The sequence below is a fragment of the Erinaceus europaeus genome, chromosome 3 (genome assembly GCF_950295315.1).
Source record: "Erinaceus europaeus chromosome 3, mEriEur2.1, whole genome shotgun sequence".
Lineage (NCBI taxonomy): Eukaryota > Metazoa > Chordata > Mammalia > Eulipotyphla > Erinaceidae > Erinaceus > Erinaceus europaeus.
In genome coordinates this window covers 126,684,083-126,828,261 of record NC_080164.1, presented here as the reverse complement: position 1 = coordinate 126,828,261, position 144,179 = coordinate 126,684,083, and the positions used below count along the sequence as shown (strand labels likewise).

The following is a 144,179-nucleotide window of genomic DNA, read 5'->3' as shown; positions in this document are numbered from 1 at the left end:
CCCCAGAGTCTTTTACTTTGGTGCAATACGCCAATTCCATTTCAGGTTCTACTTCTGTTTTCTTTTCTGATCTTGTTTTTCAACTTCTGCCTGAGAGTGAGACCATCCCATATTCATCCTTCTGTTTCTGACTTATTTCACTCAACATGAATTTTTCAAGGTTCATCCAAGATCAGCTGAAAACGGTGAAGTCACCATATTTTACAGCTGAGTAGTATTCCATTGTGTATATATACCACAACTTGCTCAGCCACTCATCTGTTGTTGGACACCTGGGTTGCTTCCAGGCTTTGGCTATTACAAATTGTGCTGCCAAGAACATATGTGTACACAGATCTTTTTGGATGGATGTGTTGGGTTCCTCAGGATATATCCCTAGGAGAAGAATTGCAGGATCATAGGGTAGGTCCATTTCTAGCCTTCTGAGAGTTCTCCAGACTGTTCTCCACAGAGGTTGGACCAATTGACATTCCCACCAGCAGTGTAGGAGGGTTCCTTTGACCCCACACCCTCTCCATTTGCTGCTGTTACCTTTTCTGATGTATGACATTCTCACAGGAGTGAAGTGATATCTCATTGTTGTCTTTATTTGCATTTCTTTGACAATCAAGGACTTGGAGCATTTTTTCATGTGTTTCTCAGCCTTTTGGATCTCTTCTGTGGTGAATATTCTGTCCAAGTCCTCCCCCCATTTTTGGATGGGGTTATTTGTTGTCTTGTTGTTGAGTTTGGCAAGCTCTTTATATATGTTGGTTATTAAACTCTTGTCTGATGTATGGCATGTAAAGATCTTCTCCCATTCTTTGAGGGGGTCTCTTGGTTTGGGTAGTGGTTTCTTTTGCTGTGAAGAAGCTTTTTAATTTGATGTAGTCCCATAGGTTTATACTTGCTTTAGTCTTCTTTGTAATTGGATTTGTTTCATTGAAGATGTCTTTGAAATTTATGCAGAATAGAGTTCTGCCAATATTTTCTTCTAAGTATCTGATAGTTTGTGGTCTAACATCCAAGTCCTTGATCCACTTGGAATTTACTTTTGTGTTTGTTGAAATACAGTGGTTCAGTTTCATTCTTCTGCATGTTTCAACCCATTGTTTCCAACACCATTTGTTGAAGAGACTCTGCTTTCCCCATTTGATAGTCTGAGCCCCTTTGTCAAAGATTAGATTTCCATAGGTGTGGGGGCTCACTAATTTATTTTTTAAATTTTATTAGTGACTTAATATTGATTTACAAAGTTATAAAGATAACAGTGATATAATACGGCACTGTTTCTACCACCAGAGTTCTGTATTCCCATCCCCTCCATTGGAAGCTACAGTAGTTCTCCCAAGGTTACAGATATGAGTTGACTATATTTCTATAACTATCTGTCTATACTCTATATCTGTCTATATATATTTGCCCATTTTTTCCTGTGGTCCCCTCTTCTCTTTCTTTCTAAGTCACACCTACACCTATTACTACCGAATGTTGTTCCTCTTTCCCTCTTCTCTCTAGAATAATAATAATAGTATTATTATTAGCTACCAGAATTACCCTGGGACTTTGGTGCCCTCATAACTCTATAATTCCTACTGACCATTTTTTTTCTTTTTTTGTTTGCTAAAGGGGAGGAGAAACACCTGCAGTACTGTTCTATCATTTGTGAAGCACCTGCCTCCCCCAAAGATGAGGATTGTGGGCTTGACTCCAGGTTCTTGCACATAGTAATGTGTGTTCTGCTGGGTGAGTCACCCCCCAAATGCTTGTGTTTTACATAATATTTAACATCATGTAATGCAGTGTTACTTCAGTAAAAACCAATTATAAACTACACAACATTCCTCAATAGGAATTGTATTAAATAATAGATACAATACATATAAAATTAATCTCAGGATACTTGCTTCAAAAAAATGAGATGATAGGCTGGGGAGACCACATAATGGTTATGTAAAAGACTCTCATGCCTGAGGCTCGGAGGTCCCATTTTCAATCCCTGGCACCACCATAAGCCAGAGCTGAGCAGTACTCTAGTCCCTTTCATTAAAACAAAATAAATATTTTTTAAATTTATTGGGGGATTAATGTTTTACATTCAACAGTAAATACAGTAGTTTGTACATGTATAACATTTCTCAGTTTTCAACATAACACACAACCCCCACTAGGTCCTCTGTCATCCTTTTTGGACCTGTATTCTCCCCCCAGCCCACCCCAGTCTTTTACTTTGGTGCAAGACACCAACTCCAGTTCAGGTTCTACTTGTGTTTTCTCTTCTGATCTTGTTTTTCAACTTCTGCCTGAGAGTGAGATCATCCCATATTCATCCTTCTGTTTCTGACTTATTTCACTTAACATGATTTCTTCGAGCTCCATCTAAGATCAGCTGAAAACGGTGAAGTCGCCATTTTTAATAGCTGAGTAGTATTCCATTGTGTATATAGACCACTACTTGCTCAGCCACTCATCTGTTGTTGGACAACTGGGTTGCTTCCAGGTTTTGGCTATTAGAAATTGTGCTGCTATGAACATAGGTATACACAAATCTTTTTGGATGGGTGTGTTTGGTTCCTTAGGATATATCCCCAGAAGAGGAATTGCAGGATCATAGGGCAGAAAATAATTTTTTAATGAGATGCCTGGGGTAGAGAAAGCCTGAATTTTCCAGGCTTGTGGAGCATTCTGTGACACCAAGTAGTCTACTACAAGATACTGAGAACATTCATCTCACGTTGAGTTCTGAAGGCCACAGAGTTCTTCCAGCAGAGCTCACGGGGACGCTCTTACCTAGCCCCATTTGCCTCCTTCTCACGCCCCATGCTGTAGCACATGTCCAGGTGGCCTGTGGATACTCTAGTCACTTGCCCAAGGGTAAGCCCATTAACTGCCATCGTATCTTGTTTATCTGAAAAAGAGGCAGGAAGGATTGGAAGAGAACTGGGGAAGAAAGAATATTGTTTCGAATAAAGTCTTAAAAACCCATCCGGAACCCAAAGGGGAATCCCACTCTTTTTTGCATGATCCCAGTTCCTCTTTTACATATTTGAGAGGATGGTATAATTAGCTGAGGACACCGAACAACCTCTGTGCATTTGGAAGTCCCCACTGGCCTCCATTTCAAAAGGAGGCTCTTAATTTGGTTCAGAGCCCTAGCCGTGAATGTGCTGAATCAGGCCCTGGGTGCCCCCGGTCTGCTGGCAAGAACGGGACTCTTGGAGGTGCCAATAGCAGGAAGTCTCATTCACTTTCTGGTAAGGAAAATAAAGGGAATGGCCCTAAATTTTGGATTATGCAAGCTTGCTCAAATGATGACCTGTCAACAGCGGGTTGTGGTTTATTCAACTGTGTGTGTGCCAAATCAAGGGGGTATATAGGCTCATAAAAATGTATGTAAAACACACAAATATAGATGCAGTTGGAGTCAAGTCTACAAAAGAAAGCTTTCTCAAATCACTACCTAGCCATTCAGATTTACATCAGCATATCCTAAGATTGGTTTCTACTCTATAGGATTGCTCTGGGAATTGCCTGTATGCTCAAAGACTTACAAATAATGCAACTGTGTCAGTTGAGACTTCTGTATATGTTTCAAGAATGGGAGGAAACACTGCCTTCCAGTGAGAGGTGTATTCTGCTCTGCTTATCTTTGCAGCCACATGAGGACTTAAAGGTAAAAAAAACTGATGTTTCTCCAATTTATCTTCCCATGTGTCCCCTTACCAAATCTTTTTTTTTTTTTTAATCTTTATTGGGAGATTAATGGTTTACTGTTGACAGTAAAATACAATAGTCTGTAGATGCATAACATTTCCCAGATTTCCACATAACAATTTAACCCCCACTAGGTCTCCTTTACCATCATAATCTAGGACCTGAGCCCTCCCCCTCAACCCAGAGTCTTTTACTTTTGTGTAATAAATGGAATTTTGATATCTAAAGTTAGGCACAATTTTAGGGAGGCTCCTGTAGACCCTAGGCTCCTGTAAACACTGACTTTCCAGTTAAGCCCTGAGTGTGAACACTCTTAAATGCATTTGCATTGAATACCTTGGATATTATTTAAATAAGTGGAATTTACTAAAGTTGTATGCCTCAGGAATCATTTGCTTTGTCCATCTATATTTTCCCTCCAGCTGCAAAAGGATTTGTATCTTTTAAAATGTTGTAGACTGTCTAATTTTTGAATGTAGACTCAAATCATTGATTAGTATATCCAAATTTGTCATTTTCTTTAATAAGTTAATAACACCAAATATAAAGACTATACATCTTCAGGTATGAAAGTCTTTTTGTAGAACCATTATGCTATCTCCCTGGTCCCCAAGTCCTGGGTTCAAACCACAATATCACTCACTATAAGCTAGAGTTGCTCTTCTCTTCTCTTCTCTTCTCTTCTCTTCTCTTCTCTTCTCTTCTCTTCTCTTCTCTTCTCTTCTCTCATTAAAACAAACAAACAAAAAAAGACTATAGGATGGATGTTTGTGGCTCCTTCACCATACATTTCAAAAACCCAAGTTCAATTTATTATGTATAGTTTCTTTCTTAAAAAAGATATTCATCCATCCAATCATTCATGCCATCACTGGGGCTTCACCACTCCAGAGTGACTTTTTCACATTGACAATTCAGCACCAAAACTTCCTTTAGTGTGGTGGGGGTCAGGCTTGAGTCTGGATGGTACACTTACTAATGAGGGGGGAGAAGAAAGAACCAGAGCATCACTCTAGCATCTGAAGTGCCAGGAGTCAAACTTAGAACCTCATACTTAAAAAAAAAAAAATTTTATTTATAAAAAGGAAATAACTGACAAAAACCATAGGATAAGAGAGGTACAACTCCGCACAGTTCCCACCATCAGAACTTCGTATCCCATCCCCTCCCCTGATAGCTTTCCTATTCGTTTTTCCTCTGGGAGTATGGACCCAGGGTCATTATGGGGTGCAGAAGGTGGAAGATCTGGCTTCTGTAACTGCCTCCCTGCTGAACATGGGTGTTGACAGGTCGATCCATATTCCCAGCCTGTCTCTCTCTTTCCCTAGTGAGGCGGGGCTCTGGGGAAGTGGGGTTCCAGGACACATTGGTGGGGTTGTCTGCCCAGTGAGGTTTGGTTGGCATCATGCTAGCATCTGGAACCTGGTGACTGAAAAGAGTTAACATATAAAGTCAAACAAATTATTGATTAATCATGAATCTAAAGGCTGGAATAGTGCAGATGAAGAGTTGGGGTCTCCATTTTGTAGAATAGAACTATTTTAGTTCTATTCCAAAGGGCCCATAACTATACTAGTATTTTGTTTTTTGTTTCTGAGCCTGACAACTGATATACAGGTGGATTCAAGCTATTGTCTGGGGAGATGATGTCATGGCTGGAAAAAGGACCAGAAAGATGGATCAGGGAAGAGGGTAGCTCCCAAATATGGGAAAGGGGTATAAATATTGTTGGCTGTAAACCCCATTGATTTGATCTGATCTGGGGCTCATATTCAGCACAGGAGCCTATGTAGCCTCTGTATCCCTGTGGATCTGAACTCACATTCTGTGGTCATGAGTAGAAACATTCCAAGATGCCCCAGTTTCAGGACCCATCTTCCTCAGGTGGAATATAAAGTATGTTGTCCAGCCTCCCTTTGGAGGATGGAACATTCTCTCAGTTGTTGATCCACATTGAGGGCAAGGTCCTATGGGGGCCTACAAAGTGGTGTATTGTGTTGTTCCTGATAGAGATGACCAGTAACAGTGGAGAGAGGAATCTATTTGAGGTCTAGGCCCATCATATCTGTTTGATAATCTCAGGACTCCCTGACTAGGGCCCCAGCTAATGGGGTTGCCTGATAGTGACTAAGAGTCATTGTTAAAACATGCCAGTCTCTTGCCCTTATTCAGCTTTTGCAGCCCTTACTTTGATATGACTGAGGGAAGTGTAATAGGAAGTAGTGTAATAGGAGGGTATCTAAGTCTAAGTAGAAACTATTTTATTAGGAACTTTATGGTGTCTTTTTAGGCCTTTGCTTTTTAGGTCTGTTTGCTTGATGCATTTATTGACTCACTGAAGACTATTGTGCACTTTTGCTTTTAGGTATATTTTGCCCTAATTTATGGATACATGTGAACGCATGCCCTATCTCATGGGACCTTGTCTATATCTAGGTTTTGGGACTTTGTTATGAAGTGAACCACCCAAAATGGAATTAGAGAATCCTATGGGAAAGGAAAGGTCTAACCTGAGTAATGAGGCTGAAGGGTTGACATTCCACGCCTGATGTCTCTGGACATAGTCCGAAGGGAAGCATGCCTAGGTGGTACTCATTGTGTTGATTAGGCTGGGATGCAGTGTCAGTTGGTATGAACTGAGAGAAAATATATACAGGAAAGTGAGCCCCAGGACTGGGGGATATATAGGCTCTATAGAGGAAGCGGGAGGTTCCTGCTGTCTTAGGTTTTAAGAAGGCAATAGTTATTGTTATAATCAAATTATTTGTTAATTGGGTTAACTTTGAAAATCCCATTGTTAGGATTTACTGTATCATACACAACACCACCAATGTATGTCCTTTTACATTATTTATACATATCTGTCTTATAGAGCAATGCCACTGGTTGCTTCTGTTCTCCCTGGCCTAAGCCAGAGAGTCAACATTTCAAAGACTCATTCTATGGTCTCTGCATTTGAGACATTCAATCAATTTTCCCCTCTCATATTAATTAAATAGTGATTTATATGACTACAAGTTAACAGGAGTGTACATAACCATTCCCACCACCAAAAGACTGTATCCCATCCCATCCCCTTTCCCCCCAAAAGTGAAGCTGAGCATCCACCCTCACCCTCCACCCAGAGATTTTTTACTTTGGTGCCCTACTCCAAATTCAGTCAGATCCTGCTTTGAGTTTCCCTTTCTGTTCTTCTTTCTCAACTTCTGTTTATGAGTGGGATCATCCCATACTCGTCTTTATCTTTCTAACTTAGCTCACTTAACATAATTCCTTCTAGCTCCATCCAAGATGGGTCAGAGAAGGTGGGTTCATTGTTCTTAATAGCTGCTTAGTATTCCATTGTGTATATGCACCACTCATCTATTGTTGGGCACCTGGTTTGCTTCCAGGTTTTAGCTATTACAAATTGTGCTGCCATAGGTGTACAAGAACCTCATACTTTTAAGCCTAACCTTTTACCTACTGTTCCACCTCCCAGCCACTTTATTTATTTACTTATTTATTACTATTAATATAATAATGATTGACAAGACCATATAATAAGAGGGGTACAATTCCACACAATTCCAACTACCAGAATTCTGCATCCCATCCCGTTCACTGGAAGCTTTCCTATTCTTTATTTCTCTGGGAGTATGGACCCAGGATCTTTATGGGGTACAGAAGGTGGGAGATTTAGCTTCTGTAATTGCTTCTCCACTGGAGATGGGCATTGGCATGTTGATCTATACCCCCAGCCTGTTTCTCTCTTTCCCTAGTGGGACAGGGCTCTGGAGAGGTGGGGTTCCAGGATACATTGGCGATGTCATCTGTCCAGTGAAGTTAGGTTGGCATCATGGTAGCATCTGCAACTTGGTGGCTGAAAAGCATTAGGATATAAAGCAGAACAAATTGTTTAATAATCAGGAACCTAAAGATAAGAATAGAGCAGATGAGAATTCACATCTTCATGTTGGAAGGATCTAGGAAATTTATTTTAGGTATATTCCAAGGGGCCCATGACTTTACTAATTTTTGCCCAAGCCTGAGAGCCAACATGCAGCTGGGCTGAAGGTATTGTCTAGGGAGATGATGTCAGAGTTGGAAAGAGGACATTTTATTTATCTCTTAAGGTTTATCCATCTGTTGAGAGAGAAAGAAAGTTCAGAGCACTGCTCTCTCACATGTGGTGCCTGGAACAAACAAAGGATTCTTATACATAAAATGCATTCTACCCAGTGAATCATCTTGATTGTAAAATTTTTTATTAGTAGTGATTTAACAGTGGCTTAAAAATTTATAAAATTTCAGGGGTATAGTTTCTACTTATACTGGTATGTGTAAGTCACCACACTTCCACCAAAGTCCTGTTCCCCCATAACTATCATATTTATCAAAATATAAAACATTTTAGTTAATTTTTTAGTTCATTTGCTTTAGTTATCTGTGTTCCACATATAAGCAAAATTATCCAGTAGTTGTGTTCCACCATTTATTTCACTTAGCATATAATCACCTCCAGTTCCATCTCCCAAATACATTTCATCCCCCCAAATACAATAGCACTATTTCCCATTACTGAATAATATTCCATTGGATGTATGTCCCATCACTTCTTTATCTAAATTATCTGTCAATAGGCATTTAGGTTGCTCCCTTATTTTGGCTACTGTGAACAACTGTGTACATATGAACAACTTTGAACGACTATGTACAACTATGTACATAGGTGTGCATCTATTGCTTTGAATTAATGTTTTTAAATCCATTGCATACAAGCCTAGGAGTTGAAATTGCTGGATCAGGAGGCATTTCTAATTGTTTAAGGACTCTCTATAATGTTTTTCTCTTGGGACTGAACCAGTTTGCATTCCAACAACAATATACCAGAGTTCCTTTATCTCTAAAATTTATTAATGGAGGCCATCATTACAGACATGAAGGAGTATCTTGTGATTTAATTTGCATTTCTCTAATAAGTGATGTGGAACATTTTTTTCCCCTAAGTCTGTGTGCCATCTGTATATCTTTGGAGAAATGTTTATTCAATTTTTTAACCACTTTTTAATGGATTGCTTGGTTTCTTTCTTGTTTTCTTATTGTTGAACTGTGTGATCTCAATACCTCTTGTCAGATGTGTGATGTGAAAATATCTTTCACCAATTGCTATGTTGGCTTTTTATTCTTGTGAAATTTTCTTTTGATGTGTAGAAATGTTCTCATTGGATGTAGTCTTAATTATTTATTCTTTCTTCAGTTTCTCTTGCCAGTGGGGCTCGGTCTCCAAATATGCCTTTGATCTTAGGTCCTGAAATGTTTCAATGTTTCCATATGTATTTTTTTTACAGTTTTGGGTCATCATATATGTTTTTAATCCATTTCTAGTCAATTTTGGTGTGCAGTGTTAACTCTGGTTTCATTTTTCTACATGTGACTGTCTAGTTTTCTCAATACCACTCATTGAAGAGGATTTTCTTTTTCCCTGTTGAATGGTTTTAGCTCCTTTGGTATATATTAGATGTACACATATATGTAGACATTTATATGTATAGTTTTCACTTCTGTGAATCACATTATCTAAGAGGAAGTGGGGGGAATGAATGGCCCTGACAGCACAAATTCAGTGAGTGATGACACACTGTGTCTGGTCCCTTTTCAAGATTTCTCCACTGTACGTGGTATAGAATGGTTATTATTGAATGGCTAGATGACTAGAAGAGGCTAACCATCTCCACAAACCAAACATTTGCTCTTTTTTTTTATTTTATTTTTTTTATTTTTATTTTTTATTATTTTTTTTTTCAAACATTTGCTCTTACAGCATAATCTCTGTATCCTATTGAAGGTCAAACATTGTTCTGAATGCAACCAGGATTGACAGTCTCCTGCTCCCCAAGGATTTATGTCTTGGATCATTCATACCTCTATAAGTCTCTGCTACCAGAATAAATGTCAGAGTTCACATTTCCTGGGACTGGGCCAATCACAGACTCTTATACTCAGTGATCACAACCCCCAAATGCAGCAGAGATGTCTCTGGTCACTTCTGTGCCAGGTTGCAGAACTGTGGACCCAGATGAGGCATTTGTCAGAGCTTCTCTGGCTGAGTGTTTTTTTTTTGTTGTTTTTTTTAAAGTGGTAGAGTACTAATCTTAACATTTGCATGCCTGGGGGGGGGGCAATCAGGTCTCTCTCTTTCTCCCATTGAAAACAAATAAATAAAAATAAAGCCCTTGCCTGAAAATTCTAGGGATTTAATACCCTTGGAGATGACTTTAGCCAGTGCCAGAAGGAGTTACTATGAAAAACTCCAGCCTCTTTATACCTTGACACAATGATGATTCTGCATTGTGTTCTCAGTGGCTGCTTACAGAGCATCTGGGGGGGGAACTGAACCCCAGCCACCCATAGCAGTAGCCTGCTTGTATTAACATCTTTCTTCCTCTCCGCACCCAGTGTGGCCAGTGACTCTGGATGGCATCTCCTTCAGGTCTTCCTTGGTTGCAGTGCTGTCTCACATGATACTATGCCCTTTCTGCACCGCCCCCATCTGATTTCTACAGGAGATGAGAGGACAAGGGCACAGTCCCCTCAGTCTCAGTCAAGGTGGTGCTGAGGGTGGTGTTTGCTCCCTGCAAGCTGAGAGAGAGACTGTTATCCCTGCATTATGGTGCAGATCACCCAGTTCTGCTTTCTTTCCCCCTCCCACCACAGATATTGTTAGGTTTGTGTGACACTAAAAAGGCCCAGAGAGAGAGAGAGAGAGAGAGAGAGAGAGTGGCTATGTCCTTAGCCCCTCTTAGGTTTTAGCACCAAAGTGTTAGAATTGCAAGGCACAAAGTGAGTCAAGTAGAGTCAGGAATGCAGACAAAGGAAATTTTAATATAATTGCCAAAAGGGGGGGAGGAGGAGATGAGCTCCAGCCAAGATGGAGAGCCTAACCTGGGGGGAGCTAAAAGCCCCAAGTAGGACCTGCTGTTTGGTCCTTATATAGATTCCTGTTACTTTGTCCGGCATGGGAAGGGTTGTGGCTTGTGTCATAGGATTTATGATCCATTTCTGGCCATATTTCCTTCAGTTGGTCCCTATGAAACACCTTGCTCTCTGAACTTCTGTCACTAAGGACAGATCAGAACCCAGTGATAGAAAAGACTGTTAGCGAGCATAAATCAAACCACCATCCACTGTAAGGAAGCAAAGATGTTTATTGACGAATTGCAATCCGGGCCGAGATGGTGACTGGTGTTAGTCTACCAAGCTCGGCCCCGAACAGGGCTCAAACCATACAATTTATAGGAATTCAGACTACACTCAGGGAGGGGGAGCACATCACCTTATCAACCTACATCCAATAACAGGCTATAGCAAACACAAGATCCAATCATTTCAAACTTAGCAAAAGCATGATCCATTCAAAGCAAAGTGCGGGCTAGTTTCAAATATAGAAAGATCACACAACCAATAGAATTCAACCAGGCACATCCTCCTGCCATTGGCTATGACCACCCATCCGGTAGACAGCACACCACAAAGTCTGTTCAAAGGTCCTGATAAGGCTTGTCCCCATGTAGGGTCCTTCACTGATAAGGTCCTGATAAGGCTTGTCCTCAGGCAGGGTCCTTTGAACAATGGGTGGCCTTAACTGATTAGGTCCTGCTTATTCAAGGGGGAAGGGGCAAGGAATTTTACACCTCATACTACAAGCAACTCATACTAAAAGCACTTAACAAACAACTGCATAAAAAGGGAATTTCAAGGCTACTGCCTTTTACATTCCCCACTTGTCTTAGCTGAGAATCAAATCTTTGATTCATCTTCATCTTTTTTTTCTTTTGGGTCAGTGGGATCAGCAACTGTCCTCTTCAAAGGAGTGTGATGAATCTAGTGGCACTTTCCGGCAACCTTTGCAGCAGTTGGTGTACTCAGGATCACAATATAAGGTCTTTCTCACTGGGTGTGCCTTGTGGAGCAGGCAGCAGGTGACAGGGTCCTTCCCAAAGGCTTGTAGCACAGCATTCTAATTGTCCTGCAATATAGGCTGGAAATCTGTAAAAACTTGGTAACAGTTGTGGGATAGATCAGAGACAAGAGCATCACAGATCATGACAGCAGCAGTCTGCCAAAAACCATTTCAAAGGGAGACAGTTTGTTTACAATGGGAAACAGTGTACTCTCAGAAGGGCCTGAGCCAGGAGCGATACCCATCCCCTGCCAGTTTCAAGGGTTAATTTAGTTAAAGTCTCCTTTAAGGTCTAATTTATCTCTCTACCTACCCAGGGATATGGGACTCGTTAGCATAATGAAATTTCCAATTTGTTCCTATTTCTCGGGTCACTAACTGAGACACAAAAACAGTGAATGTCTGCTTACCAGAACCAATGGTGAGAGGGAACTCTCCACCTGGGCACTGTTTTATCTAAAATTTTCTTGCTCACCATCTATGCCCCCTCAGACTTTATTGGTTAAACCTCTACCCAACTTGAAAATGTGTCTATAGATATCAGCAAGTACTTATACCCAAAAGTCTCTGATTTTACTTCTGTAAAATCTATTTAGTCTCTAGTCCTAATCTCTTGCCCATCTTATTTCTCCTTACTGTATCCAGGGTCCTTTGGAAGCAGGGAGCCTAGTAGAATCAATGTCAAGGCTGGCTCTGCTTGTTGTGTAGCTGCACAAGTGGTTTCATCTTCCCTCTAGTTTCTTTTCTGATGTCCGGAACAATGGGTCACGGCTGCTTCTTGCAGGGTCCATGCAGCCTCCAGTAGGTTCTTTTGCTGGATCATCTTCCCGGTGGGAGTCAGGAATCTTCTCTCCCCACATGCTCCATGCACACGCCATGTAGCAAAGGCATACCTCTTGGCAGTCATGCTTTTGTAGGGAGCCTCAGGATCCGTCTCCAACATCAAGGTGGCAGGGTTCAGGCTGGTGGCAGCACTGAATTTCACTCATGGCTGGTCTAGGAACAGAACTTGGTAGCAGGTTAGGTGGGCATTGAACTTGCCCCAGTGATGGCTTGTCTGCTTTCCTTACCAGCTGTGCCACAGGTGCTACTGTCTTCAGGCATTTTGTCCATCCAGCAGCTACAGGGTCCAATATTTGACAAATAGGCAACGGGTCTGTGCCATGGCCCAAGTTTTTGGGTCAGCACTCCCCGGCTTATGCCTTTAAGTTCATCCACCAGCAGTCTAAATGGCTTGTTGATAAAACAGCCTTTCTTCCAGTGTCCTTTTTCTTTGCAGTAACATCACTGATCTTTCTCTACCCTTAGCCCCAATTTTCTGACTTTCCTTTTCCCTCTGGGCACGGCCCCAACTTTCTCTTTCTTTCTTCCTTCCTTCCTTCCTTCCTTCCTTCCTTCCTTCCTTCCTTCCTTTCTTTCTAAAGTCTAATGTCAAAACATTTACCAACTTCTTAAAAACCCTCTGAGCAATCTCTCAGCTTTTCTTTAAAATCTTTCTGTATTCTGTAACTTTTTTTAACACCTGGGGCAGATTTGAGCAACAAAACGCCAAATTTAGTGTCATTCTATTTACCTTAGAGAAATTTGTGGGCCATTTTACTGCCTCTTGGAGACCCCCTAAGAGAACCTGGCAGTATGATTAAAGGGGTATCACTGCCGTACTCTTACATTTGTAACCAGTAAGACATACACAAAACCAGATTAAGAGCTTACCAAAACTGACAATCTAATGACCAGAATTTGCCTATACATCTCTATGTAATTTTAGAAGGTCTTTTTAACAAACAGATATACCAGTATAGTATATAAAGTCAATATCTAATGTGTTGACATAATAAAATGATCACCATTTTTTAGCATTATTTTAAACTGCTTGGACAATTTAAGCACAATATCAAAACAGTTTTTGTTAAGATCTTTACTCATCACAAAGCTATCATGAATAAGTGTAGATATAAAACTCTTAATAGATTTTACCCCTTAGAACTCTAATATGGCAACTTAAAAGGCTAAAATAAACCTCATAACTTAAATATTCAAAATAATAATTTTGTTAAATCAGGATTTGCCAAAACAAATCTTCTATCAGACCAAAAATACTATTTGTCAAGAATAAATCTCTGACAGTGTCTTAAAACAAACCAGATAATTTTTAAAAGCAGAAAGATATAAAACCAGAGCAAAAGCCTTAGGCTAGAAAATCATTAATATAACCACTGTGTTATTTTTCACTCACCTAAGCCAGTTCTACTTCTTTAGTTGAGAAGGTATTTTAAAACGTTTACATGTCAATAACCTTCCTGCCATTTTTCACACAAGAGATAGAGACACATCTTCAGCGTGTGATACCTAACTTGAGAGACTCTGTTTGAATTTTAAAGAGCATACATTTAAAAGTTACCTTTTTAACCTACTGTAGCAATTTCTATGACCAGGATCTCTAAACCAAATTCAGTTTAACTAAATTTTTCCTTAAACTTTAAACAAACTCTAATTACTTAGAGAGTTAACACATACTAGTGACTTCTCAAAGCATTTTCAATGTCAGACAAATGCCAAATTTGCTGTGGACCAATATCTATAAAATAGATAATTTGCATGTCAATTTGGAGAAGATGAATTGTCACATTAAATACTCAAGACTTTAAATCTTTAGCTGTCTTAGCAAATGAATTTTTACCCTTATATTACCACATAAGAACTGTATTGAAAACTCTTTTTTTAAAGAACTTTGATAAGAATGCAGCTTTAAAGTTACTTACACTTTTAACCTTAAGATTAACATTTTTAGACCACAAAAACAAACCTAAAACACACATATAAACATGTAAGACATCTCATAGCCACCTTTTAATCATTTATATATCTGGGCTGATTGCTTAGGGGAAAAGAGCAGCTTTTAACCAGTACAGACACATCTTAGCAACATACCTGGTCAAACACAAATTTAGATCTGCACTCACACAATTTTTCAAGATGAAACATCTCACATTTATATACTAAGATTTTTCTTTTATCCAATAGCTCCTAGGACAACCTTAACTAGTCCTAAAAAAACAAGGAGGAAGAAACAAATTCTTTCAGCTTCTCTCCACGAGGAGCCCAAGAGGACCAAGGGCAGTTTCAGACAGCTCCAGTCAGCTCTGGGGGGCATGGGTAAAGCCACACACATGCTAGCACTATCACCCATCTGCACCCATGGGCCCGTCCCAGGTCACAGCCACACCGAGGCAGGGCGGGGTGTCGCCCCTGCACTAGAGCTGCTGCCTGGCCCGGCTCCAGGCCCCTGCTGTGACCAGCTAGCCTGACTCCTGTGAGGGCAGGGTGGCACCCTCAGGGTCCTGCCTGGACTAGCCTGAGGACATGATTCTGCTACTCAGGCTTAAAAGAGAGACAAAGACAAGGCAAAATTCAGCTGGCAACTTCAGGCCGGAACCAAATCTGGTCCCATCGCTCTGAGATGATTTCTTAATGTTGACCAAAAAGACACAGGGACACAAAAAAGCACAGAAACACATCTTACATCGAAGGTGAGCCTCTCTGAGGAACAAAAAGTCATGAGTTTATATTTATGCACTCCTACCCCCAAACTATGAGTAACCAGGTCCAGTGGGGTAGATGCCGCCTGGCCCATTCCTGCAAAGTGAAAGTAAGTGAACACGAAACACAGACTGACAAACAGACAAGACACACACAGACAGACAAGCGCGCTTAACAAATGTCTAGACAATACCTAACACCCCAGATTTCACGGGTTCTTTTTATACTTTTCTTACAGCCAGCTGGCACACTGTTTTCTCATTCTCACACAGTTTTTCCCTATCAACCCAAAGGGTGTCCACTTGGGACCTTCTTCCCTTTTTAGGTTGCAAGAAGTTTTTATTAATGGAGACTCCAGTTTTTCTAAAAAATTTTTTAACCTTTAACCTCCTGTGGTACCATAACACAAAATAAGGGAAGGAGACAAACGAAGAGACAACCAGCTAAGACTACAAGGCCGACAAGACAGATAGTTAGTGGGGAAAATGGAACTGACATCCGAAGGACATCAGACACTCAACTGTGCCCGCCTGGCCGGGCCCCTCGCGGGACCTTAAGGAGTCTTAGCTTTAAGGGTAGCCGTATAATCCCCGGCCCTGGTCTCAACTAAGTTGAAAATCCCCGTTTAGCTGAAACGACTCCACGGACACGCAGGTTAGGGCCCACTCAGGCCCCGTAGCCTTAAGGCCGTGAGGCACGCGGCATTCACACACACACACACACACAACGCATGCAGCAGATCACTCACTCAGTCAAGATTGGGCAATTACCATTCCGGCCGCCGCTACTAAGGAATGTTGCCAGTTAGGCCTTCAGGAGTCACCGGAGAGTAGCTCCGGCCAGACCCCCTCAATTGCACTAATAGGCTCAGCCTTTTCGCGAATTGCCAAAGTGAGGAGAGTAAAGGAGACAAACACAGAGTGGCCACGAGAGACAGTTCGGAAGCGGACCCTGTTATAGATCCTTAGGGGACCCTGTTTCAGGTCCCGGGTGGACCCTGTTTCAGGTCCCGGGTGGACCCTGTCTCAGGTCCCGGGGCGGACCCTGTTCCAGATCCTTACCCCAGCAGCCTGGGAGTCGTCACTCCCCAGCGCTGCGGTCTGGGATTTTTAATGCGGCGTCCCGCAATCCACAGACCCCCCAGGCCCCGCGGGGACTTACACAAAAATCAAGCTTGACTCACTGATCCTCCGGAGGTGCAGAGCTGGAAAAGAAATGGTACCATGCAAAATTCAGGCCTGACTTACTGGCGCCGGGCAGGACTTCCAAGGCCTCCGAGGGTCCGGACCCAGGATGGGGTGTCCTCAGGAATACCCGTCTGAGGGATCTCGCTGGGGCCTCCAAATGTTAGCGAGCATAAATCAAACCACCATCCACTGTAAGGAAGCAAAGATGTTTATTGACGAATTGCAATCCGGGCCGAGCTTGGTAGACTAACACCAGTCACCATCTCGGCCCGGATTGCAATTCGTCAATAAACATCTTTGCTTCCTTACAGTGGATGGTGGTTTGATTTATGCTCGCTAACAAAGACAATCTAAGGGACAAGAGATAGCATAATGGTAGTATACAAGACATGCACGGGAGTAGTTCTATTTTAATCCTTACCACCACCGATGATGAGCAGTGCTCTAGTTTGGGGGAAAAAGGAAAGGGCCCAGGTTCAAGTCCCTAGTCCCCATCTGCAGGGGGAAAACAGTGTTGTGGGTGTTTCTCTCTCCCTTCCCCCGCTTCTATCTCAACGTCTCTGTTTCTATACAATAAAACATTTTTAAAGGAAGAAAGAAAAAGAAACAATTTGTAAATTCTTTCTGTCTTGTGCTCTCTACCTCTTCATCTGTGCCTGCTGGGACCACTCAAGCCTTTGACTGCACTTGACCTCTTTCATAGAAGCCTTTGACTGATTGGAGGAGACTCAAGCTAGAACTAGAGGAGAAAAGGAGAAGAGTTCTTTCTTAATCCAAAAATTCCCTTCCATGAAGGGGCAGCTCCAGCAGTGAGGATACCTCTCAGCTTCTCCCTGGCTGCTCCTTCCTCCCTCCCTGAGCAGATAAACTGGGCACCCCAGCCTGATGGTTCCTCTTCCCTTTGGGGATCCAGGCTACCCACAGACAGATGCCAACTGTCTGTTTTCCAGAGATAACTCATGACTCAGAGCTCTGCAGTGGTCAGTGTTGCCAAACCAGTTACCAAAGCGACTAATTCCAGGACTAATTGTTGAGAAGCCCAGTTGCCTGAAGATAATCATTACAATCTCTGTGTCTGGTTTGTCAGCCAGAATGATGGTTTGGGGCACCGTCTGCTGACTTCTCTCCTGTGCCTGTATTGTTTAAGAACTTGGGCAAGACCCACTGGCGGGGAAAAGCTTCCCAAGTAGTGAAACAGGGCTGCAGGCGTCTGTCTCTCTTACACCATGCCTCCCCCCACCCCTCTTTAGTTTTATTTACTTATTATTTGGATAGAGACAGAAAAAATTATTTAAAAAATAACTTGGGCAAGAAAGAAAGTGAACTTCTGCATAGCAGAGGGACTAGATCACCTATGTATGCCTGAAGTGCCTGGTTTGTTCCCTAGCAATGCAATGTCCCAGAGTGGTGCTCTGATCCCCTCCCACAGGAAACAATATCCTTATTCCATATGAGAATTTGTTTTTCATGATATTTTGATGGTATCTGCTAATTCCTTCACCTAGAAACCAAGCTTCAGCTCTGTGTGAGGGCACCTGAGTTCTGTCCAGGTGTGGAGAGTGAGGTGGCTGTGGAGGTGCCCTGCTCACATGTCCCATGGAGAAGCCAGCTACAAGAACACAGGGCAGGCAGGCTCAGCTGCTGCTCTTCAGAACCATGATGGTGGCATCCACTAGAGGCCCTGGGACTGGAGCCCTGCAGGCAGTGTTTGGATTTAGTAGAGGCTCTGAAGCCAGTCCTGTCTGGTGGAGGAAGGTTTCCTCTTGCATCTAGCTTTGCCACCCCCCACCCCCAACAGCCTGGTCTCCAGACTGAACTGCAGTACAGGCTGATGCTCCTAGCCTCTGCTGTCTTCATCCCTCTCTCCTTTCACACTGTCTGCCTAGTTTTGGTCTTCAGGCTCTCCCTGCCCACACCTGCTCCTTCATACACTATTGGCATCTCCCCATTTCTTACATCCCTAATCTGCCCCAGTGTTTGGCCCTTGAAGGACCTGGAGTGATTGAGTAACTGTCTAGAGCAGGAGCACAGATGGCCCAAGGTGGTGCCTGCAACCCACAGGTCTTTGCACATCATAACATATGTGCTCAGCCAGGTATGCTGGTCCCAGTCCTGACAGCTTTTCTTTGTATTTTAAATATATTGACTTATCATTGGTTTATATGACTGTATAGTATTTTAGAAGTACATCTCCACCCTCTTCAAATAAATAACACCAAATGCTCACACCAACTTTTTTATTCGTGATTTATTATTGATTTACAAGATTATGAGATAACATGGGTTTAATTCCACACCATTCCCACCACCAAAATTTGTGTCACCATTCCCTCCATTGGAAACTACAGCAGTTCTCCCAAGGTTACAGGTATAAGATGACTATTATTTCTACAGCTATCTGTATCTTGTTATATAGATTTGGCAATTTTTCTATGGTCCTGTCTATATTCCTTTTTCTTTTTTTAAATTTATTTTATTGGTAAAATAAGAAAAAGATAATAATGACAGAACCATAGACTAAGAGGGGTGAAATTCCACACATTTCCCACCACAAGAGTTCTGTATCCCATTCCCTCCATTGGAAACTTTCCTATTCTTTATCTCTCTGGGAGCATGGACCTAGGGTCATTATGTGGTGCAGAAAGTGGGAGGCCTGGTTTCTATAACTGCTTCTCTGATGGACATGGGCATTAGCAGATAGATGCATACCTGCCAGCCTGTCCCTATCTTTCCCTACTGGGACAGGGCTCTGGAGAGGTGGGGTTCCAGGGTACATCAGTGAGGTCATCTGTCTGGGCGAGTCAGGTTGACATCATGGTAGCATCTGCATTTTGGTGTTTGGAACGTGTATTCCTTTGCTTCCTCCTTTCTTGTGGGACTCAGTTCAGTAGTTCTTGTAAGATGGAGTTGATTGTGACAAATATCTTTTTAATATGCACTGTATCACATATGAATATTTGAGAAAACCTTTATTTCTCCTCCATATTTGAAAGATAATTTTGCAGGATACAATATTGGTGGCTGGAATTCCTTCTCCTTTAGAACTTTGAAGAAGCAGTGTGATACAGTGCATATTAAAAGGAAACCAGTTCCACTGCATGCAGATTCCACATCTTGATCCATTCATCTGAGGGCACTTCAGTTGATTATTATAAAGAAGGTTACAGTGAGTGTGGGTATATCTATCATTTCAGATTCTCATTTTGTTTAATTTCCATCAGCTAAAACTCAAAAGTGGGATTACTGGCTCATGTGATAGTTCCTTTTATTTTTTGAGGAACCTCCTTACTATTTTCCATAGGAGTTGAACCAATCTGCATTCCCACCACATGTGTTTTTCTTGTCTTTTTTTATGATATGAGATCACACTGGTTTTGATTTGCATTTCTATAATAATAATTAAACATTTATTTTCATAGCCATTTGTATGTCCTCTTTGGAGAAATGTCCCTTTTTTTAACTTGTAGAATTTTGTGAATCCTTTATATACGTTGGATATTAATTCTTTACTAGATTTATAGGCTGTGACTATAATCTTTGAACAATTTGGTTGTCATTTTGCATTTGTTATAGTTTTTTTCAAAGTACAGATGCCTTTTAGTTTGATACAATCCAAGTTATTTGTTTCTGTTTCCCTTGCTGTTAGTGAAATCAATAGACATCTCTAAGTTCAATGTCCATAAGTTTATTTCTCATGTTTTCTTCTAGTTTATGATTTCTTTTTGGTATAGTGTGAATGATCTAATATTAATATTTTATCTGAAATTATTCAGTTTTGCCATTTGCTGAAACTCCCCTTGCTCTATTGCATGTTATTGGTTGCCCTCACATAAGTCAGTCAGTCATATATGTGTGGGCTTTGTGTGGGCTTTTTGCTGGGTTCTCCATCCTGTTGCATTAATTGAACTGTGTTCCTACCAAACCTTTCTGCTTTGATTACTATAACTGTGTAGTACAGTCTGAAGTAAGGAAGTATGGCACCTTCATTTTTGTTTTTTATTCTCAGGATCAATTTGGCAATTTTGGTGGGTTTGTGTGTGTGTGTGTGATTCTTTGTGAATTTTAGTATTTTATTGTTTTATTTATGTAAAAATGATATCAGAATTTACTTTTTAATAGTGATTTAATACTTATTAAAAAAATTATAAGACAACAGGGGTATAATTCCACATCTTTCCCACCACCAGGGTTCTGTGTTCCCATTCCCTCTATTGGACACTACAGTAGTTCTCCCAAGATAATAGATATGCATTGGTTAATATTTCTATAACTGTCTATATGTATATATATATATATATATATGCCCATTTTTCTGTGGTTCTACCTTCTCTTCCTTTCTAAGTCACACCTACTACTTCTGAGTGTCCTCCCCTTTTTCCAGGTACTGATGGAATTGGAGTTCAGAGCTCTCTGGTCATCTTCCCCTAATATTTACCCCTCTGAGAGAATAGACCAAAATTCTTTATGGGGTGCAGAAGGTGGAAGGTCTGGTTTCTGTAACTGCTTCTCTGCTGGACATGGGCCCAGGGAATTTGCAGATGCTACTATGATTTTATCCCAATGTGGTGGCTGTGGCTTTGAGAGTTTCTGGAGAGATCCTGGTTGTATTTTGAATTTACAGGTGATTTTTTTTTTCTTCCTAGTATATCTTGAGTGCAATCTGAAACACCTCCTGCTCCATAGCCACACCTGATATTGGAATTTTTAATGACTATATTTCACTGGTAGGATGACTATTTTTACATTACTGAGTAAGACACTTGTTTGCTCCCAGAAATAGAGTATACATGTCAGTTCAAGCCCTCGGCCACTACTTAGAAGCACTTGCAAAGGGAAAGTGTCACAAATGATAAACAGAGCTAGGGGGATACCACAGGAACACTTTCTCACCTTTTTTCTTCTACCAGGATTCAGTGCCTACATGATAACTCTACTGCTCCTGGTGGCCATTTCCCCCCTTTTTTTCACACAGAGGGTATTGCTTCCAAAGCATGAGAAGCGTGAGGGTTGCCTTTCCATTTCTCTGTGTCTTCTTCTATTTCCTTTAACAATATCTTTTTTTTAAAATTATTTATTTATTCCCTTTTGTTGTAGTTATTGATGTCATCATTGTTAGATAGGGCAGAGAGGAGGGAAAGAGAGAGAGGAGAAGAGGAAGATAGACACCTGCAGACCTGCTTCACCACTTGTGAAACGACTCCCTTGCAGATGGGGAGTCAGAGGCTCGAACTGGGCTCCTTACACCAGTCCTTGCGTTTTGTGCCATGTTCGCTTAATCTGCTGCACTACCACTGGATTCCCGCTTTAACAATATATTATAGTTTCCTGTGTGCTGGTCTTTCATATCCTTATACTTAAAGTGTATAGGTATTTCATTGCTTGAGGTACATTGCAACTAAAATTCTCTTAATTTACTTTTATTCTAGCTTGTTTATATATAAAATGCAACTTATTTCTGTATATTGGTTTGAGTTTATAAACTGTCACTTTACTATATCAAATTATTATGGTTTCTAGTGGCATCATTAGAATTTTCTATGTATATTGTCATCTCATGTGCAAATAGGGAAGGTTTTTTTTTCTTCTTCTTTAATTTGAATTCCTTTTATTTTTCTTGCCTATTTGTCCTGGGTAGGATTTCCAATATTACATTGAACAACTGTAGTAAGAACAAAAACCCTAGCTTTTCTTCAGGATCATCACTGCCTCTTAAGTTTCTGTATCTGTAAGTAAATAAATAAATAAAAGGGGGGAGGTGGGTGAGATTGTATAATAGTTATGCAAAAGGACACTCATGCCTGAAGCTCCAAGGTCCCAGGTTTACTCCACTTCCCCATAAGCCAGAGCTGAGCAGTGATCTGAGAGAGGTAAAAGAAAAGAGGAAAAATGACTTGAGTAGTGGATTTCTTGTGCAGTGAAAACTCTGGTGGTAGTTGAAAAGCATAAATTCTTAATTCAGATACCAGAGCGATGCTGGGATTTGAACTCTTGCCACCTTTTGACCTTATGTAGATTACTAAGCTTCTCAGTTCTCTTCTTGCCTGGAAGTGGAACAAATGCTTTTCTTGACTTTCTTTGTGTAAAATACATTATTTTAACATTCTAAAAATGAGTCATAAATTTACTATTGTACTGTCCTGGCTAAGAAAAAACAAATCAAAATCAGCTTCTTCATTCTAAACAAAAAAAAATAATAAAAAGATCAATAGATTTAAAAGAAGCAGTTGACAAGATCCAATATATACTTCTGATAAAACAATCAACTATAAAAGGGAAAGTGAGGAACATACCTTAATATAACAAAAGTTGCATACGATAAGTCCACAACGAACATCTCCCCCATTTTTTTTTCCATTTTATTTTAGAGAGAGAAACAGAGGGCCAAGAGAGATAGGGAGGAAGAGAGGAAGTTGTAGCACTACGACACCACTCCTAAAACTTGCCCCACTGTAGGTGGGGATGGGGTCTTGAACCCAGGTCCTCACAGATGGCAATGTGTGCTTTACCAGATCCACCACCACCTGACCCCTTCACTTGTATGTCATATTGCCTTTCAAGAAACTCAAGGGTGGGCTTAAGGTCAAAGAAAATATTTCATTACACTAGTAGAACTAAATTTACCTAGGTCAAATCATATTGGATGTGAAGATGTCGATTTACTTTGTCCCACAAGTATAAGGCATGATAAGTAGTCACTTTGGTTGATAAAGAAGATTGTTACAGAATTCCATAGTTTATACACTTGTCCCCAATTTTGTATGCCTCTGAAAATTCTGCTCCTACACAGATACCAAAATATAACTATTCATGAGTTTCTCTTTATAAACCAGAGTCCTATTTAAGAAGACAGAAACTGTGACATGCTACTTTGTTAATCAATTTTTTTCTATATTTAAGGTACTAGCCAAGAATTTATTTTGGGGGATCAGTAGGAAAGGCAATGTTACATTGTGGGCTGTCTTTCTCTGTATCCCATCATGCAGGAGGCTATAGTTCTGGGCAAAATACTCTTGACTGTGACCCTCCACATCTGTGTCCTACAGAAGAGTGGCAGAAGGCCATTTCAGGCATGGTTCAAATGCTCCCTTTGCTATCTGTCGTATACCCTCCAGGAAAAAAAAAATTGGTAATATAAGTAACCAACCTATTCCAGTAATAAACTTTCTCAGCTGGAGAGAGTTGTGGGGTAGAGGAGCCAGCCTATGACTAGGAGCAAAGAGAACGTCTTCCCAACCTTGGATTCCTCTTATTTGAAATTCTCTGGGCTCTCCGATATAAACTTTCCTAACCTTGGAATGAACCACATATTTAGAATCACTATTTCTTCAAATAATTTTTCCATCCATTTATTTCTCTTCTTCTAGAACTCCTGTAATGCAAATTCTAGTCTTTTTGGTGTTAACCCATTTAGTTATCTTCACTCTTCAGTTGGGTTATACACTCTGTTTGATACTTTCTTAGATATTCCTTCCCTTTGTGGAAATTCTCACAAATATTGCTCTCTTGGCTTGAACAGCTTTATGACTATTATGGTCAATTCTATTTTCTTTTCCTTTTTTTTTTCTTACAGGTGATGTGGAGGACTGAACCTGGGAGTCTCAGGCATGACATGAGTCTGTTCACATAACCATTATGCTATCTCTCCTACCTGTTCAATTCTTTATCAGGTAAAGTACTTATTCCATTGAGATCTATTTCTGGAGTCTTATCTTTCAAACAGCATATGTTACTCTTTCTTCATTTTCTCTCTTTTTTCTTTTTGGAGTTCTTTTTTAATTTATTTATTTTCCCTTTTGTTGTTATTGTTGTCATTGTTGGATAGGGCAGAGAGAAATGGAGAGAGGAGGGGAAAACAGAGGGGGAGAGAAAGGGAGACACCTGCAGACCTGTTTCACCACCTGTGAAGCGACTCCCCTGCGGGTGGGAAGCCTGGGCTTGAAAAGGGATCCTTACACTGGTCCTTGTGCTTTGCACCATGTGCACTTAACCTGCAGTACTACACCCGACTCGACACCGTTTCTTCATTTTCTTTAACTCCCTTTGGTGGTTCCCTTAGATAAAACAGCCACTTCTCCCAGTCTTCAAAGAATTGGCTCATATAGGAAATGAACTAGATGTTAGTCATATTTTGAACCTCTGTGGCTGCTCATGAATCCATCTTTAACTCCCTGGCTCCCAGTACTAAGGATCTGCCAAGACCTGTCAGTATGATAAGGAGGGTGAGGATCTATTTTATCGTCTAAGTCTGTGCTGAGCAGAAGCTGAATCCTCAGGCACAAGTTTTTCTTTTTCTTTTAATGTCTAAATAAAGTTTTAAAAAGTTTGTTACAAGATTGTAAGATTACAATGTATATGTATATAGTTCCACACCACCAAAGTTCTGTATCCCCACCTCCCAAAGATAACCAGAGTTCTCACAAGTCTTATAAATAGTTTGCTTGCTTCTGTTTTGTTTAGAGATCTGATCTACAGGAACTTACAAAAAAAAAAAAATCCAGATTCCACATGAGTAAAACCATCTGGTAGTTGTCTTTCATCTCTTTACTTTTGCTAAGCACAATCACCTCCAGTTTCTTCCATTTTGTCCCAGAAGATACAATATCTTTTTTGATTGCAGAGTAATATTCCACGGACTATATATCCTATAACTTCTTTAGTTAGTCATTTATTGATGGACATTTAGGCTGCTGCAAATAATGCACATGTCCCTTCTAATTAGTGTTAGATTAATGCCTAAGAGTGGTACTTCCATTTTTATTTATAGACAGTTATTTTTAACATGTATTATATTAGTATGGATGTGGTATAGAATTGGAACCCTAAGTCCGAAAATATTAATATTTTAAATATATTTAGTTTAAAAAACATTGTCTTGTAAATATAAATCACTATTCTAGTTGGTTACTTGCCAAACTATCTTTCTTGGCGGAGCTGGGTTTGAACCTGCATCATGCCCATGATAAATTAAAGCAAGTGCACTATTCAAATGAGCTGTCTTTTGGAGCCTGAAGACCATACCTTAAGTTAGGCACTTGCAAGACAAAAATAAACCAGGGGGGAGTCGGGTGGTAGCGCATCAGGTTAAGCGCAGGTGGTGTAAAGTGCAAGGACCAGCGTAAGGATCCTGGTTCTAGGCCCCGGCTCCCCAACTGCAGGGGAGTTGCTTCACAAGTGGTGAAGCAGGTCTGCAGGTGTCTGTATTTCTCTCCCCATTTCTCTGTCCTATCCAACAACAACGACATCAATAATAACTACAATAAAACAAGGACAACAAAAGGGAATAAATATTTTTTTAAATCTTTAAAAAAACAACAACCAGGGTTTGTATTATAAGTTCCAACAGATTCTCTGAGCTTTTTCTCTCTCAATCTCAGAAGCAATTCTAGAGAGGCAAACAGTTGTCAGTTCAAGTCTAAGCTTTCAGCATTTCCTCCCTTCTCTTTGGCCAGGCTCAGCAAACTGACCTAGTCAGCTCCTAAGAGGAGAATATCAACCACCCTCTATGTTTATTCCCAAAAGGTTTAACAGTGACTGGCTCACCCCACCATAGAAACACACTTGGCATCGAAAAATGTGCGTAGTCAGGAGCCACCTAATTGTGGCTCCATTTGTTCAAGTTGCCTTGGGACTCAGTGGCCTTTGCTATGTGGTTAGATGCTGCCCTCTGCTGGTCACAATGCTGAATCTCAGGTCATTCTACCCAACTCTTCACCCTCAGCATCCCCATTTGCACCAGGAGCCAGAACTGGAGAAATATACTTGTCCCACATCCAGACCCACCTTACAAGGCTTAGCATTTAGATCCCTGGGGGCAAGAATAGAGATGTAGCCTTACTAAATAAAGAATGAATTGCTAAGACCAAAATTATCTTTCCACTCTGAGTCCTGGACCTCACTTTATATTAATTAATTTTTAATTGATTTAATAATGATCAACAAGTCTGTTGGACAAGAGAAGTACAGTTCCCACCACCAGAACTCTGTATCCCATCCCCTCCCCTGATAGCTTCCCTATTCTTTATCCGTCTGGGAGTATGGACTCAGGATCATTATGGGATACAGAAGGTGGAAGGTCTGGTTTCTGTAATTGCTTCCCCATTGAAAACAGGCATTGGCAGGTTGGTCTATACTCCCAGCTTGTTTCTATCTTTCTCTAGTGGGGCAGGGCTCTGGAGAGGGAGTTTCAGGACACACTGGTGAGGACCTGGACCTCATTTTTTTCTCTTTCCTACCTAGTCAAACAAGTCATCTGAATTCTATCCTAAAAAGTGCTGTCTTGATTTTGCTTAGATGCCAACAGGAAGACAAGCATGCATCCATTATAAGCCAAAGTTTGATAGGGTTTCTGTTCATTGGTAGATTTTATTTTACATGAAATACATCAATACTATTACTACTACAAAATATTTCTGTTGAGTTGCTAATCTGGCCAAATGAACTCTATCAGCTGTAAAGCAGAAAGTAGGTTCAACATCTTTATGAAGCTATGAAACTGAGACCAAACATGAATGATCTAGATTCATCCTGTCCCAGATCCCAGTGGCACATAGGTCCTCCATGGGGTGGGGGCTGAATCTTTCTAGCAATATTTGCCAGCACATTGGAATCACCAGGTCTTGTCTTGGAATTTCCTCAGGATCTTTTAAAAAAATCTATATCTACCTTTTGATATCTAGAAAGATAGTTTCTATCCAGACGTTTTAGCAGTTAAAAGAAATTTTAGGGGTAGTTTAGGACTGATTAAAAAGAGCATATAGTTCCAAAGCTCAAATGTGCATTAAGTTGACTCAAACTTACAACTGAGTGTTCAATAAAGACTTCCAGGGCTACACCCAAATGAAAAAGCTGGAGACTCATCTGAATCTGAAACATCCAGTTACGGTGCTTAATTTTGCATGTTGCTGGATACTAACTACCCCATATTGATTTGATTTTTTTCTAAGATTAAATAAACTTTAAACAAAGAAAATGAGTTGAATCTCTAGTAAGTGTGTTGAGAAGAGTCAAACAGTCCACTGTCCCTTTCCAAGAGACTAATTGCAAGAAGTGGTGTTTAGGAAGAATTGGTTGGCACTCACCCAGCACATCCAGTTCTTATTACACACATTCCATCCTCATATTGAACAGGACCCCCCAGTGCACTTGGATAGTATTCTCTTGGCCTCCCAAGCATGTTTGCTGTGTTATGTTGTCACGATACAGCCTTCAGCTTTCATCAAGGGATGCTATGAAAAAAAAAAAAAACATTCTAATGAAATCCATTACTCCTCTTGTTGTAGGAATATGGATGACACTGTCCACTACATCCCCCAGCTCTTGCTCTAGAAAGCCCCTCATGAAAGTTTTCTGATAAAGTTGGCTGCTAGGAAGAGTTTTGCATCCCCTGAGTAAGAGGCACCGTTTCCCCCTCAGCTGATAAGAGTATAATAATGGTCTCTTTTGGTATGTGGCCTAAGGGGTCTTAGGACCTTGCTGAGAGGTCAGAGTGGCAAGCTCCACTGGGAGGATGGGGCTCATGATCGTGTTAGTTACTGAACAGAGATTAGAACAGAAGGCTAGAATATCCAGCCTTGGGCTGCCTGGAAGGAGATCTCAGTACATGAAATCTAGCAGGGGAATTCTTGCTTTTCAGCCAGCCTAGAGTGTAATACAGGGTAATCTATGGAAACCTCTATTATATTTATTTCAGAGGCCAAGTAACTGGTTTATTCTCTGCAAACTATTTTGTCAAGTGGGTAAAGAAAGGAGACCTTGACTTACTATTTGCAAAAAAAATTGCAAAAAAAAAAAAGTCATCCCACATGTATCCTGGAAGAACCAGCTCAGGTTTTTCTACTCCAACTCCCTTACCGAGCCACTCTTTTTATTTCTGATCCTGGGAAACTAATTACTTGTCCCTCTGGTAGGCACAGTTCTCTTTAGTGGTGACCTGTGATCATCCCTCCCTCCCTCTCGGATTCAGGAAGGAAAGATGACACTGTGGTCATACCTAGGTTTAAGCCCCAGCACCACACTGAGGTGATATGGCACTGGAGGAAACTATGGTGTGCTATAGTCTCTCTACTTCTCTGCCTATGTGAATGAAAAGGTGGTTCATGGTGGGGAACGGTGCATACACAAGGCCCCAGCTCTGCAAAATAGATAAGTATATTGACAGGGTAGACTATTCTGTTTGCCTTTGTGTTAGAATTTTTCTCCTCCATAGCCTTCACTTCCAAGGTCCCATTCTATACAATTTAGTTTTTATTAGAAGTCTATAAATTTATGATCAAATTTATGGGTTTTCAGCAATAAAGTCTAATTTTAGTGTCTTAGGATGAGATATTTCCTTAGCAGTCATAACTGTTACTGGCAACCAGCCTGTACAAATCATACAATAATGGGGCCAGGCAGTGGCACACTCAGTTAAACATATTATAGTTCTTAGCACAAGTTCCCATGTAAGGATCCAGATTTGAGCCTCTGTCTCCCCACCTGCAGGGGGGAAGCTTTGCAAGTAGTGAAGCATGTCTGCAGGTGTCTTTATCGTCTCTTCGTATCTCTTAATTTCTCTGTTCTATCCAATAAAGTGGAAAGAATGGCTGCCAAGACCAGTGGATTCATAGTGTTGACAAGCCCCAGCAATAACCCTGGAGGCAAAAAAAAACAAAAACAACCCAACCATTGTATGATTTTATTATGAACTGACTTGTGCTAGACAGTATCTTCAGAGATGGCATTGCCTTTGTATAGCAATCTTCCTGATTTTGTGCCTTGTCACACATTTCCAAGAAAATTAAAATCTTCTTTCACTTACCCTCATGGCCAAGTAAACAATTATTAATCAATTGTATGTTATAAAGTAGACCATTTCTATTTTGCATAAAATCTAATTTATCTGCAATCACTGTAAAGTCCTGCTACATTATTGGAAACAACAATGTGGAATGTGATTCTTATCAACATTTTAGCGTGTGGTTAACTTCCAAACAAACCTCCAGATTTAAGGAGATGCCAGACAGGGGTTAAAAGCAGCCCCATTGTCTGATGGATTGCACAACCAGGTCAGTTTGTCCTCAAAATATGTGAGCATAGTTGAAATACTCATAAAACCAAGTAAAAACGGTGCTGTCATTCTCTCCTCACTATCAAGGACCTGTCATCCTTGGTCTTCCTCACACATTACATGCTGGCAGGACAAGGAAGAAAAGGCTGAGAGAATTCTAGGAAACATTCAAATGCCTGAGCAAAATTTTCAAGCATCTTCTTTCCACAGGATGTTAGAAAGAGCTGGGTAAGACAGACACACATTTCAGCCTAGGAACTCTAAGTTCTGTGCATGTTTAAGCCTGTGTTTGGGCACCTGCTTCTCATATGATAGGCTTCCTAGATGCTGTGAAGGTGCTAGCTGAGTTGATATTCATTCCCACCTACCAAAGATGAGATCCTGAGAGAGAGGCTTTAGGAAAGGGGATGCTACTAGATCAGCAATGAAGCCTTTGGAAAATCCTGGTCTGCAAAGACAGCAGGGCTGACTCTACTTTCTCATTCTAAGAGTCTGGACTGACACCCTGCAGCAGGAGGAGGAGGAGAGAGGACGGAGGGCTGTAAGCATGCAGTTTCAGGTAAACCCATAGCTTCTCTGTTAGACTTTCAGACTGTTTTCTCAGCTGGCCTCCCACTGCAGGAGATCCAGACCTCTGAAAGCTGCTGTTAGAATGATGGGGCCCAAAGACACTAGAGTGCTCAGCCAGGGTATTTGGGTTATGCAAAGGTCCCAGTAGAAAACACAGTGGTGGGGTGGGGGCAGTCCTTACCACACAGGTCTGGATGTCCAAAAGGATGTCCCCGAAAAGGGCGAGTGCACAGGACACACCCCTCTCCCCCGGGTTTACAGAGGTGGCTCACCTTAGGGAGAGCCCATCCTTTCCCTGTGGCAGAGGTCTCTTCCACAATGCACAGCTGCCTTCAGCCCCACCCTGGAGCACCCCTACACTTCCTTTCCTGACTTCTAGGCTGACACATCCAGAATATTGACAGGGCCCTGCTGAGATTTAATTACAACTATTGTAAAATTAGCAGGTACCATCACAAATCAGGAAAAGACATGACTTCCAGGCTTATATTTGAGCTCCCTGATTAGACACCCTCAAAGTCCACGAATTTCCCTATTTCAGGGCATAGTCTCACAACATCAAGTTTAATGCACAGATAAGGAGCTCAGGGGATAGAGTAACAGCAGTTAGAAGGATAGAAAAGATAATGAGCAGGATCTGCTGTCACAAGAGAAAAGCATAAAGATGCTAAGGAGGTGGTCATGTTGTAAGACCTGGTATCACCAAAGCCCAACACAGTGAAGTGGGTCTCCACGTGTTCAGAGTGCACCACAGCAGTCAGCATTGCTCAGAGTCAGAACACCATCACACCACAACAGAAGAGCCATGCTGTGTTCTGCAGAGTATCTTTATGAGGCAGACTATGACTGCATCTAGTTGACACTTTTATTGTGAATAATGCAGCTATGAACATAGGGGTGCATGTGTCTCCTTAAATTAGTGTTAGAGTGTCTGTTGGTAAGTGCCCAAGAGTGGTATTGCTAGGCCATAAGGTAATTTCATTTTTATTTATGGGCTGTCCATACAGTCTTCCAAAGGATCTGTACCAGTTTGCAGTCCCAGTGGGAGAGAAGTGATAGTACTGGAGTTCAGAGCCCTCTTATACTCTTCCCCCCATCAGGTCCCAGAGAGAAGGGACAAAAAAGAGAAATATTTGGATGTAGTAATACGGTTATGTGTGACTTGGAGGTATAGAGATGATTGGACCTGGAAGAAAAAGGGAGCAAAAATGTACAAGTGTAAACAGTTGTAGAGATGACAGTTAATTCATATCTGCAACCTCGGGAGAACTATGGAGGTTTGCGATGGAGGGACTTGGGATTTAGAACTCTGGTGATAGGAATGGTATGAAATTATACCCCTGTTGACATGGAGTTTTGTAAATCAATATCAAATCACTAGTAAAATAATAATGAAAAAAAAACAGGAAAAGTACAGGTGTCAGAGAAAAGGGAACTGTGCTTCTCACCAGGTTTGAAGAGTTGTGAGGTTGACATTTCAAGCTACATATCTCTGGCTATGGTCCGCGGTAAGGAATCAGAAAGAACTATCAGGAAGTATGGGCATAGTCTTAGAGGTTCCCAGACTAGGAACAGTGAGAACCCCAAAAAGAATGCAAGGGGTTTCTTGTAGTCTTAGAAAGAGCTTAGAATAGGATCAATTGTTATTAAAAACCAGGTTAGTTGGGGGTTTGTTTTTTTATGCTAACCCAATGGTTAGCATCTGTAGTAATATACTGGATCTTACTTTGCTTAGTGGCCTTTAGCAGTATATGAACATCTTCATATTTTAGATACTGAAAAGGCCAAATGGTCTTTATCTGTCTGGTCTACAGTTGTAGTTGACTTAGATGTTTAAAAAACTATACACACAACATATATTTTGAGTTCTTTGAGCAGTTAAAACCCAGTTTTAGAGTTTGATTTAACCTAAGTAATCAATACCTCAGATTTGTAAGATGATCAAATGTTTGTACTTTCAGCTATGGGCTATGCAGTTAGAGAACTTGAAGTATTACATTTATCTCTTTTGACATGTCATCAAAAGTCTGCTCACCCCCCCACCCCTTGGTAACTACTATAGTTTTCCAGTTTAAAATCTGTTCCCCGCTTTGTTTCATGGTTACCACATGTGTAATAACTAGCATTGTGTATCTAGAAAAATCTTTAAGTTGGTCTCAATTAACAAACATTTGTTAGCACTGTTTTGTCCTTTAATTCCCTCCCCTATTTGCTCATTTTTTCCTATTTTTAGTGTGTTCTTAGTTCTAGTCTACTGCTATCCACCCCACCTGAAATGTGTATTCCTTTGCTTCCTTTCTTGTGGGATTTGGTTCAGTAGTTATTTTTTTTTTATTATTATTGTATTTATTTTCCCTTTTGTTGCCCTTGTTTTTATTGTTGTCGTTGGACAGGACCAAGAGAGATGGAGAGAGGAGGGGAAGACAGAGGGGGAGAGAAAGACACCTGCAGACCAGCTTCATCACCTGTGAAGGGACTCCCCTTCAGGTGGGGAGCTGGGGTGTTGAACCGGGATCCTTGTGCTTTGCACCACGTGCGCTTACCCGCCGTGCTACTGCCTGACTCCTGCTTCAGTAATTCTTATAAGGTGGGGTTGATTCTGGCAAATTCCTTTAGTTCTTGAATATTTGAGAAAACCTTTAGTTCTCCCCCATGTTTGAAGGATAATTTTGCAGGATACAATATTCGTGGCTGGAATTCCCTCTCCTTTAGAACTCTGAATATGTCATTCCACTCTCTCCTTGCCTCTAGAGCTTGTGAAGAGAAATCTGATGAAAGTCTTATAGTATGTAGCAGCCAGCAAAATTTCCCTAGCAGCCAGCAAAATTTTTTCCTTGTTGTTGACTTTTGATAGTTTTACAATAATGTGCCTTGGCATTGCTCTTTTGTACTTATAAATCTGAGTGATTGTTTTGAGGTTTTTCCTTAGTGAAGGAAATTCTCATCTTAAATTTTTCTGAAAATGAACTCTGGGTCTTTGGCCTTCTCATCCTCCTCAGATATACCTGTCACTCATATTCGATCTTTTGATGGAGTCTGCAGTTTCACAGAGAGTTGCTTCAGTCTTTCTGAACCATTCCTCTCCCTCATCTTTGAATTGAAAGAGTGGGTTGACTGTATCTTCTAGATTGGAGATTATTTCTTCTAAATATGTGGATCTACTTCCTGAGCCTTCTATATGTGCATGGCTTGCAGTTAGAGTGTCTTTTAATCCCTGAAGTGCTATTAGAATTTTTTATTTCATGCTTCCTAACTACTTAGTGAGTTGTGATTGAAGTTCTTTTTTCAAGCTTTGAAAACTCTTAGTGAACTCTGTTATGAGTTCCTCTCATGTGTCCTACTTCTTGCTTAAATTCTTGGAGAGTCCTCATAATGAGCTCAGTGTAGTCTGTCTCTGAGAGTCTCTCTAAATCTGTAATTCCTTGGATTTCCTGTTTCTCTGTTTGCACAATTTTTGTGCTGGTTATTGCTGGCCATTAAGTAGGTGGTGCTATTGTGATCTCTAGGTCTCTGTATGATCTGTGGTGGTGGTGGTGGAAGGTGCTTTGAGTGGTCCTGTGGTCACGAATGCCCTGTTTTATGTTGTGTTCTTGCCTTAAATATAGGCTAAAAATCCTCAGTCAAAGATTGAGAGATTTTAAGTCCTTTTCTCTTTTCTACCGGCACTAGAAACAACCTTCACTGCTTGCTACACTTAAAGTGAAATCGCCAAAATGGCGCAGCTCAGAAATCTGATTTGACTGTGCTGTTCTTCAGCCTGAACCCCTTTTTGTCCCAACTGTTGGATAGTATGCCAGCTCCCCCTGGCTTCTGCTTAACCATATGCCTATATAGGGATAGATTTAATCCCATTCAAAGCTTTGGTCTATTTACATAAATCACTTTTACATTTACATAAAGCACCACACTCCCTCCAGGGCATTGGTGGTTTAGTGGTAGAATTCTCACCTGCTCCACCCCCTCTCCTTGTCACACCCTGATCCTCTCCTTGTCACACCCTGATCTTCCACCAGTCACTTTTCGCTCCACCCTCTCTATATCACATCCTGTTTCCACCCTACTTGGAGAGTATAAAAACAGCTGCTCTTCTGATTAAAGACACTTGGAAATTGCTTTCCGGCTCCGAGAGTTCCAGAGTGTATCTCCTGCGAAGTTAGTGTGGCACGAGTTCCTGATCCCTCTCCCACGCAGCAGCCTAGATCTGCTCCAGTTGAGTTCTCTCCAACCCAGAGAGCACTAGCTTGGGAAGAAGCACCCTCAGGCTATCCCGGCACCAACAGTATGGGAGCACCCACCTGAGGCTACAGAACTTTTAGCTGTAGATTATGACTTCAGTTGGGTCTCATTGTATTTATTTGTTGTTTTGGGAGGAGAAATAATTTGATCCCAGTTATTCTATGGCCATTGTAGGGTCTGGTTACCCAAGGAAAACACCAAGAGACCAGAAAGATATAAAAACAAAGAGCCTTTATTATTCTAGCCAGGCTAGGGTCAAAATACCGAGCGGCTGGCGCAGCAGCTCTCTAGTATTTGACCCTATACCTAAGTTCTACTAAGGTATAGATGGGATTCAGAATACATGGCATACATGGGTGGTGAAGCGTATTTTTGTTTGTTTGTTTGTTTGTTTTTTTAGAACTCTGTGGTTATCTTTTTTCCGGACTCCAGAGATGTCTCCTTCAAGGTCTGCCTTTGTAGTTATCTCTCCCCTCGCCTCAAGTCTCCGCAGCTGGTGTCCGCCTTGAATTCCAAGAATTGCTTTCTCTAATTGTTTGTTTAACCTTCAGGTTACCGGAGTCCAGGCCTAGCTATCTTTTTTTTTTTTCTTACTAGCTATCTTTTAATTACCAATTTACATTTATTAATTTTAGCTCAATTCCTACAGCCGTGTCTTCCAGAAGTCTTTCCTGGTTTGTTGATTGTATGCCATTCTCTTAAGTGTGAGATGGTATCTTGGTGTAGTTTTATTTTGAATTTCTCTAATGACAAATGAAGTGGAGCATTTCCTCATGTGTCTGTGGGCCATGTGTATCACTTCTGTACTTTTTGATCAGGAAAATGAAAAGGCATAAACCAAAGAAGCATAAGGGCCATTTGAGCAAAGATGTGGAAACTGATACTTATTCACTTCTAAGGCCCTGACTTCACTTCCTTTCTAAGCCACACCTACACCTATTACAAAATCCACATATCCTTCCTACAAAAGGCAAGATTATCTGTCCTGGTGACTAAGTGTTCTATTGTGCATATAGACCACAGCTTCTTAACCCACTCTTCTATCATTGGGTTGTTTTGGTATCTTGGTGATTGTAACACACATAGGTGTTCATGTATCTTTTCTAATAAGCTTTTTGTATTTAAAAATACTTTTTACTTATCTAGATAGAGATAAATTGAAGAGAGGGAAAGAAACAGACACCTGGGAGTCAGCCAGTAGTGCAGCAGGTTAAGCACACATGGTGCAAAGCGCAAGGACAGGCATAAGGATCCTGGTTTGAGCCCCTGGCTTCCCACCTGCAGGGAAGTCGCTTCACAGGCAGAGAAGCAGGTTATCTTTCTCTCCCCTGGCTCTGTCTGCCCCTCCTCTCTCCATTTCTCTGTCCTATCCAACAATGACGACATCAATAACTACAACAACAATAAAAACAAGGGCATAAAAAGAAATGAATATTTAAAAAAAATAAAAGAAACAGACACCCTGCTTCACCACTTGTGAAGCTTTCTAGAAACCCTGCAGCTGGAGACCAGTGGCTTGAACCTAGGTCCTTGCACACAGTAATGTGTGTGCTTAACCAGGTACTTTACTACCCAGCCCCTGGTATTCTTCTACTCCCCTAGTAGACCTAGGTTTAATATGTGGAGGAGCCACATATTAATGTCTCCATGCATGTCCATCCCCTATGGAAAACAGTATGTGTTGGAGACTAGAAATAACCCTTGTTACTATTAACTCTATACCTGCTTCTTTAGACTATCAGGTATGTCTACATTTTCTCACTCGAGTCTAGACTTCTGGTAAGAAACAGACATCCTAACTGCAGTAATTATATGAAATACTCAGATCTTGGATACAAATAAGGTCCAAGAATATAATATATAGTATAGTGACTAAAATATTTGAAAATCAAGTGTTAGGGGCCAGGCAGTGGTGCACAAAGTTCAAGCCCCAGGTCCTCACCTGCGGGGGGAAAGCTTCACAAATGGTGAAGCAGTACTGCAGGTATTACTCTCTCCCTCCCCTCTAAAAAAAAATTTTTTTTAATGTTATAGGCTAAAGAGTTAACATTTTTAAAAATTAGATACAAAGAGACTAGAGCTTTGCTCAGCTCTGGCTTATGATGGAGCCAGGGACTGAACCTAGGGCCTCAAGCATGAAAAGTCCACTGCATCACCATTATGATGTTTCCCTAGCCAACTCTGAAGATTTATATTTGTATATTCGAAAGTTTCTGTGATGATAAATTGATGGATGTCAATTTATGTATATATTGCTAAGTGATTTCCACAGAATCAGATCATTATAGTTGGTATTAACTTAAGGTGAAGTCCAGGCCACATGCCCATGTGTTTGCAACTGCTCTGAGATAGATGCGGAGAGAAGCCACAGTGCTGGAGCTTCCACATGGTGTCAGGTCTTGAGTCTGTGTTGCACCGATGGCAGGCAAGTGCCCTACCCGGTGAGATCTCTCTCCAGTCCTTTGACTATATCTTAAAGTCATTAAACAAATTGTAAAGTGAAGTATACCATCCTAAAAAAAAATGCATTAGTAAACTATGACTTGTAGACCAAATTCAGTACACAGCTTGGTTTTATAAAGCTGTACTGAAACATAGCTATGTGCACTCATTTATATTTTATCTGATGCTGATTTTTTTTTAAACTATAAAGGCAGAGTTAACTAGTTGTGAGGGAGCCTCCTGGATCACAAATCCTAAAATATTTGCTGTTATTCCTTTCCAGAAAATGTTTGCTAATCTCTGACTTAAAGAAACCCGATCCCTTAGAGAAATGGATGATTTCAATGCTAGGTCAGGGAAAGTACAAGCTGAATCTGGGCTATTCTGTTAGAAAGTGAGAATATGCCCAAAGGACATAGGAGCCAGTTTTAAGGGTTTCCACTCATCAAAATCTGGGGCAATTTAGGTACTGAAATAAAGGACAAAAGTGGATTATAATGCATTGACTAAAACTGTGTAAGCTTCCACTGCTTGGGAATGGTTTACAAGCACTTGCACAGGAGTATATAGTTCCCCTTATAATTTAATGCCAGCTAATAAATGTGGGAGGGAGGATGGGGAAACCTACCACTTGGCAACTGTTTCAGTGATGCAGGCTTCAAGTGGAGTCTCCCATGGCTGTCAGGATATTGAGGGTAGTCTCAGATGTTCACCCACCAGCTCTGTTCTTCAGTTGCCAGCAAGGCAGACAGAAAACTGCCACTTTCCCTGCAGACACCAACTTGAGTAGCTGATGGAGGCTGACATCAGTAGAGGGGTTGGAGTCTCTATTTAGTTTGGAGGATGGTTTTTAAGAGTAGGCTATCTCACCATAGTATAGTAGTGGGTGCACTGAGTGGCCCTGCTCTGTGTGGCTGGCTGTTGGTTTATCACAGGGGTAGTACATATATGAGCCCATAAGAAGGGGTTTTGCTAGGTCTATTAGTCTTAGGAGACGATCTGTGCTACACACCAGTCACAGTCTGAAGGGCCTTCTTCCCCTTATCCTCCTGGTTGTGGGGATGAGCTGGGCTCAGGGGTGCAGCACCATAGATGTTTTGATTCACCAAGAGTGGTGTCAACATTGCCCAGTATCCTTTATCTAAAGCTAGTAACACTAAGAAATAAGTGATGGCATTACTAATGTATAAGGTCCTAGCACTGATTCATGTGGGGTTTTTGTTTGTTTTGCTGCCAGGGTTATTGTTGAGGCTCAGTGCCAGCAGTAGGAATCCTCCACTCCTGGTGGCCATCCCCCCCCCCCCTTTTAAAAAATTTTTATCAAATAGGATAGAGAATTTTAGAGAAAACGGGGAGGTAGAGGGAGACTCCTGCAGACCTGCTTCACCACTTGTGAGCTTCCCCCTTGCAGGTGGGGGTGGGGGTTCTAACCCTGGTCTTTGTGCTTGGTAATATGTGCAACCAGGTGTAACACCACCTGGCCCCCAGATTGCTGTATCTTAAGTGAATTCTTGTGAGCCCAATTCTCCTGCTTTTGACAATGAAAAGACACTGGGAACTTTTAAGCAATTACATTTGTTTAGAGGGGTCAGTAGGTCATTTTGTTTCTAAGTTGAATTTCATTCATTTGCACAATCTTTGAAATTGACTAGGCGTGGGTGGTTCAAGTTATCACACCAGTAAGGTTACAGGGGAGGGGAAGCAGTACTAATGTCCATTTACACTAGCTGTCTTTGAAACATATGCAAATAGTAATGCTTAGCTAGTTTGATGTATCACACAATAGAGCACATAGAAGTGTGGACTTTAATTGGTAGTATGCATCCTTTGCATTTTGCTTTTGATACATAGTTAAAAGCTTGAATTCTGGTCTTTTCTACTACTCATTCCTTGGGTTTGTGTTTAAGGCTGGAGTGTTGTCTGTCACACACACAAAAATCTGGAATCACAAGTATTAGCAGTTATCTTAAATGTCTATTGCTCCCAACCCCACCCCCCATTGTTTTGTAAATGGATCTCAAACAATTTAGGAAATCTTGAGTCAGGCAAGCAGTTGGATAAGTACCAGTTTTCCCATCTCTTGGCTGTCAGTTGTCTCCCAATTAATTTGAGGTTCAGCAGAACAAGGACCCTGGATAAGTTTCAGTTGGCATTTGTTCAATCTTTAAGTCCCTCATGTTTCATTCCATAGTTTTGATACTCATCTAGACAATTACAGCAATTGGAGGCAGAAAGGCCAAATTTATAAGTGGAGATAAAACTTCTGCAATTTAGTTTGTTTGCTTCCCATTACTCTACCTACCAACTCCAAGATAGAAACAGGACATTTGCCTGGTCAAGTGCAAAGTGCTTGATGTTCCCTAGGATTGGAAGGCCATCATGTCAGTTATTTTCAGAATATTTTTCACTTGAGAACTGGAGGATTGAGTTGTTGTCAGTCTAACTATGAAACACACATAAATCTCCAAGTAGAGTTGACCATCTTCCTTGCTGCCCTGCTCGGACATATTCTCTACTATAGAACACTGATTTTCTGGTCTCTCTCATGGTTTCAGAATTATTTTGTATTTCTATGTCCTAAGGATATTATGCCAGAATCCTCTAATTACATCTGGATAGCCCTGGAGGTAAGCCTCCCCTTTACCCTGAAATCTGTTGAGTCCCTGCAATTTCAAATATTTGTCTTGCCAATAGGTATCTTTGCCTTCATTAATGTGATAGACGTCTTAGGAGCAGTGTTTGAAATCCTGGACTGTAATTGTTACGCATTTTCATCTTGTCACTCAAGTGAGATTCTTAAATGTCAGTCTTTTTGTCTTCATTAGTTACATAAGCTGAAATCCTGGCAGGGTTTTTATGTGAGTTTCATGATCATTGGCCATCAGTCATGGTTTAAATTCTCATCCCTTTTATCTGAATCAATGTGTATAGACATGCAAATTGAGGAGACAATCCTATTTATAATTGCATTAAAAAAACATTGTGGAATAAAACAAAGGAGGGAAGTAGGAGACATTTACAATGAAAATTCTATGAAGGATATCCTGTATTTCCTAGATCAGAATAATAGGTAAGCTGGCTATTTTAACTAACATAAAATAGATTCAATACAATCCCAATGGCATTCTTTTGAGGAAGTGGAACAAACAATTCCAAAATCTGTGTTGAACCACAAAAGTCTCAGAATTGCTTTGGCTATTCAGAGAAAAGAAAATTTAAGTCAGGAAGCATCATGCCTCTGAATATAAGCACGTGCACACATTCTGTTTTAATTACTTTGGTTGTGATAAATACCTACATACACAGGTGTGAAACTGTACTCCTAACACACTGCAAACTAATATCATATTTATAATTTGGGGAAAAAAACTTGTAAACCAAGAATATTCAAAGCAGTCTTTCTGAACTGAAGGTGAGATAAAACTTCATCATTCTTGTGATGAACTCAACATTTTCTCTCAGGTTTTTAAACTGACTACATGTCTTTACTACCACTATCATCTTGTCATCTGATTGTTTATTGCCTTATTGAATTTTTTTTGAGATTTTTATTTAGAAGACATCCCCTTTGTCATTTCTTATAAAGGCAGTCTCATGATGAACTTCAGTTTTATTTGGGAAGCACTTTATACTGAGTATTTTGAATATGCTGTTCCCATCTCCTAGTCTGTGGGAGGATTTTTTTATTATCTACCTGCTTTCAGTATCCTTTGTCTTAGCCTTATTTATCATTTCATGCCACAGAAAGAAGTCTTTTCAAGATAAGGCTTCTACAGCTGGCAATAGAGCAGGACAGAAATGTACCCCTGATGGCTGGTATACATTCCTTCACCCCATTTCCCATGGAACCTAGTTTTCAGTTGAAGTGTATATAACAAGTATGCTCCTACCCAGCAGCAGCCAGTGGTCCATTTTTGAGAAAGAGGGAGGCATGTCAGCAGCTTTGAGGCAGATGGCTCATCACCCTTGTCTTGGTGACTAACTTATGTATTCCAGTAAACTCCCTATAACCTTTGCTACGTCTGTTCTTATTCTCTCCCAGATCTCCTGTGCATCTCCAGCCAGGACAAACATGAAATTATCAGAAGTGATAATATGAGAATTGCTATAGTCCTCTTTGCAGTTAAAGAACAGGTTTTTAGCTTCATGGATTTTCATATCCTAGAAGATAAAGAAGGGATGAAAATACATCTGAAAGTATATGTTGTCTTTACAAATGAAAAAGACTACATTAGGAATGTGCTATATCTTTTAAAAAATTTTATTGGAGGGCTATTGGTTTACAGTATAGTCTTTAGCACATAAGCACAACCTCTGGTTTCTCCTTGATAAGTGTGTAGGAGGCACACTATCACCCTAAAGTCCTTTGCTTGGGTACAATACCACACCCAGTACAAGTTTCACCTTACAGATGAAACTTTTTAAAAAATATTTATTTATGACAGGGATAGGAGTGAGGGAAAGAACTAGACATCACTCTGGTACATATGTATATTTTAAAAAATATTTATTTATTCCCTTTTGTCATCATTGGATAGGACAGAAAGAAGAGGGGAAGATAGAGAGGGGGAGAGAAACAGACACCTGCAGACTTGCTTCACCAGCTGTGAAGCGACTCCCCTGCAGGTGAGAAGCAGAGCTAGAACGAGGATCCTTTCGCTGGTCCTTGTGCTTTGCACCAGGTGCGCTTAACCCGCTGCGTTACCGCCCAACTCCCCAGATGAAATTTAATAAAGGACAGTGAGATTATTCGGTGTTGGTCTCTCTGACTGATCTCATTCAACATAATGTCCTCAAGTTCTGACCAAGATATTGCAAAGGATAACCTCATTTCTAGATTTTTTCTTTTTTTTTTTTCATTTCTAGATTCCTATTGTCAAACTCACCAAGTTATTCCTCTGTTAGGTCTGTTGCATTTGCTCATTGGATTCTTTAGTCATAGAAATAGAGAATTTCTGAAGCTGACAGCTTGCTGTAAGTTCATTGAATTGCTTTAATCTTCCATATCTTAACATTTGATTTTTACAGAGTTGATATTCTGTCCTGTGATGTCAATTTTATTTTGAAATCTAGTGCTGGGACAGGGGAATATATACCAACAGCTAACATGAGTTTTTTTTATTGACCACCTTTTAGATTGTTATTTTGTTTAAATAACAATTTACTATTAAGCTACTTATCTTTTTTTCCTTTCCAGCAGTGGACTCCATGGCTGTTTTTTTTTTAATTACCACTGGCCGCCATAGGTGTTTTAGGCAACAAAGGTTGGTAGCAAGGGGCTGTGTGTCTGTGGAATGGACCTGCTACTATTGCACATATCTTTCCCAAATTTTATCCATCTTTGGGGTCCTACATCTAAGACTCAGTCACCAAGAAAATGGAAGGGCAAATAGTTGTGAGACAGGTGGCTCCTTTTAGTAAGGCACCACTTAACGGAGTAAGCAGTTTTTCTCTCCCAGATACTCTGCATCACTGGCCAGAAGAAGACAGTACAAATGTCCTCAAGTTTTCCAACAATGTAGTAACTGGGACTCAGTGCTTACAGGGCAAATCCAACACTACTGGTAGCCATTTTCCCTCGCCTTTGATATAACAGAAAGAAATTGAGAGATACCCATAGCCCCGCTTCACTGCTTGTGAAGCATATCCTCCCCTCTGCAGGTAGTGCCTGGGGGCTTGAACCTAGGTCTTTGTACATGATAGTGTGTACACTCAAGCTGGTGCACCACCACCTGGTCCCTTCTGTCCTTTCTTTGACTGTTGACAACATAGATTAATCATAAGGGAAACTGGGGATACAAGTAGCTGTGTTGTTCCTTGCTTTCCCTCCTCACAGGGAAAATTCAGGAAGGGAACATCACTGAGAGCAGCCTACAGCTCTGGTTTACTTCTGCTACATCACCCCATTACATCGTCACATAGTTCTTAACTCCCTGATCTATAGTGGTTATTGGGTCAAAAGGTGTTAATGCTGAGACCTTTGGTTTCTTGAAGGTAAAGCCTATTAAAAATAGTACTCCTAAATCCAGAGTTAAAGGAAGGGAAAGGATATTCTCTTGAAACCTCAAGAAGGGACTAAATCTAAGGAGCTTCCATTTGTTACATGCTCCATGGACTCACTACATCGACCTCTACTACTTCTAATTTCCCTCTTTCCCTTTCAAGAGACCCATGATTCCAATGGTTCTACCCAGATAATCCATCTCAGAGCCCTTCATTCAGTCATACCTCCAACTTCCCTTTGCACTGCAAAGTATCATACAGAGATCCATTGGGTTAGAGTGTAGATATCTTAGAAGGGCATATCTGTTTACCACAAGAGGGTAAGCAGATTTGCCATGTGTGAAATGAAAGGAAAGAGCTAACTAAGGAGAACCTTCAATGAAATGGATTTAGTATATTGTCGCTGAAATTCTAAGTTTGCCAAACATGTGATCATAGCCTCTTAACAAATCTTAGTCCATGCCTTGGTCATTTAGCATGGGCCTCTCTGTTCCTGGCTTAAAAATGTCTACCATTTCTACTTGTAACATTTTAGGCATATTAATACTCCAAGAAAAATCTTTCTCCTAATACTATCTTATCACTGTACAAGGGGAAAGATAGAGGAATGGAGAGATACTAAGTCTTTCATGCCTGAAGTACCAATTAGTCTTTTGCCAGAGCTGAGCAGTGCTCTAGAAAAAAAAAAAAAAAAAAAGATCAGCAGAGGATGGTCCTCTGTTGGTTTTATTTGTTAGTTCTGATTGTGAGTAGTAAAAAGGAATTATTTTTGTTCTTTATCATTTACTCTACAGAAATACTTGTTGAGATCAAGGCTATAATTCTGTTTGCATTGTTTTTTATTGCTAAGGAGCTAGATAGTAAAGAATGTGTTTAGAAGATACAAGTTATTTATTAAAAAGTCCTGTTTCACTTATACTGTCTAACTGAATACTGGGCATGCATTAATAGATTTTTAAGAATTTTTATGCTATTTTAAGGAATTGAATATAAAATGGAAGTTATATATAGAGGGCACAGGTGGCAGAGTAGGAAGAGTTTATGTGTCCATGAAAGGTGAGTACAAACTTGCAATTATCTAGGGGTTGATTAGTCGACCTGGAGTTCAGGTGAATATAGGAGGAGAGAGAAAGAATCAGACATCACTTGACCTCATGCTTGAGGGTCCAATGCTTTATCCCCTGGACCACCAGATGTATAGTTTTTATAAGAGAATAAAAAAGGAATACCCAGAGAGGGATGTGCTTTTATGTTATACAGATATATGTATAATGTGAAAGTTCTCCCTGGAAAATGAGGCCAGGTGCCTCCCATCCCTAAAATACAACACAATAAAGACAATGCAATGATTCTAGGAACTTGAGGACCTGAAGAAAAGCACAGGGCAAGAACCAGCCCTTAAAGTGTCTGCATATAAAGGCTTTCTTTTCTCCAAACAGTACCACCATTATGAATAGCACCCAACCAAGGACAACACCTGGCATTCCTTTACTGTCAGTCATAAAAAGAAAAAAACAACATTATGGACTACTGCCCCACCCATCCTTGTGACTGGTGTCTAGTGACAGCCTGTACCATATGCAGTAAACAAATGGATCATGCCTATCATAGTCTAGCCAAGCCAGTTCCATCATCCTTCCTCACAGAATTATGAAGTTTTTTTAATTCACTTGGTTTAGTTGTTCTCTACCTCTTCTTTAGCACAAACATCCTCACCTTCCATCCATCTTGTCCCAAATAATACAATCTCACCTCTTTTAATGGCAGTATAGTAAGTATTATATTGGTTACATAACAGTAACTTATGAGAACCACAATAATGCCTATTAAGGTCACCATAGTCAAGAGTCATGGTCATGGTCAATAAATATGCCTGTTTGACCAGATGGAAAGCCCTGCCCAAAGTAGCTTCCCCACCACAGCAGGCAGGTGAGTGCAGTGTGCAAAGAGCCTACACTTTTGAGTATTAACTCAGGAGGCCAGGACCCACTTGACATCACTGCACATAAAGACAACTAATGAAAATGAACAGAAAATCTCACTATAATATCTAAAGACAAATACATATAGAAAACAGATGATCAATTAGGGCTTTGTTGAAATGCTTGAGATTAATCCACAAAGACCACAGAAGAATTTGAAACAAATGGGAAGACAGACCTCTATACAGTGAAAGAATCTTTTAGTTTGTCTTTTTCACTATATACATTCAGTAAAATATCTTTTAGGGTTATATGTTTTGGACGTGCATCTCTTTCCAAGAGCTGTGTCTGTTGGCACAAAGGTGCTAGCAGACAAAGCAAGGTGAAATTTCTAGTTTTCTTTTTTTAAAAAATATTTATTCCATTTTGTTGTCCTTGTTTTAATGTTGTTGGTTAGGAAAGAGAAATGGAGAGAGGTGGGGAAGACGGGGAGAGAAAGAGACACCTGCAGACCTGCTTCACTGCTTGTGAATCGACTCCCCTGCAAGTGGGGAGCCGGGAGCTCAAACCAGGATCCTTATGCCAGTCCTTACTGCCTGACTCCCAATTTCTAGTTTTGTTATCCACATCAATATTACAAATAAAAAGAACCTCCTATTAAAAAGGCATAATGTAGAAGTATAAATTAGTACAACCACTATGGAAAATACAGCTCATTTAATTGTTTTTTTATTATTATTGGATAGAAATTGAAAAAGGGAAAGGGAAACACCTACAGCACTGCCTTGCCACTCTTGAAACTTCCCCTACAGGTGGGGATGAGGGTCTTGCAGGTCCTTGCACATCATAACATGTGTGCTCAACCAGGACCACCAATGCATGGCCCCACAATTCCACTTCTGGACAAAGAATATAAACACTAGCTAGGGATGTATATATCTTTTCAATATTCATTGCAGCACTTTAACAAATAAGACATTTTCATATGCATGCATTGGTGGAACTTAGTGGATTGATAACACATAATGGAATACTAAGTTATAAAAAAAAAAAAGATAAAATCCTGTCATTTGCCATAGTGTGGAAGTACCTTGAGGGGAATATGATAAGTAAAGAAATACAAGTATTATACAAGTATTTCATTTGTGGAAAATTAAACAAAGCTTTAGACTGAACAGAATGGTGATTTCCAAATGGGAGCAAATGTGGTAGGGCTTGGTTGGTGGTGGATAGACACCTGCAGAGTGTGTGCTGTGGTATATTTGGTCAAGGTGAGAAACTAATCCTGAAAGTCATACAGCATTGTAAACTCTTATTACCTTAAAGGGAAAATTTCACAAGACATTTAAATTATGATGATACAATCCCTATTTTACAAAAAGCAAAATAATTATAAGAATTGTGTTCCTGGGAGTCGGGCTGTAGCACAGCGGGTTAAGCGCAGGTGGCACAAAGCACAAGGACCGGCATAAGGATCCCGGTTCGAGCCCCGGCTCCCCACCTGCAGGGGAGTCGCTTCACAGGCGGTGAAGCAGGTCTGCAGGTATCTATCTTTCTCTCCTCCTCTCTGTCTTCCCCTCCACTCTCCATTTTTCTCTGTCCTATCCAACAATGACAACAACAATAATAACTACAACAATAAAACAACAAGGGCAACAAAGGGAATAAATAAATAAAATAAATATAAAAAAAAAAGAATTGTGTTCCTTTGGGAGTTGGGCGGTAGCGCAGTGGATTAAGCACGTGTTGCAAAGTGCAAGGACCGGTGTAAGGATCCTGGTTGGAGACTCTGGCTACCCACCTGCAGGCGAGTTGCTTCACAGGCAGGGAAGCAGGGCTGCAGGTGTCTATCTTTCCCCCCTTCTGTCTTTCCCTCCTTTCTACGACGATGACATCAATAACAAAAAATCAAGGGCAACAAAAGGGAAAAAATATTTTTTTTAAAAGTCATTTAAAAAGAAGACTTGTGTTCCTTTATGTTGACTATTACTTCTGAAGTATTTAGTTAACAATGAATATTTATTGGCTTGGGGAGGTGGGTAGTGAGAAGGTATACAGGAGATGAACCTTTATTCTGACCATTGCTACAAGTATTCTCATTCTACAAGTATGTGTTTCTTTCCTGGCAGTATTCCTTCTTTAAGATTATTTTATTTCATGTGGAAGAAGCTAATAACATCACTCTAGTACATGTAGGGCCAAGGGTCAAACTTGCCTGCCTGAAGTGTCAACTCCTACCCTTTAATTAAGCTAGTTCTCAGTGCTGCCCCTGACTCATTATATGGTGACTTCTGTACTGCAATGTGAAAGTTTTGAGGTGCATGCACCACATTTATTGTAAACTCCCAATTACCACAAGAGGATAAATCATGGTGCAGCTGAGTCACTGGTTTCCTTTTGTAGAGTAGGAAACCCTGTTGAGAGAAAAAAAAAATGTCCCCTCACTATTGTGTTGAACTTTGTGTTCTCTACATCCTAGTATGGTAGATGAGTATGTGTTACGTTTCCAATTTGAAATCTCTTCAAAATGTTCCAAGGCCAAAGACTTACTTAGGGTAACATAGGAAGTCTTGCTCTCATTCTAAAACATTGAACCTTGTATTTGTGCTTAATTGGCCCATCCAGTCAGTAGATGCTACCAAACTGTTCTTTCCATTGATGAGCCCACACTGTTCTCAGTCATTTCTAGCCTACTCCATAATGGTATGGCGTGTAACTATGATGCAATTATGTTTGTGGATAGCGTACTTCCTTGTGTTCCAGAATCTACGTCCTTTTGCAAGTCATGAGTCTAGCTTATGTCTAGATTTAGAAACTAGTGGTGGACCTAGCAACACAATTACTATAAGCAAAGATGACTCAGAATTTTGGGCCTTAATTCACTCGTTCCTTTGGAATTGGGTATTTGGACATATCCCATATTTAGGATACCTTTTGTTAAAGAATGAGGTACTAAAGTTACATTTACTGACAAAGGGTTGGAAATTCAATTTACGTTGGAATTATAAGGCTCTGGCTTTGGCTACTGAAGCCTTGGATCTTCAACAATAGCATGGGGTTTAAGTTTCCATACAGAACTGTATAGCCCTAAACTCAAAATAATTTCCCACTGTCTCTAGGCAATTAGGAGTCAGCAAATCAACTTCATATTTTAACACATTTGTCAAATTGAATTGCAAATATATAGAAGATGGGACTTTTAATGACTGTCTTTTTTTTAAAGCAATTCCAGCCATGTCTGAATTTATTTTTCCATAGTGAAAAAGACCACAGGGCTGAAACTTCTTTAGATGTACTGTGAATGGCAGAGTAGCACACATTATCCAAGTGAGCTATTTCACTGGCCCTACAAAGTAAGATTTCTTACCAGGGGAACCTCAGTTCTGCTTCTGCTCTTCAAGCCTACTTCAACTTATTAAAAGGCCTGATTGTCCAGGATAATGTCCCATCCCTGAAGTGAATTGAGTTTATTCACATATATAAGTGATTTTTATAGCAACACCTAGATCAGTATTGGAGGCTAGCCAAGTCACTTTAATATATAAAACACTGTCAAAAGTGTAAAAATAAGTTATCCATATCTCTCCAAACTGTTGTAGATTATAATAAAGGGACTAGAGATTCAGAACTCTGGTGGTGGGAACAGCATGAAATTATACCCCTGTTGACATATACATGATTTTATAAATTAGTATTAAATCACTAAAAATTTAAAAATAAGCCCTAAAAAAACACTATATAGTATAAAAATTAAAACACTGTCAGATAGCAATAATTAGGGGTAGGTACTTTGGTTGCTAGGGTGTCACTACTATTTTTCTCTGGATCAACAACATAAGAAATAAGCACACTGGGGTGAGGGAAGGCAGCATAATGGTTATGCAAATGACTCATGCCTAAAGTTTTAAAGTCCTAGGTTCAATTCTTTATACCACCATAAACCAGAGCTGTGCAGTGCTCTGGTAAAAAATTAAAAAAGGCAAGCAGCATGTTACTTTTTATCCTTTGTGTAATCACAGATACAGGCCCTGCCTCTTCAGACTGTCAAAGAGTAAACAACCCAAGCACAATGGCTCTGCCTGTGGACTCTGAGGCAGAAAGAGCTTCAGGTTCAAAGCCTGTCCTCACCAGAAGTCAGTGGTTCACTGCTCTGGGAGGAAAAAAAAGAACTGAAGCACAATGATTGACAAGATTGTGGGGTAAGAGGGGTACAATTCCCGCCACCAGAGTTTCATGTCCCAGCTCCTCCATTGGAAGCTTCCCTATTCTTTGGGAGAATGGAGCTAATTGACCTTTTCTAATAGGAAAGCATTCATTCACCAAAACAGCTGTACACCATGTACCTAAGGCTACATTTATCTGCCAGGCAGTAACTGTGCTTGCTGTCAGCATTCCAGATGTGGCATCTTTGCTATAACAGTTCACAGTTCTCCATTATTTCAGAGACTCCATACAAACTCTGCAGGGGCCAGGTTAGTAAGTCAAATGAAGATATGATGGGACAGACAACCCTACATCATGCATTCCTTAAGAATGGTACTTATTGGGGGTCGGGCGGTGGCGCAGTGGGTTGGGCGCATGTGGCGCAAAGCGCAGGGACCCTCACAAGGACTGGCGTAAGGATCCCGGTTTGAGCCCCCAGCTCCCCACCTGTGGGGGAGTCGCTTCACAGGCGGTGAGGCAGGTCTGCAGGTATCTCTCTGTCCTCCCTTCCTCTCTCCATTTCTCTCTGTCCTATCCAACAACGAACAACATCAACAATGGCAATAATAATAACCACAACGAGGCTACAACAAGGGCAACAAAAGGGGGGAAAATGGCCTCCAGGAATGGTGGATTCATGGTGGAGACACGGAGCCCAGCAATAACCCTGGAGGGAAAAAAAAAAAAAAAAAGAATGGTACTTGTTCTCACCATTCCCATCATTGAAAAGTTCCAGCATCTAATATTTAGCCTACAGGCCAAGGACCTGATGCTTGCTCCAAACTCCAGGGTCCACTCCCATATATGTGGGCCCTAAGGACAAGACTTCTGGGTTAGCAGGGATACAACGGACCTATAAAGCTGAGCTTTGACAAATACTGCATCCATACCAAGGCCTCCACATAGTCCTACTCACACAGGGGGGCCATAAGGAGATTCTGAAATTCCACTGATATCAAGGTTTAAAATATTTTCTGAGATTTCCCAAACATCGGATGGTACAAACTGGTTAGTGTAGAAATGCATTATATTCATTCGTCACTTGCCACTTCACGCTTCAACTTTCACAGCTTCACTCTAATGAATATATTTGAAAAAACCATGATAAAGAGTTGATTGAGATAGTGAAAATGATTCAGCACATGCTCGGTGGTCTGAGTCAGTTATACAGCCTTGTAGTACAATTAAAATTAAAATGTATGTATGGCCTGTAGGCCTGTATTCCAGCGCCCCTGAAAATCCTGCCAGGTGCAGCCGCTCAGTCACTCCTTATGTGTGTCTGGCTTGGTTTCACCACACCTCACTTCAATCAGAACATGTTTCTCTCATACATGCTTCTATATCGTTATACATCTCGAAGTCTAATTCCTTGGATTTCCTGTTTCATTTCTGTCTGGCTGATAGTTGGCTGTTTAGTTCTTTTTTTGTGTGCTGGTTATTGATGGCCAGTAGGTGGTGCTATTGTGATCTCTAGGTTTCTCTTTGTATGATCTGCAGTGAGTGGAATAGGGTGGGGTAGTTGCTTTGGGCTGTCTTGTGGTCGCAGATGCCCTGTTCTATGTTGTATCCTTGCCTTAAATTCAGAAGGCTAAAACCCCCAAGTCAAAGATTGAGAGGCTTTAAGCCCCTGTTGTCTCTTTTCTTCTGGCACTAAGAACGATGTTACTTGCTTGCTGTGCTTAAAGTGAAATCACCAAAATGGCGCAGCTCAGCGCCTATGCTGCCCAGAGCTCTGATTTGTATTTGCTGTTCAGCCCACACCTGTGCCCCTTTTTGCTCCAACTTCATGCGAACACCCACCTGAGGCTGCAGATTTTTCAGCTGTAGATTATGACTTCAGTTCTCTTGTATTTGTTGTTTTGGGAGGAGAGGTGATTCAATCTCAGTTATTCCATGGTCACACCTCCTGGAAGTCCCCTATGAAGTACATTTCATTTTTAGATAGTCAAGGGATGAGACTTGGAAGAATAGCTGCACCATGGTTTCTAGCTCACATTGCATTTAGCCAGTACAGCTTTCTGAGGACTACGGCCTTGCCCAAGAGCTTTCTAAATCCATGTGCAACAGAATTGATAGTTTTATCAAGTTGCTGGAATATGGAGAACTTGGAAAGGCAAAGAGATCCCAAGTCAAGGAAGGGCTTTTAGATTGCATCAGCCTCCTCTGTCATCTGCCTTTGTCAAGGGATACAAGAACCAGAGAAGGAAGTGTCCTTGCAGCATTTAAGCAACTGGACATGGGTGTCAGTCATTTCAGGCCACCAAGGAGCCACTTTGCTAGGCCACACTGCAAGGAAACACATGATCTAGAAAAGATACAAGTTGTCACCAAGTTTTTTTTTTTTTTTTAAGGGAGCTTCTTTTAATAGTTTGAGGTATACTACCCAAATGTTATGCAATCATTTAAAATTGTGAATAGGTAGAGTCATGCCTTAATACTCTTTCATAAACAGAAATCTTTCCTTAGCAATAGTAAGTAATTTTATATTCAATATAAAACACTATAGACATTGTTCCAGCGACTTAAATTTTTGCCATCTAATTTTTGTTCAACTCTGGTTTAGGGTAGTGTGGGAGATTAAACCTGGGACCTTGGATTTTCAGGTATGAGAGTCTCTTTGCAAAACATTATGCTACCTACCCCCACCCATGACTCAATTTTCTTTAACCCACATTTGATATTATCTAATAAGTTTTTCACACCAAACTCCTAATTTCAAATAGATACAAAGATAGGACCTCCATCTTCCTTGTCTGCCCATCAAAGTTCTCACCTCTAAGCCTTCTGGAATTAAGTAATATGCCTACTCCTGGGACCTCTAGACATGCTATAGTTTCCAAGCTTCTCTACTTGATTACATGATAACATTCTTTATGGCCCCTGATTCCTATAATGCTGTTTTCTGGGACTGTTTCTTGCCCAGTGTCACAATGCCTAGGTAAGGGAAGTGTGTATTTCATCCATCTAGTGCCCACCCACACACAAATCTAAGAAACTAAATTGGTCCTTCCCCTTAAAGTTAAGGGGAAATCTGGCCAACTGCAGGTCTTTGAAATGAGTTTAAGAACTAGATTTATACATTCTGTAAAGACAGAGCCAACATTCAGAGGCGAGCTATTTTGGGATCCTATCAGATACTTTTGTTCCCACCAACGACATCAGACACATGCTGAAACTCTGTTCTAATTTTCATAATACCTAAGAAAATCTAGAGTCATTCTCTGTTTCTATGAACTTGGGTGTATACTAAAAAATAGATGAAGTCGAACCAAATGTACAACACAGTTCCAAGACCTGATCTGACCAACTCAGAGATGTTGCTCTAGACCAACGAGAAAAGCTACAGGACTGGACCTTCTTTGACACAGTCAGATTTCCTAGTGACTGACATGGATGTGGACTTTCTCTTTAAAAGAGTACTCATTTCAATGTCAACAAAAACTAAACTTTAGCTAATAGTTACCCAAGAGGTATGGTATGTACAAACTTTTTATTAAAAGTGACAAAAAGAACAAATTATTATTTGCGATCAATAGAGGGTTACAAGATTACAAGGTATAGTTCTATACCACACCCAGCAAAGTGCTGTATCCCCACCCTCCTTTCATAGATAACCACTATAGAAAAATACCTAGTTATTTTATTAGTGAAATAATAATTAACAAGACTAAGATAACAGGTACAATTTCATAGAGTTCCATGTCCTATTCCCTCCATAGAAAGCTTCCCTATTCTTTATCCCTCTGGCAGTCTAGACCAAAAAAAAAATTTCCCTTTTATTTGTAAGATAGAAAGTATCGACAAAACCCTAGAATAATAGGGGTAAAATTCCACACATTTCCCACCTCCAGAGTTCCATATCCCACTCCCTCCATTGGAAGCATGGACCCAGGGTCATTAATGGGGTGCAAAAGGTGTGGGGGGTCTGGCTTCTGTAATTGCTTCTCCTATGGACATGGGCATTATCAGGTCAATCTATTCCCCCGGCCAAAACACCTAGCTTTTAATGCCATTGAGATATTAACATGAGATACAACTGTATATGTGGGAACCTAGGTTGATGTTTCCAGTGTGTATATGTGAAACCACAATGACATAACCTACATGGAAGATTCATTGAGTCCTTTCCTCTAGACCCTTCCTAACTCCATTTCCCATATTCACAAACATTTTCTGGAGCCTTATATAAAACAGAGTCGTGGTATTTATTTTCTCTGACTATGCCTTTTCACTTTAAATGATTTAGAGCTAATAGTATGACCTAGTGCTGCCACCTACTGGTCAACAACTGAATCAATAAAAACATCTACCCCATAGTTTACCCTCAAACCTTGTCTGATTCCTACTTCGTCTTGTCGAAGAATTCAGAAATATCCATAGCATATAAATCTTAGGTATGAGAATATAGATGACATTTAATTTCACTGCTTTTTGACCCAAGAGTTTCCCAGTTAAGTGAAGATATGAAAGTTTTAAATTTGATGTTAAGAGGAAAACACTTCAGATATCCTTAAGATTATAATATTTGCCAACTTATAGGATGTTATTAATAGCAAAAAAGAAATAAAATTTTCCCCAACCAATTTCTCATCAGTTTCAATTAATGAGGAAACTAGGAGAGAAAAATAAGGTTCATGTTCAGGTTCATGTTTTCTCAATCCTTCCCTTGAGGACAATTTTGCCTCCTATTAATGAATTTATAAGAATACTTCATAAACCAAACAAGTATTGATGGTCAGAAGATAGTATGTTTCCGGAGCCTCCAAGGAACAAAAATAATAGCCCTGAAATAACCCGAGGGCCATCCAGAGATAGTGGGCAGAGAATGTTTCTAATGACAGTCTCTGTGGGCCTGACTATGCATCCACCATCCTTCAGAGAGGGTTGAAGACAAGGTACTTGTTAGTTGCCACTGCTGAAGCCTTTTCTGCTTCTAGAGAACTGAGGAAAATCAGAAGCTGAATTGTCCAGATTTGGGGAGGGGGGGGAACAATGAAAACCAGCAGTCAAGCCCTACAGAGACAGTTTGGCTTAATCCCCCCTCCTCTAAGGGTGAATGTATTCACAGGTACTTGACTGGGACATTGAGACTTCCCTATTTAAGTGCAGAGAGGATTTGAATGGGAAGGTCTGGGTTCAGGGTGGAACCTTTCTGCTAGGCTGTGTATCTCCCAATCATGTTATGCCAATACCAGGTGCCATACTGGTTTACACTTCTAGAGCTCCCCCCATAATCTATGAACAAAAGAGAAACCCAGAATAGCACCACCTGCTGGTTAACAGATGTGAAGCACAGAAAAACTATAGATATTCCTTATAAAACCAGGGAATTTCACACCTTAGAAATCTATGAAGATGTCAAACTGGAGGGCACAAAAGAGAAAGAATTCAGAATATTTATCATGACACAACACACCAGGTTCAACAGTTTTTTTGTTTGAAATAGTTACAGGATGAGGAGAGTACTTTGAGTCTACTTTGAGTCTACTTCGAGCTCTCCAGCTGAGCCTGAATTCCATTCAGTCACACGGAAAAGTGAGTATCAGGAGTGGAGATAAGATCAGTCTCCCAAAAGGGAAGAGGACAGAAAAATGAGCTGACAACTTGAACACTAACTTTCCTGAGTCCAAAATGATCTGCAGCAGTACACATCAATGTAAAATTACCAGAAGTCAGGGACAAACAGTGACATAAATGGAGCACTGTCTTGTTCTCAGACTTGTTCAATTCCTGTAGGTAAGGAGATAGTTTAGCAGTTAGTAATACCAGCCACAAATACCAGTCTGATAACACTCACTCTCCAGAATGGAGAAATAAAGGCTTTCTCAAGCACACACAAGTTGCCTCTACCAGACCTGCCTGATAATTATAATATTCACAATAAAGAAAGGAAGTGCCCTAGGAAGCCCTAGGAAGCCAGAGAGCTGTCATGATCTTGGAAATACCTGAGGGCCTCTCAGAAGAGTCATTTAGGGGATTCGACTTCCGGAGGCGGAGCTACGAGCAGCAGATCGCTTTTTCTCCTCTCCTCTCCTCTCCCGGATCAACTAGGAATACCCGGACCGAAACAAGATAGGACTAGAATGACCACAGGAACCCAGTAAATCACCCGTGAGTACAAACACGCGTGGCTGGTGACAGAGAGGAGAGAGGGGCCTAAGGAGAGATTAAGTGACTGCTAACAGTTTGACAATTTGTCAGTGGAGACACCACCTCCAGTCTGCTCCACAACAAGGGGACAGCTGAAGGGAGGAAAGGACTCCCCAGAGACTCACCAAGTGTAACTCTGAGTCTCCATTGCTACTACCCTCAAAATCTGGAGCAGCAACAGAGAGGGACACCAGGGGACAGAGATCTAACCGGGAAACTCAGAAGACCTATACCTCGGTGGCATAGCTGAGGGGCTGTGAAAGTCTCTTTGCATAACCACTGGATTATCTCTGCCACACCCTGCTTTATCTCTTGGTCAGGAGTCAGTGATTAAGCTAAGAAGCCTATTGATAGTTTAAAAGCCCTCAGGCTCCCATAGCCTACAGGGAAGAAAAAAAAAGAGGCTTTTACACCACTGAGCTCCAACTCAGGGATTGAAAAAACTGTTAATTTCCACCACGGTAAACCCTTTAATTAAATTACTTAGACACAAGTCAATCCAGGCAATAGTGATCAATAATTTGAAAAGTACTGATAAAGGGAACTCATAACATAATATATAAAATGGTTAAAACAACAAGAAAAAATATTGGAGACTCGAACCAGGACAAGAGTCCAGCTAAAAGTCCTCCAGAGGGTGAAGCACAAAACAACGAGTTCAACATCCAAACATTAGCTAAGGAAATAATAACAGGAGTGAGTAAAGAATTTGAAAAAATTGTAATCAGAAATGCAGGAACAACAAATGAGAATATAGAAGAAAATTCTAATAATCTCATGGTTATTAGAGAGCTGAAAGCTGAAATCGCTGAGCTAAGAAGGCAACTAGCTGAACAAGCTAAAACAGTATCAGAGCAGGGCAACAAAATAGATGAATTCCAGAAAGCAATAGAGGGCAGAGAGAATAGAATCTATGAGGCTGAAGACAGAATTAGCAAGATTGAGGATGAATTAGAGACAACTAAAAAAGAAGTAAGAGATCTCAAAAAGAGATTAAGAGATGCTGAAAACAACAACAGAGTCCTATGGGATGACTTCAAAAGAAACAATATACGCATTATTGGCTTACCAGAGGAAGAAAGAAGGAGAGGAAGAAAGCATTCTCCAGGCCATAATAGCTGAAAATTTCTCTAGTCTAGACAACACCAAAGACAAAGATTCAAGAAGCCCAGAGGGTCCCAAACAGAATTAACCCAGACCTAAAGACACCAAGACATGTCATACTTAGAATGGAAAGGAATAAGGATAAAGAAAGGATCCTCAAGGCTGCAAGAGAAAAACAAAGAGTCACCTACAAAGGAAAACCCATAAGATTAGCAGCAGACTTCTCCATACAAACACTACAGGCCAGAAGAGAATGGCAAGATATCTATCGAGTGCTCAATGAGAAAGGCTTTCAGCCAAGAATACTATATCCTGCTAGACTGTCATTCAGACTAGATGGAAGCATCAAAACTTTCTCAGACAAGCAACAGTTGAAGGAAGCAACCATCACCAAGCCTGCCCTGAAAGAAGTTCTGAAAGGTCTCCTATAAACAACCAGACCACCACAAATAGGACATATATCAAAACACTCAAACTCTACAAGAATGGCGTTAAAATATCTTCAATCTTTGATATCAATAAATGTCAATGGCCTGAATTCACCTATTAAAAGACACAGAGTAGGAAGATGGATCAGAAAACACAACCCAACAATATGTTGTCTACAGGAAACTCACCTAACTCAACAAGACAAACACAGACTTAAAGTGAAAGGATGGAAAACTATCATTCAAGCCAATGGCCCACAAAAAAGGGCAGGAACAACTATTCTCATATCTGACATGATAGACTTTAAAATAGATAAGATTTAAAAAGATAGGAATGGACACTACTTAATGCTCAGAGGATCAGTCAATCAAGAGGACTTAACAATTATTAATATCTATGCACCCAATGAGAAGCCATCTAAATACATCAAACTTCTACTGAAAGAGCTACAGCAATATAATAACAGTAACACAATCATAATAGGGGACTTCAACACCCCACTATCTCAACTTGACAGATCACCCAGGAAGAAAATCAGTAAAGACATAAGGGAGCTAAATGAAGAGATAGATAAACTGGAACTATTGGACATTTTCAGAGTCATTCATCCCAAGAAACTGGAATACACATTTTACTCAAATCCACATGGATCATTCTCAAGGATAGACCATATGTTAGGCCACAAAGACAGCATCATGCAATTCAAGAGCACTGAAATCATCCCAAGCATCTTCTCAGACCACAGTGGAATTAAATTAACACTTAACAATCAACAAAAGATTAGTAACAGTCCCAAAATGTGGAAGCTCAGCAGTACACTTCTTAACTTCTGGGTCAAAGAGGAAATCAAGGAAGAAATCAAAATGTTTTGAGAGTTCAATGAAAATGAAGACACAAGCTATCAAAATATTTGGGGCACAGCTAAAGCAGTCCTAAGAGGGAAGTTCATAGCTATACAAGCACACATTAGGAAACAAGAAAAGGCACAAATAAACAGCCTGATTGCACATCTTAAAGACCTAGAAGAAGAACAACAAAGGAATCCTAAAGCAACCAGAAGGACAGGAATTACTAAAGTTAGGGCAGAAATAAATAACATTGAGAATAGGAAAAACATACAAAAGATCAATGAAAGTAAATGTTGGTTCTTCGAAAGAGTAAACAAAATCGACAAACCTTTAGCCAGACTCACAAAACAAAAAAGGGAGAAGACCCAAATAAATCGGATAGTAAATGAAAGAGGAGATATCACAACAGACACTGCAGAAATTCAACATATCATGCGAGGCTTCTATGAACAACTATATGCCACCAAGCTAGAGAACCTGGAAGAAATGAATGATTTCCTAGATACCTACCAACTTCCAAAACTAAGTAAAGAGGAAGTGGATAACATGAACAGGCCCATCACAGCTAATGAAATTGAAACAGTTATCAAAAATCTACCCAAAAATAAAAGTCCTGCACCAGATGGTTTTACAAATGAATTCTACAAAACCTTCAAAGAACTAATACCTCTACTTTTAAAAGTCTTCCAGAAGATTGAAGACACTGGAATACTCCCTGCCAGCTTCTACGAAGCCAACATCACCCTGATACCAAAAGCAGACAGGGCCACAACCAAAAAAGAAAACTACAGACCAATATCTCTGATGAACATAGATGCGAAAATATTGAACAAAATTCTAGCCAACCGGATACAGCAGTATATCAAAAAGATTGTTCATCATGACCAAGCAGGGTTTATCCCAGGCATGCAAGGTTGGTTTAATATACGTAAATCAATCAATGTGATCCACCACATCAACAAAAGCAAGACCAAAAACCACATGGTCATATCAATAGATGCAGAGAAAGCCTTTGACAAAATACAACATCCCTTTATGATCAAAACACTACAAAAAATGGGAATAGATGGAAAATTCCTGAAGATAGTGGAGTCTATATATAGCAAACCTACAGCCAACATCATACTCAATGGTGAAAAACTGGAAGCATTTCCACTCAGATCAGGTACTAGACAGGGCTGCCCACTATCACCATTACTATTCAACATAGTGTTGGAAGTTCTTGCCATAGCAATCAGGCAGGAGCAAGGAATTAAAGGCATACAGACTGGAAGAGAAGAAGTCAAACTCTCTTTATTTGCAGATGACATGATAGTATACATGGAAAAACCTAAGGAATCCAGCAAGAAGCTTTTGGAAATCAGGCAATACAGTAAGGTGTCAGGCTACAAAATTAACATTCAAAAGTCAGTGGCATTCCTCTATGCAAACACTAAGTTAGAAGAAATTGAAATCCAGAAATCAATTACTTTTAATATAGCAACAAAAACAATAAAATATCTAGGAGTAAACCTAACCAAAGAAGTGAAAGACTTGTATACTGAAAATTATGAGTCACTACTCAAAGAAATTGAAAAAGACAAAGAAGTGGAAAGATATTCCATGTTCATGGGTTGGAAGAATTAACATCATCAAAATGAATATATTACCCAGAGCCATCTACAAATTTAATGCTATCCCCATCAAGATCCCAAACACATTTTTTAGGAGAACAGAAAAAATGCTACAAATGTTTATCTGGAACCAGAAAAGACCTAGCTAGAATTGCCAAAACAATCTTGAGAAAAAAGAACAGAACCGGAGGCATCACACTCCCAGATCTCAAACTGTATTATAGGGCCATTGTCATCAAAACTGCTTGGTACTGGAACATGAACAGACACACTGACCAGTGGAATAGAATTGAGAGCCCAGAAATGAGGCCCTACACGTATGGACATCAAATCTTTGACAAAGGGGCCCAGACTATTACATGGGGAAAGCAAAGTCTCTTCAACAAATGGTGTTGGAAACAATGGGTTGAAACATGCAGAAGAATGAAACTGAATCACTGTATTTCACCAAATACAAAAGTAAATTCCAAGTGGATCAAGGACTTGGATGTTAGACCACAAACTATCAGATACTTAGAGGAAAATATTGGAAGAACTTTTTTCCGCATAAATTTTAAAGACATTTTCAATGAAACAAATCCAATTACAAGGAAGACTAAGGCAAGTATAAACCTATGGGACTACATCAAATTAAAAAGCTTCTTCACAGCAAAAGAAACCACTACCCAAACCAAGAGACCCCTCACAGAATGGGAGAAGATCTTTACATGCCATACATCAGATAAGAGTTTAATAACCAACATATATAAAGAGCTTGCCAGACTCAACAACAAGACAACAAATAACCCCATCCAAAAATGGGGGGAGGACTTGGACAGAATATTCACCACAGAAGAGATCCAAAAGGTCAAGAAACACATGAAAAGATGCTCCAAGTCTCTGATTGTCAGAGAAATGCAAATCAAGACAACAATGAGATATCACTTCACTCCTGTGAGAATGTCATACATCAGAAAAGGTAACAGCAGCAAATGCTGGAGAGGGTGTGGGGTCAAAGGAACCCTCCTACACTGCTGGTGGGAATGTCAGTTGGTCCAACCGCTGTGGAGAACAGTCTGGAGAACTCTCAGAAGGCTAGAAATGGACCTACCCTATGACCCTGCAATTCCCCTCCTGGGGATATATCCTAAGGAACCCAACACATCCATCCAAAAAGATCTGTGTACACATATGTTCTTGGCAGCACAATTTGTAATAGCCAAAACCTGGAATCAACCCAGGTGTCCAACAACAGATGAGTGGCTGAGCAAGTTATGGTATATACACAATGGAATATACACAATGGTATATACACAATGGAATACTACTCAGCTGTAAAAAATGGTGACTTCACCGTTTTCAGCCGATCTTGGATGGACCTTGAAAAAATCATGTTGAGTGAAATAAGTCAGAAACAGAAGGATGAATATGGGATGATCTCACTCTCAGGCCGAAGTTGAAAAACAAGATTAGAAAAGAAAACACAAGTCGAACCTGAAATGGAATTGGAGTATTACACCAAAGTAAAAGACTCTGGGGTGGGTGGGTGGGGAGAATACAGGTCCATGAAAGATGATGAATGACATAGTGGGGGTTGTATTGTTAAATGGGAATCTGGGGAATGTTATGCATGTACAAACTATTGTATTTACTGTTGAATGTAAAGCATTAATTCCCCAATAAAGAAATAAATTATTTAAAAAAAAAGAAGAAGAGTCATTTAGTGAATGACAGACTCTTGAAATAATATCTTTACCTCCATAAGCAATATTGACCAAGAAAATTGCCTGAGAACACTCAAACCATTCATGAATTGCCAATACATATAACATTCCTACTTCTGTAGAAACCTTGCTGCCCCAGGACCCAGTTGGGTCATCTGTAGACGACTGCTCAGCAGATGAAGAGGATTGGGTTTGCCTTGAATTCCATTCATGCTGGATCTGAGTGTCTGACACTTCAGGAAGATCTTTCTTACTGTTACTGATCTGTGCTTTCTCATTCCCAGGTCTAGAAGATGCTGTTTTATCCTGGACCAGGAATTTGGTTTAGTCATAGAGGGTATGCTTTTTATATGCAAGGCATAGGTTGGTACCCCATGCCCACTAGGTGGGGTGAGCAAGTTTCTCCCAGACACCTATCAAGAGGAGATGAGAAGTTATGCCTACATGTCTAAGACTGTAAACCACTAACCTCCTTCCAAAAAAACCCCAATTTGCTCCTCCAGAAATCAGTCCTAAAACTGACTGGTGAGTTAATGTCTAGTACATCCCCAGGCCATAACCAGGTTCCCACTGCACTGAAGTATAGTCAGGCCCATCTCAGAATCATGGGCCTGTGGCCTAGGACTCACCCAGTAACATACTAGTCCCCAGATGTGGCTATAGTTCGGCACTGAGCCAGGAATCGAGAAAAGCAGTGACCTCCAAGATCAGACATGTTAGTACAAGTACTGTGTTTCCTAACCATAACTCCAAGACTAAAAGTTCAACTTTAATGCTTATTCAGTGATTTCTAAAACAGGTCATTAGAACACTAACATTTGCCACTACTGAATTCTACCCTATTCTGAAGGGCAAGAACAGTTAAGTAGTAGAAATGGGCATTGAGTCAGCCCATGGACTGGATAAGAAAGCCATTTCCTTTCGTGAACAAGAGTATTAACTGTCACCTTAATTTTGATTGATGGCATTTAGTCCTTCTCTACCTTGAGTAGTCCATGAGGTCTAGCTATTAACAACAGTCTAGCTATTAACTAACTTAACCCTGCAACTCCAGGCTAGCCCATCTCAATTTTCCCAGTAAATGAGAATTACAGTTTAATGATATTTCTTCATTAAGTAACCAAAGGATCTTTTGCACAGCTTGTGTCACACAGAGGCAGGTAACAAATGCTGAGGCATGACAGAACAAATGCCTGAAGAATGGAAACATGTGAAGGACCCCTGTGAGCTTCACTCAGTGGCTGGGCACGAGAGGACAGTCAGTCATGTCACAAGTGTAGCTATGCTTCAATTCTAGTACAAGAACTTCTTGACCGTGGAGCTCAGAAGACATGCCAGAAGGACTTGCCTGCTTAGACAAAAGCAGTTGACAACTCCAGATTTTCACTTCAAGTGCAAAGAAAAGTAATGACAGACCGAAATGTGGGCCATGTGCAGGGCTTAGGTCATCTAGTCAGAGCTGGAAATATTAAGACAAATAGCTCTGGAGAGTATATGGATATAGAAAATGCCGAACTGCTACTGTCCCACGTTCACACTGCCATATAAGGCACTCCCCAGAGATGCACATGCCCAGATACATGGTGGTTGCCTGCTGACATCTTCTACCCTTATCAGCCAATCAGCCAATCAGCCAATAGGCAAATGAGTGCAGTGCTCCTGGCTACAGGTGTACAGAGACATCCTGGCACTGTTGCTTGGGTGGGCCCTGCGTCTCAGCGCTCTAATGGGTATTCACCATTTCTGCCTAACTGATCAGGAAATTCACCCAACACTAGCATCTGGACAGTTTTCACCACATAAAACCCTGTCCATTTTAGAAAAGCTAGGAATGTAAGGCATGGAAATAGATATGTAACATTACGGGCGTGTCTTTCTGCTCGCAGCACCTCAAGCAAAACTCTGGAGTTTCTACAATATTACAGTTAGAAGCATAGCTAAAACCCCTGACCAGTACTTGGGGCTGGTGACATAGCTCACCAGGTAAGGGGCTTTGTCCTGTGCACAACCCAGGTTAAACCCCCTGCCCCCATACACCACATAGGAGGACTGCTGTGCTGGCATAGCCTTAATGCTATGATATTTATGACAAAAGTCAGCTTGGAGAGGTAAAGACAAGAAAAATTAAAGCCTTTATGAAACTTACAAAAAGACTCATACTGAGTCTGTGGCCATGACATCTATTGGTCAGGTCCAAAACATATTCCATTCATGAGAAGCTATCCTTTTTTTAAAAAAAACAGCAAGTTGAAAGTGTTCCAGGAGAACAGCATAGACACTTTAAGTTTAATCCCAAATTTAATCCTTCCGTTCAGATAGTTTTTTTTTTTTTTTTTTTACTTACAGGGAATGTCTACCTGGTACTGTGCCATTATGAGAAAACTCTTTGCATAGAGGAATTAAGAATAAAATAGTTCTGCATTCCATCAATCAAAATGGCATGCCGGGTCACTTCCTGGATCATCACAGTTGCAGAAAGAACTGATCTGAAAGAGACTGGGTCTCTTCTAGAAGAGGACCAGCTTAGTGTGTAGAAACATGTGACCCACACTGCATTATGAATATAATTCAAACCCACTCAACAGTCCAGGTTTGAAAAGGGTCTTTAGAGATTCAGATCCCTAGTAGGAGAGCATTTGTCACAGAGCACTCGAGCCACCAAACCTCAGATGAAGTGACAACCTGAAGAGCAGACAGTTGGACCCATGGTCAACCCCTACTAGAGCAGCTGTGTTTTATCCCATCACATCCTGGGTTGCACCCTCTGGATAAAAGGCCTGTGTGACAGTCAAGATTTCATACAACTGATATTCTTTCAACCTGGGTAGAGAATCAGATCTATTATTAGTCAAGGGGAAGGTTATGGTACCCAAACACTTCTCACAAGTCAATTTCAATCAGGGACCAAATGTGGTAAAGAATGCTGAGGGAGAAGCTTAATTCCACTGAAGGGTAATTTTTGCTGTTGTCATTGACCCTGCCAGATAGTATTGCATCACCATGTAAGCCACTTCTATTTCAACATGTCCCTTCTCTCCTCCACATATCGGACCTGCATTGCAGCTGATGGCTCTCCCAGAATCCTTCAGCTCCCTCACTAATCTTCTACAATTCTCCCACCATAAAGTTGTGCTTTCATATTAATGTCAACATAAGAGAATCTGCATTTCAATATATTTGTTTTTATTCTAGTGAGAGACAACACTGCTCAGAGCTCTGGCTTATGGTGATACTGAGGATTGAACCTGGGACAGATCTCAGAGCCTAAGGCACGAGTGTGTTTTGCATAACCACTATGCTGTCTCCCCAGCCCGAATCTGCATTTCATAGGATACAAACCAAGAGTATAAAATGTTAGTCCTACTAAAAACTTAATCAGCAGAAGTCTAAATGTAAAGTGAGCTTATACGTCCCTGTAGCTAGCCTCCCCCAGGAAACTACATCCAAAAGGAAGATACCAATCAATTGGAGGTGGTGGCTACATACAGCTTCTGAGTTGTCTGAACACTATGAGAAGTATCTGCCATATTGAAGGCTGCCCAAGGTAGCATTACACTTTTCCAAAGCTGTTAAATATAAGGCCAAGCAGATCACATCAAGCATTTGAAATTCAGGTGACAGAATATCCCATACTGACCCATGATGTCACAACTCAACTTCCCTGGATCAAGCTTCACTGAATCCATGATGACTGGCACCTGGATTACTATCACCAATATTAGTACAAAGCTAGTGATATTAACTAACATCTTTCAATGAATTTTTCGTTTTACAATTTTGATTCTATTGGTATTAAGGTTTAAAGCAAGGAGGAAGGAGCAGAATTTCAGGACAAAGTCTTACAGTGGCAGTGGCTTCTGATATTTTTTATTTTTATTTTTAAAATATTCCCTTTTGTTGCCTTTGTTTTATTGTTGTGGTTATTGTTGATGTTGGGTAGGCCAGAGAAATGGAGAGAGGAGGGGAAGACGGGGGAGAGAAAGATAAACACCTGCAGACCTGCTTCACCACCTGTGAAGTGACCCCCTGCAGGTGGGGAGCCGGGGGCTCGAACCAGGATCCTTATGCCAGTCCTTGCACTTTGCGCCATGGGCGCTTAACCTGCTGCGCTACCGCCCGACCTCCTTATTTTTATTTTTTAACCAGAGCACTGTTCAGTTATGGCTTATGGTGGTTCGGGGGACTGAACCTGGGACTTTGGAGCCTCAGGCATGAGAATCTGCATAACCATTATGCTATCTACCCTCCACCCCTGATCTTTTCCAGACTAGTGACAGACTGCATAACATTAGTCTTCATAAAAATGGCTTACAAATCAGGCAATACAGTAAGGTGTCAGGCTACAAAATCAACATTCAAAAGTCAGTGTCATTCCTCTATGCAAAGACTAAGAGGAAGTTGAAATCCAGAAATCAATTCCTTTTACTTTAGGAACAAAAATAAAATATCTAGGAATAAACCTAACCAAAGAAGTGAAAGACTTGTATACGAAAATTATGAGTCACTACTCAAGGAAATTGAAAAAGACATTAAGAAGTATAATTCCACACCATTTCTACCACCAGAGCTCCGAAGCCCCATTCCCCCATTGGAAACTGAAGTTCTTCTCCCAAGTTCACAGATATGGATGATTGACTACTAATTATATAACTTACATATAATTTGCCCTTTTTTTTTTTTTCCTATGATTCTGCCTTCTCACCCTTTCTAAAAGTCATAGCTACACCTTTTGAATGTCCTTCCTTTTTTCCTCTTCTCTCTTTGGGTCCTGATGGAATTAGGGGAAGATGACCAGAGTACTCTGAACTCCAACACTTCTCCCCCTCTGGGAGTATGAACCAAAATTCCATAAACTTATTCTTAATCTAAGTGGGGTAGCAGAGTGAACGATTTGAGGGCTCATTCCCTATTTAAGACAGAAGTAGCTTTTAAATCCAAACCAACCTCTAGGCTTCTCACACGAAAATCTGTAGGTGGCAGAATCAAGCTTCTTCCATTAGACTAGCAGGCCCACCTCATGCCCTGTGCAAAGACAAAAAGCAAGCCTATCTCTGCAAGCTACCCTTGAGCCAAAAGTCCCTTCTGCTACCCAAAAGTCCTGGATTACTTCACTCAACTTTGAAGCTTCCTATGCCCTTCTCTCCTCCCATGCCCCTCTCTCCCTTTTGTGTCCAGGAGAGAGTCCCAATGAAATAAAATGTTCCCTAGTTCCACAACAGACAGACGGGTCCACTGTTCCTGCAATTTAGCAAACCCAGGGGACTAGAAATGTAACTAATCAGGTTGAATCTTTTCGTTTAGCAGAACGTAGTCAACCAAATTGTATGTTTCATTTTGGATTCATTGTATGTTTCATTTTGCACCTTGGCATCCCAGATTGGGCATGGAATGTAACCAATCCACCTCCTCCATCTTACATGTACCTTGACTCAATGTGACCAATTCATTCACACATAACCCTTGTATCTGAACACACCTGATTGGTTACAAGGTAGTTATAAGGTGCACCAATCAAAATGTTCCTTTTCTGCTCAATTCAGAAGATAAGCAGAGTCTAGAGCTGCACTGAAGTCTCAGAGCCTGTTGTCCACCTGGAACAGTACTGACAAGTTTTCTTTAATCACTAGACTTTCATATCCCAAGTCACCATTATGTAGTGGCAATGCCTGGGGTCCTCTAATTTGCCTAAAAAAAGAAAGAAAGAAAGAAAGAAAGAAAGAAAGAAAGAAAGAAAACCTCAATGCATCACAAATAGATACTACTACAAAGTGGTTTTTGTTTGTTTTTACACGGGGAACCTTTGAAACAGATCCTGGCTTTTCTCACAAAAACCATCCACTAGGAAGCATTAGTCAGAGGTGTTAGCTTCTGTTTTGTAAAATTCAATGGCTTACTTATTAACTACCACATTCAGTCCTTCCTGTTTCCTCTATCCCAGATAGAGGAAATTTCCTGAGAGGATCTAGACCTCAGATTTTTGGGGGCCAGGAAAGGCCTGGTTGAGAGAGAATAGGGGGTAATCAAAATGTCAGACATTAATCCCAGTTCCACATGTTTGGACCTGGAAGTCACCACGCTATCAATACTTCTGGGTGCTTAGAAGAATAGACTCTGAATTATTGGACTTGACTTGCCTGTAAACCATAGACATCATAAGTGACTCAAGGTAGCTATTACCTATGGATTTCAACATGAGATTGAGATCCCAACACAATTAAATGTAGCTTTTTCTCCTGGCCCCCTATTGATCTAGATAGAGAATACCATAGAATGAGATCCTTTCTAGATTTAAAAGACTACCTTGGACTGTCTATCAACTTCTACCCTGATTCTTTACTGACTTTCTCCTGGGAATACTTAAATATTTCAACTCATACTTCCCAATTTGTAGATTTTTTTAAAAATAGTATTTAGAAATGATGAGACAGATTTTTCACTTTTTAATCCCAGGCTTCATAGAAACCTGATTCTACATTCTCATTTGGCCTCTTCCAAGTTTGGCACAAGCCCCTGATGGACAAGCCAGCACTGTGATAGGAGCACACCTCCTGAGAGACCACAGAGCCTCTGGAAATTTTTATCTCTGGGTGGCCAGCTTCAGCTATGATAGATGGGATAGAAATTTCTGTTCTTATTCTCAGTTGGTACAGCTAAAGTGTAATCTCTGGAATTAATCTGCCATATTTGAGCTGTGTTTCCCATCCAGAGAATTGTACTTGACAGAACATCCTCATTTAACCTTAGACATCTTCATGTCCTGCAATGCTATGCAGTTTTACTGAGTCTGAAACTCTAGCTGCTCAGATTCTCATCTGAGGTTTGGTTCTTGAAGACAACTTGAAATCACTCCACACTCTTAGAAAGCTCCTCACTCAGCTAAGTGTTTAGAGGAATATTCACCTCTCCTTACACATTACCAAAGACTCCTGGGTATTTATAGTCAGAAAGGCTGCTCCATTCAGCTGGTCATCTGGCCCATTAGCATCTGTGCATGGCCCACCTACTACCATTGGTTTGCTACTTTAACCACAGATATGTGGCAACACAGGTCATAGGCATGATAGGCATTAAGACACCAAAGGAATCTTGAAATTGCTACCATGAGTCCAACAGTTTTCCAGAATGAACAGGTTCATAGCCAGCATGTCATGTGCAAATATTTGACCTTCACCCCACTGGATACACATACTGAGTTCTGCCAACTAGGAATATGCCCATCCTTGGGAGTAAGGCCTTAAAATGAGTGACCTGACCAGACAATGCAGGCAAGATAAGCCTGACTCACTGGGCAGTACATCTTCCTTACAACCTAAACCTCAAACTGGATCTTAAGCCACTGGAACCCAGCTAGAGATAGAAACGATATAAAAGTCAGCTGAATGCTAGTAGAATTTTGCCTAATTTACTAGAGGCATATGCATTAAATGGCTTCCAAGTCACCACCTGGTGCTGGCTGAAAATCTATATACAGGCTTGTACACCTCACAAGCCTCTCAGGAAGCAAACAGGGACAGTCACAGATCAGTTCCTTTGTCAACATCACTATGAGACCATGATCCCTGCCACTAGACTCAGATGTGAAGATAATGGAAAGTTCTAATGGAGTCAAACCAATGACCTTGGATTTGGTGGCAAGTTCATATTCCCAGACTGATTAATAGAAGGATTTGTGCTGTTCAGTGTCCTCAGTGCCAGGTTTGCTATAAATGGCACCAGGGTAATCCTGAAGATAATTTTATTATTTTATAGCAGACTTGGCAAAGTAGACCCAAAAGATCAAAGTTAGAGACCCTTTCTGGAAAGTACTATGGTCAGTCAGACCAACTAATCACATCTGGAGAAAGTCCTTAGGATTGCTTGAGTGGATAGAGAAAGATCAAGGTACTAAAGTGCTGTGTGGGGAGACCTGTTAAGTACTCTGAGACCCCAGAATTCAAGGATAGAGGTGACAAAAGGCCCTTGTCTGCTAATGGGCTGAAGAGATAACATGGTCTTTATGGCAGGAAGTGTCTGTGAGCCAGGTATGCTCTGTTCACCTTTCTACACAAAAAGCAAATTCCTGCAAAGAGTCGATAGCAATGCCTCTTGGACTGGTTGCTAGCACACTCAGCTGTGCTTCATCAACAAATATAGTTGTCTTTCTAAAGCTACAGAAACTCAGATTAACAGCATGGCCCTGTGACCATGGACTAGTATTCAAGACTCAAGAGTATGTGAAGCTGGAAAATGGAGTTTGCTGTCTCAAAGTCAGCAGAGTATGGACAGAGATCACTTATAAGATATAAAACTATTTCCAATATAAATACTCTGTATTGGTCCTGGAAGCCAGACTTCCATTTAATAGAGCTACCTTAGTATCTAGATATGATCAAAGACTGGAAGTTGAAAGAATTGTTATCCCTCTTAGAACAGAACATCCTACTTAGAAAAAAAAAAAAATCTAGTATCTCTATACTTCTAACTTGTCTCACTTAGTAAACAGTTCATATTCCATTAGGGAGGTGGAAAGCTCTTCAACAAGACCAAGACCCTCAGAAGGCTGTATTAACTTATTCTTGTGTAACAGCAGGCCAGGCACTCCAAATGACCACTTCAAATGACAAGGCACTGGATGTGGAAGACTTGGAAATGCAGAGATCCCAAATCTGGGAAAGACTCTTAGGCCGAAGCTTCTGAAAGCCTCCTCTGTCACCTGTGTCAGGATTTGCTTTTTGTTGGCAGGCAGGAGCACAACCTTCTTTGGCACCTTTGTTCAATTGCTTAACTAAGGCATAGAAAATCCAGTCTGAAGCAAGCACAGCCCTGCCAGCAATCCCATGAGGACCTGCGCCTGCTGACAGAGACCCCTTGGCCAACTACAGGTGTTTGAAAAATGAATTGTTCACTTTTCCTGGATGCCCGTTGCTTGAGGATAACTTCAGCTGCTCTTAAGATTAGATGACAGCTTAGATAGACAGTGGCTTCAATGAACAGCCAATATAACAAAGTATATACCGATGAGAATTAAATGGCTCGGAGGAGACAAGTGTGGGAGAGCACCCTGAGAATGATAAAACAGCACATTCAGGAGTTGAAACATAGCTTCAGAATGGGATTGAATTCCTTTGCTGATATGACTAAGGAAGAATACAAGAAGTTTAAGTTGGGATGTTTGAGCAAGGAGCGTGGCCAGACCAAGCCACCAGGTTCCACATGCCATCAGGATGCCGGCCAGGCTTACCTGGACTGAAGACCCCACCAATGCGTCCTGGAGCTCCTCTTCTCCAGTGACCCACCCAGGAAAGAGAGGCAGACTGGGAGTATGAACCAACCAGTCAACGCCCATGTTCAGCAGGGTAGCAATTACAGAAGCCAGACCTTCCACCTTCTGCTACCCACAACGACCCTGGGTCCATGCTCCCAGAGGGATAGAGAGTGGGAAAGCTATCAGGGGAGGGGGGGAAATGGAGACTGGGTGGCGGGAATTGTGTGGAGTTGTCCCCCCCCCCATCCTATGATTTTGTTAATGTCTTTTTGCTTAAATAAATAAAATTTAAGAAAAAAAAAAGAAAATCCAGTCTGAATCCCGGGAGGCGTGGCTTATGGAGTAGCTGCAATCAGACCTTTCCTCTCCCCCATACAACTATTAAACAGAACAAGAGAAAAGAATTGGACACATAATCTACAGCTGAAAAAATCCACAGCCTCAGGTGGGTGCCGGCATGCGTGGTTGAGAAAATGGGAGTGGGTTGGAAGACACGGTCAGTCAAACCTAGAGTTCTGGGCTGATGGCATTTGGTACTGACCCACACCATTTTGGACAGTAATGTAGTTAGACACCCCCCAAAAAAATACCTAAAATAGACCCACTAGCTTTTTCCAAAATGGAGACCCCCAAATTTCATCTACTATAGTCCTACCTTTAGATTCCTGATTATTAAACAATTAAACAATTTGTTTATATCTTAATGGTTTTCCAGCCACCAAGTTGCAGATGCTACCATGACGCCAACCTGACTTCACTGGACAGATAAACTAATGTACCCTGGAACCCCACCTTTCCAGAGCCCTGCCACACTGGGGTAAGATAGAAACAGACAGTATGGATTGACCTGTCAATGCCCATGTTCATCAGAGAAGCAATTACAGAAGCCAGACCTTCTATTTTCTGCACTCCATAATGATCCTGGGTCCATGGTCCCAGAGGGATAAAGAATAGGAAAGCTTCCAATGGAGGGGATGGTATATGGAACTCTGGTGGTGGGAATTGTGTGGAATTGTGCCCCTCTTATCCTATGGTCTTGTCGATTATTGAATCCAATTTTTAAAAGGTGAAGTTCAATTTTATTACTACAGATGATTTGGGATAGAGGTGTTATACCTAAAGAGTTCTTTTCATTGTGAGTCTGCTCAGAAAACTCCCATTTGAAATCATTCCTATCAAGGAACCATCAATTAATTAACAGATACTGAAATACATCCAAAGCAAACCAGTGCCCTGCCAAATTTCTAGTCATGTTTCCATCACAGTAGAATACCCTTTGAACAGTATTCAAAGACATTTGAGTTGAAATCTATGACGTGGTAATTGGTGAAATTTATCAATTCCAAGTGCTATTGGGCTCAAGAATCACTGTATTAAGCTTCAGTCCTTTACCTTCAACCACAAATAGCCTACTTCAGACATCAGCAAGCTTATTGAACTCCTGAAAGTTAAAAATTAACCCTTTTTCAAACCAAGAGAGTTGCTCTGAGTGGAAAGTTCCAGAAGCCACAGAAGAGAATGCCACTTACCTCTATAAGCAGCTATCAGTGACACAGTTCATGCCATATGACAGGTTTTTAAGACACAAGGCACCTATCATTAAGTTTCTGAGTAAAGGACTCATTAGTGGCATGTCCAAACATCTCTCATGACTCCACTGAAATCAGAGTTGTTATACCAAGCCTTCCTACTGAAATGTAGTCTCCAGAGCATAAAGGATCTTTTATCTAAAGTCCCATTTTCTTCAAGATTTCATTCAGTTATGCTTAGACATCCAGTTATTTTATTTTATTTTTAAGAGAAATGCAGAGAACAGACATCTAGTTCTTTGTAGACATTTGATTCTTATAGGAAAATCAATCTTGAGGGCCAGGTGGTAGTGCACCTGGTTAAGTGCCTACATTATGGTGTGCAAGGATCTGGGTTCAAGCCCCTGATCCACACACCTGCAGAGGGAAAGTTTCATGAGTGGTGAAGTAGGGCTACAGGTGTCCCTCTTTCCCTCTCTATATACCCCTCCCTTCTAAATTTCTCTGTCTCTAGCAAATAAGTAAATAAAGAATGTACAGAATACCAATTTTGGCTTGAGTCCCTAGGAACTAGCAAGGATCTTGTATGCCAATGTTCTTGGGGTGGGAATTTAGAATCAGAAGTCTTTCTGCCTTTAGTCAAAACAATTCCCAGCAACCTAGCCTGTGACTCATTAGGAGAAATAAGCAACAGTTGAAACTAAGAAAGTAGTAGAAATGCATCTCATGTTCTACACACCAGTATCTAGATCCAGGTTCACTCCAACAGATCCTAGGGATATAGTTATTAAAGGACAGGATGGAATTAATGGGTTAAGTGTCAGTAATTCACTAAGACTACTCCAAAAACAGATATGGCTCATAAGTGAGATCTCATTCCACTGTCAACCCACATACATATACCCCCTTACTGGTAACATGTCTTTCCAAACTCTTGACAACATATCTGAGTTAAACAGGGCACAGGAAAGGAAAATCCTCTAATAAGAGTCAATGAATGTCTACCTGCTACATGATGGCAAGATCTGAGACCCTTGAACCTGCTTCAGATAAAGAACACCTCATCTAACACTGTCATGGATTTTCCACACAAGGTAGATCTGCCTCCAAAGTAGAAATCCTGAACCTTCAATCTTTTTTAAGTGTTTTTTAAAATTTATTTATTCCCTTTTGTTGCCCTTGTTTATTGTTGTAGTTATTGTTACTGATGTCGTCGTTGGATAGGACAGAGAAATGGAGAGAGGGGAAGACAGAGGGGGAGAGAAAGATAAAACACCTGCAGACCTGCTTCACCGCCTGTGAAGAGACTCCCCTGCAGGTGGGGAGCCAAGGGCTCGAACCAGGATCCTTGCACTTTGCGCCATGTGCGCTTAACCCACTGCACTACCGCCTGACTTTCAGACCTTCAATCTTTTCTCAGTCCCTCACCAAAAACAAAAAAATCTCAGTGGTTTTCCTAGTTAAGTTTCATAAAATTATTTCATTCTTCATATTCTTTCAAGGTCAAGTCTTTGCTTCCTCTGAAAGATATGGTCCTCAGTTTGCTAGCATTGCAGAAGGTGAACAAGACGGTATCAAAATCACAGGAGACTTCCCACATATGGAGCTTGGAAGTTGGCACGTGTCCTAACAAGTGAAACACTGAGCACACTGAAATAGAGCTCTTTCTTAATTCCTAAGAAGGGAAAAACATAGGGCAAACTCCTGCTCCCTAGGTTGACCTAGGGAAGACCTGGTTGATTACAAGCAGAAAGATTCAAGGGGAAGCCAGCACAAAGAGAAAACTCAACTCAGCCACTTTCAAGAAGCTCAGCACCTTCAAGTCTGGAACTTTAAAACTTTGGGGGAACACAACCATAGGCAACTTCCAAAATACTGTTAATCATGTACATGTAGTACCATGAGGGAGCCCAACAAAAATGAAAAATCAAAATCATCTTACATTTCAGGTTACAGAGTTTAAAATAGGCTACAACACCCTATTCTTGGCAGAAATGCCTGTCCTCCAGGGTGACTGGTACAGTAGAATCGAAGCTGCAGATGTATTTTCCAGAGCAGCACTGACCTTCAAGAGAAATATCCATTTAACAGTCCAGTCTACTCAATGACACCACACACACACAGGAAAACAAACCAGCATGTATGAAATTTAATTCCAAACCAGAGCCATCATTGTAAGCCTGAGACTAGCCCCTTGACTCTAAAAACATCTCTCCAACACTTAAGAATTCCTTCCACAGTACTTCATTCCACACAGTACTTCATTCCTGCCCTCAGGCACATAGCAAAAGGGAAAATGGAGAAAAAACATTACTTGTTCTAATATCCCCATCACATGTTGGTATGCTTCTAAATTCTGCTTATAAGACCTTCTGTTTTGATCACGTTAGGTTCGCTTGTATTGCTTAACGCTGTGGTCTATTTACATTGTTTTCATTGGTTTAATCCAATGAAATCTGCATTGTTTTCATTGGTTTAATCCCTACTGTTTCCTGCACTTTTTCCTTCTCACCCCCTATCCTACGTACTGACACTTCCACTTTAGGAGATAAAAGGACAGTATTTTCTAATGAATAGAGATTAGATTGTTGAACTGCATCCCCGCTCGACATAAAGATTGAACTGTGTTCCCAGCTCAGCCATGAGTCCCTGGTTGTCTCTCTCCCACGTGCAAAGCTAGCCTGGCAATCATTCAAGTATACCAGTTTCCCCCCCCCCCCTCAGTTACCTGCTTGGTATGGTTCCCTGCACTTATTCAGAGCAAAGATGGCAATATCTTTCAACTAACACCAAAAAAATCCTTTGGAAGTTACATATTATGGTTACTGCCTAGTCATATTCAGGAGAACAAAATCCTCTGGATATTTCAGCAAAAGACCAAAGTGTTTAAAACTCTAACATCAACACAAAGCCAGAAGCCAGTGCCTTTAAAATATAACTCAAAGACTGAAAAAAAAAAAATTCACAAGTAGAACCACAAGCTACTATTAACATATGAGACTCAAAATATGGTTCCAATAGGCCTTTCTTTCCAACTGAAATAACTGGTAAGATCCAGTACAGATACTCTGGCCCCTGCAAGAAAGCAGTGCTAATGGACTAGTCTGGAGAAGGAGACAGAACTGACTTTTCTTCCTGCTCTTCCTCCCTGCCCTCATTAACCTGCAGCTTCCCTACTTTTCCTGCCTGGGAAGAGACCTGCCATCCACTGCTCTTCATATCCATCCTTCCCTGATGGAGGAAACTGTTCTAAAATAATGAGAGAGAGGTGGATTCCAGAGCTGACTGATCCTGCAGGCCAGAATGAAGACCAAAGCAGCTGTGAATTAGTGACCATCAGTGACTGTGATGGAGACCCCAACAGCCCCTCTGCTGGAGATACTGAACTCAGATGGAGAGGAGGAAAGTGACCCCTATGGAAAGACCCCAAATTGGGGTGGAAGTGAAGTTGGCCAAGAAGGAGAGCCCCAAGGTGAATCCCATGGAGAGACTGAAAGCTCAGATGCAGATGAGGGAAAGTGGGATGGAAAGCTTGTATCCTCTATGGAGAAGTGGCTGATTGTGGACCTGATGGAGTCCCTGCAGCCTGTGGTGGGAAGCCCTGTATCACCCATGGTGAAGAAGCTGATGAAGACCCTGAAGCCTGCGTTGGGAAGCCCTGTATCACCTATCATGAAGAAGCTGATGGTGGGTCTGATGGAGAGATGGAAGCCAACTCAATAGCAAGGGCAGAAGGCTGTGATGGAGAGACCCAGAGCTCAGATAGTGAGACCCAATGTTCCATTGGAGAAGACAAGTTGTGTGGAAAGCCCACCTGGATTCATGGTGAAGAGACAAGTGGTTCTTGAGAGAGGGTGGCAATTGTTATGCAGAGAGTCAGCCTGACTTGGAGGGAGGGAGGTTAGGCTGTGGTGGATTTGACTATATGATGCCCCTGGAAATTGGTACTGGCATCCAGTGCCCCAATGCAGGCTCCATTGGCACCCAATGGATGCTAGCATAGCGGCACCCAAGGCAACTGGACTGTAGTCTGGGTTGTTATTCTACTCCGGGGGTGGTATGTAGTTCTCCAAGCCTACTGGAATGGATTCTGGATTGGAATCCCATTTTGGGAATGGTATGAAGTCTCCCAAGCCTACTGGAATGGATTCTGGGTTTCTGCTTCACTCTGGGGCTTTCATGGTGCTCACCAAGTTGGCTGGAATCAAACCTGAATAGTACCCAGACTGGGTGCTGGAATGGAGACTTCCAAAGCAACAGAAATGGGAACCCACTTGGGGGCTGCAGTAGAGGTCCCCCAAAGCAGTGAAGAGAGATCCCAAACATGACCATCAAGAAGACCTCCAGGGAGAGAGGAATGGGCTTCCTTTTGAGGACTGTGATGGGGAGCTGCTTCAGTGGATGATCCTGTTGGTTCTCCTGTGGGTGCTGAGTCACCTGTTTTTATTGTTAGCCATTGCGGCAACTCTTAATGGACTATGCAGCTGGTTGCTTTGTGACCTGGTCCTGGCGAAGGATGGTGGCCAAGAAGAGGACTGAGATGGAGACTGAGTAGGCAGATGGGGACTCCTGTGGTCTGGAGCCCTCTTGCACACCATAGACACCACTCAGACACCCTGGGGACTTCTTCCCATGAGAACTATATGTAAATAAAGCCTTTGTACTTTAAAAAAAAAAAAAAGCAGCACTAAGTCAATGATTGTACTGAACCACTGTCTCTGCTAGAGGGTTCTGGAATTTGGAACAGTCCAGTGAGCAATTTGGTTTAGGAGAGCAAGGACCATCTATCTCCACTTGCTACTTAAGTAACTGCTCTACTCACCATTCCCCTTTTTGCTCACTATCCTTCAACTAGTGTTGAGAAATCATTTTCACCCCCTAAAAAAGAGCCAGGCTCTGTATATGTTTACCTGGAGATTTCTCTTTTAAGCTTAAGTGCAATGTATGCAAAATGAAAGATCATGTTTCAAGTTGGACTAAGGCTTTCCATGAAATGAGCTAAAGAGTCTTGTTTTTTCCACTATTAATGCTTATCTTCCTCTAACCACATAAAAGGCTACGCTGACGCAACAAGTATCAGCTCGGTATGCTTCACTTCAGACTGTGTCCAGAGACGTCAGGCATGGAATGTCAACCCTTCACCCTCATTACTCAGGTGAGACCTTTCCTTTCATAGGATTTTCTAATTCCATTCCAGATGGTTCACTTCCCAACAAAGGATCAAAACCTAGATATAAACCAGGTCCCGTGAGATAGGGCATATGTTCACATGTATCCATAAATTAGGGCAAAATATATACCTGAAAGCAAAAGTACACAATAGTCTACAGTGAGTCAGTATGAAGTTCATTATGAACTAGTGTCTACTTAAGATACCCTCCCTCACCCCTTTCGTACTATACTTCCCTCACTCACTCCCAAGCTATCCTAATCAAAGCAAGGACTGCAAAAGCTGAATAAGGGCAAGAGATAGGCATACAGGCATACCTTAACCATGCCTTTTTAGTCACTATCAGGCCACCCCATCAGCTGGGGCCCTATTCGGGGAGTCCTGAGATTCCCAAACAGACATTATGGGTCTAGACATTGAATCAATCCCTCTTTCCATTGTTACTGGTCATCTATATCAGGGACAACAAAATAGACCCCTTTGTGGACCCCCAGAGGAACTTGCCCTCAACTTGGATCTACAGTAGAGAATGTTCCATCCTCTAAAGGGAGGCTGGACAACATAATCTATGCTACACCTGAGGAAGATGGGTCCTGATATTGGGGCAGCTTTGAATGTTCCTACTGATGACCACAGAATGTGAGCTCAGATCTACAGGGATACAGAGGTCACATAGGCTCCTAAGCTGAATATGGGCCCCAGATCACATCAAATCGATGGGGTTTACAGTCAATGATATTTATACACCTTTCCCATATCTGGGAGCTACTTTCTTCCCTGATTTAGCTTTCTGGTCCTTTTTCCAGCCATGACATCATCTCCCCAGACAATAACTTGGACCCACCTTCATCAGATTTCAGGCTCAGGGAAAGAAAAAATAGTATAGCCACAGGCCCTTTGGAATAAAATAAGCCTACCAGCTATCTACAGAGCAGAGACCACCCCCCCCCCCCTTCATCTGCAGTACTCCAGCCTTTAGGTTCATGATTAGTCAACAACTTGTTTGGCTTTACATGTTGACTCTCTTTTCAGCCACCAGGTTCCAGATGCTACCATGATGCCAACCAGACTTCCCTGGACAGATGACCCCACCAATGTGTCCTGGAGCTCTGCTTCCCCAGAACCCCACCCCACTAGGGAAAGAGAGGCAGGCTGGGAGTATGGATCGACCTGTCAATGCCCAGGTTCAGCGGGGAAGCAGTTACAGAAGCCAGAACCTGGAAGAAATGGACGATTTCCTAGATACCTACCAACTTCCAAAACTAAGTAAAGAGGAAGTGGATAACATGAACAGGCCTATCACAGCTAATGAAATTGAAACAGTTATCAAAAATCTACCCAAAAATAAAAGTCCTGCACCAGATGGTTTTACAAATGAATTCTACAAAACCTTCAAAGAAGAACTAATACCTCTACTTTTAAAAGTTTTCCAGAAGATTGAAGACACTGGAATACTCCCTGCCAGCTTCTATGAAGCCAACATCACCCTGATACCAAAAGCAGACAGGGACACAACCAAAAAAGAAAACTACAGACCAATATCTCTGATGAACATAGATGCTAAAATATTGAACAAAATTCTAGCCAACCGGATACAGCAGTATATCAAAAAGGTTGTTCATCATGACCAAGCAGGGTTTATCCCAGGCATGCAAGGTTGGTTTAATATACATAAATCAATCAATGTGATCCACCACATCAACAAAAGCAAGACCAAAAACCACATGGTCATATCAATAGATGCAGAGAAAGCCTTTGACAAAATACAACATCCCTTTATGATCAAAACACTACAAAAAATGGGAATAGATGGAAAATTCCTGAAGACAGTGGAGTCTATATATAACAAACCTACAGCCAACATCATACTCAATGGTGAAAAACTGGAAGCATTTCCACTCAGATCAGGTACTAGACAGGGATGCCCACTATCACCATTACTATTCAACATAGTGTTGGAAGTTCTCAGGCAGGAGCAAGGAATTAAAGGGATACAGATTGGAAGAGAAGACGTCAAACACTCCCTATTTGCAGATGACATGATAGTATACATGGAAAAACCTAAGGAATCCAGCAAGAAGCTTTTGGAAATCATCAGGCAATACAGTAAGGTGTCAGGCTACAAAATTAACATTCAAAAGTCAGTGGCATTCCTCTATGCAAACACTAAGTTAGAAGAAATTGAAATCCAGAAATCAATTACTTTTACTATAGCAACAAAAACAATAAAATATCTAGGAGTAAACCTAACCAAAGAAGTGAAAGACTTGTATACTGAAAATTATGAGTCACTACTCAAAGAAATTGAAAAAGACACAAAGAAGTGGAAAGATATTCCATGTTCATGGGTTGGAAGAATTAACATCATCAAAATGAATATATTACCCAGAGCCATCTACAAATTTAATCCCCATCAAGATCCCAAGCACATTTTTTAGGAGAATAGAAAAAATGCTACAAATGTTTATCTGGAACCAGAAAAGACCTAGAATTGCCAAAACAATCTTGAGAAAAAAGAACAGAACCGGAGGCATCACACTCCCAGATCTCAAACTGTATTATAGGGCCATTGTCATCAAAACTGCTTGGTACTGGAACATGAACAGACACACTGACCAGTGGAATAGAATTGAGAGCCCAGAAATGAGGCCCCACACCTATGGACATCTAATCTTTGACAAAGGGGCCCAGACTATTACATGGGGAAAGCAGAGTCTCTTCAACAAATGGTGTTGGAAACAATGGGTTGAAACATGCAGAAGAATGAAACTGAATCACTGTATTTCACCAAATACAAAAGTAAATTCCAAGTGGATCAAGGACTTGGATGTTAGACCTAAAACTATCAAATACTTAGAGGAAAATATTGGAAGAACTTTTTTCCGCATAAATTTTAAAGACATTTTCAATGAAATGAATCCAATTACAAGGAAGACTAAGGCAAGTATAAACCTATGGGACTACATCAAATTAAAAAGCTTCTTCACAGCAAAAGAAACCACTACCCAAACCAAGAGACCCCTCACAGAATGGGAGAAGATCTTTACATGCCATACATCAGACAAGAGTTTAATAACCAACATATATAAAGAGCTTGCCAGACTCAACAACAAGACAACAAATAACCCCATCCAAAAATGGGGGGAGGACATGGACAGAATATTCACCACAGAAGAGATCCAAAAGGCCGAGAAACACATGAAAAGATGCTCCAAGTCTCTGATTGTCAGAGAAATGCAAATCAAGACAACAATGAGATATCACTTCACTCCTGTGAGAATGTCATACATCAGAAAAGGTAACAGCAGCAAATGGAGAGGGTGTGGGGTCAAAGGAACCCTCCTGCACTGCTGGTGGGAATGTCAATTGGTCCAACCTCTGTGGAGAACAGTCTGGAGAACTCTCAGAAGGCTAGAAATGGACCTACCCTATGACCCTGCAATTCCCCTCCTGGGGATATATCCTAAGGAACTCAACACATCCATCCAAAAAGATCTGTGTACACATATGTTCTTGACAGCACAATTTGTAATAGCCAAAACCTGGAAGCAACCCAGGTGTCCAACAACAGATGAGTGGCTGAGCAAGTTGTGGTATATATACACAATGCAATACTACTCAGCTGTAAAAAAAATGGTGACTTCACTGTTTTCAGCCGATCTTGGATGGACCTTGAAAAAATCATGTTGAGTGAAATAAGTCAGAAACAGAAGGATGAATATGGGATGATCTCAATCTCAGGCAGAAGTTGAAAAACAAGAAACAAAAACACAAGTAGAACCTGAAATGGAATTGGCATATTGCCCCCAAGTAAAAGACTCTGGGGTGGGTGGGTACGGAGAATACAGGTCCATGAAGGATAATAAATGACATAGTGGGGGTTGTATTGTTAAGTGGGAAACTAGGAAATGTTATGCATGTACAAACTATTGTATTTACTGTTGAATGTAAAACATTATTTCCCCAATAAAGAAATAAATTTTTTAAAAAAATAACTACTAAATAGGAACAAAGTATCTTCTGACTGGAGGCAACACATACTAATTGGATTTTTACTTGAGTTTGCCAAAAAACCTTGAGGTCTAGAAACAGGAAAGCCTTATAACAGTTCAGCTTTAGTCAACCTGAATTTTTCCTAAACAAATCCTAAAATATAGGTTTAAATTCAGAGTCTCCTTCCCTAATAAGAACCTGACATATGAGCCTGCCCGTAATAGTTAATGAGTCTGAGGCATTTTTAGTTCTCAGTGTAAGATGACTGACAGAAGTTTATACAACTACTATGGCAAACATGCATTTTCCCTCTAAGGATGTTTGGTCTAAAAATCAAACACAAGCTCACAACTTTCATTATTACATCCAAGTATGTTCAGGACTAGTTAGACAGCAAAGCAAGTAGGGCAAATTAGTAAGTTATGTTCTAAGTAAAATTCCTTATTACTGCAATGAAAATATGTCCTGTCTTGCCCTCTTGTTTTACTACTATTTTTGTGTCTATGCCACCAAAAATTTTGGCTTTCTAGTTTCCTGGACATGTCTGGTCATGGTTATAGTTCCTAATATTTTGTAGTTTTTTACTTGTTTCCATACCAATAACAAGGTTATCAAAGCTAGTTTCAAGACACTGCTCATGTGGCCTGTCAAGTGTGAGAAGGAAGCTTCAGGCTTTCCCTAGGACTTATAGAAGGCCCTTAGGTGACGTTCTTGACCCTGGTTCAGCATTTGACATCTTTGACAATGTAACCACTATTGGACCAACTGGGATAGCCTCCATTTTGCTTACCTGATACTAAAACCCAAAAGATCACCCTAGTCCATGGTGGTGGTAGAAAGTATTTCCTTAAAGTGATCACTTTTGAGTGCGCAGAGAATTTGTTTCACAATGATCCTGAAGTCTTTAAGAGACTAACATCTTTTGAATCTAATCAGCCAGGGCATTTAGTTAACAGAAACCTGTCATTCTTACTCTCATAACCTATTCAAGTCTGGCATTTCCCTTGTAAGACAGCTGGCTATTTCCAAGACCAGGGAGATAGTTATTCCTTCAGTAGTTCCTAGTCCACTGATGCTATTTAGTGGCTCAATCCACCTACTCATCTTGATGGAAAGGTCAATAGTGATACTCACCTTCATCCTGAGATAAACTTTTCCCCAGAGCCATCTCAATAACCTGCCAGAGTTTTAAGAAAGTGAGAGTTAATGAGGTCATAGGAATACTATAGGCCGGGTTCCCTAGAGCTGAGTTAGAAGCAATCTACACTAGCAAGATTATACTCATTGCACCAAAGCCATCATATCAGCTGCCCCCATAAAGTCTGAAAGATACTCTTCTAGTAAACAGACTACCCAATTGTGACAGACACTAAGTAGCAAAGATAATGTTCCAGTCTTGGCAAAACCTAATGTCCAGAGTGGTTAGGCACTGCCTTTGGAAGGCCAACTGCAAAGAGATTGCTAGTGCTATTCAAGTAGTCTCTCCTCTCTGCAAGAGCCTATTATAGTCTCATTGGGTCATCTCTATTCTATAGCACATTTTCACTATGCTAGCTGTGGGCATTGAGGAGTCATGGCAATGTATGCTGGGACTTACTAGGTGCTTAGACAAGTGGCCCTGACATGGGTTCATATCAGCATGGGTTCATATATGCACAAGCATCTGCACAGGAAATTCTGTACTAGCTTTAGTGTCCCAGCCAGGTTTGAAATACTCATCTGCTACACTATCAGAATAATCCAGTTGGATTACAAAATGTACAGAAGCTAAAAACTACTTGAAGAGTCATAAAAATCCAAGAAGTAGAGTTCATAGAACTGGAAGCAAGGAATTAGAAATAGTGAGATTTAAGGTATACAGTCAGAACACATCTGAACACACTGGGAATAAGACTTATCTATCCCACCTCCAGTCCCTGCCCCACTGGGGGGAGAGGATAGAGAAAGAGACATGTTGGGAGTATGGATTGACCTGCCAATACCACTGTTCAGCAGAGAAGCAATTAAAGAATTATCACCTTCTGCACCCCATAATGATCCTGGGTCCATACTGCCATAGGGATAGATAGGAAAGCTATCAAGGGAGGGGATTGGATATGGAGTTCTGGTGGTGGGAATCATGTGCAATTATACCCCTCTTATCCAGTGGTCTAAATATTTCCTGTTTTATAGATAAAAATTTAAAAATAAAAATAACAAAAATGTGAACTTCTAAATCATTTCTGAAATTAATTGGGCCACAGAACTCCAGTTTTCTAAAGAGATAAATATGACCACAGATAAAATGCTTCACTTAGAGAAATGAAAATTAAATCTGTACTGAGATTCCATCTCATCTGTGATAATGGCTTACATCAACAAAACAGGAGATAGTAGGTATTGGCAAATTTGTGGAGAAAAGGACTTGTTACACTGATGGTGGGAATGTAAACTGGTGCAGCCCCTTTGGAAAACTGTATAGAAGTCCTAAAAGTGGAAATACCTTTTGATCCAGCAATACCAGTCAGGCATTTATTCAAAGGATACTCCAAGCACTAATTTGAAGTAATATATGCACCCTTATTTCATAACTGCACTATTCACAATAGCCAAGGAGTAGAAGCAGCCTAAATGCCAATCAACAGATGATTGGCTTAAGTTATAGGATAGATATTCCATGGAATACTACTCTGCAATCCAAAAATATTACATCGTGTCCTTTGGGACAAAATGGATGGAACTGGAGTTGATTATGCTTAATGAAATAAGTGAAGAGATGATAGACAACTACCAGATGGTTTCACTCACATGTGAGTTCCAGTTCTAAAACTCAAGATATCTCAACAAATTGTTTGGCTTCGTATGTTAACTCTCTTTTCAATCACCAGGTTCCAGATGCCACCAGGATGCTGGCCAGGCTTCCCTGGATTGAAGACCCCACCAATGTGTCCTGGAGCTCAGCTTCCCCAGAGACACACCTTACTAGGGAAAGAGAGGCAGACTGGGAGTATGGACCGACCAGTCAACGCCCATGTTCAGCGGGGAAGCAATTACAGAAGCCAGACCTTTCACCTTCTACAACCCTCAACGACCCTGGGTCCATGCTCCCAGAGGGCTAGAGAATGGGAAAGCTATCATGGGAGGGGGTGGGTTATGGAGATTGGGTGGTGGGAATTGTGTGGAGTTGTACCCCTCCTACCTTATGTTTTTGTTCATTAATCCTTTCTTAAATAAAAAATTTAAAAAAAATCAGAGCTACAAAAAAAAATCAGAGCTATAAAAAAAAAATCAGAGCTACAAAAAAAAAATCAGAGCTACAAAAAAAATCAGAGCTACAAAAAAAAAAGAACTATAACAACAATAAAACAACAAGGGCAACAAAAGGGAATAAATAAATAAATATTTTAAAAGAAAAAAAATAATAAAACTCAAGATATATCCACAGAATCAGTTAGGCAATCAGGGGTTCTTGCAAGCAGATGCATATCTGTCCCTATACTGTTTTATACTAGTATACACTGGAATAAGGGGAACTCATGAACTATTGGACAGTTTTTTTTTTTTTAACCAGACCACTACTCAGCTCTGGTTTATGGTGATGCTGGGAATTGAACCTGGGACCCTCTGGAATGAGTCTTTTGCATATCCATTATGTTATCTCCCTAGTCCTGGATAAAATATGAATTGACATATGTGGAGACCTATTATAGCCTCATGTCTTAAGTATAGACATGTGAGGTAAGTCTTGACTAATACTTGACAACTGTACCAATAGGCCTGTGTTCTCATCTGTTAATATGTTAATATCCCTTATCTGAATATGTAATGGAGAGTAACAAACCTAGCATTTGGTTTAACTGTCTCATTGAGTTTTTTGGCATGTAAATTTAAGAGCTATCACAGTAAATCAAGAAACCTTAGTTTCTACAACTGTACCCCCAGCAGAAATAAGCAGGCCCAAAAGTGGCTTCTCAAAGCAATAACTAAGCATCTATTTGCTTCTTTTGTCTCTAAGAGTCAACTAGTACCACTCTCCAGGGGTTTATGGAATCCAGGTAATTAGCCTTCACCATACTATATAATCAGAGTCCCCAAATCACTGAAAGGAGTGAAATGGTCATCTGACAATGGGATCTTCTTGTCACACAAGAGACTATCACTGTACAGTACTCAATACTCCCCCCCCCCATCAGGCTATAGCTAAAGAGAGAAATGCGAGCTCTGACTTGAGGATAGAAATGGTTACTATGAAACTATATCCCTCAGGCATGATGGATTCAGTCTCTATAGCCCTGTAGAGATGGCTGAAGGAATGACAATGGTAGGGACTGCCCTGCTTCCCAAAGTGGGACTGGGTCAGACCACTCCATAAACTACTACTACTTCTAACCACTATAGACCAGAGCTGAGCAGTTCTCTGGTAAAAAAAAAAAATACATATAGATCTGCTTCACTGCTGGTGAAGTGTCCCCTTCTAGGGCGGGATGCTGGGGCTCAAACAAGAGTCTTTGTGCCCTGTAATGTGTGTACCTGCACACAGCCCTTGATTTCACTTTCCTAGCCACTGCACAGGCAAAGTGATTTGTGTCCTGAAATAAGGCTACTGATGCTGATCATTGGGGGGGGGGGTAGATACTAAAGCCGTATAATCTCATGAAGGGTTTGTCAGCATAAAGGGTTTATCATCCCTTTAGAAGCCCAGGGGTGAGGCTGAAACCTGCCTGCAAACACATGTCTGCATGGTCTGGGACATAAGCTGGATTAACCAACATGAATCCAGCATCTGAACACAACTTGAAAGCCTTGTGCAGTGCCTTCCAATTCTTTAGAGGAAATTAGTGTTCTCAAAATTAGATTTCTCCAAAAGCCCTAATTGGCCCAAAGCCACCATTCTGTACCAATTTCAGGCACCTGTGAGACAGCCAAGATGGGAACAATCCATTCTCAGAAGGATGGCCCTGACATGCCCCTTAACATTACAAAGGAGCCGATTTCCATCCCACAGCAATGATATCCCAGACAAGGCAGCAGGCAGATAACACCCTCATGACATACAGTTTTGGGGCTCAGACCCTGACTGAGATGGTTACAGGACCTTCCAGTGGTAAGTAGACCAAGTTGGAACGCCTTGAACTTCACTAGGGATCAGACCTTCTTGGGGGGGGGGGTGGTTAAGTGAGCTGTTGGTCAACATTTTTCCTTTGGCTAGTTCTGCTTCTGTTTCTATCCATGTCATCCAGGTTCCCCTGCATTGCTTAACGCTGTGGTCTATTTACATAATCACTGTTTTGTTTGAGACCCGCCCTGGCTTAATCCCCACTGGCTTAATCCCCACTGGCTTAATCCCCACTGGCTCACGCTCTTTTTCCACTCTGCCCCCTTATCCTATGTACTTCCTTTTACACCCTGCCACTTCCTTCCTGGAAAGTATAAATGCAGATGAATAAAGCCAGCATGGGATTGCGTTCCTGTTCAACCACGAGAGTTCCTGGTTTCCTCAGGCTAGTCCGGCATCTGGCGCCCAAACAGGGACCTACCACTCGGCTTCACACACAAGCAGCAGACCTACGAGAAGACGCCCCAGATAAGTATATGCTGCTTGGCAATCTGCAGCCTCGTGTTAAGGCACTGTGATTCTTATTTTCCTGAGACCTCTCTGGCATGGGCGATCCTCTTTATGAAAAGGTTTTCCAAACCCTGTACTCTTTTTTCTTTATACAGTTTTTATATCTCTGGGACATTTTGCTCAGGGCCACATCTTGGATCCTTTTGACCATGGTCACAGATTTCAGGGGATATATAGGGCAACCTCCTAAAAGGCTAAAGGACCTTGAGGCTGAGGTCCAAGAGTTAAGGGAAATGGTCATTGCACTTACCCAGCACTATAAATGCTTACAAGAAAAGCCTGTCCCAATCCTGACCCACCCTAAGCCCTCTGCATCTTGCCCCGAGGATCTTGTTTTGGCAGACACGTGTCCGGATTCTCCTGTGGCCTCCACAGCCACTTTTTCGGCTGCCACTTATCCAGCAGCTTCCACTTTCGTGACTCCTCCCCCCCCCCACTACACAACTATCAGAGCAAGTCCACACATTCCCAGTCAATGTTGCCCCCAATAGACAAAAACCTCAGGCCTGGTATTTGTACTCCTCCACAGATCTTCACAAAGCTTTGCCAGGCTATTGAGGATGGAGTTCATGTTCCATGGACAAGGTCCATTTTACAAAGCTTCCTCCAGAACCTTAGTACCCCCTAAGATTGGAGGGCTGTAACTCACGCTACACTCCCAGGCCTCCTCTTTCTGCAATGGGAGGCATTTTTTCGTGATGAATGTTTACAGCAATCCTGGAAAAATAGTCCAAATCAGCCAGAGGGGAATTTTGACACATTGTTTGGAATGGGTCATTTGGAAACAGGAATTCAACAGGCAGAGGCCAAGTTTCCGACCGGTTATTTTGATCAGGTACGCTTCTGCACATTATAAGCATGGGAGAGGTTAACACCACCCATAGGAGCAGCCTCAGCCTCCATTCTCTCCCTTCGTCAAGAACCGGATGAATCCTTAGCTAAATTCATCACCAGGGTCCAATCAAGTTTAGAAAGAAATTTATAATCCTGACGCCCATTTTCTCCTCCTGCGGTCCATTGTCTGGGATGGCATACTTCCAGATGGCATACTTCCGGATTTCCAACAGGCATGTCTCAGTCTTAAAAACGGACACCTAGATACAGGAACTTAGATCAAACTCTTATCAGACACCCATAATGACACAGACCTATGCAGCTACCCTACATAAGTGAAAGGGGGCTTGCTTTCAGTGCAGTCGCCAAGTGCATTGGAGTAACCAATGTCCAGAAAATAAACAGCAACCCTGCCTCCAGTCAGGTTGATCCCGCCTCCAGTCAGGGAGCCAGAGACCCTGAATGCCTTGTCCTAGATGCCAGAAAGGGTTTCATTGGAGGAGAGACTGTTGGTCAAAGTTTCATAGAAATGGCACACCCCTGTCAAATGTAGACTTAAGTAGGGATTTAAACTAGGCCCAGGGCATCCCTCAGCCCCTCCTTCAAGAGGGAGTCAAGCTGGTTGCCCTTCTTCCATAAACAAAAGCCCAACCTATCGCTCCGCCCACCATGCCATGTAGCAATAGCAGAGTGGAGGGAGAAGTGCACAGTGTGTGGGAACTCCTAGCATAGAAATAACTAGCTGGAGCAAGTGAATGGCTTGGATTCAGAGCCTGAGATTTTGTGGACCACCCCTGTGTTAGAAAGGGGTCACCCAACTATGATGGTAAGGATTGGTAATATTCCCTCTAAGTGTTTGACACAGGCAGACAAGACAATCTTAAGACAAGCAGAGGTTCCCCAGAGTTGGGAACTCCTCTCAGGACCACGTTTACATGGTGTTTGAGGGTTGACAAGCATTTCTCACACAAGATTTGCTTGTGTGGGAAGACCCAGAAGGGACTACCAGATGTTTTCGTCCATTAATAGCTGATATTAGCACCAATTTACTGAGCAGAATTGCTGGAATATTTGGATGTAATAATATCCTCAGACACCTCTGCAAGGCATCACACTCACTCCTGTGAGACTACTAGACCCGACCAGCACCCCCAATACTAATTGCCACTGTTTGTAACAGAACTCCCCACTTAGATTGGCTTTCTAATGAGCCTGTCTGGGTGCAAAAGTGGCCTTTGCCTAGGGAGAGGTAGAAATTTTAATAGAGCTTGTCCAAAAGCTTCATCATTCCCGGAGACTATGAAATACTCCTGTCTTTGTGATTAAAAAGCACTCGGGAAAATGGCACCTCCAAGATCTTTGTGTGGTTAATAAAACCATGCAGGTTTGGGGCTCCCCCTAAAGAGGTTTTCCTCTTGCTTCTGTGATTCCCACAGGAATTCCAATCATAGCAGTCGATATACAGGATTGTTTTTTCTCTATTCCCTTGTACCCACAAGATTGTAAATGTTTTTCCTTCTCTGTTCCTTCTATTAATAATGCTAGCCCTGCCAATAGATTTGAATGGGTGGAACTGCCCCAGGGTATGGCCAATAGACCTACTGCTTGTCAAGAGGCTGTTAAATCTGCCCTTTTTCCACATATTCATAAGGGCCTTAAGGTTTTTCATTATATGGATAATGATTTAATATGGGGAGAATTAGCTACAGATCTCTCTGCCCTCCATGATTTTCTTATCCCCGCCTTAAAGAAAAGTGGCAAATGTAACTTCTGAGAAACAGCTAATTCCTCCAATATCTTTCTTACGCTCAGAGATTTCCCTAATGCAGATTTGCCCTTTAAAACTGTGCGTTACTTTTCCTTCTAATCTCACTCTTGCTTCTTTACAGAGTTTTCTTGGAAATTTAAATAGGCTTAGGCATTATCTTTATCTCCCTACTAGCTGCCTGCAACCATGGTTTGATCTGTTAAAAGGAAGAAAACAGCCCTCCTCAAAACTTGTTAACCCCCAAAGCCTCCTTGGCACTAGAAAGTGTTAACCAGGCTCTCCATGCACCTCATTCAGTTCTCCCCCTCCTCTCCAGTAAATCTTCTAACCTTTAACTCCACCCCCACAGTAGTGGGGGCACTGTGTCAGAAGCATGGCATTCTCAAATGGTTTCATACGCCAGTAGGGGGAGCTCCAAGACTTCTTACAGAGATTGATACCTTAGCATTTATGATTTGCCAAGGAAGAAATAGAGCGATATAGGTCTTAGGAAGGGAACCAGATTCAATTATTCTTCCTTTTTCTCTCACAGATATGGAGTGACTCATATGCCACCATTCTCATTTTGCTGTAAGCTTAATGGGTTTTCCAAGACAATTAGATAATTATTTTCCTTCTAATAATTTGATAGCTTCACCTCTTTTGCCTCTACTAATACCTAAACTTTTCTCTCGAGATCCCATCCTCTCTGCTCCTACAGTGTTCACTGATGGTGGAAAAAAGGGAGCTGCTGCCCTTATATATTATCCAGACCAGCAATACCCCAAACCCCTCTTTATTGAGCTTCCTGATAATTCCCATCAGTACAAAACTTTATGCTGTTTTCCTTGCATTAAAGCTGTACCAGAATCCTTCCAACTTTTTTCTGACAGTATGTATACTGTTAACTTCCATAGCTTGCTCGTTCTTATGGGAAAATTGATGATAACCCACTTTCTCCTCTAATTCAAATTGCCTCTATGCTCTGTTCTTGAACCCAACCACTGTATGTTCAACATCTTTGCTCCCACAGCCCTCTTCCTGGTCCCCTGTCCGAAGGGAATGCTGCAGTTTACCACCTTGCCATCAAAGCCTTAAGGCACAATTAAAGAAAAAGGGGAAATGTACCCCCCAATATCCAACTGGCAAAAGCCTTAACTACATCTCTTTAATATTTACAAAAATTCGAACCAACCTCCTATTATTCTTCATTATTCTCTGGCTGCATTGGATCGACCTTCCCGTGGTGCATCTCGTGAGTACCCATTCTATGGGAAAACAGACGATCATTCCTAGCCGACTGAATCCATATGGATCCCAGTCACTTTCAAAGCCAGCAACAAGCAGCTCCTGACAGCTTTCAAGCTGTTGGTCCTGCTCTTCAAGTCCAACTTAATGTTGAGGGGCTGTTCTTTGCCAAACGCATACTTATTGGTCAATTGGCAATACAGCATCAGGCAGATGTTATTTGCCTACAAGAAACACATATAGCAGTCGATGAAGCTGCTCGATTCACCATCAGTGGATTCGATTTAATATGCTATAATCTCCATCCTAAACACACCCGAGCCATCTACTCCAAATCGTGTCTTGCAGACGTTTACCATATGGCCTCTTCGACCTTCTACGACTCCATTACTATTGGAACTATTCAGCTCATCAACGTATATAAGCCTCCCAGTGCCTCATGGGATAATGAGGTCCTGCCTAGCCCGAATCACCCAGCCATTTACGTTGGAGACTTTAATAGTCATCACCAAAACTGGGGATATTCCTCCACTCGTGTTGACGGCTCTATCTTAGCCGACTGGGCTTCAGCGAATGACCTCTCCCTATTATATGATCCCAAACAGCCAGGCTCTTTTCACAGTGCTAGATGGAATAAAGACTCATCACCCGACCTGTGTGTGCTAGATTAGCACAGTCAACGGCCAAGCCTTTCCCGCTACGAGACAAGTTCTCAAGATCTTCCCGCACAGTCATCACCGCCCAGCTATCATCCACATTGGTCTCCAGCTCCCACTGATTCTGTGCTCGGAGAAACTAAGATGGAACTTTCGGAAAGCAAACTGGCGTCTGTTCAGTGATCTTACCAACAAATCTATTCCTGCAATTCCAATTAACTATCCCCTCTGAAGATTCCTACAGGCGCTTCCACCAAGCCGTCTTCAAAGCAGCTTCCCAAGCCATTCCTCGTGGAAGATGTGCTAACTATATGCCTTGTCTTGATGCTGAATGTGAGCAACTACTAAAGCAGTATGATGAGTCGGGCGACCCAGATGTGGCCGACCATCTCATTGCCTCCCTGGATGCAGCACGCCAAGCCCGCTGGCAACAATTCACGGAAAGACTGAACTTCACCCACTCAAGTAGGAAGGCCTGGAAGCTTCTTCACAGACTGGGTGCCGGTAGCCAACCCCCTCCCGTATCTCCAAACTCAGTGGCCAGTCACCTAACTCAAGTTGGACGTGCTAAGATCGACCCAGTCTGGAAAAGAAATTTCCCATGAGTGGTCATCCCACTTCCGTTTTATCTTGTCCATCTCCAAAACTCTCTCCCTTTACACTGTCTGAACTGGAAGACGCTTTGAAGAGGGTTAAACCGGGAACAGCTGCTGGGTATGATAACATTACCCCAGAACTCATTCTTAACCTGGGTCCCGCGGCAAAGAAGTGGCTGCTTCATTCCTGTCCCACATCTTGGAATCTGAGTCTATGCCCAAAGTTTGGCGTCATGCGAAGATTATAGCAGTTTTGAAACCAAAGAAAGACCCAACACTGGCCGCCAGCTATAGACCAATTTCTCTCCTCTCCGTGTGTTACAAACTCCTTGAGAGGCTGCTTCTGTCACAAATTTCTCCTCTTACAGAGAAATTCCTATCACCCACCCAAGCTGGTTTCTGCCCAGGAAGATCTATCTTCGAACAAGTCCTGGCCCTCTCAACTTACATTGAAAATGGATTCCAGAAGAATTTAAAGACGGGTGCTGTCTTTGTTGATCTCACAACAGCTTATGACACGGTCTGGCACCGTGGTCTCCTAGTCAAGATCTCAAGATGCCTGCCTCCATGGGTGGCCAACACTATATCGTTTCTTCTCCAAAACAGAAGATTTCGGGTGCATCTGGGTGACAAGTCTAGCAGATGGAGACTTGTCTCAAGTGGCCTCCCCCATGGCTCTGTTCTGGCTCCTACGCTATTTAATATTTACATGAATGACCTTCCAGAAATTTCAAGGAAGTTCATCTACGCCGATGACATCTGCTGTGCAACTCAGGCATCCAAGTTTGACATCCTCGAGGAAACACTCATGAAAGACATGTCTCTGATATCTGATTACTGTAAAAAATGGCGACTAATCCCTAGCACTGCAAAAATGGTATCATCTGTTTTCCATCTACACCATGCCTCGGCCTCGCGTGAGCTTAATGTGCAGCTTGGCGATACGAGAATCCAGCATGAAACCCAGCCAGTCTATCTTGGCGTTACTCTCGATCGCACCCTGTCATTTCACGAACATCTCATAAAAACTGCATCAAAGGTGGGCGCGAGGAATAACATCATTGCAAGACTGGCCAGCTCCTCATGGGGCACGAGCGCTTCCACACTACAATCATCATCTCTGGCATTATGCTATTCCACTGCAGAATACTGTGCCCCAGTATGGTTCCATAGCCCCCATGTCCACTTGGTCGATTCCAAATTATATTCCTCCATGAGGATAATTTCTGGAACCATCCATTCCACCCCGGTTCCGTGGCTGCCAGTTTTTTTTTATTTATATTTATTTTATTTATTTTTTCCCTTGTTGCCCTTGTTGTTTTATTGTTGTAGTTATTATTGTTGTTGTTGTTGGGTAGGACAGATAAATGGAGAGAGGGAGGGGAAGCCAGAGGAGGAGAGAAAGATAGACACCTGCAGACCTGCTTCACCGCCTGTGAAGCGACTCCCCTGCAGGTGGGGAGCCGGTGTTCGAACCGGGATCCTTATGCCGGTCTTTGTGCTTTGCACCACCTGCGCTTAGCCCGATGTACTACAGCCTGACTCCTGGCTGCCAGTTCTTAGCAACATCGCCCTGCCAGATATTCGTCGGGATGCGGCATCATCTAAGTTCATTTCCCACGTCTACGCTCGACCGGACCTGCCAATATACGCAGATATCTTCGCCCACCCTGTCCAACGCTTGATGTCTCGTCATCCAATCTGGTCTCCTACGCCTACACTGAACTTCTCTGTTCCAGTCTCTTGGAAACAGAGTTGGCAGTCAGCTGAGGTAAAGAACAAACACCTCATCACAGACCCCTGCAAGCGTCAACCCAGCTTTGACCTAGCACGCTATGATTGGGCCCTCCTCAGTTGCTATCGAACAGGCCATGGCCGGTGCACCGCTATGTTCCATCGCTGGGGAGCCAGAAACGACCTGAACTGCCCCTGCGGCTACAGACAGACTATGACCCACATAGTCAATGACTGCCACCTCTCCAGATTCAAAGGAGGTCTCGAAACTTTACATCAGGCTCAACCTGACGCTGTTGACTGGCTACGGAAGAAGGGCAAACGCTAGAAGAAGATTATTCTCTGAGGTGCCCGTGTGAATAAAGATTTGTGTTCCCTCTTCGCTCTGGATCTCCTCTCTTCTCCGCGGCACAGCCAGACAGAACCCGTCCTCTGACATCACCTACAACTACAGCTGCCCCCCTGAAACCCATGATGTGACCTAACACGATCTGGAGAACCTGATTCACAGACTCCAAAGGACAAGATTTTCCTACCACCTTTCAGTCACCCATCGCTGTCTGCTCTTCATGCTTCTGCTTCGCCTGTCACGCTTTGGCGGTTTCAGCTCACTCTACAGAGAAGCAAAGTTCCAGTGGCTATCTTCCATTAAAATAGATGTGCGGCATTTCTTCCTCTGGTCTTAGCATTGGACTGACACTTCTTATCGGACTTGCTGATACACCTTTGGACACTCCCTTTATGCTGCTGGTCTTGTCGAGGACTGAATGTAGCAGTCCATGGACCTTACCACCAGCTGTCTTGGGACTTTGCAACGCCAGATCACCCCTCTCGCCTGTTGGCCTATTAGGCCCCCCACTCCTCTGCCTATCAGGCAGTGCCCCCTTCCACCCATTGGGCAGCCCCCTTCTGTGCCTACCAGGCCTCTCCAGTCTCACGCTGTCCCTTACTACTCTTACTTATCCCTGTCTTGTGCCAGTTCTTTTTGAAGATGCCTACACGATATCATTCAGGTTTCTTCCCAATAGGTTTCTGTTCACCCCTACACTGCTATTCCCCTGACAGAAATAGAGTCTTTTACAGACATTGACCCATTTATATATGGGTATTTAGAAAGAGGAATATGTTGGGAAATTGTGAAGATGTGGTTGAGCTTGGAAGGGCTTGAACCTAAGGGGTATGTCAATCCTGTTAGTCTCTCTCTGAGAGGTTGAGCATGGAGAAACAGTAGAACCCCAAAGGTGTGCCTCCTCCTATCAGTCTCCCTACCTCACAAAACACCCAACATTCCTGATACTATGGCCATTAGATAAAAAGGGAAATGTTGGTTAACATTCTCCTTTGGCTATTATTGCTTCTGTTTCTATCCATGTCATGCCAGGTTCCCCTGCATTGCTTAATGCTGTGGTCTATTTACATAATCATTGTTTTGTTTGAGACCTGCCCTGGCTTAATCCCCACTGCCCTAATCCCCACTGCCCTAATCCCCACTGCCCTAATCCCCACTGCCCTAATCCCCACTGCCCTAATCCCCACTGCCCTAATCCCCACTGCCCTAATCCCCACTGCCCTAATCCCCACTGCCCTAATCCCCACTGCCCTAATCCCCACTGCCCTAATCCCCACTGCCTTAATCCCCACTGGTTCGTGCTCTTTTTCCACTCTACCCCCCTATCCTATGTACTTCCTTTTACACTCTACCAATAACTTCCTGGAAAGTATAAATGCAGATGAATAAAGCCAGCATGGCATTGCATTCCTGCTTAGCCATGAGAGTTCCTGGTTCCTCTTCTGTGTCACTGAGTAAGTAGCAGTCTAGGTTGGCTCTGGCAGAGTTCTCTCCAACCAAAAGAGCACGTGCCCAGGAAGAAACACCCAAAGGCTAGCCCGGCATTGAGCAACAACCCAGTCATCAGCAGATCCATCAGACCTTTCTGTGGGGAACAGACCACCCCTGGGTACCAGATAGTGACACTCAGTGGTAGGAAGACACTCTGAGGGTCATGTGATGCCACTACACAGATGCATGATGAAAATCTTCCACGCCAACCACTTTTTCCTGATGCTTCCTGAAGTCATGGCAATCCTCACTATTTCCAAAGCAAGCATGGCTGAATGGTTCTGGTCATACTGGGGAATGACCCTACTGGTGTTGAAAACATTCGATGCCAACCACACTTTTCCCAGATGCTACCTGAAGCCACGGAAATCTTCACCATTTCCATGGCTAGGGTGGCTGAATGGCTATAGTGCCTTTGGAGTGAAGAAGCCCTTGTAAAGAAGGAGATCATCAAGACCCAATGACGTCAGCCATAGTACAACACTGAAGATCCAGGCCCTATGTCTGTACATACCAGGGCTGTGGAAAAGCCTATTTAAGGGCTTCTCATTACAGTGCATGAGTACAAGCACACACAGAAGAGAAGCCCTATGCTTGTGATATGCTGGGAAGCACATGGAAATTCACACACCAACAAGTTTAATAAATGGAAGAGACACACTGGGGAATGACCCCACATGTGTTGAAAACCTTCTATGCCAACCACACTTTTCCCTGATGGTTCCTGAAGCAACAGCAATCCTCACTGTTTCCACAGCTAAGATGGCTTAATGGTTCTAGTGCCTTTGGAGTGAAGGCCTTCCTAGAAAAGGAGAACACCAAGACCCAAGGAAGTAAGTCCTAGCACAACCCTGAAGATCCAAGAAATTGTCTACACATACCAGGGCTGTGGGAAAGCCTATTTAAGGGCTTCTCATCTCAGTGCATGAGTGCAAGCACACACAGAAGAGAAGCGTTATGCATGTGACATGCTGGGAAGCACAGACATTCAAACACCAATAAATGGAAGAAGCATAGTGGGGAATGACCCTACAGGTGTTGAAAACCTTCCATTATAACCATAGTTTTCCCTGATGCTTCCTGAAGCCACGGCAATCCTCAACATTTCCACAGCTAGGATGGCTGAGTAATTCTGGTGGCTTTGGAGTGAAGCCCTAAAAAGGAGAACATCAAGACCCAAGGACATCAGTCCTAGCACAACCCTGTAGATCAAGACCCTATGTCTGCACATATCAGGGCTGTGGGAAAGGCTATTTAAGGGCTTCTCATCTCAGTGCATGAGTGAAAGCACACACAGAAGAGAAGCACTGTGCATGTGATATGCTGGGAAGCACATGGAAATTCACACACCAATAACTGGAAGGGGCATACTGGGGAATGACCCTACATGTGTTGAAAACCTTCCATGCCAGCCACACTTTTCCCTGATGGTTCCTGAAGCAACAGCAATCCTGTTTCCACAGCTAGGATGGCTGAATGATTCTAGTGCCTTTGGAGTGAAGAAGCCCTTCCTAGAAAAGGAGAACATCAAGACCCATGGAAGTCAGTCCTAACACAACCCTGAAGATCCAGGAAATTGTCTGCACATACCAGGGGTATGAGAAAGCCTATTTAAGGGTTTCTCATCTCAGTGCATGAGTGCAAGCACACACAGAAGAGAAGCGCTATGCATGTGATATGCTGGGAAGCACATGGAAATTCAAACACCAATAAATGGAAGAAGTATAGTGGGGAATGACCCTACAGGTGTTGAAAACCTCCCATTCCAACCACACTTTCCCCTTATTCTTCCTGAAGCCACAGAAATCTTCACCATTTCCACAACTAGGATGGCTGAGTAGTTCTGGTTGCTTTGGAGTGAGGAAGCCCTTTATAGAAAAGGAGAACATCAAGACCCAAGGACATCAGTCCTAGCACAGCCCTGTAGATCAAGACCCTATGTCTGCACATATCAGGGCTGTGGAAAAGCCTATTTAAGGGTTTCTCATCTCAGTGCATGAGTGCAAGCACACAAAGAAGAGAAGCATTATGCATGTGATATGCTGGGAAGCACATGGAAATTCACACACCAATAACTGGAAGGGGCATACTGGGGAATGACCCTACTGGTGTTAAAAACCTTCAATGCCAACCACACTTTTCCTGATGATTCCTGAAGCCAAGGCAATCCTCATCATTTCCACAGCTAGGATGGCTGAATAGTTCTGGTGGATTTGGAGTGAAGAAGCCTGTCCTAGAAAAGGAGAACCCCAAACCCAAGGATGTCAGTATTACCACAACCCTGAAGATCCAGGCAATTGTCTGCACATACCAGGGCTGTGGAAAAGCCTATTTAAGGGCTTCTCTCAGTGCATGAGTACAAGCACACACAGAAGAGAAGCCCTATGCTTGTGATATTCTGGGAAGCACATGGAAACTCACGCACCAACAAGTTTAATGGAAGAGGCATACTGGGGAATGACCCCACGTGTTGAAAACCTTCCATGCCAACCACACTTTTCCCTGATGGTTCCTGAAGCCACAGCAATCCTCATTTCCACAGCTAGGATGGCTGAATGGTTCTGGTGCCTTTCGAGTGAAGAAGCCCTTTCTAGAAAGGGGAACATCAAGACCCAAGGACATCAGTCCTAGAACAACCTTGAAGATCCAGGCAACTGTCAGCACATACCAGGGCTGTGGGAAAGCCTATTTAAGGGCTTCTCATCTCAGTGCATGAGTACAAGCACACACAGAAGAGAAGCGTTATGCATGTGATATGCTGGGAAGCACATGGAAATTCACACACCAACAAGTTTAATAAATGGAAGAGGAATACTGGGGAATGACCCTACATGTGTTGAAAACCTTCCATGCCAACCACACTTTTCCCTGATGCTTCCTGAAGCCATGGCAATCCTCACCGTTTCCATTGCTAGGATGGCTGAATGGTTCTGGTGCCTTTGTAATGAAGAAGCCCTAAAAAGGAGATCAAGACCCAAGGACATTAGTCCTAGCACAACCCTGAATTCCAGGCCCTATGTCTGCACATACTAAGGCTGTGGGAAAGCCTATTTAAGGGCTTCTCATCTCAGCGCATGAGTGCAAGCACACACAAAAGAGAAGCGCTATGCTTGTGATATGCCGGGAAGCACATGGAAATTCACACCAACAAGTTTAATAACTGAAAGAGGCATACTGGGGAATGATCCTACAGGGTTGGAAGCCTTCCATGCCAACCACACTTCCCTGATGCTTCCTGAAACCACAGCAATCCTCACCATTTCCATGGCTAGGATGGCTAAATGGTTCTGGTGCTTTGGAGTGAAGCCCTTTTTAGAAAATGAGAACATCAACACCCAAAGACGTCAGTCCTAGAACAACCCTGAACATCCAGGCCCTTTATCTGCACATACCAGGGCTGTGGGAAAACCTAGTTAAGGGCTTCTCATCTTAGTGCATGAGTGCAAGCACATACAGAAGAGAAGCACTATTCTTGTGATATTCTGGGAAGCACATGGAAATTCACACACCAGCAAGTTCAATAAATGGAACAGGCATATGGGGGGATGACCCTACTGGTGTTGAAAACCTTCCATACCAACCACGCTTTTCCCTGATGATTGCTGAAGCCAGGGAAATCCTCATTTCCACAGCTAGGATGGCTGAATGGTTCAAATACCTTTGGAATGAAGAAACCCTAGAAAAGGGGAACATCAAGACCCAAGGATATCAGTCCTAAAACAACCCTGTAGATCCAGGCCCTATGTCTGCACATACCAGAGCTGTGGGAAAGCCTAGTTAAGGGCTTCTCATCTCAGTGCATGAGTGCAAGCACACACAGAAGAGAAGCACTGTGCTTGTGATATGCTGGGAAGCACATGGAAATTCACACACCAAAAAGTGTAATAAATGGGAGAGGCATACTGGAGAATGATCCTACTGGTGTTGAAACCTTCCCATGCCAACCAAACTTTTCCCTGATGATTCCTGAAGCCATGGCAATCCTCAGTGTTTCCACAACTAGGATGGCTGAATGGCTCTGGTGCCTTTGCAGTGAAGAAGCCCTTTCTAGAAAAGGAGAACATCAAGACCCAAGGCTATCAGTCCTAGCACAACCCTGAAGATCTAGGCAACTGTCAGCACATACTAGGGTTGTGGAAAAGCCTATTTAAGGGCTTCTCATCACAGTGCATGAGTGCAAGCACACACAGAAGAGAAGCTTTATGCATGTGATATGCTGGGAAGCAAATGGAAATTCATACACCAACAAGTTTAATAAATGGAAGAGGCATACTGGGGAATGTCCCTACTGGTGTTAGAAATGTTCCCTGCCAACCACACTTTTCCCTGATGCTTCCTGAAGCCACGACAATCCTCACCGTTTCATCAGCTAGGATGGCTGAATGGTTCTGGTGCCTTTGGAATGAAGAAGCCCTAAAAAGGAGAACATCAAGACCCAAGGACATCAGTCCTAGCACAACCCTGAAAATCCAGGCCCTATGTCTGCACATCGTAGGGCAGTGGGAAAGCTTATCTAAGGGCTTCTCATCAGTGCATGAGTGCAAGCACACACAGAAGAGAAGCGCTATGCTTGAGATATGGTGGAAAGCACATGGAAATTCACACACCAAGTTTAATAAATGGAAGAGGCATACTAGGGAATGAACATACTGGTGTTTCCAGTGCAACAAGACTTTTTCATGTGCTGATCATATTAAGCAGCATGCGGATTCGAGAAATGACTTTCACTAAGGACTAGGAACCCAGTGTGCTTAAGAACTGACCACATTTGAGAGACTCTCCCTCTATCCAAGGTTCTGCTTGGCACTACTCACTGTGCAGGAGAGCCACCATTATAGTTTTTGAATGGAGCTGCATATAATAACCACTGTATAATAAATCAAGGAATGTCATGTTCAGCAAAAAAAAAAAAAGGCAAGTCTATTTAGTGCTCTGCGGACCCTTAAAAACATGTCCTCATACCTTACAAGTCAAGAAACTAACTACAGCCTATAGTTAACTTTATACTATTTCCTAAGGTTACTCTCAAAAGTTTCCTTTTTATACCATCTTCTATACCCCTAGAACTTGGCATTTCATTTGATTGCTTAGTAGGATTGGGAACTTGGAATTTCTACCCCCAGAGGCCTGGGGTAAATTATGCTATCTTACAACCATCTCTGGCTTACTAAAACTGTTTTGCAAGACAATTATAACCAATCCCCCCATCCCAGAAGATGTATTGGCTCTGAAAACAAAATCCTAAAGTTTGTCCTAAGATCTCTCTTGATCCTTGAGCTTTATCACTTTCAGGATGGGAGACTTCTAGAATACTTATTGGACCATTCAATTTATTTGTCCACTTGGTACCACTTTGCAGACTTAACCACAAGCAGGAAGTATTCTAAAAAGTATTTCATATCTACCCTGAAATTAAAATCTCATCTGACGTGTTCCTCTTGTAATCTAAACCAATCATCTCTCAGGCCTTAGACTGTCTTCAAACCCATGTGGGGAGCAACTTCATTAAATCCTTTGGTCTGGCCCTCCTTCCAAGATAACTGCAGGTGGGACTTGAGAGTCAGTTGAGTGCTATTTTTAAGCTTATTAGTTACAACATTTGTGGGTCATAAAATTTTCAAATGGCCCTTGGCAGAAAAGGTACGCCACTCCTATTCTAAACAATGCCCAAATGACTGAATTTTCTTATAGATGAAATTACTGGATATAGCATAAGGGACGCAAGAACAGCACACATTATGGTTTGAAGCTGCTCAAACTTCAAGAACCAATGATCAGACCAGTCCCAAGAGAAAACCTTTCTACCAGTAGAATTAACATAACTAAATCCTCATCTATCCCAATCTGTGTACCCAAACAAACCTATCTAGGAATAGTTGCTTGTCCAGGATTCTTTATAAAGCAGTGTCAGACAGCCTCCCTCCTCCATCCTCCATTGCTGATAGTATGGCCTATTTACATAATCATTGTTTTCTTGATCTACCTTTCTACCTCAAGACCCATCCTGCCTGCAGGGTACATTAATACTGCCAGTTAAAACCCTATCAACCATTGCTACGGAAGCTTTCTACCTTCCCGATCTTTCCATTTCTCCACCCCTTTCCAAGCTATTTCCTTTTCCAACTTGCCACCTCTGGTTCTAAACATAAAAGCAATGTCTCTGATGACTAAAGATGCATTGCGTTCCCACTCCGCCATGAGTTCCTGGTCTCTCCCGTGTCACTGAGTTAAGCCCAGGTTGGCTCCAGTCGAGTTCTCTCCAACCCAGAGAGCACACATGCCCGGGAAGAAACCCTCACACTAGCCCAGCATTCTGGCACCCGAACAGGGACCTTCCCCCCCTCGGCTTCACGCACAAGTGGCAGATGTACAAAGGCACCCCAGGTAAGTATACGGCCTTGGTTCTCTGCAACCTCGTGTTTTACGAAGGCACTGATTTTTTTCCCTCTTATCCTGAGACCCCTCTTTCATGGGCAACCTTCCTCCTTATCAAGATGAATCCCAAATCCTCTACTTTTTGCTAAACAAAAAATACATCTCTGGGACATTTTGCTCTGGGTTGCACCTTGGTTCCTCTTGACCATGGTCACAGATTTTAGGAGATATGCAGGTCCCCCTCCCAAAAGGACTGAGGGAAACTAATTTGGGAAATGGCCCCAGTCTAAGGGATCTTGAGGCTGCAATACAAAAGTTAAAGGAGATGGTCATTGTGCTTACCCAGCACCATACATGCTTTCTACAGAAAGCAAAGCCTGCCCCAATCCTGACCCACCCTAAGCCCTCTGCATTTCGCCCAGAGGCTCCCAGTCTGGCAGACACATTTCTGGATGCCTCTGTGGCTCCATCCTCCACTGCTACACCACTAATGGACACAAAATATCTTTGCCAGCTTTGTGACAGCTTTTCCTCCAGAGCAAGTCCACACATTCCTGGTAATTATTAGCCCCAATAAACAGAGACCTCAGATGTGGTACCCGTATTCCTCCACAGATCTTAAAGAACTTCGTCAGGCAATTAAGGAGGACTGAGTTCATGTTCCATGGACCAGATCCATTTTACAAGGCCTTCTCCAGAACTTTAATACCCCCCAAGACTGAAGGGATGTAGCTCGTGCCACACTCCCAGGCCCACTCTTCCTTCAATGGGAAGAATTTTTCAGGGACGAATGCCTGCAGCAATCCTGCAGGAACAGTCAGAACCAGCCTAATGGATTTTGAGGCTGTTTTGTGGTGGGATGCTGGGAGACAGGACTTCAGCAAGCAAATGGGAATTTCCCCCCCTGGAAATTTTGATCAGGTACACCTCTATGTGTTACAAGGTGGGAGTGGTTAACACCCCCCACGGGAGCGGCCTCAGCTCCCATTCTCTCCCTTCTCCAGCAACCTGATGAATCCCTAGCTAAATTCATTACCAGGTTCTAATCAGGTTTGGAGAGAAAGATCTGATCCTGACACCCGTTTTCTCCTCCTGTGTTCTTTTGTCTGGGATGGCATGATTCCTGACTTCCATCAGGCATGCCTCAGTCTTAAAAATGAACACCCAGACACCTGGATTATAGGGACACAGGAGATTGGATCAAGCTCTTATCAGGTAACCATTATGATGCAGGCCTTTGCAGCTGCCCTAGATAAGAAAAAGGGGGCTTGCTTCCAGTGCAGTCGCCAAGGGCATTGGCATAACCAATGTTCAGAAAATAAACCACAACCCTGCTTCTAGTCAGGGAACCAGAGGACCAGAACACCTTTTCCTAGATGCCAGAAAGGTTTTCATTTGAGGAAAGATTGTTGGCTTAAGTTTCAAAAAATGTCATGCCCCTGCCCAATTTAGATTTAAACTAGGCTTGGGGCATAACTCAGCCCCGCCTTCAAGAGGGAATCAAGCTGGTTGCCCACTCAGCACCACACCTTTCTTCTGTAAAGAAGAGACCAGCCTGGGACCCAACCTGTCATTCTGCCCACCACGCCATGTAACAGTAGCAGAGAGTGAGCGAGAGGAAGAGTGCACGGCATGTGGGAACTCCCAGCATAAAAAATAGCCAGCTGGAGCAAGCAAATGGAGCAGATTCAGAGCCTGAGATTTTGTGGACCACCCATTTTAGAAAAGAGTCACCCTACTATGACAGTAAGGATTGGTAAAATTCCTTTCAAGTGTCTGATACCAGAGCAGACAAGACAATTATAAGGCAAGCAGAGGTTCCCCAGAGTTGGGAACTCCTCCCAGGACCACGTCTACATGGCATGGGAGGATTTTAAGATTTCCTCACGAGATTTGCTTGTGTGGGAAGACCCAGACAGGACTACCAGATGCTTTTGTCCTTTGATAGCTGATATTAGCACCAATTTATTGGGCAGAGACTTGCTGGAATCTCTTGTATTAATATCCTCAAACACCTCTGCAGGGCATCACTCACTCCCGTGAGACTTCTAGATCCGAACAGCAACCCAGTACTGCCACTGTTCGTAACAGAATTCCCCTCTTAGATTGGCTTTCTAACAAGCCTGTCTGGGTGGAGCAGTGGCCTTTGCCTAGGGAGAAGCTAGAAATTTTAAAAGAACTCATCCAAGAGCAGTTGTCCTTGGGGCACATTCGCCATTCACAGAGCCCATGGAATACTCCTTTCTTTGTGATTATAAAGTGCTTGGGGGGCGGGTCAGGCGGTGGCACAGTGGGTTAAGCACATATGGCACAAGTGCAAGGTCTGGCGTAAGGATCCCAGTTCGAGTCCCTGGCTCCCCACCTGCAGGGGAGTTGCTTCACAGGCGGTGAAGCAGGTCTGCAGGTGTCTATCTTTCTCTCCCCCCTCCATCTTCCCCTCCTCCATTTCTCTGTCCTATCCAACAATGAACAACATCAACAATGGCAATAATAACCACAATGAGGCTACAACAAAGGGGGAAAAATCGCCTCCAGGAGCAGTGGATTCATGGTACAGGCACCAAGCCCAGCAATAACCCCGGAGGGGGAAAAAAAAGTGCTTGGGGGAGTCCGGTGGTAGTGCAGCAGGTTAAGCACACGTGGCACAAAGCACAGGGACCTGCATAAGGATCCCGGTTCAAGCCCCCAGCTCCCCACCTGCAGGGAGTCACTTCACAGGCAGTGAAGCAGGTCTGCAGGTATCTATCTTTCTCTCCCCGTCTTCCCCTCTTCTCTCCACTTCTCTCTGTCCTATCTAACAACAACAACAACAACAAAAACAAGGGCAACAAAAGGGAAAATTAAAATAAATTTGAAATTTAAATTTAAAAATTAAAATTTTTTTAAATTAATAAAAAATTTTAAAAGCAGCAAATTTCAGGACATTTCTCAAATTTTAGTCCTTAGTCACAAAAACTCAGCTAAGGCTCCAGTAGCTAATGCCAAGTTGTTCCTCATGTTTTCCTCCAATAGCACTTTGTGACAACACAAAGATGTTAAGTGGATAAAAGCAAAGGGCCATCCATATTTTCAGTTTTTAGAAAATATCCTAGCAGCCTCTGGGTATAGCTCCAAGACAAAAGCAAAAACAAGTTAATCTTGAATTCTTGATCAAGTAATTACATGTTACACAATTTAATAAGTTATCAATGAAGTTAGAAGTCCTGCATTACACATCTTCAAAGACTAAGTACTGTTTTGAATTTAGAAAATATTCTGAATGTTTCTATCAGGAAATCTGGGCATTGAAAACTCAGATCTGCAGTGATTTATTATTATTATATTATTTTACTTATCTTTATTGCATAAGATAGCCAGAAATTGAGAAGGAAGGGGGTGATAGGGAGGGAGGGAGACAGACACCTGCAACACTTCAAAGAAAGCTTCACCACTTGCAAAGAAAGCTTTTCCCCACAGGTGGGACCAGGGGTTCAAACCTGGGGTCCTTGCACATTGTAACATGTGCACTCAACCAGGTGCACCACCACCCACCCCCTGTAATGATCTTTATAGGATAAGCTTAGAACTGGTTAGAGAGACTGAAAACTACTTTTAAAGAGATAACATTCTTTGATTTTGGCTAAGTTAAATACACCCTAAGAATGCTCTCATGGCTTTTAAGTCTTTCATTCTGATCAATATAATGGAGACAAGTTTTCCACTGGGAGAATTGAACAAAGTTTATTTTATCACACCATTGTAAATAGCATTTCCATCAATCCAACCTAGGTTCAGTAAATTAAGCAAATTGAAAACAGCACCTGCAGTACTGACACAGCATTAATTCTACATATGTAAAGCAATGAATTGCTCACTCAATTTTTAACACTGCAATCTCTCAAATTGTGATTTTATCCTATTTTAATATTTTCTATTTCTGCAACTAGTATATCAGTTCACCTAATATAGTACATAGTTTGATGTGCACAAGGACCTGGGTTTGAGACCTCTGCACCATGGGAACACTATGAATGTCAGAGGCAAAGCTGCCCAGTATGGATCAACCAGTCAACATCCATGTTCAGCAGAGAAGCAAAGACAGAACACCCATGGTCAACACCTCAAAAAAAAAAAATCTTTGGCCCATACTCCCAGAAGGGTAAAAGATAGGGAAGATGACAAGAGGGAATCTGAACCGCAATTCCATCAGGACCCTAAGTGTCTGCCAACAGGAATCTTGTTTTTATACCATCAATGAAAAGGAGGCAAATTTGGATTAACACCAGAGGAAGTCAGGCACTGTTTGTCTTATCAGAGAGAAAAGAGGAAAAAATTAAGGATGCTTGGAAGTAATAGGTGGAGGTGTGACTTATAGGAAGTCAAGTCAGCAGCAAAAAGTTGGCAAATATATATAGCTATAGTGATAGATATAAAATCAACCCATACCTGTGACCTTGGGAAAACTACTGCAGTTCATAATAGAAGGGATGGGGACACAGAATTCTGGTGGTGGGAACTGTGGGGAATTATGCCCCTATTATTTTATCTTGTAAATAAATGGTAAAAGTCACAAAAAAAAAATTAAAGATAAAGTCTGCCCAGACAGTGCAGGCATGAAGCCCCAGTGGGCAAGAATTAAGATGTCTTCTTTTATGGTTATTAAAGTAGTTGTATATGTATTAAGTCTCATAAAACTTGAATTTTTTTTTCTTCATGAGAAACAGACCAGAACACTGCTCAGCTCTAGTTTATGGTAGTACTGAGGATTGAGTGTGGGACCTTGGAGCCTCAGGCATGAAGGTCTTTTGCATAAGAATTATGCTGTCTCCCCAGCCCAGGATTTTGTTGTAATTCATTTTTACTACATTTTATGGAGTGTTGACTCCTGACAGATTAGAAACTACTTCAATAGAATAGCCTGAAATAACTAGTCTATGCCACTTCTGTCTTAACCTCCTTGATAAAAAGGATTGTTACTGCTTAGGAAATTAGCCATTTTACTTCTGTCATCCTTTTAAGCCCAATTCCTAAACTCTCCATATGAAATTTGTACTGAGAGCAGCTGAGTTTCAGGATCAAATGTGTTCAGGGTCAAAATTTGCTCTAGATATCCAACTCTACCCATGCTCAAATATGCTGAGCAAATGAAAAAGTCAGCTAGCTTTGAGAGGAAGAACAGATTGTGTTGACAAAGATACCAACTTTGAAAGCACCACATTGAGTTAAGAGCCTGACTAGGAAAAGGTAAAAAGTGAAGACTGCAGCAAGTTATGTATCAAAAGCTAGAGAAGACGAATAGGGTCTAACCTTATGGCCTGGTGTCTTTGGAGTCAGGGGTCAGACAGACAGCATCATAAATAGGATAGGGCACATTCACCAACCAATAGGGGGCGCCTAGTCAACATAGTAGGAAGATGCATTGGCTGCATTGGATTGACCTTCCCGTGGTGCATCCCGTGAGTACCCATTCATTGGGGAAACTGACAATCCTTCCTAGCCAACTGAATCCATATGGATCCCAGTCACTTTCAAAGCCAGCAACAAGCAGCTCCTGACAGCTTTCAAGCTGTTGGTCCTGCTCTTCAAGTCCTCCAACTTAATGTTGAGGGGCTGTGCTTTGCCAAACGCATACTTGTTGGTCAATTGGCAATACAGCATCAGGCAGATGTTATTTGCCTACAAGAAACACATAGCAGTCGATGAAGCTGCTCGATTCACCATCAGCGGATTTGATTTAATATGCTATAATCTCCATCCTAAACACGGCCGAGCCATCTACGCCAAATCGTGTCTTGTGGACGTTTACCATACGGCCTCTTCAACCTTCTACGACTCCATTACTATTGGAACTATTCAGCTCGTCAACGTATATAAGCCTCCCAGTGCCTCATGGGATAATGAGGTCCTGCCTAGCCCGAATCACCCAGCCGTTTACGTTGGAGACTAATAGCCATCACCAAGACTGGGGATATTCCTCCACTCGTGCTGACGGCTCTATCTTAGCCGACTGGGCTTCAGCGAATTATACGATCCCAAACAGCCAGGCTCTTTTCACAGTGCTAGATGGAATAAAGACTTGTCACCCGACCTGTGCTGGATTAGCACAGTCAACGGCCAAGCCTTTCCCGCTACGAGACAAGTTCTCAAGATCTTCCCGCACAGTCATCACCGCCCAGCTATCATCCACATTGGTCTCCAGCTCCCACTGATTCTGTGCTCAGAGAAACTAAGATGGAACTTTCGGAAAGCAAACTGGCGTCTGTTCAGTGATCTTACCAACAAATCTATTCCTGCAATTCCAATTAACTCTATCCCCTCTGAAGATTCCTACAGGCGCTTCCGCCAAGCCGTCTTCAAAGCAGCTTCCCAAGCCATTCCTCGTGGGAGACGTGCTAACTATACGCCTTGTCTTGATGCTGAATGCGAGCAACTACTAAAGCAGTATGATGAGTCGGGCGACCCAGATGTGGCCGACCATCTCATTGCCTCCCTGGATGCAGCACGCCAAGCCCGCTGGCAACAATTCACGGAAAGTCTGAACTTCACCCACTCAAGTAGGAAGGCCTGGAAGCTTCTTCACAGACTGGGTGCCAGTAGCCAACCCCCTCCCATATCTCCAAACTCAGTGGCCAGTCACCTAACTCAAGTTGGACGTGCTAAGATCGACCCAGTCTGGAAAAGAGAAATTTCCCATGAGTGGTCATCCCACTTCTGTTTATCTTGTCCATCTCCAAAACTCTCTCCCTTTACACTGTCTGAACTGGAAGACACTTTGAAGAGGGTTAAACCGGGAACAGCTGTTGGCTATGATAACATTACCCCAGAACTCATTCCTAACCTGGGCCCTGCGGCAAAGAAGTGGCTCACTACATTCCTGTCCCACATCTTGGAATCTGAATCTATGCCCAAAATCTGGCGTCGTGCGAAGATAATAGCAGTTTTGAAACCAAAGAAAGACCCAACACTGGCCGCCAGCTATAGACCAATTTCTCTCCTCTCCGTGTGTTACAAACTCCTTGAGAGGCTGCTTCTGTCACGAATTTCTCCTCTTACAGAGAAATTTCTATCACCCGCCCAAGCTGGTTTCCGCCCAGGAAGATCTACCTGCGAACAAGTCCTGGCCCTCTCAACTTACATTGAAAATGGATTCCAGAAGAATTTAAAGACAGGTGCTGTCTTTGTTGATCTCACAGCAGCCTATGACACGGTCTGGCACCGTGGTCTCCTAGTCAAGATCTCAAGATGCCTGCCTCCATGGGTGGCCAACACTATCATTTCTTCTCCAAAACAGAAGATTCCGGGTGCATCTGGGTGACAAGTCTAGCAGATGGAGACTTGTCTCAAGTGGCCTCCCCCATGGCTCTGTTCTGGCTCCTACGCTATTTAATATTTACATGAATGACCTTCCAGAAACTTCAAGGAAGTTCATCTACGCCGATGACATCTGCTGTGCAACTCAGGCATCCAAGTTTGACATCCTCGAGGAAACACTCATGAAAGACATGTCTCTGATATCTGATTACTGTAAAAAATGGCGACTAATCCCTAGCACTGCAAAAACGGTATCATCTGTTTTCCATCTACACCATGCCTCAGCCTTGCGTGAGCTTAATGTGCAGCTTGATGATACGAGAATCCGGCATGAAGCCCAGCCAGTCTATCTTGGCATTACTCTCGATCGCACCCTGTCATTTCACGAACATCTCATAAAAACTGCAGCAAAGGTGGGCGCGAGGAATAACATCATTGCAAGACTGGTCAGCTCCTCATGGGGCGCGAGCGCTTCCACACTACGATCATCATCGTCTCTGGCATTATGCTATTCCACTGCAGAATACTGTGCCCCAGTATGGTTCCATAGCCCCCATGTCCACTTGGTCAACTCCAAATTATATTCCTCCATGAGGATAATTTCTGGAACCATCCATTCCACCCCGGTTCCATGGCTGCCAGTTCTTAGCAACATCAACCCGCCAGATATTCGTCGGGATGCGGCATCATCTAAGTTCATTTCCCATGTCTACGCTCGACCGGACCTGCCAATATACGCGGATATCTTCGCCCACCCTGTCCAACGCTTGACATCTCGTCATCCAATCTGGTCTCCTACACCTACACTGAACTTCTCTGTTCCAGTCTCTTGGAAACAGTTGGCAGTCAGCTGAGGTAAAGAACAAACACCTCATCACAGACCCCTGCAAGCGTCAACCCAGCTTTGACCTAGCACGTTATGATTGGGCCCCTCCTCAGTCGCTATCGAACAGGCCATGGCCGGTGCGCCGCTATGTTCCATCGCTGGGGAGCCAGAAACGACCCGAACTGCCCCTGCGGCTACAGACAGACTATGACCCACATAGCCAACGACTGCCACCTCTCCAGATTCAAAAGAGGTCTCGAAACTTTACATCAGGCTCAACCTGATGCTGTTGACTGGCTACGGAAGAAGGGCAAACGCTAGAAGTAGGAAGATTTGCCCTCTGAAACCTTAACTGCTTTGGTTAACTTGCCTCAAAAATGCAAACTAAGCCCGGTTTGATGTGGTTTTTTTGTTTTGTTTTTGCCTCCAGCGTTATCGCTGTGGCTCATGCCTGCACTACCAATCCCCTGCTCCTGGAGGCCATTTTTCCCATTTTGCTGCCCTTGCTGTTGCAGTTGTAGTTATTGTCATAGCTATTGGATAGGGCAGAAATTGAGGAGAGGAAGACAGAGGGGGGAGAGAAAGACACCTGCAGACCTGCTTCACCACTTGCCGAAGTGAACCCCCCCCTCTGCAGGTGGGGAGCTGGGGACTCGAACCTCGATCCTTATGACAGCCCTTGCGCTTTGCACTATGTGCGATTACCTGCTGCGTTACCACCCAGCTCCCTAGGATGGTGTTCTTTACATTCCCATTCTCTATTCAACTAGTTTCTGGCTTTGGTACCAAACTTAGGGTTCAAATCTCTACTTATAAGGGAAATTTGAGACAATTATCCTCTGAACATCCATAAAAGTTATCAAGTTTTAACTACTTAATAGTGTTGAGATTTATCTGGCAGTGGGCTAGTACTTACATACTCTAGGACAAGTCTATACAAGTAGAATTTTACTGTTGTAATACCTCAATATTATTTCTTCACTGGTTCTAGTTTATCATGTTGGCAGGTTCTGACTGCCTTACTGAAACGAGTTTTCACTTCAGTAGGTATCCCACTATATGAATCTGGATTATTTAGTAGAATTAAATGCATGCATGTGTTAATCATTATGTTACAGGCAGCAGCCCCCTCAGTTGGTTTAAAATTAAACAGTTCAGAAAGATCTAGTGTCAAGCTATTTGAGAACAGACAAAACACATCCCAAGTTATGACAGATCTACTCCACCTTCTTATGTCTATTTGGTCATTTTGTCTGATTCAAATGGGTACATGACTAAGCCCATGACGTTTAGTCAGTCATCTTGCCACACTAAAAACTTCTATTCATATAATAGGAGCCTTTTGTCACTCACAGCTGACATCTGAGTCAGTGTAAACAATCATGCTGACAGACAGGACTTAGATACAGGAAGTGATGATTCTAGGAAGTGATGGTTCCCCCCAAGATGTGTAGCTTCCTGTTGAGCAAGATAGTAATGATGCCTACCTGACTATGTGCAGTTTGATATTCAAGTTATTCAAATGATAATCTGACCCTGGATAAGCATTCTGAAATATTCTATAGCTATGTTACGAATAGTCATTTTAAGGATGTCTATTTGTATTATCAGTCTCCTCGAAGGATATAGTCTCAGATCCCCCCAAAAAATCGACACTGGTAGACCCTGTACATTTTCTTGCAGTACATTATGATAAATTACTAAATTAGGAATAATAAAGTTGAATTATGATCAAATTCTGCAATAAGAGGTATGAATGTGGTCTCAGCTTATTTTATACAGTATTTATGGATCATGATTGACCCTGAGTTAACGTAAAACCATGGAAAAATGAAAATGCAGGTGGTGGTACACCTGGTTAAGAGCACGTTACAATGCACAATGACCCAGGTTCAAGCCCCCAGTCCCCATCTGCAAAAAGCTTCATTAAGTGGTGACGCAGTGCTGCAGTTGTCTGTCTCCTTCTGTATCCCCCCTTCCTCTCTATTTCTGGCTGTCTACCAAATAATTTTTAAAAAATGAAAACGCAGATAAGATCGGTAGACAAATGTACATCACAAGTTCACAGCCTCAGATGACCAATTACCTGTGTCAAGGGTAAGAATATGACTAAGTCCCTGGTTTCATTTCTCTATGACATAGTGAAACCACACTTATATAGGTCATTACTTCCAAGGAGTATGAAGTATTAATATGTAAAGCATCCAAAATAGCATAAAGGCTTAACTTAATGGACTATTTCTTGTCAACATCTATGTTAGTCATCTGATCTGATTACCACAATCCTACATGTTTATAAGGATTAGTGTGGTCCAGGAGGTGGTACAGTGGATAAAGAAGTGGACTCAGGCCTGAGGTCCTGAGTTCAGTCCCTAGCAGCACATGTACCAGAGTGATGTCTGGTTCTTTCTTCCTGTCTCATTGGTAAATACAATCTTAAAAAAAAAAAAAAAGGAAAGGATTAAATACCCATTAGAGTTTTGAAGCAAAGTAGTGAAAAATGGTGTAAAAATGGAATAGAAAAACAAATGGGGGTAAACTGGTAGCTTGAAATTAAGCAATTAGAGCAATTAGTATATACAAAATAGAACCAGGAGAATAGTGAAGAGAACGCTAAAAAAAAGTAACCTAGAACATGGATCCAGGGTGTTAAAAATAAAGCTTTTATTTGACTGGGTAAGCAAGCAACCTGGAAGTAATGTGAAACTACTTAGAATAAACACAGTGGCAACAGGGAAATTGAGGCACACTGAACAGAAGTCTGGCTTCTTCAGTCTTCAGTTCTCACATTGTACCCAAACTGGATACTGCACAGACTGCAGTGCTCACAACATTTTGATAATCCCCATTTCAATCTCACCTGGGAACAAACCATTGTTTATTCATACAGTTAAGTCTTCCTCACTCCTGAGGTGAGGAAGGATACAAAATCTTGTTTATGGTTCCAAAAGAACTTTACTTGCTGAGAAAGGGAAAACGAGACAGAAGTCAGTTTTATAAAAGCAACCATAGTACCTAAGCCATCCTTCAGTGTAGTGGGTGCCATGCTTATGATAAAGTGCTTATGGTAAAGTGCATTCAAGTAAGCTATTTCACTAGGCCCTCTATAATTTTTTTTTATATTTACTTATTTTATTCCCTTTTGTTGCCCTTGTTTTATTGCTGTAGTTAGTCATCATTGTAAAATAGGACAGAGAAATGGAGAGGAAGACGAGAGGGGAAGAAAGATAAGACATCTGCAGACCTGCTTCACTGCCTGTGAAGCAACTCCCCTGCAGGTGGGGAGCTGGAGGCTCGAACCAGGAACCTTATGCCAGGCCTTGCGCTTGGCGCCACCTGAGCTTTACCCACTGCACCACCACCCAACTCCCAAGAAATTTTTTTAACACTCATTAACAAAATTCAAGTGTGATAATCTTCCCAAAGTTAGTCTTACACGAGGAAACTGTCCATGTTTTATTTTGGATAAAGACAAACTGAAGGGAGGGGAAGATATGGGAGGGAGAGACCTGCAACATTCTTTCACTACTTGTGAAATGTCCCCCCAACAGGTGGGAAACATGGGCTTGAACCTGGGGCCTTGCCCACAGTAATGTGTGCTCAATCAGGTGTACCACTGCCTGGCTGCAAAAAAAATTGTTTAATAGTTGGGAAGAGAATTTTCTTAGTTTGTCCTAAGTTTAGTTTGTTTTGTTTTTTCTTTTTGCCACCAGGACTACTGCTGGGGCTTGGTACCTGCACTACAAAGCCACTGCTGTCTGTTATCAATTTTTCCCTTTCTACTTTGATAGGAGAGGGAAGGGTGAGGTAGGGAGAATAGAGAGACCTGCACACCTGCTTTGCCATGCCCCCATGAAATGTCATCCCTGCAGGTGGGGAGCAGGGACTCGAACCCAGGTCCTTGCACATGGTTAACCTGTGTGCTCAACCAAGTGTGCCACTACTGGGGCCCAGGTAAGACAGCTTACAGACTACTTTCAAGTTATTTGTACAAAAATATTTTCCAGTGACTGTAGTATAGTCTGTATGCTTCCATAAATGCAATTTATATTTTATTAGTATTTACCTGTTTTCAAACTTGTAAGATTGCAGGAATTTTCCACCCATACAGGGTGTATAAGTCACTGCACCCCCTACTGAAGCTGTGTGCCCCTTTTCCCTCTGATAACCATAGTTCTCACAAACATCTTGGTCAAGTTTTTCTTTTCTTTTTTTTTAAGGTTTTTGTTTTGCCACCAATGCTTTGCCAAAGGGTTGCATGCAATGCCCCCACCACCAGGAATGTCTGACAGCCCTTGACTGCCGAGTACCCAGCTTCTGGACTGCTGACCAGCCATCACGAGCAGGGAACTTGCTGTTTCAACAAGGAGACAGCTTTTGCCACAGTGAAGTAGCTGCTCATTTAATTTTCTGACAAAACAAGGCCTACTGACTTGCATTCATTCTGCTTGCTCCCACACCTCCAAAAGCTTTGCTTTGTGCATTTGTCGGGGTGTGCACCTCCACAACAGGCACACAGCCAGTTGTGATCCAGCCTGTGACTCCAAGGGAGCTCTTTGGTGTCAGCGTTCAAGTTTTGGATTTAATCTACCACCACCACCTACAATAGCCACCTCCCACTCAAAGTACTGAGCCTTAAGTTGGCTCACAACAATTGGTTGTCTGCTCTGACCTTATATGTCAACGGCCCAAAAGTCCATGAAGCGAGTGCTACTGGTTTAATAGCCTACTGGTTAAATGTGCCAAAGAATTTGTGTTCTCTTTCACTTTGAGAGAATCATTCTTGATCATACCAGGCCATCATCTTTGATGACTTCACACCTTGACCCTAGAGCAGCCCCACATGAGACTGGGACTCTAGTCTCTCATCCTTCACTGTCTAATGCAAATAGTAAGAGACACCTGTGACCCATTTTTCTGCTCCCAAGATTAAAAGCATCTTCCTGATAGATACCTCCAGTGAATAAACCTGTGGAGGCCAGCCTGTGGGTGGAAAAGCTTGTCAGTTTACCTAGGAAATTTGGGTAAAAAGAAGTTGTGTTGCAAAGAGGATTCTTCCCTACTCTCAACCTCAATTTGGTTTAATGCCTACTTATATAGGTCGAAGATCATTCCAACTCCTAAAGATCACCTAAAAAGGTGTATACTCCAGTTGGTTTAGGTTGAAGTCTCAGCAGAGTACATCGCAGTTCAAGAGGCATGATTTTGCCACCATAAAGAGGGGCGGGGCAGGAATTAGGGAATGAGAGATCCTACTAGCAAGCATTAATTGCTTAAGCACTTTAAGTAGTTGGAAATAAACCTTTTTATTTTGATCCCATCTGTTGACATTTGAATTCAATTTTACATGCTTCTCAACGGCGTTACCACATACGCAATTTATACTTGTGCTTCACGTGGTATCTCTTAGCACCACTTAAGAGTCCAAATTATCTAAAGAACCTGCAAAGAACTTCATAGAAACTTCCCACAAACTACTGCAGAATTCTCTGGAATGTGAAAGTCAAATTTCACAGAACTAGACAAGACCACAAAGTCAGGTTCCAAGGTCTCCCATCTTCTATCTGGGAGTTTCAGGTCCAGTGATGAAGGTGTAAATTAGGCATGGCCAGCTGAACAAGGAATTACTGTCAAACACCTAAAAATGCAGCAACTTTAGAAACCTTCATGATAACGGACCAAAAAAACCAGCCTAGACTTTTCCAAGTTTCCCCAGTGTCTCAAGTCAGCCTTATGTCTGTCCTCAGAGCCTATCACTAGGGAAGAGAACACATTTTGTGATCCACAGGGCTTTCCCACTACTGGAAAAATCTCTCTACCACCACCACTCCACACACACAGTCTTACATTCAGTTACCATTTATAACTTACTTGATCTGGGTACAATTTCAGTGAACTATGCCTGTTACAGGCACTTCCCTAGGTGAGCTACCTCACTAGCCTTTAGATGAAATGAAGACAATCTTTATTGCCACCACGGTTATTACTGTTTTTAGTGGCTTTTATTTTTCCTTAAGCCAAGACAGAAGTCTACTCCCAACTATGTTCAAAACTACTGTAGATTGAGAACCAAACTTTAAGTCAGTTCCAATTAGTAGACAGAATCTCCCTCACTTTTTACCAGAGCACTGGCTTTTAATGATACCGGAGATTAAACCTGGGGCCTCAGAGCCTCAGACAGCCTTTTGCATAAAAATGATGCTGCCTCCTGCCTCCCTCCACTGCCCCTTACCGCCCCCTACCTTTTCTGTTGGGCTGCCCCACTTGGTATAGTCAGCCCCACTTGGGCCTTTGTGTTGCTTAGACTGTGCTGTTGGTTATTAAAAGGTAAGGTCTCCCCCTTTCAGAGTGTGCTCAGTTTTGGGGTGCTGACTATAGCTGTCTACAAATTTCAAGAAGTTTCTGGAAAAAATTCTTTGCTATCAGTCACAGGCCACATGACCCCAGTTCTGGTTTGTGGGGTTGAACAAGCAGAAGGGGGATTGCTAACTGGATCAATTCTGATCACCACAGCTCTCACACACTTCCTCCCTGGAGAAAAACATCTATACCAGTCAAGTCCATCAAGTGCCTAAAAGCCCTTGTAAACAAGTCATTTCATGGATTAAAAGGGTTCATACCTGTATTGAAGGCCCAAGCTTCCTGGGAGTGTTTTCTTCAACCTTTTCCACACCCTCCTGGGGACAGCACACTGGTTGCCCTGTGGTTTCCCCTGGACCACTGTAGACAAAGCTCCCAGGGGATTATTATTATTTTTTTTATAATTTATTTCTTTATTGGGGAATTAATGCTTTACATTCAAAAGTAAATACAATAGTTTGTACATGCATAACATTCCCCAGATTCCCATTTAACAATACAAACCCCACCAGGGGATTATTTTTTAAGTCTTTTTTTTTAAATTTTTTTAAAATATTTTATTTTATTTATTTATTCCCTTTTGTTGTCCTTGTTGTCTTATTGTTGTAGTTATTGTTGTCGTCGTTGGATAGGACAGAGAAACAGAGAGAGGAGGGGAAGACAGAGGGGGAGAGAAAGATAGACACCTGCAGACCTGCTTCACCGCCTGTGAAGCGACTCCCCTGCAGGTGGGGAGCCGGGGTTCGAACCGGGATCCTTATGCCGGTCCTTGTGCTTTGCGCCACCTGTGCCTAACCCGCTGCGCTACAGCCCGACTCGGGGATTATTTTTTATTGCCACCAGAGGTTATGGCCAGGGCTTAGTGCCAGCACTACAAATACAGTGCTCTCAGTGGCTTTTTTATCAGACATGTCTCTGATATCTGATTACTGTAAAAAATGGCGACTAATCCCTAACACACTGCAAAAACGGTATCATCTGTTTTCCATCTACACCATGCCTCGGCCTCGCGTGAGCTTAATGTGCAGCTTGATGATACGAGAATCCGGCATGAAGCCCAGCCAGTCTATCTTGGCGTTACTCTCGATCGCACCCTGTCATTTCACTAACATCTCATAAAAACTGCAGCAAAGGTGGGCGCGAGGAATAACATCATTGCAAGACTGGCCAGCTCCTCATGGGGAGCGAGCGCTTCCACACTACGATCATCATCTCTGGCATTATGCTATTCCACTGCAGAATACTGTGCCCCAGTATGGTTCCGTAGCCCCCATGTCCACTTGGTCGACTCCAAATTATATTCCTCCATGAGGATAATTTCTGGAACCATCCGTTCCACCCCGGTTCCATGGCTGCCAGTTCTTAGCAACATCAACCCGCCAGATATTCGTCGGGATGCGGCATCATCTAAGTTCATTTCCCAAGTCTACGCTCAACCGGACCTGCCAATATACGCGGATATCTTCGCCCACCCTGTCCAACGCTTGACATCTCGTCATCCAATCTGGTCTCCTACACCTACACTGAACTACTCTGTTCCAGTCTCTTGGAAACAGAGTTGGCAGTCAGCTGAGGTAAAGAACAAACACCTCATCACAGACCCCTGCAAGCGTCAACCCGGCTTTGACCTAGCATGTTATGATTGGGCCCTCCTCAGTCGCTATCGAACAGGCCATGGCCGGTGCGCCATGTTCCATCGCTGGGGAGCCAGAGACGACCCGAACTGCCCCCTGCGGCTACAGACAGACTATGACCCACATAGTCAACGACTGCCACCTCTCCAGATTCAAAGGAGGTCTCGAAACTTTACACCAGGCTCAACCTGACGCTGTTGACTGACTACGGAAGAAGGGCAAATGCTAGAAGAATAAGAAGTGGCTTTTTTCCTATTTTAAAGGACAGAAATTGAGTATACCCATTATACCATTCGTGAATTATCTCCCCTGCAGGTGGGACGCAGGGAATTTAAACCTGGGTCTTTGATACTATGTATGCTCAACAGGGTGCACCACTGCCCACCACCCACCACCCACCACCAGTGAATTTCAAAAATGGAGAGACATCAGCAGCAGCGCCCCATTGTTTAGGAATCTCCCCTGTGGTAATGTTCCCAGTGTGATACTGGAGGTTCAAACCCAGGTTCTAGACTACTGGTGGGCTAGACCTCAACCTCAGTTTTTTCTCTTTCCACCAGTACAGAAGCAAACTGCACAGAAACCATAGTAAGAGCACAATAGTTCCCGTAATACTGAAGTTTAAATTTGCCACAAGATGAAGCCCGGAGGAGTTTCTGAATTAGGAGTAACAATGCTGGAAACAGATGCAAGTTTGTGATTTCTTCCTTAGTACATAAAATTTTTCAATAAACCAGAATATTATGCTCAGGAATTTTCAAAACATGTCTCCCCAAGACATTGGTGACAAAAGTGGGGAGCATAGCTGCCTCCCAGAGTGAGTTAGAATTCAGCTCCCTTCTCCCAGAAGAAGACTTTTTATCAAGATTCCAAAGCAAGGCTCAAGCACCACTATCTGGAGTTATTAAGATCTAACATTAACTCACCCATGTGCAGATTCCTGACAGAACAGACCTTTGATAACCACAAAAAAAGCCACTTCCAACGACCTCTCCAAAAAACACGCCAGAGTCAATGTTCCCAGAGGTGCTGGTTTTGGTTCACCTGCTTCTGATTTTAATCAATTCCTTCACATTAAGCGGCTTCCTACCACTACCAACCCCCCCCCCCACTTCTAAATATCTAAGTGATTATTGCAACCGTTATCTCCAATTAAGGACTGAAGTTTTTTTTTCTAGCAGATTTTTATTTAGTAGTGACTCCTATACCGTGTCGTGTTTCTTAATTTTTATATATATATAATTTCCCTTTTGTTGCCCTTACTTTTTGTTGTACTTTTTATTGTAGTTATTGTTGATGTTAGATAGGACAGAAGTGGAGTGAGGGGAAGACAGGGGGAGAAAATTTTGCAGACCTGCTTCATCTGTGAAGCACTCCCCTGCAGGTGGGGAGCGCCTGGGGCTTGAACCACATCCTTAGCCGGTCCAACCGTCTCCCCTGCGGGTGGAGAGCCAGGGGCTCGAACCATAATCCTTACACCGGTACCTGCACGCTTGGTGCCACGTGTGCTTAACCCGCTGCACTATTGCCCAACTCACAGGATGGCAACACAGGTATTATCTTGAGTGAGCTATCTCACCGGCCTTGCCCTTGTAGTGGTTGATAACGTACAGAAACAGAAGGGCCTACTAAAGCATTGAGATCCTGCTCTTATTTGACACATCAGAATCTTAACCAAATTCTTGGTGAACAGAAGTCAGAAGCATCAGATTTCAGGAATTCCTGAAGCCAGGTTTCCCTGCAGAGGAAGAGTCCCAGGTGAGAGTTCTAAAGGCTGAGTAAGCAGAAGTGGGCTTTCAGCATTAGGCAGCCCTTGCTCTCCAGTCTGCCCCATACAAGAGCAGGCCCTCTCCACCTGCTTCCTTTTCATTGTGTATTAAGGTCAAGGAAACCTCAGTCAGATCTCTAGATAAGTACTATCCAGCCACATGACCTACTTCACTTTCCCTGTTGTGAAACCAGCTCCTGGCCATTTACTGTCAGCAATGTTCTTCCAGGTGAACAAATCTAACTCTGGATGAAAGGCCCAAAGTAAGAGACTACCCCTCCTCCCAGGCTGTTTCAGCCCACAGGGTTATCTTCAGATCAAACTTTTATTTTGGTTGTTAAAGAGTTTCAGTGTGCTCTAGGTCAACTTTTTCAGGTAAAAATACAGGGTGAGAGACACTATAGTGCTGAAGTTTCCCTTACTGTGGTGGGGGGTCAGACTGAAACCTGAGTCAAGAACAGGGGAGGTTATCCATCAGAGGAGACATCTTACCTACCAGCCCCCAGCTGTAAGTTTTCAAAAGGAGTACTTGGTCTCCCCAGGAACAGGTTCAGAAAACACATGATGGCTCACTAGTTTTGTTCTTATGCCACAAGACATTGCTTTCTCAAAAAAGCAATTTAGTTTAGCCATAGTCTGCACTCCCCCCACTCCAGCAAGTCTTTGGCCAAGTTTATTCACCTTTAATAATCTCTCTAAAGCAGCAAGATAATTTAGTTTTCCACCACTTTTCCCCACTGAAATAGGAGCTTCTGTTTATTAGAAATCCAGGAAAACAAAGCCAGGAGAAAGGCAATTGAAAATTTTTTATGAAGAAAGCATTATTGTTTGTTTTAAAAATGCATGGATTTAGAATATCTATGCTTAAAGATTTTATTTGTGAAAGGGAGAGAAGACCATAGCACCCCTCTCACATTCAACACTGAGGGTGGGGGTGTCCAACTTGGAACTTCATGCCTTCAAGTTGGTTGCTTCAGTCACTCAGGCACCTTCCAATCACAGCTCTGATTTTATGAACTGTGGTTTAGCTATAAAACAGATTTTGCTGAAATAGCTTTTATGCTAGGGATTAAGCAGAGTAAGTAGTAGATGACTTCAGAAAGAATCAGATTTGAGAATTTCAAACTTCAACAGACAATTTTAAGCTTGTCTAGGAATTTTTTTGTTTCTGCCATGGCCTTGCTAGGGCTTCATACCTGCTTCAATACACTCCTAGTAGAGAATTCTTCCCCGTACTTCCCCCATAGAGGTGTGAGAGACACTACAGCACTGCTATCTCCTGACATCTAAGAACCCAGTAAAGAAATTTTCTTCTACATCAGTGTTTGAAGGAAAAGACAATGACATGTCTGATAGAATCACTTTCTAAAGAGTTTGTTTCTGTCTATACTATTGTTTTCCCTCCTTTTGACTTCTTTAGTCTGCTTTGATTCTTTCCCCTTTATCTTCATTCTCCTTTCATTTTCTAAAGCAAAGCAACCCATGTTTCTTTTGAGAGCTATGGAAAGTTGGGTGCTTTCACCCCACCTCTCCTAGCCATGAGAGGAAGGCAGAACTCGAAGACCCAACCAGAACACCCTGTTCAGCAGCAAATAATTCACCAGCCAGCAGGACTTCTCCTTTTATGCTCAATGCCCCACCTACCTGTTGAGTGCAGACCAATGAAAACTTCCAGAAACTCTGATTTCCGGCAGGTGGAAACAACCTTAAATTCCCAGGTGTCCAAGGACCTTCCCTTTAGGCTATTCTAAAGTGAGTACTGCTGCCCCTTTCCTGAGTTGTTAAAAGATTTTGAAAAATTGAGAGAGTTGTTTAAAAACAGCTTTGATAAGTGACAGAAGTATCTTCCCTTTTGGTACACAGTCTTAATATGGAAGAACATTACTGTGTCCTAACACATTTCAAAAGGGAGAGCTATTTGATCAGACACAGATATTAGAGTCAAACATTTTTACCCTCAGACAATGCCAATGACCTTTATGACTCACAGTTGTTTGCCATTCATTTATCTTTTCATTCACTTGTTTTTAAGTATTATCAAGGTCGATGCTTCAAATGAAACAAGGAAGTGATGTGGTAGAGCCTGAGTTTTTGTCTGTCTCTCAAACTACCTGCTAAAATGTATGAACATCCTCAAGATATTTTTTGGAAGGTAAATTCCACTTGCAGATTTGGAAATACAAAGCATTGCTAATATAAGTTAACATATTCATGTTAATACAATATATTGATTATTTATATTTCTATAAAATTAATTGATTATATAAATTTATAACATATTAAGACAAAAGCTAACCAACTAGGTGTAAGTAAATCATTGGTAATTAGAGGAGAAAAGACAAGCCTTCCTTACAGAAGAGTTTCCAGTCACATGTGTGCATACTTCCTCATCCAGGTGGTGGAGTTTAATTCCCTCCCCTTGAGGGAACATAAAAGATTAAGCGGATATGACAGTTAAGTACAATGTGCTGCTTTGAATGAGATCCGGGAACAGAGAAATATATTAGTGGGGATAAATATGAAATTCAAATAAAATGTGGAATTTAGATCATAGTAACATAAATGTTGATCTCTTGGTTTTGATAGCTCTATCATGGTTTGAGTGGGTGTTAACATAAAGGAAGAAAATATGCAACTTTCCTTTACTATTTCTTCAACTTCTCTGTAAATCTCAAATTATTGCTAAATAAAACCTGTAAAAATTTTTAAAAAACAAGGAAAGGAAATACATTGCAAAATTTGCATGAATTTTATGAAGAAACATGAGTCTTAAAGAATCTCATGCTTATAGCAGGCTGATTTAATCTGTGCCTCCTCCTCTATTCTTCCCACAGGCCAACTTGTGTTTTTAGAGATAATTTACAGAAAATGTTTCTCGTGCATTATGTTGTTAGGTGAATCCCATAGCTGCTTAGAGGACAAACGCAGGGAGGATAATCCTGGAGACTAAGAGCTGGGATGTAACTAAGACGAAGGCTAGGGCTACAGACAACTAAGAACAATTTGACCTCTTCCTGAGATTGCTACCAAAGCTTTCAGGGAATTTACTGTTTGAGTCATCTGTTTTCATCTAGTTTTTACATATTTGTAGTCAGGAAAAGAGAGCCTCTTCTAAAGAAGCCAAATAGCATCAACAAAACTTCTAAATATGCTGGAGAAGATTATGTTTCTGGTGGACTAGGTGGTAGTGCACCTGGTTAAGCATACACATTACAATGTGCAAGCCCCTGGTCCCCACCTGCAAGGGGAAAGCTTCATGAGTGTTGAAGCAGGACTTCAGGGGTGTCTCTCTCTCTGTCCCTCTCTATCTCCCCCTCCCCTCTCAATTTCTTTCTGTCTCTATCCAATAATAAATAAATAAATAATTTTACAGTATTTACTAACATCCAGTATCTAAAAATAAAAGGAAAATACATATCTAGTACGATAGCCTAAGTATTGGTGAAGAACACTAAACTTAGAAGTATGCAAGAAATCTGGATTTAATTTTGAACTCTATTCCTTATGAGCTATGTGACCTAGGTGACCACATACTTATTATCCTTCCTAAGCTTCAAGTTCTTCATCTGTGAAATGGGGATAAAAACAATGCTTACTCATAAGATTGTTGTGAGGGTTAATAAAATGTATGAACATCATCTACAATAGTTCATGGTATAAACACACATAGCATTATTACCCAGATCAGTTTTATATGCAAAACATATTGACTCATTTAATCCTTCCAAGCATCCAATTATTAGTCTCCACATTCTTCATGAGAATTTGAGTCATAGGAGGATAAAAAAAATTGACCCATGGTAACAGAACCTGTTTTGGTGAAACTCAATTTAAGCCCAAACAGCTGATTCTCAAATTCTTGTTTGTATATTTATTTGTTTAATAGATTTAACTTTTTTAATTCTCTTTTATTTGATAGAGACATCCAGAAATTGAGAGGAAAGGGGAGATAGAGAGGGAGAGAGACAGAGAGATACCTCTACCCTTGCTTCATCACTTGTGAAGCTTTCCCCCTGCAGGTGGGGAATGGGGACTTGAACCTGGGTTATTATGCATACTAACATGTGCACTCAACGAGGTTTGACACCACCCAGCCTCTTGAACTTTTGTTTTTAGCCATCATCACACAACATTGCCACTTCTGTTTCAGGAAGAAGGGTCTATGACAATAAAATCAATTATTTTGTCAAAGGGAAATGACCAGCCCCTTTGTGACATTATTGGTATAAAAATAATTCAGAGATGGATTGTGTCCTTCAGACACAGAAGTCAGTGAGGGCATTCTTCTCAAAGTCATGTAACAGCATTGTAAAAATAAAGCTTACCAAAGTAAAGTAGCTCCCATCCCACCTGTTTATCCCAATATTTCCTCAATTTACTGGACAGCAAATACAAATACCAGATAGTCCAGTTCAAAACTAGACACATGACAATCTTCACTGTAGAGGAGCCAGCCGACATTCCACAGCTAATCATCATTCTTCAAGGCAAAAGCCAACCCAAGCCTGAGGCAATGTTCTTGAAGGTTCTCACTGTTCCCCAGCAACCAGAAAAGTGGAGACCCAATTTAGGCTTCTAATTTGACCAGCTCATCTCTAATTTACTGTTCAGATATTAAAAGTGAACCACCTTTTGAGTCCCCACTCTGAGCCAGATAATAGACATACTTTGGCTCACTTAATGCCCCCCCCCCGCCTTCTCTCCTGAAACACTGATGTTTCCATTTTTTAATAAAAAAATTAAACTGAGAGGGATTAATAATTTGTCCAAATTAAATGACTAGCAAGAGGGAGAACCAGTATTTAAACCCAAGCTGTTCAAACTCCAAGGTCCTGCTCCTCAACACAAAATGCTATGGTTGGAATTGCCAAGAAAGTGACTTTGAAGGGCTATATTGGGCTGGTGGAGCTCAGGTATCTTTTCTTTTCCCTTCAGTGAGAGATCCCTGACATTAACAAGAAAAGAAAGAAAAATATCTTCGTGCCAGAGGAGCTATCCTTGGAGGAGGCACAGAAATGTGGAGAAAGCATTCCAGTCTTTATTTGCACAGCTTTATTTCAACTTATTGCTTATGAATCAAGGAAAAATACTTCAGAATTTTTTTTCCACCAAAGTTATCACTAGAACTCAGTGCCTGCACTCCAAATCTACCACTCCTGTGGCCATTTTTTTTTCTTGCTTCCCTTGAGAGGGAAGGGAGACATAGAGGAGAGATAAAGAGAGACACTGCTTCACTATTTACAAAGTAGAAGTCATCCCACTGCCCCTGCCCCAGCCCCACCACCACAGGTGGAGACCATGGGCTTGAACCCAGGTCCTTACACACTGTAATGTGTGTGCTCAGCTGTGTGTATCCTATCCCTTTCTTTCTTAATTTCATTCCCCATCACCACTACTAGCAAAATTTAAATCAGTGGAAACAGAAAAGTTAAAAAAAAAGTGCAAAAATTAATTAGAGTTTCCATCTTCTTATATTATATTCACCAGAATTAGCTGCTGCTCTTACCTCATTCTGATACCAATTTGGATCCTGAGCCTTTTGAAGAACAGAGGCAGCAGGGAGAACAGGTGACAGAAGGCACAGCTGTTCACACAAGCACTGCAGAAAGAAAGAGCCCTGCATATTAGGGTCTGCCTTTTGGAAGCTTAGATTTGTTCCTCACTAATTCATTATGTGGGGCTGGTGGTGGAATGAACATACACAGATAAAGCATAGTGTTTATTTACAAGGTTACCATGATATCGAACTTCAGAATGTCCAGACCTGACTTGGAATATAAGCATAATTGTCCGATTCTTTGCAATGCCTATCTTTTTGATACTCCTTATTAGAAAATGAGCAAGCAATTGTTATACTTTAGTAAAAACAAAATAAAACAAAACCTGCTAACAGAGACTTCCTTGGGTCCTTCCCACCTTGGCATCTACTCCTCTTTGACCCTATGTCTTTTTTATCCTTTCCCTCTTGTCTTTTTTTTTTTTTTTTTTCTTTTTCCTCCTCCAGGGTTATTGCTGGGCTCGGTGCCTGCACCATGAATCCACCGCTCCTGGAGGCCATTTTTCCCCCCCTTTTGTTGCCCTTGTAGCTTCGTTGTGGTTATTATTATTGCCCTTGTTGACGCAATTCGTTGTTGGATAGGACAGAGAGAAATGTAGAGAGGAGGGGAAGACAGAGAAGGGGAGAGAAAGATAGACACCTGCAGACCTGCTTCACCGCCTGTGAAGCAACTCCCCTGCAGGTGGGGAGCCGGGGGCTCGAACCGGGATCCTTACGCCGGTCCCTGCGCTTTGCGCCACATGGCTTAACCCACTGTGCCACCGCCTGACCCCCCCCCTTTTTTTTAAATCACCTATGCCTTTGCTCTAGTCTTGCAACTGTCCTCACCACCTTCTGGCTCTGCACTTTATAGACCTTTCTCCACAGAGATCTCTAAAGAGATCTTTTTATAACATAGAACCTTCCTAGGATTACCCATTGTGTATGGGATAAAGATAAAATCCCTGCCATGGCAAAGAGAGAGAGAACATGAGTATCTGAGACAGTCTTCATCGCTCATCTAAGTGCCACCAATCACTTCCTTTGCCTCCTCCTGGCATCTTCCTCTATAAGTCTATCTATCCACCTGGATAATATCTCTCATTCATTGGAAATCAACACAAGTTTTGTCTCAGAAAGTGTTTTCTTTGGGTCCAGGTGGTTTTTTTAAAAAAAAAAAACCCTAGTGAGCACCTAGTTGAGTGCACACATTACAATGTGCAAGGACCTGGGTTCAAGCCCCTGGTCCCAAACCTACTGGGGAAGGCTTCACAAGTGGTGAAGCAGGACTGCAGGTGTATCTCTCTTTCCCTTTCTACCTCCCCTTCCCCTCTTAATTTCTCTCTGTCTCTATCCAATAATGCATAAATAAAATATTTTAAATGTATGTTTATTTTTTTAAAAAAGTAATTTCCTGTTAGATTCCTGAAAATGAGTTAAGTACCTCCCTAATGTCTTCTCCAAAAGAAAATGCTAACATACCTCTTATCACAATTCCATTGCCACCACCCACTTTGTTACTTGTCTTTCTTTCTTCAGAATTGAGATCATGGAAAATAGAATGTCTTTTTAGCTTTTGTGTCTCAGTCCCTGGAATAGTTACTGGATTTACTCAGTCATGACTTTTAAGGAAATGAAGAAGGAGTAGATGGCTAGGTAAAAAGAGGCACAGCCTTCAGTGTAGGTAGGGGAGAGAAGAGGAGGGATATCCAAGCTATAGTGAGCTGGAATGCTGGGGACTGAGGGAATCAATACCCTGAACTCAGCCTCCTCACTTTCTCACACACTCCTCACAGGAAGAAGCTAACCAGAAGCCACAGGGCAAGAAAGTGGTGTAATCAACATGGGTCTAGCACCCAAGACACAGAGCAGGGTGAGGAGTATGGAATAGGATCATGGAAAAATCCAACACCATTTCTCTTCAAGAGAAGAGTCTTTGAATACATTCTAAAAACTAAAACTTTCTAAAATCATGATTAGAAAAAAAAAAAAAGTCCTATTTGACTTGGTAAGAAAACTGGTTCTAAGGAGAAAACCTTGTATAAGCCAGTTCAAAATGAAAGCATATTTTAAATGAAACCATAGACGAGATGAACTTAACAGATATATTCAGAACTTTTTGTCCCCAGAAAAAAAAGAACATACATTCTTTTCAAGTGCACATGGAACATTCTCAAGGATTCGCCATGTGTTGGGACACAAAGACAGCTTTAATACGTACATGAATATTGAAATCATAAAAAGAATCTTTTCTGACCATGAGGCGATGGGGTTATAAATCAACCACAAAAAGAAACAAAGAAATACACCCAAACTAAAGAAGCTAAACAATACATTGCTGAATAATACCTGAGTCACTGAAGAAATCGAAACAAAAATTAGAAATTACTTGGAGAACAATGAAAATGAAGCAACCAACTATTAGATCCTGTGGGATGCAGCAAAAGCTGTCCTAAGAGAGAAGTTCATAGCAAGCCCATATTAACAAACAGCTAAGATCTCAGGTAAGCTACCTAACATCAGAACTGAGCCAACTAGAGAAGGAGCAGCAGAGACCCAAAAGTCAGCAAAGGAAGGAAACAGTCAAAATAAGAGCAGAGATTAATGAAATAGAGTCCAAAGAGATGATCCAACAGATTAACAAAACCAAGAGCTGGTTCTTTGAAAGGATAAATAAAATAGTTAAACCATTGGCTAGATTCACCAAAAAAAAAAAAAAAAAAAAAAAAGCAGAGGCTGACACAGATTTCTTAGAAAAGAAGCACAATTCTCTGATAATAAAAAGAGGGGAAGGGGATTAGGACTAAATACATTCTTGGGGAAAGTATAAGAGATAAAGGAAGATAGTAGCTGATGGGAAAGTAGTAACTGGAAGAAGAGATTTAACAGAGAATTTTCAGGTAAACTTGAGGGGTACTCTATGTGATTCCATTATGACCCACAGTAAAATGGTAAAAATAAGTCACAACATGCTTAGTGTCGAAGGATTTCTTATTGATGTTAATGAAAGAATTGAGTTTATTTCATTGAGTTTTGTGCTGGCTGAAGACAAGTGTACCAGGAAAAAGATATTTCTTACAAAGAAAAGTTTGGGTTCAGAGAGGTCAAGTAACTCCATGAGGGGACAATGTTAGAGGAGACAGAGCAGGACCCAAAACCTGGAGTCTGCCTCTTGATTTTTCCCACATTTTCTTCTGACATCTGCCTTCTTCCATGCTGTTTCTGATACTTTGGGAAGATGGTCAGTGGTCCCGGAGGTGGTGCAGTGGATAAAGCATTGAATCCTTAAGCATGAGGTCCTGACTTCAATCTCTGGCATTCTATATGCCAAAATGATGCTCTGGTTCTCGCTCTGCTGTTAATAAGTAAATCTTAAAAGTAAAAAAAAAAAATGGATGAAAGAAAAAAAGAGGTGGCCAATGTAGTAAGACAATGTCTCTCTACTGTAGAGACTATATAATTTTCATAGTCCACACACACATAATTACATAAGGACTGGCTGGGATTTATGGAGTCCATACTGTGTGCCAAAGGCTTTATGTAGCCTATCTTGTCTAAGTAAATAATCCAAGCAAGCTTCTATTATGATCCTTTTTCACAGATGAAGAAATAGATTAGAAAGATGAAGAGTCTTTCCCAAGGTGCATAATTAGTATTTAGAATTCCATCTCAGGCAATCTGTACTTCTAGATCCTCAACAGCTACCTGAATTGTTTGATTCATTTTTCAGCACTGAAATAGGAGCAGTTACACATTTTTTAACAAAAAACCTACAAATCAAGGTGGTTTTTGCAATTGAGTCGCTAGAGTTTCAAAATGCCATGGTTCTGCTATCAGAAAGCTCCATTTGTTTTCAGTCCTAATTCCTACCTACATAGCACACTCCCTGCTGAAGGGACATTTTTCACAAGCTTTCTTTGAAATGAAAGGAACAGTAGCAGCTTTGGAGTCTCACAGAGCTTCCTCGGGGCCCCATATGCTAGAAGAGGCCTCCTGCCATGATCTCTGCAGCAGCTCCTCTGCATGCTTGATCCTCTCTGCAGGCCACTTCAGGCCTAGGAGCTCAAAGAAGGTGGAAAGGTTCTTTAGAAAAAAGAAATAGAAGAGAAATCATTGCTATTCTCTGTGGTTCCTGGGCACTTAGATTTTTAACAGTGTTTAATCCCACTGCCAATTCATCCCACAGGAGCAGTGTCCCGCCTTGCTCCATCTTGATGAGTATCATGGCGAAAATTGCTGATTTAATGTGTCTTGTGCTTGTTCTTATATAACGTTTTATCTAATGATATAAAAGTCTTGTTAAAACACTGCCATTTTATTTCAACAGGACAATGACTTTACATATGCTGACCTTCTCAGATAGAGTGATAGAGACAGAGAGGTAGGGAGAAAGGGAAAGAAATCACAGCACCAAAACTTCTTCCTATGTGTAGTTTCCTTACCTGTAGTGCTCTCCTTGGTTCTCCCATGTGATGCCTGAGATAGAATCCAGGGGATACCCTTTACCCTCTCAGTCATCTCTTGGACCCAATCACTGTGAGGGGGTTCCTACTGTGAGTGTTGTTTCTTATTTCTTTCTTTCTGGTTTTTAATTTTAAAAACATTTATTATCTTTATTTATGTATTGAATAGAGACAGCCAGAAATCAAGAGAGAAGGGTGTGATAGAGCGGGAGACATCTGCAACACTGCTTCACCACTTGCAGAGTTTTCCCTCCACAGGTGGGGACCAGGGGCTTGAACCTGAGTCCTTATGTAACATGTGCTCTTGACCAGGTGCACCACCATCCAGCCCCTGTTCTTTCTTATTTCAGAACATCCATTCATATCCTGGTTTTACACTGGGCAAAGTTCATGTCTGACTTTTTTTTGCCTCCAGGGTTATTGCTGGGGCTTGGTGCCTACACCATGAATCCACTGGTCCTGGATGCCATTTTTTCCCTTTTGTTACCCTGGTTGTTTTATCGTTGTTGTAGTTATTATTATCGCTGTTTTTGATTGTTGTTGCTGTTGGATAGGACAGAGAGAAATGGAGAGAGGAGGGGAAGACAGAGAGGAGGAGAGAAAGATAGACACCTACAGACCTGCTTCACTGCCTGTGAAGCAACTCCCCTGCTGGTGGGGAGCCGGGGCTCGAACTAGGATCCTTCCACCGATCCTTGCGCTTTGCTCCACATGAGCTTAACCTGCTGTGCTACTGTCCAATCCCCCCCTCTTTTTTTAAATTTTCCTAGTTCCACACAACTATTCTTGTTTTGGGGACTTATACTTTCTTAGCCATGCTGATTCTAGCAAGAAATACTATCACTAAATCCTATATGTTTTTGTTTTGTTTGTTCCTTTTTTGGCTATCTCTAGAGCTTCACCACACTGGGCTGACTTTTTCAGGTAGACAGAGGCAAAAACAGAGTTAAAGAGAACATAGCATCAAAGCTTCCTTCAGTGTGATGGGGGATAGGCTTGAACCTGGGTTATGCATGTGGCAAAACAGAATACTATCAAAGTGAGCTATTTTGGTGGCTTACCAGGCATCATTTTCACCCACCTTGGGGTCCAGAAAGTATTCTCCCATCCAAGTACTAACCAGGCCCGACCCTGCTTAGTTAGCTTCCAATATCAGACAAGATCGGGCGTGTTCAGGGTGGTATGGCCGTAGACTCAGAAAGTATTCTGTGTTGTTACTACTCATTTGTTTGCTTCTCTACATTTTGCTTTAAAGTGGAATTCCCCAAATAATTGCTCTCTTCCATTATACAGTGACTATATGAATTCAATCCTGAGTTCAGGAGAAGCACTATTACCTTCCCTTTCATTTCTTATACTGCCCTTATACTATGGCATTTTCTTCTTTTTATCTTTATTTTTTTCTATTTTTTTATCACTGCCCGGGTTATTGTTGGGGTTTAATACCTGCATGACAAAACCGCTGCTCCCATTTTTTTTTCTTTCCCTTTTGATAGAGATAAGGGAAATTGAAAGGGAAAGGGGAGATATAGAGGGAAAGAGAAAGAGATACACAGCACTGCTTCACAGCATGTGAGGCTCCCCCCCAACATACGCGCGCGCGCGCACACACACACACACACACACACACACACACACACACGCGTGGGCACCAGGGGCTTGACCCCTCATCCTTGTGCATGGTGTGTCCAGCTGGGTGCACCACCACCAAGCCCCTGTGGGCTTTTAAAATAGCATCAGTTCTAGAGCATAATGTCTTTTGGAACCTTCAAAAAGCTTCATTTGTTTACTCATCCATTTAACCTTCATTTATTAAGCAACTACCATGTGGCAGGCACTCAAGTAGTACTGTGCCTTCAACAGTAAAGCACTCTCCTGAGAATATATGGCAGCCATTTTTATGTTAAACAAAGCCAGAAAAAAAAGTCAGAGGAAGTGAAAATTATTAATCCAAGAGAAGAGTGAGCCAGTGACTAGAGTTTTTCTGTAACAGAAAGTTCTGTTCTCCATGAGAGACACCACTTCAGGGGTTTCCAAACCAGCAGAGCCTCCCTACATGTTGTGAGTGATGGTTAGGTCTTCTCTTTAAAAGAACATGAATAGAACAACTGTTTAGTACAAAAATTCTTTTTATAAATTGTTATCTATGACCACCTGTGGCCAGTAGTTGTATATTCTTTAGGTCAGATAATAGTTCCTTGCAGGGCTTGCTAATCCTCCAGCAGAGACCCTCAGACTCTCTTCCTCCTTCCCTTATGCAGGCAGTGGGGAGATTGTGAGCTCTGAAGCCCAGCCCAGGGGTAGAAGAGACAGCTCTGCATCAGGTATAAAAAAAGACAGCCACTGTTGGCGGCATACCCTTTTACAAAAGAATAAATGCCTTGCTCCAACTCCTTATTTTTTGCCTCGACAAGTAATTTTAATTGGACAATATTTGTAACAATGTGTGGCCAGTAAACATGGAGTGGCTTGTTTTTCTGCCAACCTAGTCCCTTGTCACTGTCTGGTGCCACCCTCAGATCCCCTCTGCTGATGGCTGCCTAACTGGGTAGTTTTTTGGTTTCTTTTTTTAACTTTTTAAAAAATATTTTGTTTATTTATTTATTCCTTTGGTTGCCCTTGTTGTTTCATTGTTGTGGTTATTATTGATGTCATCGCTGTTGTATAGGACAGAGAGAAATGGAGAGAGGAGGGGAAGACAGAGGGGGAGAGAAAGATAGACACCTGCAGACCTGCTTCACCGCTTGTGAAGCGAGTCCCCAGCAGGTTGGGAGCCAGAGGCTCAAACCCGGATCCTTCTGCCGGTCCTTGGGCTCTGTGCCATGTACGCTTATCCTGCTGCGTTACCTCCCGACTCCCCATAGTTTTTTTTTTTTTTTAAGACTAGGACTTGAAAAATAATGGAGCTGCCTAAATGATGGCTATTTCTGCACCAGGAACACACTTGCAGCACATACACAAGAATGTCTGTGCTAAGTCCTTTCACCTTGTGGTATTTGAACTGAATGTACTGGTTCCCACTTATTAATGCAAACACTTCACTGTACCCCATAATTATTCATATAAACATTTATCAGTTCTAGCCTTCTAAGTAAAAATTAACAAAACTCAAGACTGACTTGACTGGGTATAAACCCCAAGATTAAAACAGACTTAATTGGATCAGACTGAATGCAATATTTTAAAAAAATCACTAGACAAACCCTTCCTCAGAAGAAGAGTCTTGAGTTGCTTTAACATTTTTTTCTTAAATTTTGACATGGCAATGACTAAACTGTCATAAATTGCAAAAAGTCACCTAGCCTAATCCCCTCATTTGAAGACAGAAAGTTAGCTCTGGAGTGATGGGGGAACTGGCTTAAGCCAGGCCAATATTGACAGATCTGAGACTAAAGACATCTCTTCCTCTCAGTTTAGGCTCCTTCCACAGCGGTTCTACACTGAATCTGTCTCTCTCACTCATTCTATAACTCATCCTTCTCTATATGTATTTTGATTCTCTATAACTCTAACCCTTTTATTTATTTATTTATGAGACAGAAATTGAGAGGGGGGGATACAGAGGGAGAGAGAGACTGACCTGCAGCAGTGTTTCACCACTCATGAAGCTTCCCCTCTGCAGGTGGGGGCTGGGGGCTTGAACTCAGGTCCTAGAGCACTATAATGTGTGCTCTACAGCCCCCTTCTCCCATTCCTCCCCACTCCCTTGTTTTTGCCACCAGGGTTATTGCTGGGGCTTAGTGCCTGCATAACAATTCCACTACTCCCCGTGGCATTTATTTATTTATTTATTTATGGCAGTGAGAGAGAGAGAGAGAGAGAGAGAGAGAGAGAGAGAGACTGAGAAGGAGAGACAACTGCAGCAGAGTTCCTCTGCTCCAAAGCTTCTCCCCTGTAGCTGAGGACTAGGGGTTTGAACCTAGATCCTTGAGCATGGTAATGTGTGTGCCCTACCAGGTGCTCTAGCACCTGGCCCTACCTTTTCTTTCACCCGCTGTCCTCTGCAGCTTCCTTTCCTCTGAGTCACTTTTCTCTCCAGTTTTCTGTGTCCCTATGAGCCCTGTGTCGTCTCTTCTTCATTCACTTCTTGTTATTGCTGTATATACTATCAGCAAAGGAAGAAAATCTAGTAAGTATGACTATCTTTGTAACTTCTATCTACACTTAGTACCTTTAAAAAAAAATCTTCATGTATATGCTAATTCTGAACCATTTTTAAAATTATGATTCTATGAATATAAAGTTGACTGAAAAACTGATAGTACCAAATTCCCAAGACTTCATAGTAAAGCTCTTCTGAGGCAGAAGTTATAGATATGAAATGATTCCATAGGGAGCATCAGGACTTCCAGAAAAGACATAAATTTCATACAGAAGGATTTTCATCTTCCACATTATAAACAAGTCAAAATTTGCACTGGGTGATACTTACCTGGCTCACAAAGGAGTTCATCCACTACACTCTTGGAATGCAGCCCCCAGAGAGTTGTGGTAGTAGGGAACTGCATTCATGCTCTGCCCTGAAAACAAAAATGTAGTTGGTGATATTAGCTCTCTGTAGTAGCAATGGAAATGAAAGAACAGCAGAATAAAAAGCAAAAACAAACAACACAGAGTCAGGGAGGTGACTTAGTAGGTTTAGGGGATGCCCTGAAGGCATGAGACTCAGGGTTCAATTCTCAGCACCACATTTGATGGAGTAGAGTTCTGGTCAATCTGTTATGAAAAATAAATAAATACTTTTTTTTTTTTTAATCAGAGCACTGTTCAGCTCTGGCTTATGGTGGTGCAGGGGATTGAACCTGAGACTTTGGAGCCACAGACATGAGTCTTTTTGTATAACCATTTTGCTATCTACCCTCCGCCCATAAATACTTCTTTAAAAGAAATAATAAATAACTCAGTCACTTTAGGTCCATGATTGTTCAACAATTTATTTGGCTTTGTATGTTAACTCTCTTTTCAGCCACCAGGCTCCAGATGCCAGCATGATGCCAACCAGACTTCCCTGGAGAGACAACCCCACCAATGTGCCTTGGAGTTCCACTTCCCCAGAGCCCTTCCCCACTAGAGAAATTGAGAAACAGGCTGGGGGTATGGATCGACCTGTCAATGCCCATGTTCAGCAGGGAAGCAATTACAGAAGCCAGACCTTCCACCTTCTGTATCCCACAATGGCCTTGGGTCCATACTCCCAGAGGGATAAAGAATAGGAAAGATATCAGCAGAGGTCTGGTGGTGGGAATTGTGTGAAGTTGTACCCCTCTTATACTATGGTTTTGTCAATGTTTCCTTTTTATAAATAAAAAATTTTAAAAAAGAATAAAACTGAAAATAATACAAAAAAAAAAAAAAACAACTCAAATCCCAACCAGCTATTTGTTCTCAGGTTCATGGTCTTCAACCCTGGGCTTTTTGATTTCAGTGAATTTCTCAAGGAATCTACCAGCATGAAGGGCATGTTTTATTTTATAGCAGGCATTAAGATTCTAGATCTCAGAAAGGAAATTTCTCTAATACTAAGTTCTTTTTTTAAAAAGGAGGAAGAAGAGGAGGAGGAGGAGTGAAAGGAGAAGGAGGTTGCTTCACTTCATGTATTAGATTCTAGTTTTCAGCCTGTAGAACTGAGGCTCTGACCTTGAACTCTAATGACCCTGAAAGTGTTATCACCAAGAACTCTACCCCAATGATGTCCACCCAGCTTCTCTGTTTAGCATGTCATTTCTCTCTGAATTTCTCTCTGTCATTTCTACAAACTGAGAAAGTAATGAACATCAATTGAGTATAATTGCATAAGACAAGCCAGGTGCCCATAGGTGCCCAGTGAATAAGGTATCAGCAGACCACTGATCCTACAAGCATGAATCATCTCAGTGAATTTAAAAAGGTACAAGTGGCCCAGGAGGTGACACAGTGGATAAAGCACTGGACTCCTAAGTTCAGTCTCTAGCATTGTATGTGCCAGAGTGATGCTCTGGTTCTCTCTCCTCTTTCTCTCTCTTGCATAAATAAATAAATAAATAAATCACTTTTTAAAAAGGCAGAGGCAGTGGGACTGAAGATTTGGGGAAATGGCTAATGTCTGCTTCCTCTGTGCAATCTTCTTCTCAGGTTCTTCGAACAGCAGAAAAAGGAAGAGAAAGCAGTGCTGAGAGAACTGTGGGTAGGCCTTGGCTAAGAAAAGTACAGTTTTCTCTGCTCCCCAGACAGAGAAATTCCTCTCAGAAGACCATTTCACATTCTGCTTGATCAGCTCTGTTCCTGGAACTAGAGTCTTGGAAATTACATAAAGAAGCGATGTCACTGAACTGAAGAGTTAGGGCTCCTGCCCTAAGTCCAAACAACAGCTGTTCAGATAACAGCTGTTGATTATGTCCTAGAGCAGCTTAGGGTGAAAGGCTAGGGGAAACTTTCTGAAATGTGTAAAAAACACAAACCCGAACAGCTGGCAAGTAGTGAATGAATATCATATAGTCATCCATGGTATTAAAATGGCTAGTAATTTAACTTTTCCTCATACAAGTTATTCACTCAAATCTTTTCAATTTAGAAAAAATGAATAAGAGGGGCCAGGTGGTGGCACACCTGGTTCATCGACATGTTACAGTGCAAAAGCACCCAGGTTCGAGTCCCTGGCCCCTACCTGCAGGGGGAAAGCTTTGCGAGTGGTGAAGCAGGGCTGCAGGTGTCTCTCTGTCTATCTCCTCCTCCCCTCTCAATTTCTGGCTGTTTCTATCCAATAAATAAAGATAATAAAAAAATATTTTTAAAGAGAGAAAAAATGAATAAGAAAAAAGAAGAGGGAAAGAACCCTGGCAGCTGGCACAACACAAGCACGGAGGCAACTAAATGTGACTTCACAGCAGCCTCACCTCATTTCCCGCCCCATGCCCCATGCCGAGCCTGAAAATAGCATGAAAGCCTTCCTGGGAGCAACCATGATAAATGTCTGCTCTAAAGCACAGCCCCAAGTTCAGGCATGGCACCCCTTCTGAGAGTTGGCAGCTCGTCTACCCTTTGATCACCTTTTCTTCATAGGACACTTCAACCTTGTTCCTCATTAATGTGCAAGATGGGACAAGAGCTGGGCCAGGCGGGTATAGCTGCAGGCTGGGCTTTCTCCTAAGCCGCACAGAAAGACTTTTCCCTGGCCAGGCCCTTGGGGAGGGGGTGGGGTGGGGTACTGCAGGTCCTTGCCTGCCACATCCTAGGAAAGAAGGCCCTGTGTTTAGCTGGCTTACAATGATGCATGCTGGGACCAAGTAGAAAGCAGCAGTAGGTTATTTTCTGATTCTAATTTTTAGGGCCTGTGGTGTCCCAACCCCCCGCCCCCTAGTTATATTTTTCTGAGACCTTTTACAGTCTAATGATCCCATCCACATTGACTTGCATCATTGATGGAGGAGTACAAGTCCAAATAATCATTCAGGAGAGCTGGTCAACAATATATATACTTTAAATGTATAGTCCCTCATAAAAGACTCAAGATTTCACTTCTAGAAATAAATCTTGGTGGTCTGGGAGGTGGCACAGTGATAAAGCTTTGGACTCTCAAGCATGAAGTTCTGAGTTTGATCCCCAGCAGCACATGTGCCAGAGTGATGTCTGGTTCTTTCTCTCTCCTCCTATCTTCATTAATAAATAAATAAAATCTTTAAAAAAGAGAAAATCTTGAAGAAATTATTACATGGTAAGTAAAAAACAGATGTACAAAATATTTATTTCTGCCTCAACTAAAAATATTGAGCAATTAAAATAGACCTACTAGCTATTTCCAAGACGGAGACCCCAAATCTTCATCTGCAATATTCCAGCCTTTAGGTTCATGATTGTTCAATAATTTGTATGGTTTTATATGTTAACTCTCTTCAGCCACCAGGTTCCAGATACTACCATGATGCCAACCGGACTTCCCTGGACAGATGACCCCACCAATGTGTCCTGGAGTCCCGCTTCCCCAGAGTCATGCCCCACTAGGGAAAGAGAGAGAGAGGCTGGGAGTATGGATCGACCTGTCAACGCCTATGTTCAGCAGGGAAGCAATTACAGAAGCCAGACCATGCACCTTCTGCATCCCACAATGACTCTGACTCTGGGTCGATACTCCCAGAGGGTTAAAGAATAGGAAAGCTATCGGGGGAGGGATGGGATACAAAGTTCTGGTGGTGGGAATTGTACCCCTTTTATCCTATGGTCTTGTCAGTGTTTCCATTTTATAAATAAATAAATTAGAAAAAAAACATTGAGCAATTGAAACCAATGTCAGGGTGGGTGGCTCACTAAGTAGAGCATCACATTACCATGCACAGGGATCTGGGTTTAAGTGCCAAGTCTCCACCTGCAGGGAGGGAGCTTCTTGAATGGTTCGGCAGAGTTGCAAGTATCCTCTTTCTAACTCTATCCACTTATCCCTTGCTTCTCAATGTCTATCTCTATTAGCAGAAAGAAGGAAGGAAGGAAGGAAGGAAGGAAGGAAGGAAGGGAGGGAGGGAGGGAGGGAGGGAGGGAGGGAGGATGGAAGGAAGGAAGGAAAGGAGGGAGGGAAACAATGTCAGTATCATTAGAAGGGAGTCTTAGGTAAATCTTCACACAAACCTACAAAACACTGCTACTAAAAGTAAGAATGTTGCAGCCCAGTAGCTGGTGCAGAGGCTACACCACTGGACTTCACAGGCATGAGGACCCAAGTTTAATCTCCAACATCACATGTGCCAGAGATGCTCTCCCTCCTATCATTAATAAATCTTTAAAAACCAAAATAAACATAAAGATAATGTATAGCAATTGATACAACATACACTCCAATATAATATCCAATGAGAAAAATGAGTTCTAGGTCTGCCAATAGCAAGCCTGACATTCTATCTCCCATAAAGAATGGGAGACAAAAGGCCTGTGCTTCCTGATTGCTACATTTCAAAAGGATGACCCTCAGATATTTGAGAAGCACCTGAGTCATAGGAGACACAGACACCTCTCAAAGGGAGAGAACCAGAATTCACAATGTTAAGTCATTTTTCGTATGTGCTCTATGAAAGGGAGGTCAGGTGCTGACAAGAACAAGCAATAAATTCTTCTGACAGCACCGAGTCTTTCTAGACAGAACTAAAAAGAGGGGAGTGTTGTCCAAGGCCATGTATGGCCTGCTGAAATTTGATCAAGTCACTTGGCACAGGAGATTGAGCAGTACATTCTTGCCAAAAGTTTTTGCAGTTCTTGGAAGTTATGTGATGTAGCACCACCTGGTCTCCCTTCCAGAAGGAACCAGCAGTCCCCAGCAGCCACCTCAGCATGGAAGCCATGCTGTCCTGATGGTCCTTGGCTAGTGTGTGAGCACTGGTGGAGCCAGGCCAGGCCATTTCGCCCCCAGTGTGGGGCTCTGCATAGTAGATGACGCATCTGCTCTTCCTTCAAAGTGCAAGCTCCTCAATAGTAAGAGTTCATTTATTTATGTATTTGCATCTCTGATGCCTAGAACAAAACTTAGTAACTTGCAGTTGCTCAGTAACAGTTAAGTAAATAATTGAGTCTTAACAGGGAAGTGAGAGGGTAAGGGCAAAAGTGAGATAACAGTTAGAGCCAGTACTCACTAGGCATAGCATTCTTCATTATGTCCCGCTCTTATTCAATGTACACAGCAACTCCATAAGGTAGTTGGCAAGCAGTGGTGTATAGGAAACTGCAACAAATGAGGGTCTTACCACCTCACTCACTCATTAGCTGCAGAGGGGATCTGGGAAGGGTGTGACATTGGGTGAGGCTGCTTTCTGAGCAGGTAGTCTGAAAGGGGCTGTGGGCTGACAGTCTAGTTCAGAGTCAATGTTCTTGATCATTACATCCTATTTTGAATAAGGCATATGAAACTATGGCCATGGGTTATGGGTCCCTGAACATCCTAGTGCCTAAAGGTTTGAAAGAGTGAATTCATCCTTGCATATGCGGAAGTCTACATTTACAAACTATGAATTGGTACAATCAGGAATAGCAAAGGCACTGTCAGGTGTGATATGCATAGGAAATAGTCAGCCCTTCTTTGTACCCAGTATTATGCTAGGTCCCATGAAAGAAAGACAGAAGAGAAGCAGGATACATGATCTCTTCTCATGAAAAGCTTAGAGTTTAACCAAGGAGGTAAGACATGGGCACATGAAGTAATTATTGGAGAGATCCCAAGCTGTAAATGAGAAAGTGATGATTGCTAGGTTGGATAATAGTAAAATAGGCAAACAACAAGCAAGTCTTTAATAAAACAGTCCTCGACTGCCTGTTTTGTTTGCCACCAGTTACTGCTGGGGCTCAGGGCTGCATAATTCCACCACTCCTGGTGGCTTTTTTCCCCCCCTCTTCCTTCCTTTAGAGGGTAAGAGACAAGAGATAGAGAGGAAAGACACCACAGAACCACAGTAGCAGCAGAGCTCTACCTCAGGAAGCTTCCCTGCTTCAGATGCTTCCACTTGGTAGCCTAGGGATTGAACTTAGGTCCTTGCACATGGTATGGTGTGCTCTCTACCTGGTAAGCCACTCGCTGACCCCCAGTCCTCTACAAAGTTCCACCCCCATTAAGATCAAATCACTGTGGGCCTTGGAACCTCAGGTAATGATAAACTATAAACTAAGTATACAAGTTGAGCAAATGTTACAATGCCTAAGGACCCAGACTGGAGCCCCTGGTCCCCACCTGAGGAAAGCTTTGCAAGCGGTGAAGCAGTGCTTCTGGTGTCTCTCTCCATCTCTATTATCCCCTTTCCTCTTGATTTCTGGCTATCTCTATCCAGTAAGTAAATAAAGATAATTTAAAAAATAAAAGAAAATAAAAAGAAATAACTTAAGAAAGGGGAAATACAAAATAGTACTTGGACTGGGTTTGGTGTATGGCACCAAAGTAAAGGACTCTGGGGGCTGGGAGACTTTCAGGTCCCTGGTTCACGATGGTGGAGGACCTAGTCTGGCAGTGAGTGTTTTGCAGGAAACTGAGAGACTTTACACATGTATAAACAACTATATTTACTATAAACCACTACTCTTTAATAAAAATAAAATGTAGTTAAGACCCATTGGCCTGAGTACAAAGAAATTCCCAGAGCAAATTAAAATCTCTTCTTCTGATGAGACCTCATCTTATCTACCACTATACTGCCTTGTATGCTTCTATTCCCTATATACTTCCTGGGTGACTGAATATATATTTAACTATACTATATCTTTACTATATCTTAGCCATGCTTCCTTTACATGCATGAAAAAATAAAAACCTTAAAAATGAAACAACAGGAAGATGTTAGATTTGGTTTCGTTTGCTCAGGTCATCAGTAGGATTTAAGAGCCTTTATTATTTCATTCACTCAACAACTGCTTAATGAGTAGCACCAATATTTGAGTAATAGTCTAGCACTGTGGTTAAGAGCATATGACTTGGTAGATAGATTTGGCCTGAGATACAACCCTGGTCAGATCAGTTAAAGTATTTTTTCTAATCCTTGGTTTCTTCATATGTAAGATGAAGTTTGTTAAGCTAAATCAGGATGACAGAAATTTTTCTGTGTGATCAAGCAGTGTAAGTTAAGTCCCTTTAGTGAGAGAGCACATGATTAAGTGGGAGAAGATAAAGTGCAATTAGCCTGGAAAGAATGTGTGTGAGAAGTCTTGAGAAGTGAGGCTGAGGAGGGAGTAGGGACAAATCATCAGTCTTGTTAAGTCATGGTAAGGAGTTTGAACTTGACATGAATGAACAAGGGGTAGCCAAAGAATTTCCATTAAACAAAGGATATAAAATAAGCATGTGTGTTGTAATAGCCAAAACCTGGAAACAACCCAGGTGTCCAACAACAGATGAGTGGCTGAGCAAGTTGTGGTATATATACACAATGGAATACTACTCAGCTGTAAAAAATGGTGACTTCACCGTTTTCAGCCGATCTTGGATGGACCTTGAAAAATTCATGTTGAGTGAAATAAGTCAGAAACAGAAGGATGAATATGGGATGATCTCACTCTCAGGCAGAAGTTGAAAAACAAGATCAGAAAAGAAAATACAAGTAGAACCTGAAATGGAATTGGCGTATTGCACCAAAGTAAAAGACTCTGGGGTGGGTGGGTGGGGAGAATACAGGTCCATGAAGGATGATACATTAATTCCCCAATAAAGAAATCAATTAAAAAAAAAAAAAAGCATGTGTGTTTAAAGCTCAGTTTACTGAAATCTGTTTTTTTTTTGGGGGGGGGAGCATGGAATTTATAACAAGCTACTTGTCTGTTACCTGTTAACAAACTACCCTAAAACCTAGTGGTCTCAAATGATTTTTCACAGGCCTAAAGTATTGAATGGGGTCAGTTGTCCTGACTTCAATTGGCAGCTTAGTGAGGTTGGTCATCCAAAATGGCTTCTTTTCAATAGTCTTTCTCCATATAGCCATATGGCCTTTTCTCTCTTAGTAATACTATCTGAACTTTAAAAAATTACCATTTTTTACCAGACCACTGCTCAGTTCTGACTGATGTTGATGGTGGTTTGGGGGGGGGGGGGGGGGCATTGAACCTGAGACTTTAGAGCCTCAGGCATGAAAATCTTTTTGCACAATCATTAAGGTTATCTCCCCAGTCCTCCTATCTGAATTTCTTAACAGCATGGTGGCTAACTTCCAAGAGGAATAAGTGAAACTACCAGTCCTCTTAAAACCTAGAACTGGACTTGCAGTGAACTTCTCTCACTGTTCTTAAGTAAGCAGTGTCAGGCACAAGGCCAGCTTTAACTCAAGAATAGACTCCACCCCAATAGGAAGTGCAGCATGCACGCATGGATGTTGGCTGTTGAGAAGCTATCATACAAACTGATTTGCTAAGCATAAAAGAAGTTGATCAGTTCTGCTACAAATAATTAGAAAAACAGATAAATAGATTAACCAGATAAATCAAAATAAACTTAAAAACTATAAAACCAATTAAACGGTACTAGAAGACAATGGAGACAACTGAGTTAATAAGTGGGACAAAGCAAACAACTGGTTAAGGATAAACTAGACTTTTAGTGGTGAAATTAATGCAAAAAATACACGTGCTGACTCTCAGAGATGTATACCTGACATGTAAGTTATAATACATTGTTACTTCAGTAACAAAGTGACAAATTCGAGCATATCATCTTTGTCCAGTTAAGTGGGTTGCATAAAGAAGTTGACCATTTCTGGGTCCAGAAGGTAGTACCAATGAGTAGGGCAATAAACTTGGACGCATGAGGGCCCAAGTTCAATTCCCAGCATCCCATGTGCCAGTGTGATGCTATGATTCTAAATGGAAATTTTTAAGTTGACAAGTTGCATGTGTCCAGGGGAATGGAGAAGGCAGGGTGCAACAGTATATTAGAGCCTAGTATTGAAGTAAAGCTGAACAAGTCAGATCATAAAACTGGTAAAAACTCATAAATGTTCTGCTACCAATGCCTCAACCATTAAACCTCTATAGTTAACTTTGAACATGACTGGTGATTGAAACGTATTATTTTCCAATTTCATTGCCTGAGGGTCAACTGAATGAAGAGCAAGGCTAGGCAGAGCTCTACTTCAGTATGCACAATGCAGAAACTTGAAAACTAGGGAAACGCAAGGCTCAAAACTTGAAAAGTTGAAACTCCAGGCAAAGTCAAACCAATGAGCAAGTATTAGACAAAACAGTAGCCTTCTCACCACTCTGCTCTGAATGCCAAAGTCTGAGTCCATTTTATTCATCAATCATGGAAAAACCACATTGTTGAATGTTCCAGGGAGGGCATATCCAAGCTTCTGGATCATCTATGAATCTTTTAATGCCAAGAGCAATGGGTGGCACCTCTTTCCCTCAACCCCACTGTTACTACTTGAGTTCAGCCCTTCATTCCTCTGCGATTTCTGTAGACCTCCTGACTAGTGTGCCTGCTACTCATCTCTACTTGCTCAGTTCTAGCTTCCACAAATCAGCCTGTTATCTTTTTAACATACATAATAGGCTGGAGAGACAGGATAATGGTTATGCAAAAGACTTTAATGCCTGAGGCATGAGATCCCAGGTTCAATCCCCAGCTCCACCATAAGCCAGAGCTGAGCAGTGCTCTGGGATGGGTGGGTGGGTGGTGTGTGTGTGTGTGTGTGTGTGTGTGTGTGTGTGTGTGTGTGTTTAAAATAAAATTATTTTAATTAAAAAAATATTTTAAAAAGAAAATATATTATCTCTTGTGAAGAACAAGTATATGAAAACCAAACTCAGTGTACCTGATCTTCAAGCAATCAGAAGAAAGAAAGATACACAAAATCAAGCCAGACAGAGAACCTACACCAAAACAAAATAAAATCCAACTAGAGTGACAGGGTCCATCTCTAAAAGTTAAGGGTCAAACTGTAGTGAGGAAGTGATACCAAGAAAACTTCTAGTAACCAGGTGTTACTGGAGGGCCTTCAGTTAACACTTTAAGCCTTCCCATTCATATTAGGCAAGCACTTTTTTTAACCAAAAAACAAACAATTAAGATATGATGGCAAACAAGAAATACAATTCATTAATCTTTTAATTTTGAGTTGCAATCTATCATTACTTCAAAAAGAACCACTGCAATAAACATCCAGTGGATGCTGATTTACCAGTAAGAGTTATTAATGTAGGAGTTAGAATAATGAATACACAATAATTTATATTTACATGCAATGACTAGACTAACACACAAAGTAAAAAAATACATTATTTTATGTACATTTTAAAGATTTACATTTTTTTACACAGCTTATAAAATTAAAAAAATTCTCTGCACAAAATCACATGTGTAGAGTTTATATGTCCATATTCTTATGGCTATACAACCGGAGATAAGTTTAAAACTATAATACTACCAACAGTTTTATTTCAACTTCATATTCATTCTTGGCACCCATATGCTAATACCACTATTTCTGAAATGTGAATTACAAAGGAAATAAAAGCTAACCATGCAGACTTTAATATATATATATAAAAAAAGTGATCACATATACTAGTAGAGCAACGTTTATCAATTCCATAGTTACCTAGTTCTGTTCAACTTCCTGCACTGCTTTCATACAAGTGCATGCAAAACTAGAAGATTATGGACTGTTTTAATA

At 41.8% G+C, this 144,179-nt stretch overlaps 1 protein-coding gene and 1 long non-coding RNA gene across 2 annotated transcripts in view; both read right to left on the bottom strand.

The window, feature by feature from the left end:
• Positions 1-27,445: 27,445 nt before the first annotated feature.
• Positions 27,446-133,600, bottom strand: LOC132537541 (uncharacterized). The gene is made up of 3 exons (XR_009549008.1): positions 133,511-133,600; positions 50,584-50,700; positions 27,446-27,587 (listed from the first exon to the last, which is right to left on the bottom strand). It is a non-coding gene; the product is annotated as an uncharacterized LOC132537541 (long non-coding RNA).
• Positions 133,601-143,593: 9,993 nt separating this feature from the next.
• The window catches only part of CCNG2 (cyclin G2), an 8,828-nt gene continuing 8,242 nt past the window's right edge, over positions 143,594-144,179 (bottom strand). The window contains exon 8 of the mRNA XM_007519828.3: positions 143,594-144,179. This exon is cut by the window's right edge and continues 821 nt beyond it. The gene's annotated coding sequence lies outside the window, so the exon portion shown is untranslated.